The sequence below is a fragment of the Ambystoma mexicanum genome, chromosome 2p (genome assembly GCF_040938575.1).
Source record: "Ambystoma mexicanum isolate Mex_15411 chromosome 2p, UKY_AmexF1_1, whole genome shotgun sequence".
In the NCBI taxonomy this organism is placed as follows: domain Eukaryota; kingdom Metazoa; phylum Chordata; class Amphibia; order Caudata; family Ambystomatidae; genus Ambystoma; species Ambystoma mexicanum.
Genome location: NC_090923.1, coordinates 745,434,520 through 745,578,698, shown reverse-complemented (window position 1 = coordinate 745,578,698; position 144,179 = coordinate 745,434,520). Strand labels below are relative to the sequence as shown.

The 144,179-nt window shown below is 47.4% G+C and overlaps 1 long non-coding RNA gene across 1 annotated transcript; it reads left to right on the top strand.

Moving 5' to 3' along the window:
• The first annotated feature begins 93,153 nt into the window (after window positions 1-93,153).
• On the top strand, window positions 93,154-143,094 carry LOC138566746 (uncharacterized). The gene is made up of 5 exons (XR_011302008.1): window positions 93,154-93,351; window positions 119,681-119,860; window positions 135,227-135,311; window positions 135,400-135,517; window positions 139,957-143,094. It is a non-coding gene; the product is annotated as an uncharacterized lncRNA (long non-coding RNA).
• Window positions 143,095-144,179: the final 1,085 nt, after the last annotated feature.

Here is a 144,179-nt window from a genome sequence, read left to right as displayed (position 1 = left end):
CCTTTCCCCACTTCACTTATATGTTTGTACACATATTGTTGGTGACATGGAAAGATTTATCAATACAATTGCTCAATTGTCTTAGGTCCTCTCACACACTTTTTTTCAATGTTTTATTCCATGTGCTCAATTCAGGGAATTTTTCTGGGGTCATTTCATTTGTGATTTTCACAGTAGTTATGCTCATGTTTACTGGTCTAGCTGTATTATGAATTACCAGTTCTCTTATTGCAAGGAAAATAATAAAATGAAGACCACAAAATGTTAAACATTTCGCTATAATTATAATAGCTAATGTGTCCACTTTTTACAGATAACAAGGGGTGGAATTCCACCTAAGTGCTAAAAGAGAATATCTAATCTCATTTAATAAACACATTGTTCTACCAAAGGAAAGTAATAAGTGTTTCCAAGAAAAAGTCTTAGTTGAGCGTGCGAGACAATTATTTTCTAATACAATGTATGTCTTCAGTTTCAAACAATAGAACTGTTGAACCAATGTTCCAAGTTAATAAAAAGAATACGCTTTCAAGAGAAATGAAAGGACCAGAGAAACAAAATTGCTATAGGGAGTATCCGATGCTCCTTTTGGAATCGAAAAAAACGCACTCCGTGTCGGACGTCTTTATAGAATGTTAGATTAGTTCTTGTGTTGGAAACTCAGTTATGTGTCTCTTTTTCTTGCTGTTGCTTCTGTTGCTGATTGGCTCTGGTCATCACCCACCTCTGAGGTCATTGAACTTTACCTTCGGGTTTGGTAATTGCAGACAGGGGGGGTCTCATCTCCATATAGTTTGACGTCGCTGAGATGGTTTCACGCACTTCTTACATCAACCCTGACCGCAGATGGAGTGACAGCTTCTACAATGTAAGGTCCTTGAAAACGGGGCTTGTGCCACTTTTGTACAGAGTTATGGCACAACCCCTTATCACTAGTGTACAACACAAGAGGTTTCAACAAATTGTCCGAGTCAGTTTGTTCATGGGTGTGAGGAATTTGACCCTCAACATGGTGGGTGTGGGCTCGCCTGGGCTTTTTTGAAATTCATGAGTAAATGGATGATGGTCGACCTGCCTCGGGAAGATGTGTGCAGCTAATCCACACACATTTACCTATGCTCACACCATAACAAACGCATAGACCCATGTTCTCTGGCATTAACACAGCCCACAGGCACAGTCCGCCCGTGTAATATTTAGTTGGAATATGGCAGGCGAGCAGAGCATGTTGTGAGCCCAAGGAGGGGGGTGGGGGCTTTCATCTGCCATGTACAGCCTGATTAAGTGACAAAGGCTCCATGGACACACCCTGCTCTTTTGTTAGGCCCTGCAGCTGGTGGCATCAATTTAACGTAGCAATAGAGGGTACTTCAATCAGGCCACCATGGGGCCTGGTTGCAGAGGATAACAACGGAGACAGGAAATCCAACAAATCTTTCATATGTAACTGTCTAAGCCTGTTGCCAGCTCCCGTCCGCAGTATCAAGACAGTGAACTTACATGTCTGAGTCTATTGTTGCAGTAGACCACCCTTGCTAGGTTACATGTGTTAATATCCCCGCAAAAATATCTCCATACGAAAATATCGCCCTATTTTCCCGGCGATATTAAGGCATGGAACCTGTGGGGGACACCCCTGCAACGCCCGCATTATTTTCAAAAGAGCGGAGGACACCCCTGCAACCCCTGCTCCCAAGAACCCCAGAAATGATCCCCCCAAAAAATATTGCCTATGGCTCTTCCAGACGACCATATATACGCCGATATTTTTGGTAATATGTATTGATACCCCTCTCTAGGAGGATCCCATTCATAAGATACAAGAATGTGGTTTGCAGAAGCCAGAGAGTCTAGTCTCTCAGCATCTTCAAGGGAGATCGGCTGCTTTAAAAAGGAAGCACACAGGGAGAATCATTAACCAGAGAGACTATTTGATCACAGCAGACAAGAAGGTGGGTGGGACCTAGTATCACAAAGGAGTGAGCCCAGAGCTCTTTCGGTTGGGGTTCTGCCATATTGGTTCTGGGCTAACCCCTTGTTCCTGTAGGAGACCTTTACCTTTTCCTGTTACGAAGCACTCTGGTAATGACCTCAAACATACAGACAATATGAATGCTGTCTGAATGCTGTCTCCAGGACAGATGCTCACCCCTACCTAGATAAGATGAGCTGGTGGATACCTTGGGTGCATACAGGTACCTCAGCACATTTTACCTCACTGCTGCCTATTGGCAAATAGCCTTAGCAGAGAATGCCAAGAAGAAGACAGCATTCTGAACTCCAGAAGGCCTTTACCAGTTCAGGCCAAAGCCCTTTGGATTGAAAAATGCACCTGACACTTTTCAGAGGCTTGTAAACCATGTTCTCAAATGGAATGAATGATGTTTGATTAGCATATCTGGATGATATAGCAGTCTTCAATGCCACCTGGGAGGAAAATGTAGAGCACCTCAGGATTGTGTTGCAGGCTCTTCAGAAGGCCCATTTGACCATATAGGCCAGCAAGTGCCAGATTGGTCAAGGAGTAGTGGTCTGCCTTGGCCATGAAGTAGGTGGAGGGAGGATTCAGCCCCTACCCCGTAGAGTACAGGCAGTAAAAGACTGGCCTACCCTCACTAGACAAACCCAAGTGAGAGCCTTCTTAGGACTCACTGGGTACTACCGACAAATACAATTATGGCAGCCTATGGCCCCACAGCTGCCCCTCTGACTGCTCTTACTAACCCAAAGAAGCCTAAGAAGGTCTCTTGGGCTGAGGAGTGTGAGAAGGCCTTCAATGGCTTAAAAGACTCCCTGTCCCAGGCCCCTGTTCTCAGGGCCCCTGACTAAAAATGAAAGATGCCTCTGACACTGGGATAGGTGCTTTACTATCACAGAAAGTTGAGAAAGGCAAGGAACACCCAATTGGATTCTTCAGTCACCAGCTTAAGGACAGAGAGGTCAGGTGGTCCAAGGTGAAGTAAGAATGTTTCTCTGTTGTGTGGACCCTAAGGAAGCTGATGCCCTACCTCTATGGGAACCACTTCACTGTGAACACTGACCATAAGCCCTTAAAGTGGCTGTTGAACATGAAGGGAAAGCATCCAAAGTTGCTCAGGTGGTCCATAAGTCTGCAAAGGTTTGACTTCACTGTTGAGCAAAGGCCAGGTGTCCAACATAGCAATGCTGATGGGCTGTCCAGAATGTTTAACCGACCTGAGCATGAGGCCTATAGATTAGTCAGGGAGGGGCGAGTGTTAGGAAAGATTTCATGTATGTGCAATTTTCCCTCCATTTATGGACCCTTCAAACTATTTGCTTTTGTGTAGCTATCCTAACCAGACTTTTTCCAGTCGAGCCAAGCCTTCAGCTGAACTTCCCTGGGCTTTTGGTCACTTGTTATGGGGAAACTAACACACCCTTAATACTGTCAGTTCTGGGAAACTATGTTTCCCTTAGTCTTTGACTATATTGCCATTTTTAACAGTGCCCAATGTACATTCCAGTACCGTGCGATGGGGTCCCTATTTGTTTTATGGCCCTAGACACACTCAAAGGATTTTTTGCTGATTGTACAAGTGTGCCTGGGATGAACTGGTGGCAGCAGTTTCTTTTAATAATGTTTTACTGAGTTAAACCTTGTTTACCGAGTTTGACTCAAGACTGTGACCGGGTCCAAAAATGGCAGAGCCACAAAGTCTTTTGTTCTGTCCCATGGCCATTTTGTCCCTTGCCTCCACCCAGGTTGAGTAACCCGGGTTTTCCTTATTTGGGCATGCAGCCTCCCGTAAAAACCAATCTCTTTCGCAGGCTTCTGCCTGTCACGTATGTGTGCACAGGTAGAGGGCTGGGACTGTCTAGACCCAATCCACACTACTGGTGCCAGGATGTCTGGAGTGCCTGAATGACTGAGACCACTGTGGGCTATGATTGGTCCATGTCTGTGATGCCTGCAAGAGAACAGATCTTTTATTGGAAGTCCTCAATTTTGGCGCAAAGCTAATCTTGGATGAGGGAAGGGGCTATGCAGCCATTCCAGGTCGATCCCCCGTGTTCTCACCAAACTACAGAAGGAGCCAAGTCTCCTATATGAATAAATGGACATGTGGAACTGCCAGAGACACTTTGGAATGTTTTGGCACCCTTTGTCCTCTGCTTTTCCGTTGGACCACTGCTTTCTTCTTCGTAAAAGAAGGCCTGCCACGGGGCATTGCCTCTTAGGAGTAGTGGGAACAACTACTCTCGGCGCGCCCTGCTTACCGACCAAACTAGCCCCTTCCTAAGTGTTCTTGGGCCATCCATCGAACTGTCCAGCTCTACCTTAGGGTAGCCTGCAGCACCACCGCTGTCTCGAGTGCAGATCCGAGACTCGGGACATCCCTTCCATCTGGTTCTGTGTGTTCTCCTGCCAGATTTCGCAGGTCTAGCTCCTCTGGGTCCCGAATTAAGAGAGTATGTGATGCTGCATGCATCCACGATTACAGCGTCACTACCTGGTGGTGACGTTCGCTATAGTTCCCCTGCTGTTCTGCTCTTATGTGCCCTGAAGCCAGCTGCACCAGAATTTTCTTCATACCTCCTTCGGAAGCTGAGAAAAGACAACTGTCCCATCATGGAGGATCGTTCTCCCTCTCAGCCGAGTGCTGGATAGTCGCGAAACTGCAGGACTCGAACCTACTAGCGACCTTGACTAAACTGGCGAAGTTTGGTCTGGACTGTGCCGAGGGTCAGTGAATACTTGCATAACTTCCCGTTGGCCCCCTGGTACAGCCGATGGTTTTTACTCACAAGTATCCCTTAAAGGTATTCGAACTTGGCTGGCTTAGCCTGCGCTCCCTAGCTATTCTCCCCCTTTGCATACTGCTTTGCTGCCAATGGCAGGGCCTACTGGAATAGCGGGAACCAATTCTTCATTGCCTCAAGCACTTTCCTGACTTGCTACAGCCACTACAACAAGACCCGTTTTTGTTCTGCGCAATCGTGCGTCTTTACGCACAACTGTACCGTTGAGCATAAGGCTCCCCACTTCTAAGATTTGGACTCGAAAGTTAGGGACAAAATTACCTAATGCCATTTTTATGCTAACTGTACCCTCTCTTCACAGGTTGTGGTTATTTTGTCTAACTGAAATTGCATTAGGAATTGTGTTGCATATATATTGTATAGATTAAGGATTTGTGTGATAACTGTTTTTCTCATTGCTAAAGTAACTTGTGTCTATCTGGTCCGGCAAACAATAAATGTATAGATATTTTTCATATACACTTGTCGAAGAGGAATTTCTAGTTGATTGCTGTGTGTGGTCATTGTGGGCTTCCGATCACTCTCACCACTCCTGAGACTTAGTCCTGACTGCCTGCCAACCTACCTGGATTGGTATGGCTTGTCCTGAACAGACCCCAATCTGACTGTTCCCAATAATCTCCTTTACACCCCTTTCGTATTTTTAGTGCCTCTTTTGAACTGGACATGGTTCTGGTTCACCTAACTAGGCACCACCTACCATGCAGGAGGGGGGGCACCCCACTGTTTTCTTTTGAACAGTGGTGCGCCCCCTCCTGCCCCTCTAACTCACTAGTGCTCCTGCACAGACCCCATTAATATCTCCTACACTCTTTTTGTAATTTTAGTGCTTCGTTTAAACGAAACTAGGTTCTGGTTCATCCAACTAGGCACCACCCACCATGCAGGAGGGGGGGGCACCCCACAGTTTCATTTGGAGCTGTGGTGCCCCCCTCCTGCCCTTCCAACTATGATATTCTGATTGATATACCTATTCTATCTCAATTGAACACGATCGTATATATTCTTGATATATTTCAGTACCTCCCGCTGTTGTGTACATTGCCATCTTATGTGCTAATAGCGACCACTGAGGTGATGACACAAATACATCTGACTCTCCTCATGACCCTTACTGCTGCCCTACTGCAGTGGTCTATATCAGCACTTTCTGCATTTCCGCTGTGTCTTTTCTAACAACGCGGATCACACTACTTTATGCCCACTTCAATATGGCACCCGCGGCGCGATTGCGCATGCGCGGTGTCCCTGATGACCAGCGTTATCATTGTTCAGTCGAGTGCGACCCGTCTTGGTGATGGCCGACTCGACACGTCCTTCGCTTCGCAGATGACAGGTAAATAATTTTTGAACTATGAGATCCCGCTATACACACCGGGCTCGGAATGGTACTTCATACTGCCCTCCGATTTACATACGGCGTCGTAGTTTCAAACGGCGCGTGTTTTTATGCACCACACACTAGCATACTGTCATCCAATGGCGAAACAATGTCCTGATTTTTTTGCATTGTGCACTATCAGTTCAAGAGAAAGTGTACACCGTATTATAACATTAATCCAGGCTTACTCACTACTGTGGGGGGCTTTTAACGAATGTCCCAAATGGATTCCTTACCTGCTCTAACTGCGTGTTTCCCTCATTTCTTGCAGATGCCTGCAAGGCAGACTTAATCCCGCCACCATTCCTCTGCGGTCTGGCCGCTTGACCAGTCCACATTCACGAGTCCTACGCTTTTTACAATTTAGGGTAGTGACTTTACTAGCTTTTCCTTCTTCTAACTACCCTCCTAATACAATCACTGATTAGTGTAATTTGATTACTCTTAGGAGGGTGGTCTACTGCAACAATAGACTCAGACATGTCAGTTCACTGTCTTGATACTGCGGACGGGAGCTGGCAACAGGCTTAGACAGTTACATATGAAAGGTTTGTTGGATTTCCTGTCTCCGTTGTTATCCTCTGCAACCAGGCCCCATGGTGGCCTGTTTGAAGTACCCTCTATTGCTACGTTAAATTGATGCCACCAGCTGCAGGGTGGCATCCTAACAAAAGAGCAGGGTGTGTCCATGGAGCCTTTGTCACTTAATCAGGCTGTCCATGGCAGATGAAAGCCCCCACCCCCCTCATTGGGCTCACAACGTGCTCTGCTCGCCTGCCATATTCCAACTAAATATTACACGGGCGGACTGTGCCTGTGGGCTGTGTTAATGCCAGAGAACATGGGTCTATGCGTATGTTATGGTGTGAGCATAGGTAAATGTGTGTGGATTAGCTGCGCACATTTTCCCGAGACAGGTCGACCATCATCCATTTACTCATGAATTTCAAAAAAGCCCAGGCGAGCCCACAGCCACCATATGGATGGTCAAATTCCTCACACCCATGAACAAACTGATCCGGACAATTTGTTGAAACCTCTTGTGCTGTACTCTAGCGATAAGGGGTTGTGCCATAACTTTGTACAAAAGTGGCACAAGCCCCGTTTTCAAGGACCTTACATTGGAGAAGCTGTCACTCCATCTGCGGTCAGGTTTGAAGTAAGAAGTGCGTGAAACCATCTCAGCGACGTCAAACTATATGGAGATGAGACCCCCCTGTCTGCAATTACCAAACCCGAAGGTGAAGTTCAATTACCTCAGAGGTGGGCGATGACCAGAGCCAATCAGCAACAGAAGCAACAGCAAGAAAAAGAGACACATAACTGAGTTTCCAACACAAGAACTAATCTAACATTCTATAAAGACGTCCGACACGGAGTGTGTTTTTTTCGATTCGAAAAGGAGCATCGGATATTCCCTATAGCACTTTTGTTTCTCTGGTCCTTTCATTTCTCTTGAAAGTGTATTCTTTTTATTAACTTGCGCCACTTCTTTACGAAGTCAGGATTCTCTTATCTAACACGGTTATTTGAGATCACACTGTTAGCAGCACAGTGTGTTGTATAACAGGTAGAAAACACCATAAAACAATGATTCAATACATCAATGGTACAATTTTTTAGCTGAAAAGCTGCTCAGAACAACACAAAAAGCATAATTTGCAGAGTTATATCACAATTACACCATTGTAAATAACTTTTAAAGTTTGAACATCAGTAAGCACTCGTAGGTCTTGTCTGGTGCCAACGAGTTTCGGATTAAACTAATCCATCTTCAGGGCTGGATGTGCTCATCTTTGAGACTGGATTCAAGTACAGACTTTCTTGGTGAGTCCTAAGAGTAATCAAATTACATTAATCAGTGATTGTATTAGGAGGGTAGTTCGAAGAAGGAAAAGCTAGTAAAGTCAATACCCTAAATTGTTCAAAGCGTAGGACTCGTGAATGTGGACTGGTCAAGCGGCCAGACCGCAGAGGAAAGGTGGCGGGATTAAGTCTCCCTTGCAGGCATCTGCAAGAAAGGAGGGAAACACGCAGTTAGAGCAGGTGAGGAATCCATTTGGGACATTCGTTAAAAGCCCCCCACAGTAGTGAGTAAGCCTGGATTAATGTTATAATACGGTGTACACTTTCTCTTGAACTGATAGTGCACAAAGCAAAAAAATCAGGACATTGTTTCGCCATTGGATGACAGTATGCTAGTGTGTGGTGCATAAAAACATGCGCCGTTTGAAACTACAACGCCGTATGTAAATCGGGGGGCAGTGTGAAGTACCATTCCGAGCCCGGTGTGTATAGCGGGATCTCATAGTTCAAAAATTATTTACCTGTCATCTGCGAAGCGAAGGACGTGTCGAGTCGGCCATCACCAAGACGGGTCGCACTCGACTGAACAATGATAACGCTGGTCGTCAGGGACGCCGCGCATGCGCAATCGCGCCGCGGGTGCCATATTGAAGTGGGCATAAAGTAGTGTGATCCGCGGTGTTAGAAAAGACACAGCGGAAATGCAGCAAGTGCTGATATAGACCACTGCAGTAGGGCAGCAGTAAGGGTCATGAAGAGAGTCAGATGTATTTGTGTCATCACCTCAGTGGTCGCTATTAGCACATAAAATGGCAATGTGCACAACAGCGGGAGGTACTGAAATATATCAAGAATATATACGATTGTGTTCAATTGAGGTAGAATAGGTATATCAATCAGAATATCACAGTTGGAAGGGCAGGAGGGGGGCACCACAGCTCCAAATGAAACTTTGGGGTGCCCCCCCCTCCTGCATGGTGGGTGGTGCCTAGTTGGATAAACCAGAACCTAGTTTCGTACAAACAAAGCACTAAAATTACAAAAAGAGTGTAGGAGAGATTAATGGGGTCTGTGCAGGAGCACTAGTGAATTAGAGGGGCAGGAGGGGGCGCACCACTGTTCAAAAGAAAACAGTGGGGTGCCCCCCCCTCCTGCATGGTAGGTGGTGCCTAGTTAGGTGAACCAGAACCATGTCCAGTTCCTAAAACTAAAAATACGAAAAGGATGTAAAGGAGATTATTGGGAACAGTCAGATTGGGGTCTGTTCAGGACAAGCAATACCAATCCAGGTAGCTTGGCAGGCGGTCAGGACTAAGTCTCAGGAGGGGTGAGAGTGATCGGAAGCCCACAATGACCACACACAGCAATCAACTAGAAATTCCTCTTCGACAAGTGTATATGAAAAATATCTATACATTTATTGTTGGCCAGACCAGATAGACACAAGTAACCCCTGCAATGCCCGCATTATTTTTAAAGGAGCGGGGGACACCCCTGCAACCCCTGCTCCCAAGAACCCCAGAAATGATCCCCCAAAGAATATCGCCTATGGCTCTTCCAGACGACCATATATACGCCAATATTTTTGGTGGGGTAATATGTATTGATACCCCTCTCTAGGAGGATCCCATTCATAAGATACAAGAATGTGGTTTGCAGAAGCCAGAGAGTCTCTCAGCATCTTCAAGGGAGATCGGCTGCTTTAAAAAGGAAGCACTCAGGGAGAATCATTAACCAGAGAGACTATTTGATCACAGCAGACAAGAAGGTGGGTGGGACCTAGTATCACAAGGGAGTGAGCCCAAAGCTCTTTCGGTTGGGGTTCTGCCATATTGGTTCTGGGCTAACCCCTTGTTCCTGTAGGACCCCCTTACCTTTTCCTGTTACGAAGCACTCTGGTAATGACCTCAAACATACAGACAATGGGCCTCATCACGACTTGGGCGGTAATGGGGAGTTCGGCGGTATTAGCCCTACCGCCGAACTCCCCGGCGCTAATAGCGCCGGATCACGAGTTTGGCGGTAATGTCAATCCCCATTCCCCATTGAGCCCATTCGGGAATGCCCCATTCCCCATTGGGCTCAATGGGGAAATTTCGCGCTAATACTGCCGGCGGATTTCCCGCCAGCGGTAATATCGCAAATTTTCAGCGGATTTCCCACCAACTCAGAGCTGGGTAGAAATCCGCCGAAGTCCTGCTTTGGCGGACCCTTAAATCCAGCTGTAATAGCGCTACCGACGGATTTAAGGGTTACCGCCAAAGTCGTGATGAGGCCCAATATCTGGTAGGGACCCCAGTATTGGTCCACTACCACTGTGGCCAACTTGGCTTTAAAGGAGGGCTGGAGCCCCTCTTTAGGCAGATATGAAGACTTCACAAGAAGCTCGAAGAAGATCTCATCCTTGGACCCTGGCTCAAGGTACAGTCTTCCTTACAGATTCCACCAGAAAGGAAGGCCAGGAATATCCAAAGAGGGAAGCAAGATCCCTCCCCTTAACTTCTCCCAAGGAACCGAGGGAGAATGGAACACATAAGACCCTCCAGCCGCTTCAGAACCTGTACCTAAACAGCACACAGCTCTGCAGCAAGTTCCCTGGACAGGGAGTGCCAGAAGATCTCTGAACCCAAAGCCAAGGACAAGTCAGCTGCCTGCAACACAATCCCTAGCTCTGGGCCTTCTGTCTTAAAGGACAACTCATGCCCATTGAAGAGGCAGAGAGAAGTGCAACAACAAGCTCCTGCCGCCATCTGCCTTAAATGACATTCTCGAGCAAGTTGAGTTCCTCTATCTGCAACCGCCAGCAATGCTGACTGCCATCAAATCTTGAGCTACTGCCATCAATCCGCAGTCACTGAATGAACCCGAGATGTCTCGACCAGAGCTTCAGAACTGCCAATCAGCACTGAAACAACGATTCCTGACCCTGAGTTGCTGTGAAGGCCATCCTATAGCCGTTTGCCAAGCTTCGTTTTCTGAACCGTCTTGACGCCTGATACCCACAGCTGACTCACGTCTCGACCTCTGAAGCCGACATGACACTGTCAAGCACCAAGAACAACTACAGCAAGAGTTACATTGTGGTTTTGTCCCCCTGGTGCTTCCCAGAAGGCCCTTAGAGACATTTTAAGACCTTTTCTCCCTTTTTGCTGAAGAGGGAGGGGGGCAAACCTACTATGCCCCGTGAGTATTCAGAATGTGCAAGTGCAGAAAGGAAGAGGGAAGAGGGGGTAAGTGCAGGGGAGTCCGAGCCATAGGTGAGCCATGGACAAAGCGCTAAGAATGAAGAGTGCTACACGCCCTGGGCCGCGGGAGGTGTAAGTGCAGGTCTCCGGAGCAGAGGGTGTACAGATGCAAAGTGCTGTGGAAAGACAGGAGCTGGGACAAATTGGTGTGGGAGGTCAATGCCCCGAAGATGCATAAGAGCCAAGGACACCCATTGAGCAACTGTGGGATTAGCAGAGGAGAGAAGGAGGAGGAAAAGAGGAAAGTCTTAAGGTGCTTCCAAAATTTGAGAAGATCCTGCTCAAGGCGCAGACAGAGAGGGAGGCTATTCAAAAGGAGGGAGCTTGCAGAGGAAAGTGAGCAACCCTCTGCCCTCTGTTTAGCAAAACACTTTACACACAAAGAGTTTGTGCCAGAGGAGCAATGTGGTGTAGAGGGCGAGTATTTAGTGAGATACAGTTGAAGATAGTGTGATCCCCATGCCCAGACAGCCTTGTGGATGATGCAGAGGGACTTGAATTTAATCCGCGAAGCAACCGGGAGCCAGTGAAGACATTTCAGTGCAGGAAAGAGGCAGTCCCTTGACTTAAAGCCAAGGATAAGTCTTGCTGTCCTATTCTGGATAAGCTGGAGGGGTCGCAAAGTAGAAGAAGGAAGATGCAGGAGGAGGCTGTTACATTAGTCAAGTCCAGAGAGAACCTGGGCTTGGGTCATATTGAGCCTCTGAGGGAAAGTGAGAACAGGTAGAATTCCTTTGAGAAGGAAGAGATGATAGTTGGACTTCTTGGCAATGTCCTGAGTGTGAGGGAGGAAGGAAAGAGAGGAGTCGAAGATGACTCCAAGGTTTCTGGCTTCAGTCGAAGGCGCAGGGGGAGAGCCCAAGGAGGAAGGGCAGAATGAAGGTAAGAAGGAGGGAGCAGCGGCCACAATGGGAAGGATCTCAGTTTTAGAGGCGTTGAGGCAAAGATCATTGGAGGCACACTAGGACTGTATGGCAGATAGGCCATCAGGGATGATGGAGGGTGCATGAGTGTCAGCAGGTAGCCTGAAGGGAGCTTTGTAGGGGAGATAAGCCTGCCATTCCATCCATGTTACCAAAATTGGACATGCCGGTTTATAATTTTAAATGTATGCTTGTTTAATCCAATCTGTTCAGATCTATTCTGGTATATTAGAGGTGTGGGGCTGATTGATGATTTAGAAAACAATATTCACCAGCGGACCACTGGTACCCTGAAATCTGATTTGTCACAATGGGTTTCCTCTGTGTTTTCGGAATGCCCCTGCTGCGTCTCCACCTGGTGAGACATACATTTAAGAGATTCCGTCATAGCGGTCAAATAATCATGCATTTCCTTCCTTGACATGGTAGCAGAGTTTTCAGCATCATTGTGAGCATGTGTTGGAGGAGCAATGGAAGTATGCATTCTGCGTCCCCTCACCAGCTCATGTGGAGTTAGGCAATGGTCAGAGCCTGGCTGATTACGTAAGGCAAAAAGAGCTAGAGCAAGGCAATGTAAACAACTCTTTTTCAAAATCTCTTTTAATGGCAATTCATTTTTTAAGAGGCTGGTAAGGTGCTCTCAAAAGCCATTTGCTTGTGGATGATAGGCTGATGGGAATGTGTGCTTCATCCCCAAGAGGATAGTGACATGCTCAAACACCTAATTTACAAAATGCACTCCGTTGTCGGAACATCGCTCCCCACCTGGACCTACTTTGGTCCAGTAGGAAACAGACATTTGACTACTATCTGTGAGGAACCAGGAATGAGACACGGACACAGAGGACTCATGGTGATTGATATAAACTTTTATAAACAATTAAAGGGGTTGGAAAATGCCTCACTATCCCTAATCTAGGAGGTGTTTCCCTACCTCAACCAAAAACAAAGGGTCTGTCCTGTGTCCAAAGCAAACATTTCCTGTGTCTGAAATCCTATCCTAGCCCTCTCATTCTAAAAGTAACTCTAAGGTGTTAAGGGTATTGTTCTGTGGCCTGGAAAGTGCTCAAATGTTCAAGTAAAAAAAAAAATATATAAATCTAACAAACGTTCCAAATGAATAATATTCACAGTTCCAGGGAATGGCTCCCTTCCCTGTATTTATCTCTACAAAAAGAAAAATGCAAAAGAATAACAAAGTTTGTATCCCTCAAGAGTATAGGCCCCTCCTCTTGGTGTTGCAATCCACTCCAGTGGAAATTGCACCTTTCCCAGGGTCTTTTCCACATTCAATGCAATTCAGAATCCCAAGGGAGATTGACACTGGAGATAGTGTACCTACCAAAAGGAGATACAGAATGTCAGACAAGGTAATATCCTACATCAAGGCTGAAGTCAACAAGATGTTGGATCTAGGAGTGATTGAGCCTTCCAGTAGTCCCTGGTCCAGCCCTGTGGTCTTAGTGCCAAAGGCTGGTACCTCTGAACTTAGGTTATGTGTGGATTATAGGGCTCTGAATGCTGTCTCAGGACAGATGCTCACCCCTATCTAGATCAGATGAGCTGGTGGATACCTTGGGTGCATACAAGTACCTCAGCACATTTAACCTCACTGCTACCTATTGGCAAATAGCCTTAGCAGAGAATGCCAAGAAGAAGACAGCATTCTGAACTCCAGAAGGCCTTTACCAGTTCAGGCCAATGCCCTTTGGATTGAAAAATGCACCTGGCACTTTTCAGAGGCTTGTAAACCATGTTCTCAAATGGGATGAATGATGTGTGCTTAGCATATCTGGATGATATAGCAGTCTTCAGTGCCACCTGGGAGGAACATGTAGAGCACCTCAGGATTGTGTTGCAGGCTCTTCAGAAGGCCCATTTGACCATATAGGCCAGCAAGTGCCAGATTGGTCAAGGATCAGTGGCCTACCTTGGCCATGAAGTAGGTGGAGGGAGGATTCAGCCCCTACCCAGTAGAGTACAAGCAGTAAAAGACTGGCCTACCCTCACTAGACAAACCCAAGCGAGAGCCTTCTTGGGACTCACTTGGTACTACCAACAAATACAATTATGGCAGCCTATGGCCCCATAGCTGCCCCTCCGGCTGCTCTCACTAATCCAAAGAAGCCTAAGAAGGTCTCTTGGTCTGAGGAGTGTGAGAAGGCCTTCAATGGCTTAAAAGACTCCCTGTGCCAGGCCCCTGTTCTCAGGGCCCCTGACTAAAAACGACAGATTCCTCTGACACTGGGATAGGTGCTTTACTATCACAGAAAGATGAGAAAGGCAAGGAACCCCCAATTGAATTCTTCAGTCACCAGTTTAAGGACAGAGAGCTCAGGTGGTCCAAGGTGGAGAAAGAATGTTTCTCTGTTGTGTGGGCCCTAAGGAAGCTGATACCGTACCTCTATGGGACCCACTTCACTGTGAACACTGACCATAAGCCCTTACAGTGGCTGTTGAACATGAAGGGAGAGAATCCAAAGTTGCTCAGGTGGTCCATAAGTCTGCAAAGGTTTGACTTCACTGTTGAGCAAAGGCCAGGTGCCCAACATAGCAAGGCTGATTGGCTGTCCAGAATGTAAACCGACCTGAGCATGAGGCCTATGGATTAGTCAGGGAGGGGCGAGTGTTAGGAAAGATTTCATTTATGTGCAATTTTCCCTCCATTTTTGGACCCTTCAAACGTTTTGCTTTTGTGTGGCTATCCTAACCTGACTTTTTCCAGTCGAGCCCAGCCTTCAGCTGAACTTCCCTGGGCTTTTGGTCACTTGTTATGGGGAAACTGACACGTCCTTCAGACTGTCAGTTCTGGGAAACTATGTTTCCCTTAGTCTTTGACTATATTGCAATTTCTTGGTAACTTTTTAACAGTGCCCAATGTACCTTCCAGTACCGTGCGCTGGGGTCCCTTTTTGTTTTATGGCCCTAGACACACTCAAAGGATTTTTTGTTGATTGTACGAGTGTGCCTCAGATGAACTGGTGGCAGCAGTTACTTTTAATAATGTTTTACTGAGTTAAAGGGATGGTCTAGTAAAAAATTTTATTTAAAAAATAGATAGGCCACATAAAAAATAAAATACTAGCATCCTCCGTTTTAAAACTTCCTATGTAAAATTTTGAGCTATTCAAGCTCAAAATTCAAAAAAGCAAGCACAGGGGCGCAGCCATTTTGTGAAATGGAGGCCCTCCTGTGCTGGCTTTTGCGGCACTAATGAAGGAAAAGCCAGCCAGCTGTAGTAAACAAAGTCTACCGCTGGGTGGCTTTCCCTTCATTAGTGCCGGGACTCGGAGGACGCGGACCGGAGACCGGAGCAGGAAAGCTGCAGCTGAATCTCGGTAAGTGCTATTTATTTTTTTTACAAAAAATAAGCACTAGCTGCGTTTTTTTTCTAAGTTTTCCGGGCTGGAGGAGCCCGGAAAACTTAGAAATAAAACCGCAGCTTTAAAAATGTTGTATTTATGTTTGCAGTCACTTTTGAAGCGACCGCAAACATAAATACAACGTTATTGTGTTGGAAAACGCTGCGGTTTTTCTTTCCAAGTTTCTCAGGCTCCTCCGGCTCGGAGGAGCCTGAGAAACTTGGAAAGAAAAACTGCAGCGTTTTCCAACACAGCCGCGTTGGGTCTGCCTGAATCTGCTTTACCATTTGGGGCTCTCGGGCTCCCCAAATGGAAAAGCAGATTCAGGCAGACACAACGCCGTTGTTTTCCGCAATGCTGCGTTGCGTCTGCCTGAATCTGCTTTACCATTTGGGGCTCTCGGGCTCCCCAGGAGCCCGAGAGCCCCAAATGGTAAAGCAGATTCAGGCAGACGCAACGCGGCATTGCGGAAAACAACGGCGTTGTGTCTGCCTGAATCTGCTTTTCCATTTGGGGCTCTCGGGCTCCCCAAGGGGAACCCGAGAGCCCCAAATGGAAAAGCAGATTCAGGCAGACACAACGCGGAATTGCCGAAAACAACGGCGTTGTGTCTGCCTGAATCTGCTTTACCATTTGGGGCTCTCGGGCTCCTGGGGAGCCCGAGAGCCCCAAATGGGAAATGAGCTGCAGGTAGAAACACAATGCGGCATGTAAACATAACCGCGTGTATTTCTGCCTGCTGTGGCTTTCACTTTGGGTCTCCGGTGCTCCCCTGGGAGCACCGGAGACCCAAAGTGATAGCCACAGCAGGCAGAAACACACGCGGTTGTGTTGGAAAACGCTGTGGTTTTTCATTCCAAGTTTCTCAAGCTCCTCCGAGCCGGAGGAGCCTGAGAAACTTGGAAAGAAAAACCGCAGCGTTTTCCAACACAATAACGTTATATTTATGTTTGCGGTCGCTTCAAAAGCGACCGCAAACATAAATACAACGTTTTTAAAGCTGCGGTTTTATTTCTAAGTTTTCCGGGCTCCTCCAGCCCAGAAAACTTAGAAAAAAAACTGCATCTAGTGCTTATTTTTTGTAAAAAAAATAAATAGCACTTACCGAGATTAAGCTGCAGCTTTCCTGCTCTGGTCTCGGGTCCGCGTCCTCCGAGTCCTGGCACTAATGAAGGGAAAGCCACCCAGCGGTAGACTTTGTTTACTACAGCTGGCTGGCTTTTCCTTCATTAGTGCCACAAAAGCAAAAGCCAGCACTGGAGGGCCTCCATTTCACAAAATGGCTGTGCCCCTATGCTTGCTTTTTCGAATTTTGAGCTTGAATAACTCAAAATTTTACATAGGAAGTTTTAAAACGGAGGATGCTAGTATTTTTTTTTTATGTGGCCTATCTATTTTTTAAATAAAAATTTTTACTAGACCATCCCTTTAAACCTTGTTTACCGAGTTTGACTCAAGACTGTGACCGGGTCCAAAAATGGCAGAGCCACAAAGTCTTTTGTTCTGTCCCAAGGCCATTTTGTCCCTTGCCTCCACCCAGGTTGAGTAACCCGGATTTTCCTTATTTGGGCATGCAGCCTCCCGCGAAAACCAATCTCTTTCGCAGGCTTCTGCCTGTCACGTATGTGTGCACAGGAAGAGGGCTGGGACTGTCTAGTCCCAATCCACACTACTGGTGCCAGGATGTCTGGAGTGCCTGAATGACTGAGGCCACCGTGGGCTATGATTGGTCCATGTCTGCTATGCCTGCAAGAGAACAGATCTTTTATTGGAAGTCCTCAATTTTGGCACAAATCTAATCTTGGATGAGAGAAGGGGCTATGCAGCCATTCCAGGTCGATCCCCTGTGTTCTCACCAAACTACAGAAGGAGCCAAGTCTCCTATATGAAAAAATGGACATGTGGAACTGCCAGAGAACTTTGGAATGTTTTGGCACCCTTTGTCCTCTGCTTTTCCGTTGGACCACTGCTTTCTTCTTCGTTCAAGAAGGTCTGCCATGGGGCATTGCCCCTTAGGAGTAGTGGGAACAACTACTCTCGGCGCGTCCTGCTTACCGACCACACTAGCCCCTTCCTAAGTGTTCCTGGGCCATCCATCGAACTGTCCAGCTCTACCTTAGGGTAACCTGCAGCACCACCGCTGTCTTGAGTGCAGATCCGAGACTGGGGACTTCCCTTGCTTCTGGTTCTGTGTGTTCTCCTGCCAAATTTCGCAGGTCTAGCTCCTCTGGGTCCCGAATTAAGAGAGTATGTGATGCTGCATGCATCCACGATTACAGCGTCACTACCTGGTGGTGACATTCGCTATAGTTCCCCTGCTGTTCTGCTCTTCTGTGCCCTGAAGCCAGCTCCACCAGAATTTTCTTCATACCTCCTTCGGAAGCTGAGAAAAGACAACTGTCCCATCACGGAGGATCGTTCTCCCTCTCAGCCGAGTGCTGAATAGCCGTGAAACTTCAGGACTCGAACCTACTAGCGACCTTGACTAAACTGGCTACGTTTGGTCTGGACTGTGCCGAGGGTCAGTGAGTACTTGCATAACTTACCGTTGGCCCCCTGGTACAGCCGATGGTTTTTACTCACAAGTATCCCTTAAAGGTATTCGAACTTGGCTGAGTTAGCCTGCGCTCCCTAGCTATTCTCCCCTTTTGAATGCTGCTTTGCTGCCAATGGCAGAGCCTACTGGAATAGTGGGAACCAATTCTCCATTGCCTCAAGCCCCTTCCTGACTTGCTACAGCCCCTACAACAAGACCCGTTTTTGTTCTGCGCAATCGTGCGTCTTTATGCACAACTGTACCGTTGAGCATAAGGCTCCCCACTTCTTAGATTTGGACTCGAAAGTTAGGGACAGAATTACCTAATGCTATTTTTATGCTAACTGTACTCTCTCTTCACAGGGTGTGGTTATTTCGTCTAACTGAAATTGCATTAGGAAATGTGATGCATATATATTGTATAGATTAAGGATTTGTGTGATAACAGTTTTTCTCATTGCTAAAGTAACTTGTGTCTATCTGGTCCGGCCAACAATAAATGTATAGATATTTTTCATATACACTTGCCGAAGAGGAATTTCTAGTTGTTTGCTGTGTGTGGTCATTGTGGGCTTCCGATCACTCTCACCCCTCCTGAGACTTAGTCCTGACCGCCTGCTAAGCTACCTGGATTGGTATGGCTTGTCCTGAAAAGACCCCAATCTGACTGTTCCCAATAATATCCTTTACACCCTTTTCGTATATTTAGTGCCTCTTTTGAACTGGACATGGTTCTGGTTCACCTAACTAGGCACCACCTACCATGCAGGAGGGGGGGGCACCCCACTGTTTTCTTTTGAACAGTGGTGCCCCCCCTCCTGACCCTCTAACTCACTAGTGCTCCTGCACAGACCCCATTAATCTCTCCTACACTCTTTTGTAATTTTAGTGCCTCGTTTGAACGAGACTAGGTTCTGGTTCATCCAACTAGGCACCACCCACCATGCAGGAGGTGGGGCACCCCACAGTTTCATTTGGAGCTGTGGTGCCCCCCCTCTCCTGCCCTTCCAACTATGATATTCTGATTGATATACCTATTCTATCTCAATTGAACACAATCGTATATATTCTTGATATATTTCAGTATCTCCCGCTGTTGTGCACATTGCCATTTTATGTGCTAATAGCGACCACTGAGGTGATGACACAAATACATCTGACTCTCCTCATGACCCTTACTGCTGCCCTACTGCAGCGGTCTATATCAGCACTAGCTGCATTTCTGCGGTGTCTTTTCTAACACCGCGGATCGCACTACTTTATGCCCACTTCAATATGGCGCCCGCAGCGCGATTGCGCATGCGCGGCGTCCCTGATGACCAGCGTTATAATTGTTCAGTCGAGTGCGACCCGTCTTGGTGACGGCCGACTCGACACGTCCTTCGCTTCGCGGATGACAGGTAAAGAATTTTCGAACTATGAGATCCCGCTATACACACTGGGCTCGGAATAGTACTTCACACTGCCATCCGATTTACATACAGCGTCGCAGTTTCAAACGGCACATGTTTTTATGCACCACACACTAGCATACTGTCATCGAATGGCGAAACAATGTCCTGATTTTTTTGCATTGTGCACCAGTTCAAGAGAAAGTGTACACCGTATTATAACATTAATCCGGGCTTACTCACTACTGTGGGGGGCTTTTAACGAATGTCCCAAATGGATTCCTCACCTGCTCTAACTGCGTGTTTCCCTCCTTTCTTGCAGATGCTTGCAAGGGAGACTTAATCCCGCCACCATTCCTCTGCGGTCTGGTCGCTTGACCAATCCACATTCACGAGTCCTACGCTTTGGACAATTTAGGTTAGTGACTTTACTAGCTTTTCCTTCTTCGAACTACCCTCCTAATACAATCACTGATTAGTGTAATTTGATTACTCTTAGGACTCACCAAGAAAGTCTGTACTTGAATACAGTATAAAAGATGAGCACATCCAGCCCTGAAGATGGATTAGTTTAATCCGAAACGCGTTGGCACCAGACAAGACCTAGGAGTGCTTACTGATGTTCAAACTTTAAAAGTTATTTACAATGGTGTAATTGTGATATAACTCTGCAAATTATGCTTTTTGTGTTTTTCTGAGCAGCTTTTAAGCTCAAAAATTGTACCACTGTTGTATTGAATCATTGTTTTACGATCTTTTCTACGTGTTATACTACACACTGTGCTGCTAACAGTGTGATCTCAAATAACTTTGTTATATAAATACTTGTGTTTTTACATGTTCAACCTGTTCAGAGTTAGTGTGGTTGTTTTTTCCTCTCTATACTCCAGCAGGCGGACAGAAATATTAATATATGGTTACATTGTAATGGTTACAGAGTTATAAATTACTCATGAGCCTTTGTTGAGTGCTCCCTACTAAACCACAATATTATTGCCTCAACCTCTAGGGATGACTGACTGGTCATGGTTCTAGGGTCTACCCCTCTGAGGTGTAAAACTTTACATGGATTTTCTCCTGTTAGGAGTGCAACGTCCAGAGTGTGTTTTTCTGTTCCTTGTATCTTGGATCCCGAGTGGCCTCGAGATCTGCCCAGCTGCACCTGAAGTTTTCCTTTTACTTCTCTAGACTAACTAGCTACATATTTGCGTTACTAGCACAAATTTCCATTGAATATATATCGCAAATCTCTAGTAGTGCCTCCCACCCCCCAGCTTCCTCATCGTCCAGAAGTTTCCCTTGTTTCACTAAACCGAGGGTGGCCTCCTAAACCTCTGCCCACCAGGTCAGAGTTTAGAAATCCATCTTAACAATCCTACATTGTGCAGTTCAATGCTTTATGCTGTGTTGTGTCTATGGGGGCTAACAGCCTGATCACTATCTTGAAGGTGGTGAAATGTTGTGACAGTATCCTTCATCCCCCAGTGGAGACTGAACTGATGCTATTGAATTGGCCTGAAGTGTAGCTATCACCTCTGAAGTTCCCGCAGTTATCATTGAAACTGGCATTCCCCCTGGATATGAAGGTACCCATCACTAGCACCAGAGCAACATTTGTGGAAGCCTCAAACAGAGCACTGCAGGTGGCCAGAAACTTGCTGGAGAGAACACCAGACTGACCAAAGGAGATTCAAGCCCTACTGGAAAGCTCCAATCCAAAAAAGGGAAGCTCCATTCTGGGATCCATCATGAACTGGCGGATGAAAACAGTCTTTTCTTTCAACCCATTGAAAAGGATCTTGGACTTCTTTGGAAACATAGGCTCGGGGATCACACCTGTGTTCTATATCCTTGCAGCTGGGTTCATCCTGATCATCTTTTTATTTTGTCGTGACAAGTAACAAAGAACTTGTTCGAGGCAATAAAGCTGTATCCTGATTGACAGATGAGAACTGCTTGGAAAATGTTTGCATGACAAACAACTGCCCATCTCTGATTCCGACTGGAAGTTGTCCACTGATTAGCTCCTGCTGCAGACAGCTCTTCTCAAGAACATATATGTTTATTTTTTAATATTTAGTAACCAGTGAATATCCTGAGTGAAAAGCCTTTAACAACTAAGTAATGTGTGATGTTATTTTGTCTTTTATTTCCATGAGTCCTAATGTGTCTCCTTGGCATGTTTTACAAGTCATGGGGAGTGTTATGTAATTTTAGTTTTAACCATGCTCGGTGTATATGCTGTCTGAACATAATTCCCAGCCATGTAGTCAGTAACATGGGCACTTAATGTAATGCATTTGATACATCCAGACAGTGAGTAGGATTCGCAATTAAATGCAGAAAATAACGTTAGTTTGGATTACTGGACTCCACACCAGACCATTATTTTATCATGGTTCTTGCGGGTACATTGCATAAACCAAGCTACTGACTGTATTCCTGATTTTCTGGGAAGTATTCCAAGTGCCTCAGTATTAGTAAATAAAACTGAAATTGAAAGAACTATAGAAACTACCGCACGTCCTGCAAAACCTGTAGTTGCCAAGCAGCTTGGATAACTAGGTGAAAGGTAGGTTTAGGTCAATTGTACCGAAACAAAATGGTCGCAACGACCAAAAGTTCTAAAAATGCTACCACCAAAGGTTCGAACACCAAAAGTTCGAACCTTTGGTGGTAGCATTGTAAAAAAAAAATGGGGGCTGCGGGTGTGTCCTCTGCAGCCTTCTGTTTACAAAAAAAGAAACGGGGGCTGCGGGGTGTCCCATGCATCGCCCCGCTCACTATACTTTATGGTATAGTGAGCAGGGAGTGGGGGGACACCCCCGCAGTCTTCTGTTAAAAAAAAAAAAGAAAAGGACCCTGCAGCGCCGGTTCCTAATCACGGAAGTGAAAGGGAACTGGTGCTGCAAGGGACCAGCATGAAGATGAAGGTAAGTGAAGGTAAGTGAGGTTTGTGTATGTTGAGGGTGTGGGTGGGGGGTGTTATGGGTGTGTTGTGTGTGTGGGTGAGAGAAAGTATGTGTGTTCGCATGAGAAAGGTGCGAACTTTTGGTAGTTCGCACCTTTTTCATGCAAATGTTTTACCCGCACTAGTTTCAGCCGCAGGCAAATCACTTGGATTCGAAAGGTATTGGCAAACTGGATCGGCCTTGCTTTTAACAGAAAAAAGTGTTTTGCTTCCCTGGAAAGATGCTGAACACTGATAATGGACTGATGATTTATCCAGCTTTTTGCTTCCAATGATCTAAACAGCTTTTTGCTTCTGTTAGGTAAATAGTATGCCCAAACGGTATAAAGGGGAAGACTTCATAAGGCAGAGCAGAAGATTAGCTGTGTGTGGACCAGACGGAGTTGGCAGACAGAAGGCTGGATGGGAGAGGCACTGGGGCCATTATCCTCTATGCATAAGGGAGGAGTTGAAGGCCTTCTCTTTTTCCTTGCTGGATTTCAAAGCCACTAGATTGGATTGTTGACGTTTTTGAGGCATTTGAGTCCTCAAAGGACTGCCCATTTGCATTTGAGATTAACTATAATTTTTTTTTTTTTAACTTTTATTTATTGGCAGAAGGTTAGGACAGGTACAGTACATATTATGCAGAACGAGACAGTAATCACTCTTGGCATACAGGCATTACAACGAGAGCAATTACAAGTAGCACAGAATGTGGGGGGGAAGGACCATGGCATGGGGATATCATGAAGTGTTCAGTTCCTGTGGGGAGTCGGGCAGCTCCGGCAGTGGGGTGGAGCGCCAGTCCACCTCGTCTTTGCTGTTCAGATAGCTGCAGAATTCAGTCCACATATTCTTGGGGCGGGATAGGGTGGGTAATGAGCCAATATACTCTTCTTCACATGTTTGTAACCAAGTGAGAGCCTTCAACCACATCTTTAGAGTCGGGGGAGATTCTATGACAAGACTGGAGGCGAGCATTATGCTTCATCTTCCCTTTATTCTACTCTTCACAGCAGTTCAACAAACACAATAAAACTCTTGAAAAGTGGCTAACAACAAAACTTTTCCATTTAAAACTACAAAGTCCATGAACTTCTGTAGTCCAAGCTCCTTCCGACAGCCACAACCCACTTCCTGCACATGGGCTCCTCCTCTTCTTTTACTGCTCTTCAAGCAGATAAGTACCTCATCTATCCTCTCCGTGTGTCTGGGGGGGAGTGACTGGAGAGAGTAGTTATTGGGATAGCAAACAGCTTTATCAAGATAGGGCTGTGCACTAATAGACAGCAGAGGTGTTTCTACATCCATAGGCAGTGTTTAGAGCGCGCACGAGCGGCTCGGCGCAGCGCGACAGGCACAGTAAGTGTTTTTTCTGTTAGGCGGCGACTTCGCCGCAAGAGTCAACAGGTGAGTAGCGTTCCCGCGGGACGCAGAGGAGGTAGGCTGGCGAGGCGGCGACCCCGTGTCGCATTACCGGCACTCCGGGGGTGCGGCCGGACTCGCGAGCGGAGCAAGGCTCATCGCGGCTCGCGCAACGGCCCCCTCCTTTGGAGAGGTGGAGCCAGCACTCGCGAGCGAGGGAAGCGCCGATCTCAGGGAGCCCCCACCCGCGGGTGGGCGGAGCTTCGATCGGGAAGACGAGCGTATAGCGCTCCCGCGAGCGAGCCCCCACCCGCGGGTGGGAGGAGCCAATAGCGAGTTTCTGCCTCGCGCAGAAGCCGATCGGCGTCGAAGAGTGAGTGAGGAAGGAAAAGCTTCGAGAAGTAGAGTGTACAGCTTCAGCTGTAATTCATCACGCGATCCCTCGATCGCAGCGCTGAAATACGACAGCTGAGGGAAATCAGCTGGAAGAAAGGGGCAGTGAAAAGCCCAGTGCAAAGGAAAGACAGCGCTCGAAGCGAGGTGTCTCGCAGCTTGCCAGAAGGCAAAAGAGGTCGGTGCAGCCACGAATATAAGACACAGTGCATCTAAGGGAGCAGGGGCGTGCTAAGACACCTGTGACAGGTATTTTAGGCACAGAGCACAACAGCACAATGTCAGAGTTCGAGTGGAGCGAGGAGGAACAGAATGAGGACCTCGCTGCCAGCTTCAAGAAAGTGCTGGGTACCTCCCTAGTGGATGCAGTGGCGGAAGGGGTCAGACCCCTGCAGATGAGACTGGAGTCGCTGGAAACATGGCTATCCCAACCCAGTACAAGCACCAAGACCTGGAAAAGCACGCCCGCAGAACCCTCGGAAGAGGGGAGTAAGGGGAGTAAGACAGCCCTTAAGAGAAAATTCTCTGACGACCCCCGGGGCTCTTTGGAAGGGGCGGAAGACAAGGCCCCAGAGGTGGTTGACGCGTTTGCGAAGTTGAAGGAGGCTTATCTGCAGCGTCAGACAGTGCCGCACCTCTTGACCCCATCTCCAGGGGAAGAAATAGCTGGAGAAGACCCTAGCTCGGAAGAAGAGCTGATAGAGGATCGGACCTCGCAGGGAGACGAAGAAGTCGCGGAAGACGACTGGGCCGTCCCGAGCGGAGGAAAAAGGGTGCGAAAAGAGAAGCATCTCCTGGAGCCCCAGGACGAGATGTTCGACCCGGACAGTATTCGCAACCCAAGGTCCTCGGAATGGCAGCCATGTCCCAGGGTGACGCAATATATGGCAGCAAGATTGCGCAAGGCGCTAGACAAGGAAGTAAGGCAGCGCCTTCGGGCCGAGTGCCCACGCCCAGACCTTCCGGGAAAGGTAGCAGAGGCTCCCGAACTCGACCCAAAGATGCTGACCTTTGTGTCAAAATCAGTCAAGGACCCGCGCAAGGGCATCGATAGATCCTGGAGAAGCTGCCAGGAAAAAGTTTTGGACCTGGCCGGCCTGCTGGCGAAGATTATGGACCTCGCAGAGAGGGCAAAGGATACCGGGGAAGAGGTGGACCCCGAAGCTCTCGCCGGCTGGGCCCAGAGGGCAGTCTGCCTTCTAGGGAACGCTAACAGCGCCATTGCATCAGAGCGGCGAAGGGGTCTCCTTCTGAAGATTGACCCTAAGCTTAGTGATTTGGCTTCTTATGAAGCGGGAGAAGGAGCGCAGGGCCTTCTGTTTGGGGAGACATTTGGGAAGGAGATGGGACGCTTTGTCGGAACGTATGCGTCCTTAGAGAAGGCTCAGGCATCGATCCGCAGGATCTTCCCAAGTAGAGTTTTTGGCGGGACCGGCCGTTTCAGGGGTCGAGCAGCCGGTCGCGGCCAAGGGGGAAGAAGATCCCATACAGCCAGAGCCCAGTACTGGGAGAACAAGGGCCAGGACACCTTTTTTCCGTCCAGAGGAAGGTTCCCGAGAGGACGCAGATCCAGAGGATCAGGGCGAGACCAAGGCTTTACTCCAGGTGAGAGCGAAGGTGTATCCCCCTGTAGGGGGGAGGACGCGCAGGTTTTTGGAAAATTGGCGCGCGCTTTCAAGCGATTCCTGGGTATTGCAGACCGTCAGAGGTTTGCTCCTAGAATTTGTAGAAGACCCAGTACAGCCCAGCAGGCCTCAGAGGCAAAAGCTAGCGCTAGCAGAGCAAGCATGCTTAGACAGCGAATCGGTCTAGCATCAGCGCCTTGGGCTTTTTCACGAAGCTGATGAAGCCGGTAGCAGCGGCAATCAGAGAGAAGGGAGTGAGGATGATCATTTATCTGGACGACCTCTTACTCCTGGCAGAGGATCGGGCAGTGCTAGTATATCAGACACAGTGGGTGCAGGACCTTCTAGGATCACTAGGGTTTCTGGTGAATACAGAGAAGTCCGACACCACGCCGGCACAAAGGTTAGATTTCCTGGGGTTTGTTTTAGATACCAAGAAAGCGACTCTAGAACTCCCGCCTCGAAAGATAAAAGATATCAAGAGAGAGATCAGGGCATGCTTAGAGAAGCAGCAAGTATCGCTCAGGACTTTGGCGCGGATAGTGGGTTTGCTAGCTGCATCTATCCAGGCCATATTTCCGGGCCCGCTGCATTACAGAGCGCTGCAGCGGTTGAAGATCAGACACCTCCAGCAGGGGTTGAAGTATCATCAGTCGGTACCCCTAGATTCGGAATCCATTACGGAGCTAGAGTGGTGGCTGAGGAATATGGACGCCTGGAATGGGCGTGCCATATTCGGAGACAAGCCAGATCTGATCATAGAATCGGATGCCAGCCGGAAGGGCTGGGGAGCCAGATGTGGGTCTTTACAGACCGGAGGCAAGTGGAGCGAAGAGGAACTCCGACTTCATATAAACTGTCTGGAGCTCTTGGCGGGTTCGTTTGCGATCAAGGCATTCACGAGAGACAGAGTAAAATCTTGTGTCCTGTTGAAGATGGACAACATATCAGCGGTACGGTATATCAACCACCTAGGGGGGACAAGGTCCAAGATGTTAGCAGAGCTAGCGAAGGATTTGTGGCACTTCTGCCTAGCATCGAAGACGTCAGTGACAGCAGAATATCTACCAGGCGCCCTGAATGCAGTGGCGGACTGGAACTCGCGGTATCTGACGGAGTCCAGCGACTGGAGGCTGGATCCGGTAGTCTTTCGAGAATTGAACGCGAGATGGGGCCCGGTACACATAGACCTATTTGCCTCCCGACTCAACACCCAGACAAGGAACTACTTCAGCTGGAGGTTAGACCCAGGGGCACAAGGAACGGACGCCTTCATGCAAGAGTGGTCCGGAGGCACACATTACGCTTTCCCTCCCTTTGTGATGCTGGACAGAGTTCTAGCGAAATGTCGGAGGGAGAGGGCAGAGCTAGTGATAGTTGTGCCCGGGTGGAAGTCCCAGGTATGGTTTCCAGCGCTCATGGAGTTAGTGACGGACATACCCAGAGTACTACCAGAGGGAGAGCGACTACTCACGGACCCAGTTGGGTCATCTCATCCTCTGAGAGTGAGAGGGACACTCCCGTTAGTCGCGTGCAGGATATCAGGAGACGCTGGGCGCTGCCAGGAATTTCGAAGCAAGCTGCGGAGCTTATCGCTGAATCCTGGGCGCCATCCACTAGGAGGAGCTATGACGCAGCTTGGGCTAGGTGGTCCAGCTGGTGTAGGAACAGAGGTGTTCATCCCATTTCAGCGCCTGTAGTGGAAATTTTGAACTTCTTAGCGCATTTGTTGCAGGACGGAAGAGCCTTCCGTACTATAGGAGTATACAGATCGGCCATTTCAGCAGGCCATTTGCCGATTGAAGGAGGGCCGGCAGGAGAACACCCCGCAGTAGTAAGGCTCATTAGAGGAGCAAAGTTTAAAGTGCCACCGGAGCCTAGGTATAGCTCGACGTGGGACGTAGCGATAGTGCTACGATTGCTAGCGGATTGGCCATCAGATAGATACCTTTCACTCAAGCAGTTATCAGGTAAACTGGCTATGCTATTGTGCTTGGTATCCTGTAAACGAGTATCGGACGTGAGAGCATTGGAAGTGTCCAGAAGGTCGTTCGGGCCGGAGGGAGTGACTTTCTCGATAGTGAAGAGAACTAAGACAGGGACCACGTCGGTACATTATCCCTATTTTCCGAGTAATGGGAAATGGTGCGTTGCACGTTGCATTAAGGAATACGAGAGCAGGACGGCGGAATATAGAGCAGTAGGTATCACGCAGCTTCTAATAGCGCGCAGGAAGCCTTTTCACGCAGTCACTGCGGCAACTATCGCGAGATGGGTCAAAGAGATTATGCAGGCTGCAGGAGTGAATGTGAGCATGTATGGGGCTCATTCGGTGAGAGGGGCAATGGCCTCGAGAGCCGTAAGGGCAGGTGTGTCCTTAAAGGAAATAATGTTAGCGGCAGACTGGTCGTGTGAACGCACGTTCAAAGAGTTTTATTTTAAACCAACGGAGAATGTAGCAGTTACGGTGTTGGGGGAGCTTTGAACAAGCATAATGCTCGCCTCCAGTCTTGTCATAGAATGTAGATTACCCCTGCTATCTGCGCAGGGAGTATTAATTCTATTAAAGACTAGGAGGCGAGCATTAAATTCCCACCCGAGTATTGTACTGTCGATTTACATGTGTATTGCTCTTATGTTAGTAAATACAACACGTAGACACCACCCTAAAGACTTTCTATTTGTTTTGATTATTAGGGGAAGACCAGAAGAGTAACTGAAGACGAAAGAGTCTAGAAGGCCGAGTTCGGCAGTTGAGTTATCAAGTTGATGGAGCCTTCGCGCCGTTAGCGAGGCACAGTTGGGAGAGTTATATGGACATTCAGAGCAAGTAAAAGCAGAGGAGGAGCCCATGTGCAGGAAGTGGGTTGTGGCTGTCGGAAGGAGCTTGGACTACAGAAGTTCATGGACTTTGTAGTTTTAAATGGAAAAGTTTTGTTGTTAGCCACTTTTCAAGAGTTTTATTGTGTTTGTTGAACTGCTGTGAAGAGTAGAATAAAGGGAAGATGAAGCATAATGCTCGCCTCCTAGTCTTTAATAGAATTAATACTCCCTGCGCAGATAGCAGGGGTAATCTACATTGGCGCTTCCAACATTGTAATATACATCTTTTGGCAATAATTGTGCTCACATTTAAGAATTTTGACATTTTTTTTTCACCTTCCCCAGCCCAGACCCCAAACAACAAGGCCATTGGGTCAGGGTCCACCAGGGATCCAACTATCTCCGAGACCGCCTTCATAACATCCCGCCAAAACGTGCCCAGCGCGGCGCATGACCAAAACATATTTATATGGTCCGCTTCTTCAGACGTACATTTTGGGCACGTGTAGGTCAGGGTGTGAGAAAATTTCGCAATTTTGAATGGTGTGTAGTACAGTCTGTTGAGGAGTTTACATTGTATGCAGCGAAATCTAGCACTTAGAGAGAACTTGCGCGTATGTGCGCACATTTTGTTCCACATTTCATTGGTAATTTCCCTCCATAGCTCCTCGGCCCAGGCTTCCCGTGGCTTGGGGGATACGTCCTCTAGTTTCCCCAGCTGCATTTTGTACAGGGAGGATATAATTCCCCTACTTCCTGCGGAGTTTGAAATGTACTGGAGCTCTGGGGAGTCCAGAGGCTCTTTTGGGTAGGAGGGCCACATTCTACGGACTGCCGCCCTTAGCCGAAAGTATTGTGGTAGCTCCAGCGGTGAGTTGGAGTGGTCGGGCCACCACGTTAGGGGAGTAATAAATTTACCGTCCGGATATAGGTCGGTGAGTGCACGGAGGCCCAGGTTTCCCCAATGCTGGATTAACTGCTGATCGTGCGTGGGAGAGAGCCCAGGAACTTGCCATATGGGAAGCCATTTGTAGTACGGGCAATGGTCCTGTTTTGAGTCGAGAATGGTATTCCACGGTCTAATCGTGGCAGTGACAGGATCCGCCTGGGCATTCGTCTGATATGTATGGTGTAACACTAGGGTCATGATATTATTCCTTTCGCCAGCCAGTTTCTCCAATTTGACATGTGGGGGCGGGTTGCTGTGTTCGTACCAGTGTGTGGCATGTCGGGCCTGAGCCGCAATCCAGTACAGTGTAAGGTCAGGGGCTGCAAAACCACCTTTTTCATAGGGTAAGGTCATACGTTGCCATTTTTTACATACGGCCCCAGAGTGCCATAGAAATTGGGCACATGCCGAGTGGAGCCTCTTGAAATAGTGCTTCCCGGGCCACACCGGGACGTTAGCGAAAATGTAGAGGAGTTTGGGAACCACAATCATTTTTATGAGGGATAGCCTGCCTGCGAGGGACAGCGGAAGATTGCGCCATTTGAGCATTTTGGACTCAATGAGCTGTGCCGTGGTCTCATAATTCTCCGCCAGTAGAGAGGTTTTGGTTCGTGATATTTGCACGCCGAGGTATCTGATACCACCTGGGGACCAGCGCAGGGGGAATTCGCATGATGGCTGATGGGTCGCCTCGGTGAGAGGAAATATCTCTGACTTAGAGTAGTTAATGGTAAAGCCAGAGTACGTGCCAATTTTGGTTATGTCTCTGATGATTGGGTCTAGATACGTGGCAGGGTTTCTGACATACAGGAGCACATCATCAGCATATAGTGAGATGATTTCTGGTGCATCCTGTAGACGAATGCCCTTACGGGTGTGCTTATTTCGAACATGGTCCGCCATGGGCTTGATAGCGAGCGCAAAAAGGATAGGGGAGAACGGACATCCCTGGCGGGTTCCTCTATGTAACGCAAAGGGAGAGGAGACACTGGAATTGACCAACACCCTGGCCATGGGTCCTGTATACAGGAGTTTTATGGAGGTGATCATATTAGGTCCAACATTAATTTTCTCCAACACTGCCCACAGGTACTGCCAGGAGACCATGTCAAACGCCTTCTGGGCGTCCAGTGTGACTGCTGCTGCGTCCGCTTCCGGGTCTATTCTGGCCATCACATTGAACAGACGGCGGATATTAAGCGCCATGGAGCTGCCGGGGACGAATCCGTTTTGGTCTGCATGGACTAGGTGGGGCATGAATGGAAGGAACCTATTTGCATTAACTATTATTTTTGACTGAGCTATATGGGGAATACGTTTGCATTTCCACCCAAGGTAAATCTGCTCACCAGTTTATGTGAGCTAAGTATTGATTGGTGTGTTTGGTGCACATCATCCTTCAGGATGGGGAAGCGCCTGCATGGGTCCGCCCACGCATACGATAATTAAGAAGAAGAAGAAGAACTTATGAACAAGTGTTATTCATAATTAGCTAATGCAGGCACCATGGTTGATTCCAATTGACATTTGACTCTTTTGAGGCATTTTTTCCTATTTTCGTGATTTTTCTATTAAAATACCGTATGTGGTTTTTAGTATTTATTTGGCATTTTTCTTGGATTGTGCAAATTCCAGGCCTCCAGTCTTCTCCACCTCTCATCTCCCTTCCTCTACATATATTTAGTATGAGTGGTGTTACCCATCATTGATATCACATTGAGAAAGGTATTGAGATATTGAATTGGTAGGTGCTTTTATGAAGATTGTCTAGCAATGCTAGTGAGGTTGCCTAAAAAGACCTGATGCGGCAGGTCGTTTTTATGGTGGCTATGATGTATTTGGGAAGGCTAATTAGTCTGAGTCGGGAGTAGGTGTAGAGGCAATGACAATGATTGTTGAATATTCATTAATGACTTTTTGCATTTTAAGTGTGTTATGTATAGTGACCATAGTGGTAGAAATGTTTCTTTATTACTTATTTCTCACCATTAAAATATTTACATTATACATGGGAGTGTAATAATCATTCATTAAGTATTCAATACTGAGAAATGTGTCAGGAGCATTTTGAATATGAACTTTATATGTGGGGCATCTATTTTAATGTACAATGTACTGTGTATTGATATGTTATATATAGTGCATGTCTTTAATACACACAAAGTGTTAGGTAGGGGAAGGTATGAGCAGTGGACTATCAATATAAAAAAATGTGACATTGGTAAACCTCTCCTGTGCTGATGAATGAGCTCAATACAAGAACTTTAACATTGATAACACTATCATCTCAGTGTCATCAGCAGTTAAAACGCTAGCAGTATTCCTTGACTCCTCTCTCTCCATGACGTGCCAGGTCAGCGCCATCGCCTCCTCCTCAGCAATTACCACCAAAATCATTAATGCTGTCAAACCCTAGTTGTCCATCAAAATCTGCCTATCAATAGCCAAGGCTACCATTGGGGCCAAATTGGATTATTGCAACACCTTACTCATGGGAGGAACCTCTGCCAAAAACCTCCACAGGTTACAAGTCATGCAAACCAATGCTCTTAGAGCGGCGCTCAGCATCCCCAAAAGAGAACACCTCTCACAGGCCAGAAGGGATGCCCACTTGTTGTCAGTCAAAGAGCGAATTCTGTTCAAAACCATGGCCATCACGCACAAGTGCCTCTCCCTCTCGGCACCCAAGTACCTATCAGAAAAAACTCTTCCTGCCACCTCCTCCAGACCCACACATTCCCAACATACCAACCTTTCGCCATCCCCACCTTCAAAAGAGCTTAAGCGTGTGGTGCCAGTTTCCAGTACCTAGCGCCCAATATTTGGAATGCGCTGCCCACATCTCTCAGGAAGGAAACTTCGTACGCTGTCTTACGCAAAAGTGCTCAAGACCAAAATATTCAACTAGATAAGCACTTCAGCTGTCCACCACTGCCCTACAGCCCCCTCCTCAATAAATTGATCTTATTGTACATTAACTGTCTTATCTTCGTGTATCAGGTTCCCTTGTAACTTTGGAACCTTTAAGCTTCACATCTTATTACCTTCTTTGTAATGTAAATGTAATGTTGCTCTATGATAAGCATCATATTTTATTACCTTCTTTGTAAAGTAAATGTAATGTTGCTCTGTGTTACACACGGCACTTGTGTTCGGTCAGTTTAGTAACATGACCTGATTCCTCTGTAACATTCGTAAAACATTTGGCCTTGGTCATCATACCGCTCTCCATGTACTGTCTAATGTAATGAATGTACCCTACTCTGCTGTTCTCATGCAACTAAGTAAACTCAATTGTAACAGCGCCACAATGCCCTTGGGCCACTGTATAAATACAAATAAATAAATAAATAAGAAGTTGCTCACTGCAGGGGGTTGTTGCTTACTTTCTTTGCTGATGCACAGTGACAGGTATTTGCTTTTCTCTATCTCTATTCCGACCACTGCCCATGCTAGGGGTGTTGGACACTTCCCTGGGATTGGAGGGAGGGCTCTGTAGAAAAGGATGATAAGAATCATGTCAGTAAAACACTTCTGTGGGTGACCCTAGTCTTCCCCGTTATCTTCCTGAGTTCAACTCTGTAAGCCATTTTGCTAGTCAGGTCTGGGGTTTTCCTTTGTTGGGAACAAGGGATTATGGCAGATGTAGTCCCTTTCTTGTCGGTATGTTTACTTGGTTTTGGCCATCTGACCCAGGGACATGTTTTCCAGCCTTCTTCTTGGACTAGTGGACCTGACTGGGTTTTCTGTAAGGTCCATCCCCTCCCAGGTCCAAACTTCCACTCCCTGGATCTACTCTGGGTATTGGTTTTATTCAAGAGGGGAATTATTCCCATATTTCCAGTCCCAATATTTGTCTTTCAAATTCCTAGAGAGTTTTTGTTGAAGTGTAGTGTCAAAACCACTGAACGAATTCAAAAACTTGGATGGAACTTGACAAATAGATTCAAATGTCTATGGTAGCAAGCCATGATCACCTGGCACGCAAGGACGGCCAATGTGGCTGACATGGCTATGGACATGCCCAGCAGGTACGACAGTGATGGTCACTGTGCGTGGGGAATGGCCCAAGCGCTGCTATCTTAAAATAGAGTTATGTGAAAATGCAGTAGACTACAATCAAATGTTACTACAGTAATGTGCTCGATTTGGTACCCAATAAATTAGCATTGCAATGCCCAGGATTTGGCAGAGAGTGCAGTATTTCTATGGTAGTGCTCTGGATTTTATATCGTGTGCTGCTATATACCCATAGTGATGCAGAGCTTTCAAGCTGACCCATGGCAACCGTTGTTTATCTAGTCCTGGTTTGATCGTGATCTAGTTCTTATAGTTGTCCTTGTCCCATTGTAAATGACAGACGCTCGGAATGCAAAAAAAGTGCAGGATGATCTGGCAACTCTTAACTTGGTACTGAACTGCGTTTGCTTTAGATTGTTTTGCACACTTTCATTTAAAGGATTGCTACAGTAAAGCTCTGGAATTTACGCGCATGATAATGTAGCGTGTTTATCACACTACAGTGCGGTATTATTTTGGTAATTCTATTGATTTAACACAGTCTCGTGCAATAATCCTAATGATGTGGCTTTGCAATTATTTCCCAGTTTGTTCAATAACATAGCACTCTTCCACGAAAAGTGTGTATTTTACGTGGGTTTAATCTGCTGTACCGGAGCAACTAAAATCGAGGCCTTGGGATCCCAGCCGTCGCAGACTGCCTGAGGTGGAACGGTTCTTCTCAGTGCAATCCGATCTCACCGTAATTGGCCCCGTTGCCTCTTGGCATGTTTTGCTAATCATTGTGTTCATAAGATCTCTGCTTGGATAAGGTTTTCGGGTACTTCCCAAAACAGGCAATTAGACGCTGGCCTTGGCTCCTCCCCAGCAATTAGTGTGAATCAACAGGAGAAACCACTGGAGGGAAGAAATGGAGAGATAGCGGGGTAACAATGTTGGTACACACACTGCGACAGGGCACCGCTCTCCAATTAACACCACTTAGCCCTTCCTCCCCCCGGCACACTACACCGCAGGCCGTCATCACTGCCTGGGAAACCAGAGCTCAGAGAAGGATGCCTTGAGTGCCTGCAAACACGTCCGTGAAACCTAACCTCCTCAAGTGGATAGACATTTTTGTTGTTGTTGGTGTTGCTTGTATAGCCAATAATAACTCACAGTTAAAGATACGAACACGGGCACATTTCCTTGGTCCTAGGAATGCTAATATCGCTATTGTAATAAATATCAATGTTGGAAATGGGAAAATTGTGGTTGGGGATCCCATAATACAAGGGCAGGGGTGGGGGAGGAGAGGGGGGTGGGGCTGTGCCCGAGGGGGCGTGGTCTAGAGGGGCGGAGGGGGCTCGTAGTGGACATCCAGCAATGCTGGAATAGTAAAACAAAATATATATATACCGTTCGCGATGGCACCATTGCCTTTTACCGCCGGCTTTGGCACTGGTGTTTAATGCACAATGCTCGCTACATGTCATTGTGCATTGCATACCAGACCAGTGCCAAAGCCGCGGTAAAAGGCAATGCTGCCGTTGGGGGAATTTTTATTTTTTTTATTTTTTAAAGTCCAGCACAGTTCATGGTCTTGGGCGGCTGACTCTGGCCGGATCCCGAGATCCGGCTCCATATCTGGTGCCGGATCTCGGATCCGCCGAGAGCCGGCCCAATGACCAGCACTGGTAATAATTATAACTTTACTGTTCAAGAGGGACTGAGAGCTACCGTTTCAGGAAGGTGAAAGGGGGTAATGGCCATGACCTCTATGACAAAGGTTATACATTTGAGGGCATATAGGTGTAGGGCAGGTGGCTCGTATCATACAATATGGCTTCCGCTCATTCTGGTTTTGCATTATTGTCATTGAATATATGAGCCTACAAGTCAAACATGACATGGGTCCATGGAACCATGTGTGGACCGAGGCCATGAGAACATGCTGTATGTCATTCAGCAGCTCTTTTTGTTTCTTAATCCATAAATACAAGTCCCAAAGTGCAAAGACAAAAACAGATAATCGCAGGTAAATGTTTGTTTTGTTGAGCCGTGTAATGAAATGAGAACTGCTCTGCAGTAGTAAAAGATGAGTAGTGGCTAAAGTGCCTACTCAACCCCACACTACAACGAAGTCAGCAGTGATACCAATCATAAAGGTGAAAAAGAAACAGCCCGATGGGTATAGCTAATTTGCCTCTTGTGGTAATGTGGGCTGAGGGCAGACTGTACTCTTCAGGAGGGATGTGAGCTGGCACAGAAACATCCAAAACAGCAATAGTGCTCTGCAACCAGTATAAAAGAATGCCCAACCAAGGCTCTATAAAAATAGGAGACTTTAATTACACCAAAAATACAAACACACTCATCAAAACACTACAACCTACCCATCTAAGAGAAGACACACAATATTCAGACTTTGTATTAAAAGGGGGAACTCTGGTCAGAAACAGGGATGCACATGCAATCATTTAAGCAGCAACAACACAGGAAATGGGAAATGGGTCGGAACAAGATGGAGTAGCACTCCTTGCTGGAGCACTGCCCTGTCTCCAGACCCAGGGGCTTGCCTATGACACTCACGGATCCGCTCTGAAGTGCTTTATCACGCACGGACGTGCTATGTGGGTTGCTCATGCATGTGATAACTCAGCTTTAGAAAATGATACTCCTAGCAAGATCTGTCCTGAAACCAAGCTATTGCATGCACCAGTAACCCACGTTTCAACAAGCAGACACTGGACCACATTACGAGAATCGTGGTAAGTCAAAAATGATGCCGGAATGGTAATACCGGCATCATGTACCGATCCGGCCTATTACGAGTCGACATACCATCATTACCGCCACTGCTTGGACCGTGCCCTCCGTACCGGCATGCGCGCTTACACGCGCCCTTTGTGGTGGCAATACCAGGACACCGCTAACAGGAGGACATCACAAGTTACGCGGGCATGCACCTACCTGAAGGCAGTAAATAGGGTCACCACGATGCCGGTATTACCAGCATCGCAGATCACCTGTAAATAGCAATCTGATGTGTTCCCAACTGCCACAAGTGCACACAATCAGCCCAGGTGGAGGCAATGGAGTCCTGCCCAGCACAAAAGAGCACACCCACACACCAAAATGATCCAACTTGCTGTTGCGATTTTAGGGCTGGGGGACATGCCTGCATTGCTACTCCATGAGCAACAACAACAACAACAGGTACTACAGAGGAGACACAGGAGGAGAAGGAGGGTGAGACAGGCCCAGCAAGTCCCACCAGTGCAGCCAGTGGTACCACGTAGGCAGCCGCCAAGCCCTTGCATCAGAGCCAGTCCTTTCAACCTAACCCCTGTGCCGATCCACACCCTGTACCGCCTGGACTGGGACATCATCACCACCATTGTGGACATGATACACAAAAACATTGTCAGCCTGATTGAAATCCGCACTGCCATCCCCCCCTCTACTTAAGGTAGTGTCTATGCTCCACTTCCTGGCCACAGGCACCTACCAGCACACAGTGGGGCAGCTGCATGGCATATCACAACCTTTCTTTTCACGCATGCTGAACCAAGTGCTGGATTCCCTCCTGAAGCACACAAGCAACTACATATCCCTACCACGGACTGCCCAGATGCTTTTGACACTAAAGTTGGCTTCCATGCACTGGCAGACATGTCCAATTGTATTGGTGCCCTCAACTGCACCCATGTGGAATTGGTGATCCCTCATGCCATGGAGGTGGTGTACCGCAATCGTAAGCTATAACACTCTATCAATGTGCAGATGGTATGTGACTTCAGCAAGATGATCACACATTGTTGTACCCGATTTCCCGGACCAACTCATGATGCAATGGTGCTGCGGAACTCCTCGCTACCCCGCTACATGGAGCGACATGCTGGACGAGGTGCCTGGCTGCTCGGTAAGTCGCCTGACAGGCCCATGGCAGTGTAATGGGGGGGGCTTGAGATGCATACTCCACCTGGGTGAGATGGGGTGAAGTACTGTACATCACCTATATCAGTGCAAATACAGTGGTAGGCATCCACAGTAAATGTGCACCAGCATACAAGTGGACACCCTGCATCATCTGGATAACGCAAACCACACCTGCAGACCATAGAACAGTACACATTGTGGCAAATAAACATGTTTGCAGACATCCAGGGACATATGCATGTCAACACCAAATAGCTGCAGGCATGAGAGTGATAGGTACAGGTGTCAAGGTAGAAATGGACTCATACATACCTCATTGTGCTCCCATGCAGGTGATGCTGGCTATCCCTTGAAGCCGTGGCTCCTCACTCCTGTCCGGAACCCACAGAACAGGCATGAGGAGGACTACAATCGGGCTCATACCCGTACCCGTGTTGTGATCGAGCAGACCCTTGGCCTGCTGAAGGCACGGTTCTGCTGCCTCAGCAGGTCTGGTGGCGCACTCCTTTACGGGCCTGAGAAGGTGGGAAAGATCACCATGGTCTGTGCCATGCTGCACAACATGTGCATCCGGATAAACGTACTACTGCCACCTGACATTGACCAGCATGCACCGGGTGAGGATGATGATGATGATGGAGGGGAAGTAGCACCTCTGCTAGGTTGCGATGCACAAGATGCACGTGCTGTGCACCAATCAGTGATTGGCGATTTCTTCTGAAACACAGAGATGCTGAGGATTCTGTGTTAGTTGTACACTGGGCACTGGGATCGTGTGCATATGGACACAGGGTGTGTGGGGAGTTGGGCACTGTGCACTGTAATGTAATGAATTGAATAAACACATGCCAAACAAACAATGTCAAATCATGACATTTATTTGCACACAACGGGTGTATTGAATAGTCTACATCATTGTGAATGAACCCTCCACCTCACACACACACACTCTCTCTCTCCCCCCAAAACCCCCAACACCCCATTCCCCCTTCCCCCAACACCCCATTCCACCTCCCGCATACCCCCTCCACCATTAACATCCCACACATGATGTGCAATAAATGTTTTGCCATTAAACTGCAGCCAGCACATGCAGGGTGGCCCTGCTAGTGGCGGCCTCTCTTGGGTTCCGGGGGCTGCATATCAGTGAGCTGTGTGCTGCGCCTGGTCAATCTCACAGGGCTGGTTTGTGTCGAGCTGGCAGGTGTGCCGGATGATGTCGACATGCCTGCTTGTGCGTCTGTTGGTGCAGGACACTGGTGCTGTAAGTGATCTGCAATCCAGCCCAGGACCTGGGTCACTGCTGCTAAACCCTCATGTATTAGCTGTGTATTGTTGTTCATGGCCACAATGAGTGCAGCATTAGTTTCACGGAGTTCGCGGTGGGTCAATTCTCCCTCTGCAATGTACTGCTTGACCAGCTCCATCATCTGCTCCTGGCAGCCCTCCATTCTTGCCATGCGGCCCTCCATGTCACAGATGGCTGTGGAGGTGGACGGGGCACTTGCAGGGGGCCCCAATGCAGGGCTGTCCTCTGATGGGGACCAAAGATGTGGACTCCCCTGTCCTCTGGACTGGTGCTGATGAGTGCCTTCTGGGTTGCCCTGTGTGGTGTGCTGGGGGGGCTGGGGACTTGGCGTATGTGCGCCATCCTCATAGAGGTTGGCGTCACTGTCAGAGTGGTCATCACCGTGGCCCTCTCCCTCGGCATCGCTATGGGGGGCTGAGGCAGATGCCTCCCCATTGGAGCTGGTGGCAGCAGACTGTGCTTTGACCACAGTGGACAAGTCCTGTGTAGCAGTTTCATCAGCTGGTGTCTCGGATTGTGTTTGGCTGCCCTGTGGCCTGCCCTGTGTGTTGGTGCTGCTGCTCTGTGTGGCAGTCTGGGCATCAATATTGCCCTAGAGGTCGATGCCCTGGTGCCATCATCGCTGGGCCTGGATTCCTTGACGGGTGTCGTGGCCTGTGCGGCAGCAACCTGGCTGTCACTGTCAGCATCTGTGCCTGTGGGGGACCAAGAGAAGCAGGGCATCAGTGATGGTGGTACGTGCATGATGCATACATTGGTGTTAGTGCATTTGTTCCCATTTGATGCATTGCATTCTTGTACTTGTGGGGACAGGGTGCTTGCAATAGGGTGGGGGCATACTGGCATTCGTCGGGTACTCACATTTTAGCACTGGTGTCTGCTGTGTGGCCTACCGTTGTATTGCAGTTTGCGTGATGTGTGACACATGCTGTTTTGCTGTGTGTTGGGTGTCTATTGGTTATGGAATTGACATGCAACATGCATATCAATGTGACAGTGTTTGGCCCACCATCTGGACCTGGATATGTAAATGTGTGTATGATGGGGCATGCATTGCCTTACTTCACTATCACATTACTTGGCCTGCATCATGCTTTGGTTATCTGTGGTTTGTGGGGACACTCAGCTGCATCTGCCAATGATGGTACTCCCAACTTCACATCTCCGAATCCCTCGATTGCCTCCATGCTTATAGTGCTGCTGAATGTTTCATCCCACCTTGTGAGTTTTGTGGGAGAGTGGTCCCTGCCGCCTGTTGCCAGACCCTGCCTACATAATATTTCTGACGCAGAGACGTAGATCGTCCCACCGCTTCTTCACGTCTTTGACTATGCAGGTGTTGGTGCCGACAGCAGTGACCTTCCTGGCCACTTCCTCCCAAATTTCTTTCTTGCATAGTTGGGCTGGATGCCTTAATTCTACAGCGAACACTTTGTCAGTGTGGCCAACCAACGTGTCGGCCAACATGTTCAGCTCGTCATCGGAAAATCTCTTCTTGCACAGCCGGGGTGCACCTTTCCTGGTTGCTTTTGCCATTCTGAGGTGATACCGGGTCGGTACAAGTACTGTGTTTGGAGGATTGCGATGGATTGTGTTTTTAAAGATGGCCGCCGGCGCATTTCTCGTTCCGGCACAATTACGTTACTTCCGGGTCCGGTATTACAGGCCCTGTATTACCATGATGATATTACCGGGTCTGTTATTTAGGGGGTGCTAATGGGCCAAGGCGGTATCAGCGGGTTTCGTAGTTCCATTATCGGGGGGGTTCTTTAACGTCATGGCGGTGCAGCCATTACCGGCATGGAGGTACGCGCGTGCATGCGCTCTCATAATCAGCCGCTATTTGCGGCTTTCGAGGCAACTTGGACGCGTTAGTACCGCCATGCAGATAATGACTGTTTTTTAATGCAAATCTTGTAATGAGGTCCACTGTCTGCAGATTCAAAGCAGTAAAATGAATACAGAAACAGCTAAAGGCTCACATACGTGTTGCAGCTGTCTTCTTCTTCTTCTTCTAAATTACCGAATGCATGGGCGGACCCACGCAGGCACTTCCCCATCCAATAGGATGATAGGATGATGTGCACCAACCCACCAATCAACACATAGCCCACATAAACTCACAACTCCTCCCACCGCCCCGTCTGTCTCACAAAATCCAACAACACACTGCTCCTCCTCCTGCCTCTCACCCCGTCACCTCCCAGCAAAGCCTTCCCACTCATCTCAACCACACCCAGCGCAGACAACCGAACCCTCAACAATTCTCTCTACACATGTCTCTCACATCTAAGCAAAAAATGTCCCACAGTCTCAGGCACCCCACACACTGCACAGTCCCTCGACTAATCCTTCCCTACTCGATGCAGCCAGTCATTCAGCCCCACATGCCCTATCCTCAACCGATTCAGCATCACCTCCCCCCTCCTCCATTTCAGACTTCCCGCGTGCTCCTTCACTGACACTTTCCCTCGGACACCAAACATCCACCTGCCCTTCACCCCATGTCAGGCAATGTACACATTTTTTTTTCTTAGGGTGAGTGATATGACCAATCAAAACTGCAGAACCCAACTTCCATTATTCGCTCAAAAGTGTTTCTTACTGAATCCCTATAAGACACGTTTCATATTTAGAATTGTGGACATTCTTATGTTCCCATATTGCTCTTTGCTTTTATGCAAATCACCAGGATTGGGTTCTATGAATAGATACTCTATTGCATGACCAGGCCTATGGCCATGCCCTGGGCCCGCCCCTCTTTCCTGTGGTCTCACCCCTCCAAGCATGAAAGGATCCCCCAGTAAAACATTTCCATTTCCAGCACTGAGCAGCAAAGTCAAGTTTACACACAATGGGCCTTATTATGAGTTTGGCGGTGGGACCAAAAAGGGGGTGGTAATTGTGATGAATCTTCGGATGTTGTCCCTTCTTCCCTTGGGGAGCCCTTTCCCAGGTGGCCAGAGAGCTGAGTCCACTACCTGATAATCCCCCTGGGGGTGGTACTCAGTGGGAGGATCACATGGGTAGGAGACCCCCCTGTGGAATGGAAATAGGGACGACCATGGGGAGAGAACACAGTATCCTTGCCCATCACCTGACCTTAGAACCCATTCCTGCAACTCCTTTTCGAATAGGCTCATGAGTCGTCATTTTAGCATTCCCCTAGAAAGTACTGGGACGAGGAAGAATAGGTGTCACCCAAGTTTGCTTGTTTGTTTGTTTGTTTGTTTGTTTGTTTGTTTATTCATTTGTTATGTAAGTAAAAGGGCGCAGCAGTATGGAAATGCAAAGCTTACAAAGTTGCCACATGAGCAGAAGATACAATATTTACATGTTTACAAGATATACACAATGTACAAAGTAATGGCAAAGAGTAAAACTGGCCTATATAGTTACTGGAATAAACTATAAACACTGTACAAAGATATATATTACAGAAGTATAGCCCTGCGTATATCACTTAGGCTCACAAGTAGACTAGATTGCGCACAGGAAGACTGGATTGTACATGGTCTTAAAATGTGATGCCGTAATACACTATTACTGCAGGTAAGAGGTCTCTTCAGAGGTAGGCAATTCCACAACAGGTGCAGGGGAACTAAGGGTCAGTGACGATAATGTATTTTATTGCATTTTTTCGGAAATGTAGGTAGGGTTGGTCAGCTCTAAGATCTTGAGGCAGTGAGTTCCAGAATTTAGCAGCCTTTACAGTAAAACTGTCGCCACCAATAGTAGTAAGCTTGTATTTAGGTATGGTCAGACAATTAGCATTCCCAGTTCTGATAGGTCTGAGAGAGGTTTTTCTCTGGAATTTATCTATTAGGTAGATGGGGGCTGCATTATTAAGGGCTTTGTAGGTCAAGGAGAGGGTTTTCAAATGTATTTTATTGGAAGTAGATAACCATTTGTGCTGGCGTATCACAGAGGAGATCTGAGTTTTTTTTATTTATGTCCAGGGCTGCTCTTAGGGCATTATTCTGTAGTGTTTGGAGGTTTTGGATGGTAGATTTATTAGCACCACTGTACAGGACATTACAGTAGTCAATTCTGGAGAGTATTAGGGCTCTGGCCAGGTTCAAGCAACTGTTGTCGGAGAGGAAAGGCTTACCAGCTCTGAGTAGCTTGCAGGTGTAAGCTGTAGAGGAGGTAAGGGATTTGATCTGTTTATCAAAGGACAATGTAGAGTCCAAGTAGAATCCGAGGGATTTTACATCCTTAGAGACTTTGATGGTGTTCCCATCAATATTAAAAGAGGACAATTCTTAGCCTAGTTTTTTAATATTGGCCTGTGAGCCCAAAATTATTAGCTCAGTCTTATCATCGTTCAAGCACAGGCCATGAGTCACCATCCATGCTTGAATGATAAGGTAAACTTTGTTCACTAATCCCGTGTCTGTAGTGTGATCCCCAGAAAGCGGAAGGAGAATCTGAGTGTCATCAGCGTAATTAGTATAGATGACACCCAAATGGTCCAGATCGTCAAACAGTGGCTTAATGAAGATATTGTAAAGGGTTGGCGAGATGCAGGAATCTTGGGGAACACCGCATAGGATGGGTGTTGGGTCAGCGGCTGCCGAAGGGGAGAAGACTCTCATAGTTCTCTCACTCAGGAAGGACTCAATCCATTTGATGGCTCCAGTGGAGAAATGGGCCGCAGAATCAAGGTGTCTGCATAGGACCTTGTGAGTGACCAGATCAAATGCGGCAGAAAGATCAGGTAGGAGCAAGAGTACTGTCCTCCCTTTGTCTCTCTGCTCGTCTATTTGGGACTTTAGGTCGATTAAGGCTGTCTCTGTTCCGTGTAATGGCAGGAAACCAGATTGTCTGTTACCTAGGAGTTTGTGCAGTTCAAGGTGTTTTTGAATTTGGATATAAACTTTGTCCAATATTTTGAGTAAAAATGGGACTGTGGTAATGGGCCGGTAATTAGTGGAAATAAGAGGATCTAATGACTGTTTCTTGAGAAGGGGGAGCACCCATGATTGTTTAAGGTTCGCATGGATGGTACCTGTGGCAAATGAGGCATTTATCAGTTTCGTAATGAATGGGGATAGTTCTCTGGCAGCATCTTTTATTAGTTGTGCTGGGCAGATATCACCTTTACAGTTTGAAGGCTTCAATGACAGGATGATTCTTTCTACCTCCAAGGTGGACATTTTAAACAAATGGAAGATAGTATTATGTGCCGGTGGTGAAACATTAGGCAGAGGGGTATTGGGCGAGTGCTGTAAGTGCAGTACTTCTTTTATTTGTGAAATTTTATTTTGAAGTGTGTTAATTTTATTGGCTAGGGCATGTTGGATGTCTGTGCACTAGGATTTGTCCTTAGTGCAGACATCAAGTATAGCAATTGTGGACTCTAGTTCCTTGAGTATAGAAAATAGTTCTTTCATGCTAGAATTAGAGTTGGCAATACGCTCATCGTAGGAATTACGTTTTGCCAGGCAGATTTCCTCTTGTAGTGTGAGGAAAGTGAGGTTAATTTAGCTTTATTCTCACTAGAGGGGCATAGTCTCCAATTGGTTTCACTTTTATTCTTTAAAATGCGGAGGTCTTTAAGTTGAGGTGTGAACCATTTGTTTAAGTGAGCTATTGGTTTACTAGGTCTGAGTTTGACAGGAGCTATTTTGTCCAGAGTGGTGAGCATAATATTGTTAAATTCCTGAACTAGAATACTTGGATCAAGATTTTCTGGCAGTGCATTGAGGGTGGGCAAGATGGCAGGGATAACTTTCTCTACAGTGATAATTTTCTTGCTTCTAGTTAAACATGGTGGCGCTAGTGGCTGAGCAATTGGAGTAGGTCTCATAGTAGATAGGTGGAATGACACCAGAAAGTGGTCTGTCCACGATAACGGCATGATGGAAGAGATAGTAGCTGAGCAGTTAAAGTCCCTATCCAGTCCAGTTTTCTCCCTTTTAGGTGGGTAGGTTCGTTGACTTTTTGGGCGAGGCCTAGTGCGTTAATTGTGTTGACTATATCTGTTGCGTTTTTGTCCGTTCGGTCGTTAAAACTTGAATTAATGTCTCCTAATAGGATTAGTTGCGAGGTAGGTTTAAGGTTGTTCGAGATTATGTTATGCAGATCTTCCTCAAAGGAGCCAAGAGAGCCAGGCGGTCTATATATTAGGTGAATCGTATGTGATTGTGAGTCATTTATCTGAAATTTGGCCGTAAGAACTTCACATGATTGAGACAGATGGGTGGGTGCTAGTCTAAGTCCCAATTGAAGATCCACTTCCTAGTACTGTGACGAGGAGGCACTGCATTGACCCAGAAGAGAGTCGAAAGATCTGTACTGTAACGAGGGAGAGGCACGGAAGAATGAATATCACCTTTAAGAACCACAAGGAACAGTCTAGTGGTTGCTGGTTTCCCATTGGTCCATCTACAGTAGAAATAGAGGAGGGAAACCAGGAAGTGTTGAAAAGCCCTTCCTGAAGGAGCAAGGAGCAGGAATCCATTGTTGCAAAAGACAAAAGAGGAAGCTGTGGACTACTGCACTATCCAGAAAAAGGAGAACCCTTGATCCCCAATAGCCTGTGGATAACTGAAGGGAGCTGGAGTCTCCCTTACTGGGGAAACCAAGAAGACCAGTGTTCCTCCAAGAAAGGGGAGGACCCCTTGATCTCCAGCAGTGTGCAAGGGATCAAGGGAAGCAGAAGACTCCCTCAGTGGAAGAGATCAGCTGGGAAATCACTGAGAGAAGATGTTGAGAGCCCAGGGGAAGGAGCAGAAGCTTACTGGTGTTGCTGAGGACCGGAACCCTCCCGGACCAAGTGCAAAGGTACACAGAGGTGTACCAGGAAAGTACAGAGATACCCCAGAGGCTGTGGTTGAGAGGAAGTGCAGACCCATCTTTCTCGTCCCAGTGGGACCAGAGAGAGTGACCAAACAAGCACATAGGGGGTGAAAGACCACCCCTAAGAGAACTGTCAGAGTAATCAGGTGAAAGGGGTCTGGGACCCATGCTGGGGAAGTACACCCCAAACAGGAAAAAGAAGGGATACACACTTTATTCCTGCCAATAGTGTTCACAGACCTTGGCAGGAGAGTAAACCAAGGCTGGGGCCCAACAGGAACTGTGAACTGTGATGAATCCTGCAGAGTCATCACTAATTCCCTGGTAATGGTCTCCTCTCCTATGTCCAGGGGAAGGCAGCCGCTACCTGATTCTGACCCTGGGGGTGGTATTATGAGGGAGGATCTTGTGAGAGGGGATGACTATCGTGGGGGGAGGTGATAGCCTCATTAGAAGAGACACAGTATACGCCCCCCAATTTTTGAAGAAAACACTAACATCTAAAGTGCCAATAGCATACTGTCATTCTGAGCAGAATACCAATACAGACAATGCTCATCTCTTGTCACTGATCATTGTGATTCAAACACAGATCCAAAACAATGCAACTTTGAAAGGCCTAAAGTTCATATGGACTCCAACTCCCACAAAGCCTTAAGTACTGAGATGCGGAAGAGGAAGACGCAGTTAATGTGTTGCCTGAAGAAAGCCCCACGCAGAACTTGTGGCACAGGACTTTTAAACTTGGGGAATACCTTACATTGACAGGTGGAGACGAGAGATACAGAGCGGGCGGAGCAGAAAGCAGAACTGAAGGCAGGCGCAGATGCACGGTAACGGACTATGCTAAGAGAGGCAGGCTCTTCCAAGTAACCGCTTGCGTGCCTGACTTACCGGAGAAGCAGGAGACTGGGAGAAGAACAGCGGGTGCTGTGAGAGGACCACTGCAACAGCAGCCAGGCTGCTAGGGACACAGTCTCCTTGAACAGCAGCAGTTCTGCCAGCGGGTGAACGCAGAGCCGGCGGAGGAACTGAACGAGGGTCTGCAGAACAGGCAAAGCTTTCCCAGAGTTAAAACGTCGCTGAATCAATGTGCCACAAGCTGGAAACACCAGCAAACACCAGTGAGTCTGCCCACCCCGGGACGTACTGACAGGCATATGGACAATTACAAGTCAGTTTTGAATACCGACCAAGTCAATTGGAAAGACAAGATTTATACAAGTCCTCATATAAGAGAAGTCAATATGGGGAAAGTTGGAGTAAATATTATCACCAGCAAATGGACAGTAATGAAGAAGTTGAAAGGCAATATATGTACTGGGCTCAGCAGGGAGGCAGTGCTAGTCAGCAGAAGAAACAACACAGACGCCTTCCTTTATTGGAAATATGTGGGCACGTTTAATTTGAACATTACTAAGGAATCAACACACCAAAGTGTAAACGTGACCCTAAAAGTAAAAGCTGCATAATCATAACAGATACATCTCAAATCATATACACATATTTACAGTGGTTCCTCCTTGTGACAGGTGGTCCAGGTGGAACCGCTAATTCTTCCCCCATGGGTGTTGTACAGCGGTGAGGTCCCCCCTACATTGTGGCAGATCTCCCAGCCTTGCCCTATGTTAGGGGGTAATCCCAGGATGCATCCTTCTCTTGTCTGACACCTTCTGCATCCTGGCCCTACCCCCCCACCTTTTGCCCACCACCCCATCGGACCCCCACCGGGACAAAGCCCCCCAGTGAGAGGCAGACCGTTCCCACTGCACCTAACCGGCCTCAGGGTCCCCCCGGGAGGGGTAAATCACTGACCACGTGTTCTACCCCCACCTGCCAACCCCCCCACGGCCTCTTAATCTAAAAGGAGGGTGGGACAGAAACAGGTTCCTGAGTGCGGCAGCGGTGCCCCCGGCAGCAGCAGACAGAGCAGCGTCAAGCAGATCTTGGTGGCGCTGGCACGGTCACGGTCCAGGAGTGGAAGAGCTGCTGCTCTTTCTCTCTCCACATACCCCTTTTAACAATACCTTTTGGCGCCGAGGCCCCTGCTGCTCACCTATTGTTCCGGGTGGGGGTGTGTCTCCACCCACCCCCCCCCCCGCAAGCCAGTTCCTGGTGGCTGCTTACTGCAGCCACCTGTTTCTCCTGCGTTCCCGGTACCTCCTGCTCCGCCCACCCTGCAGCCACTCCACTGGGGGAGGGGACCCGCCTTCATGTGCTCAGAAGGGAGGAAGTGCCAGTTAGTGGAAGAAACAGAGACACCTTCCTTTTTGGAAATATATGGCCACGTTTAATTTTAACATTACTAATGAATCAACACACCATTTACATGAACAGGACCCTAAAAGTAAAATCTGCATAATCATAACATATACATCTCAAGTCATATATACATATTTACAGTGGTTCCTCCGTGTGACAGGTGGTCCAGGTGGAACCACTAACTCCTCACCTATGGGCGTTGTACAGTGGTGAGGTCCCCCCTGCGTTGCCGACACCTTCCGCCTCCTGGCCCCACCCCATACACCCCCTTTTGAACACCTCCCCATTGGACCCCGCCAAAGCCCCCCAGTGAGGGGCAGACCATGCCCTCACCACTGCACCTATCCAGCAACAGGGTCCCCCCTGGAGGAGTTCATCACTGACCACATATCCTACCGCCAACTGCCAGAGGACCTACGATGAACCGGTCAGGGGTTCTTCCCCTTGCTTGTTTTGTGCTCATCGGTGCCAAAAAGTTCTCAAATAGCACGTCTGTTCCTTGGTCTGCCAAATGCACGCCATCTTGATGCAAATTTTCTGTCCCTCTCACCAGTCCACTGGCCACTACCCGCAGCAGTTCTGAACACCCCATTTTGTCATTGGGATGATTTGTGACCAGGTGATAACAGCCTGCGGGCAAACTTTGCCAATTCAACCGAACAGGGAGACAAGTGCTATGCGTAGTTCCTTCCGCCCCATGTGCACCAGGTAATTTCCCCTTTGTGCAGGATAACCAAATCCAGCTCAGGCAGCCGGTGAGCCACCCTGTGTTTAGCCACGATGTTGGGCACATAGCTGATCCTCATGCCCCCTTTTCCGATCCAGTGTATTGCCGCCTCCGTGTGCACGTGCACGTGCACTGTATGGCGGTCCCTCACATCCGCCTTCTCAAGGAGTGAGCGATCACATAGACCACCTGCGTCGGCGGCATCATTTATGGATAACAGAAGAGAGTGACACGTTATGCATGGTAAAAACTATCTTTCCCTCTGCTGTCCTGTTAAGGACATCCCTTTACAACTCCCCCTGCCCCCATTGCTTGTTATTGCTATCTCCCTGCACCTAGCAGGCCAAGTGTGGCCTTATGTAACCCTTGTAGGCCCCAGACTTCCATCTCCCCAGTTTCATGATCGTCTCCTCTTGGAGCCCATGTCTTGCCACGGTCGTGGCTGCTCCAATCTGGTATTGAATGAGGGGTGAATCCAAGCCCCCCGCCAACCTTGCTGCCTCAATGCATCTCTGGAAAATCACCTGAACTGGAATTTTGAGGCACCTGATCCGTCCTGATCCCTGAATAGTGGACCCCCCCATGTCCCCTCTGAGCGTGATACAATCTGGCTGGACTCAGTCCTGGCGCCTTTGGCACCAGGCTCATATAGAGATGTGAGCAGGAACATTTTATTTCAGTGCAGCAGGAGTGCTTTTACTTTATTTCAGTGCAGGAGTGCTTTTATTTTATAAAAGAACTTTACAGGAGCTGAAAGCCTTTATTCCAGAGAACATCTCATGTGCTGACTCATCGGGTGTGGCTCGCTAGGCCTGGTCTTCATGTGCTGACTCATCAGGTGAGGCATGGTGTGGCAGGCGTTCTGAACCTGGTGGGCGTGGCTTCAGAAGCTCTGCTATATAAGCTGCTCCATCCTTAAGGCCGATGCTTCATGTTACTGTGCACTCGCATGCAACGTGATGTTCACCGCTGCTTGGACCAGTTTACTTACCTTTGAAACCAGGCGTTCTCCTGCATACTCACCTCCAGGAAACCGGTGCTTCATAATTTCATCTGCAGACTCATCTCCTGACATCCAGTGATCTTGATCCTGATGCCGTAGCACCTCACTCCGCATCCCCAAACTCAGACCCTGTGAAAAAGAAGAAAGACAAGGTTAGAACATCCGTCCTAAGGCCGCGCCGCTTTTGAACCCTGCGCGCCCCCTAGTTAACAATTTACCAGAAACTGTACCGCTGCAGCTTCGTTCCTCATTCCCTCCAGCTGTCGCCTCGAGCTCCGCAGCTTCTGCCGAGACGGCAACATCACCTGCAAGGGAAGAAAGCAAAAGAGCAAACATCAAAAGTGGAATGGACAGCAATGCAAGACAACGAACTTTACAATACAAAAAAAACAGACGAGGAAAGACAAAGGCAAACAGGAACACTTACCTGAAGTATAGTGGCTTAGTCGCAGCAGGACTGGACTACCACATGCAAAGGACCAGTGAAGGAACTCGGTCCAGATCATACAAGCCCCCCTTCCAGAAGCAGCAGGACTGAGTGCTCGGAAAAACTAATGAACAGGTGAGCTTTCCAGGGACAGCGCATCCCACGGGTACCACAGTTTCGGAGAAGGGGTCTAGAAGGGGATCAGGCGCACAAGCTGGCATACTCACACCCCCTATTCTCCACGCAGGAGCAGCCCCAAGCAGCATCACCTATTACCACCAGTCACCACATAAGCGTAGAGGGCAAAGTCGGACCCAAGCTACCTCACCCCCCGGGTGGGCTGCAACCGTACCCCAACGCCTCCGCAGAGACCAGGTGAGCGTAATAGGAAAGGGCTAAGGCAAAATCCTGCACGCCTTCAAGCCCGAGACGTAAGTCAGAAACCCCACGAGAACCATTGAGGTCTCGACTAGACGAAAAATCATCGAAGACTATCGAGTCGGGGCTCAAGCCCTCAAAGGCTCTTTCGACGGCAAAGTCATTGAGGACATCAATGCCTTTTGCATCAAAACCGTCAATGCCATTGGTGTCAAAACCGTTGAAACCACTGGTGCCAAAAACTTCGTCATCGGCGTCGAAGCCATAGATGCCTTTGCCAGGAAGTCTTCATTACCCTCTAAGGAGGTTGAAAAATCATACACACCTTTACCCAGAAATGATTTTTTAAATCGTTGTCTTCTATTTATGAAGAGCACAAGCCTTCAGACCCAGATACTCCTCCCTTTGGATAACAATTTGGTACACCTATTGTCCTAGAGGCCTTTATCTCTGAGAAGTCCAGGTTAAAGTACTTGTACGTAAATCTTCAATCTTCAAGTGGCATTGACACGTCACCTGAGCTTGGATTTGGCAAGCGGACCGGGGAGACCATGCAGATGCCTCTTATAGGCCACCTATGACTAAAGTAATAGAATTTTTAGGATGTGGCAGACCCTCACCCCCATTTGAACAAGATAACGTTACGGATATATTAGATATAGGTCCTCAAAAGGATCCTGTACTTCCTTTCCATATTTCCCTACAAAAAAGTGTAAAGGCAAACTGGGAGGCTCCCGGATCTAGTCCAGCAGTGAATAAAAACCTCACCAAAAATTCAGACCCTCCCATGCCGATCCTGAATATTTGTTAAAATATCCTACGCCAGAGAGCCTGGTTGTTCAGGCAGCAACATCTACTTCTAAACAAGCAGCTTATCCAACTATTCCACCAGACAGGGATGATAAGCGCTTTGGTGCTTGGGATAGGAGAGTGTTTTGTGCCTGGATCATGGCTCTTAAATTTGCAAATGACACTTGCGCTTTAGCCAAATTTACATTCACCCTATGGGACTGTATAGCATTGGCGGCTGAGCATATTCCCAAAGGGGAAGAAATAGACTGCTTCCTGAATATTGTAAGAGATGGAAAGGAGGCTATGTGTGAGTCTCTTCAATCATGACTGGACTCTGCTGACAGCATCAGTAGAGCCATGGCAGCGAGCACAGTGATGCACAGGTTTGCGTGGTTGAGGAAGTCTGGACTTGCACCGGATGTGCAGTCTAGGCTCCTCAACATGCCCTTTGACGGCACTCAGCTGTTTGGCAGCAAGGCTGACAAAAGCCTAGAGAATCCTCAGTCCTCAACGGTGACAGCCAAATCCATTGGTGCCGCTATCAGACAGCCACAGCCATCTCACCCCAGTGGATCATCTTGGAGGGGTAGGTCCTTTCACTTCTACTTCTCAGTTGGAAGAGCAAGAGGACTGGCTTGTCAAAGGGGACAAAGAAGATTCCCTCGTGGTGGACGAGAGAGGGGTGCCCAGTGTGCCCAAGCAATGCCTACCTTTCCATCAGGCACTGCTACAGCCGCCTCAAAACCTCTCTGAGGCCTTAACCCACATGATGCCAGTGGGAGGCAGACTCTCAGAGCATCTGCAAGAATGGCGGGTTATTACTTCAGATGCGTGGACATTGGAAACTGTAGCCATCCCTTTCTAAAGAGGCCTCAGGATCATCCACCGGGGAGACACTGTTCAATGTTCCAGATCCCTTCCTTTTGCAGGAAGTTTTGAGTCTGCTAGAGAAAGGTGCTATGGAACCAGTACCTGTGACAGAGAGGAACAAAGGGTCGTACTCTCCCTATTTCCTAATCCCCAAGAGGACAGAGGATTGAGACCCATCTTGGACTTGAGATGCTTGAACAAGTTCCTCAGAAAGGACAAGTTCAAGATGGCTACCCTTTCTCAGATCCTTCAGGCCCTCCAGCTTCAGGATTGGATGGTGTCATTGGACCTTTAGGATGCTTACTTTCATGTGCCTATTCATCAAAAGCACAGAAAGTACCTGATGTTCACCATTGGAGGTTCTCACTATCAGTTTCGAGTTCTGCTGACCTCCGCCCGAGGGTTTTCACCAAGTTCATGGTGATGGTGGCAGAGAATCTCAGGAGAAAAGGGATTCGTGTCTAACCCTACCTGGATGATTGGCTAATCAGGGCTTGTTCTCCCGAACAGGTCCTGGAACATTTCAGCATAACCTGCCACTCTCTCTACAGACTGGGCTTCTCCCTCAATTACAAGTAGTCCCACATGATACCTTCTCAAAGACTCCAATTAATCAGAGCAGTCATGGATGCATCCTTGGAAAAAGCCTCGCCACCCAAGGTGAGGACTCAGCACATCCTGAAGATGGTCTCCAAATTTCAGAGTTCCCAGTGTCTTCTGGCCTTTGCCAAATGCTCGCCTGAGAATGAGATCTCTCCAATGGGCCCTCAGGACACAGTAGTCCCAGTTCTCGGGCAAGATGTCAGATCTAATCCAAGTTCTGAGTAGAGTCGCACAGGATCTCCTGTGATGGGCCTGCGAGAACAACATCCTGAAAGCAGTACCCTTTTGGCAGCCAGGTCAGCAGATAATAGTAGTTATGATTGCATCACTCATGGGGTGAGGAGCTCATGCCAACAGTCTCATGGTAAGCGGTTGTTGGTCTTCTGCGGAGTCCAAACTACACATCAACCTTTTGCTGCTTAGGGCAATCAGTCTGCCCTCTGTATGGGGAAAGAATGTCCTGATAATGACAGACAACTCAGTGACCATGTACTACGTCAACAAAAGAGGAGGTGTAGGGTCACTACCACTGTGCAGAGAAGCAATGCAGCTCGGTTTCTGGGCAATTCAAGAAGGAATCTCCCTATCTGCAGTTCACCTAGCTGAAAGGGAGAACACGGCAGCGGACACTCTGAGCAGGACAAGCACAGTCGTCCACAAGTGAGAACTAGCTCAGGAAGTCCTTCAAGAGATCTTCACCCTTTGGGGAACTGCTTAAGTGGATCTATTTGCAACCAGTGTCAACCGGAAGTGTGAGCTGTTCTGCTCCAGGGAATTTCCCCCAATAGGAGCTATAGGGGACACCGACACGCGGCCGGTCATGGCGCTTGTGGAGCAGATAGACTTTCCACCGCCATTGATCCAGCACATCACGTTAGTCTGCAACGTGATGTGCCAGTCTAGTCTTTCCTAAGATGGCCGCCGCCGTGTCCCATATATTCATTTCAAACCCGGAAGTCGGTGCGTTGCAACCCACGCATCTTGCCTTACGGGTAAGACGCTGTATTTTGGTTTCCTCTTGATTGCTTTGCTTACCTTGCTAGGCACCTTGCCTTGCCTTGTCTCCCTCTTGCTTGCTGTGGCAGAGCCCTCCTTGCATCTGCTCTCCGCCTCTGCTGTGTTAAGCTTTCTACGGCTCTCGTCCTGGAGATTTGGGCTGATATTCTCCCTCCGGCCTGTCTCCCCCTTCCCTGGATTCTTGTCCCTGTCATTTGCTTCTGGTCATATAAGCCGCTCCACTCCCTATTGGACTCCCAATGCTTCCTGCCTTCCACTCATCTCTGGCGTCTGGGTTCCTGAGTTCTCCATGCCACCTTGGACTCCCATCACTTTGTTTCTCACCAGGATTCCCTGTAAATCCTCTGACAACCTCAAAGTTCTGCATTCCATCTCAAGTCTGTGCTGCATACTCAGTGGTTCTTCTGCCTCACAATACCTTTCCTCTACTTGGCTGCTTCGGGGAAGGGGCCACTAGTCTGCCAGCTCAATAGGCAGGCATAGTGTCTTCCATCTGAGGTAGGCCATATCTCTACAAAAAGAAAACAACTACTGGTAGGAAGAAGGGAAAGAATAAGGAGTCGGAAACCAGTTCAGAAGATCCAGGTGAGGAAAAATGATACATTGAGTGACGAAGCTGATAGTGGTGACAGACACGTTCGTAGTGGACTGTGAGTTTCCACTCCTGTACGTGCTTCCTCCAGTCTCTGTCATTTCCCATGTGATCTGGAGGTTGACAACATTTGTGAAATCCATGATCCTAATTCCTCCGTATTGAGCCAGGAGGACGTGGCACCCGGACCTTCTGAAAATGTCCATCCCCCCTCCAATACATCTTCCACAAAGAGAGGACCTTCTCTTGTGAGAGAAGGGTTGGGTTCTCCATCCAGAGATCAAGACATTCAACCTTCACGCATGGTTCCTGAGAGGTTGAGATATAAGGATTGGGTCCTCCTGGATGACCTAATAGAGATTTTGCTTTTGGCCAGAAGGCCAGCAACTAAATCCTTGTACCGCTGCCGTTGGAACACATTCTGTACCTGGTGCAGGCAAAAGGATGTGGACCCTTTTCAATGTTGTACACCTATGGTATTATCTTACATTTGGCAAACCAGGGGCTCCAGATTGGGACCATCAAAGGATACACTTTCAATCTTCAAGCGCACGTCGGAAGAGGTATCCTATTTCAAGATGCCATTAATTATACAATTCCTAAAGGGACTCACTCACGTCTTCCCTCCATCACCATTTCAAGCTCTGATTTGGGACCTCAATATTGTACTGAAATTCCTTATGTGCACTCCTTTTGAGCCACTTCACTCGTGTCCTTTAAGGCTGTTGACTTTTAAACCCGTCCTATTAGTTGCATTAGCATCAGCCTGCAGGGTGAGCAAACTACATGCCTTTTCTTGTAAGTCTCCTTATACTATTTTCTTTAAGGACTGGGTAGTTCTTAAGTCAAACTAACTTTTCTACCGAAAATCGTATTAGACTTTCAATTATCCCAGAACATTGTGTTACCATCTTTTTATCCACATCCACATCCTAGCAAGGACGAGGATAAACTGTATAAGCACCTAGCTTTTACATTTCCAGGATAGCTACGTTTCGTCAGGATGACCCATTTTTTGTTGGATACATGGGGCACAAGTTGGGACTATCTATTACAAAACAAACTTTGTCCAGATTTGATTTGATTTGTTTTGATTTAATTTTTATAACACGCTAAATTGCCCAAGGGCCTCAGAGCACACAGAAAACCAAACATACAAAACTTGGAAGTGCAGAGGGAAAACAGCAAAAAGAGTTAATCAGGGTCAAGCTTGAACAAGTGGTTTTCACTCCTTTCTTAAAGTCGGCAATAGAATTAGCTTGGATTAAGTGGGTAGGAAGCCCATTCTGGGCGAGGGGGGCTTGTATATCAAACATGGTGCCGCCAAAATTAGAAAGTTTGAATATGGGTTGTGCCAGTTTGGAGGGGTCCTAGGAGCGCAATGAGTGACCCACTCTGCAGAAGGCTAGCCGATCAGACAGGTTCTGGGGTGCATCAGTATTGCGAAACATAAGTAAGTGAAAGAATCTTGTGCCTATAATGCTGTTTCACAGGTAGCCAGTGGAGTTTCTGTCTGACCACTGAAACATGAACTCTACAAGAAAGTCCAAACACAGCTCTAACATTGTTATTCTGTGTAGTTCGTAACATGTGAAAATGTGCTTTTGTGGTACCAGCTAGCAGGCTATTACCATAGTTAAGGCGTGAGTTAACCAATGTTGTAGCAAGCACTGACCTATTTTGCACAGAAATATACAGACAAATATGGTTAAGGAGTTTGGTCACAATAACTACATGTGGCTTTGACCTGGGCGATCTGCGGCTTCATGGAAAGTTCAGCATCTAATTTGATGCCCAGCGTCTTGACGTGTTGTTAGCTAAGGTAAAACTATCATGGTAAGGGCCCAATATTTTTCTTTTATTCTGGGAAGCAATGATTAGAAGTTCTGTTTTTTTGGTATTTATGGCAAGTGAGTTGGTAGCCACCCAGGCCTGAATGGTTTGATAGATGGAATTGATGGCTTTGGGATCCCTAAACTGGTTTCCTGATAGTTCAATTGTGACCTCGGTGTCCTCAGCATAGTTGGTAAATTGGACATCCAGGTCTTCCAGAAGTCTTAGAAGAGGAATGGTATACACAATAAATAATGTGGGCGAGATTCAAGAGCCCTGCGGCACCCCGCCGGTGACAAGTGCAGGGGTGGAACTAGCATTATCCACTGCCACTTGTGTGTATCTAGGACCAAACAAGGATCCAATCCCCTGCAAGGCTGAATGAGAGCAGTGTGCCTGATCAACTAGCCTAGCAACCAACCGAGAATGATCAATCAAATCAAATGCTGCGGATAAATCAAGTAACATAAGGAGTGCTGGTTTACCCTTATCCACAAAACCCACAATGTTTGACTTGAGATCCAATAGTGCTGTTTTGGTACCATATTTGACCCTAAAGCTGGACTACTTGGGGTTCAGAAGATGGTTACTTTCCAAATGATCTTACAGTTGTATATAGACTACCCGATCCAAGATCTTTAGCATGAACGGCACATTTGTGATTGGTCAGTAATTTTTAGGGTTATGGGAATCCAATGTACTCTTTGTCAGTAAAGGAGTTACCCATGACTCCTTAAGAGCAGTGGGCACATTGGCTTCCTCAAGTGACATATTAACGAGACAAAGACCCATGGGGCCAATGTTTCAATAAAATCCTTAAAAAGGGTAGATGGACAGCAGTCGCCTAAATAGGATGTTGGTTTCATGTTGGCAACAATCTTACATATTTCATCCTCGGAAGAGGGTTTGAAACAAAAAGGCATCTGTACTGGGTCCTTGTTAACAGGCTGTGTAGATGTATTTAACACATTACACTGACCTGATGTATCATGCAGAGTTTGATTTACCTGAGAATCAATGTTATTTTTGTGCCCTAATGTTTTAAGACTGAGCTCATTATGAATCAACTGACACCAATCGGCATCCTTCTATATAATGGTTCCCGATTGAGATTTGCCTTCAAACCCCTTTAGAATTGTGAATAATTCACACGAGTTGGATTTTGCAGAGGCGATCCTGGCATCGTACCTGTCAGATTTTGCAGTGATAATAGATTGTTTATGGCTGGCTGCTAAACATTTATAAGCAGTGTGACGCAGGGGAGTTGGATTTTTCCTCCCTTCTCTCTCTGCCTTGTATTTATAGCGACATAGAATGATAATTTTTATTTATTTATTTATTTGCATTTGTAAAACGCACAACTGCCCTCGGGCATCGTGGCGCTGTTAAGAATACTTGCTTAGTTACATAAGTGCATGTGTTCACATCGGTAGCAGGACATGAAAAACCAGCCCCAACTTGAAGGGTGGCAACAACAAGTAATGCAAAGGTCAAAGTTGGTGGCATATGACATGAGCGTAAACCCCCTTCTTAAAGGGTGGCACAGCCGGTAGTGCATATAGTCATAATTGGTGGCATAAAAAACAAGAGCGTTGACCCCATCTTAAAGGGTGGCAACAACAAGTAATGCGTAGGTCAAAGTTGGTGGCATTAAACATGAGCGTAAACCCCTATTTTAAAGGGTGGCACAACAGGTAATGCATATAGTCATAATTGGTGGCATAAAAAACATGAGCGTTGACCCCATCTTAAAGGGTTTCAACAGCCGGTAGTGCATCGGTCAAAATTGGTAGGCAAGTATATGGTGCCTACCACATCTTACATGGCGGCAACTACATAAAGTTGTGGGGTCAGTATGGGTGGGCAAGAGCATGGTGCCAGCCACATGTTGCATGGCGGCAGCTACAAGACAGATGCGTGGTCAGAATTGATATGCATATATTAGGTGCCATCCAAGAGTAACAGGGTGGCAACAGCATATGTATGTGTAGTCCAGGTCAGGGGTAAATGCGTGGTGCCCAGCACAGAATACAGCGGAGTAAGGCTACAGGTAGGTGAAAGGTTGGTGTCAACCTAGAATAGCATGGGGCCAGTCCCATATGGACAGTGGCAAGTGCATACTAGTCCATAGGTTTCAATCAACGGGCACCACCTGGAGCAGATCTCATGGTATGGTAGGCAGCTAAACACACTTACTGGGGGGGAGTGGAAAGAACGACTGGGGGGTAGGTGGGTGGTGTAGAGACAACAAGGGCAGGCGAGGGGTGGGGAGTAGAAGACAAACAGGGGGCAAAGAGGGGTGGAGGGAAATCACTCATGCTGCATTCACACACACTGGTGACCAAAGGGAGGGGGAGGTGGCATTCACACACACTGGCGACCAAAGGGAGGGGGTGGGGAGCATTCACACACACTGGCGACCAAAGGGAGGGGGTGGTGGGCATTCACACACACTGGCGACCAAAGGGAGGGGGTGGGGAGCATTCACACACACGGGTGACCAAAGGGACCAAAGGGAGGGGGAGGGGGGCATTCACACACACTGGCGACCAAAGGGAGGGGGTGGTGGGCATTCACACACACTGGCGACCAAAGGGAGGGGGTGGGGAGCATTCACACACACTGGTGACCAAAGGGAGGGGGTGGTGGGCATTCACATACACTGGCAACCAAAGGGAGGGAGTGGGGGGCATTCACACACACTGGCGAGCAAAGGGAGGGGGTGGGGAGCATTCACACACACTGGCGACCAAAAGGAGGGGCAGGGGGGCATTCACATACACTGGCGACCAAACGGAGGGGGTGGTGGGCATTCACACACACACTGGTGACCAAAGGGAGGGGGTGGTGGCATTCACACACACTGGCGACCAAAGGGGGGTATTCACACACACTGGCGACCAAAGGGACCAAAGGGAGGGGGAGGGGGCATTCACACACATTGGCGACCAAAAGGAGAGGGTGGTGGGCTTCACACACGCGGGTCCGGGTGTACCATGGTGGACGGGGGTAGACAGGGCCTTAGGAAAAGGCCTTGCGAGTAGGGCCGGCCAAGCCTGCCGGCCTCCTCATTGGCCCAGATGTAGTGGGCAAGGACCAATCCTAGGCCCTCAGCTGCAGGAGAGAAGGCACACTGGTGCCCAACAAAGAGAACAGCCATCTTGGAGTGGCCGTACCTCGTCGAGCACAAGAGGCCAACATATGAAGACACACACAGCAGACCAACAATTCTGCAAATAAGTTACCCCCAAATAGATTCATCAAACCAAAGAATTTGTATTGGTTTTGGTTTTAACTAGTCAACATTTCTTAGGTGCAAGTTTGTCAATGACATGCTTGAGTGTGTCAATAAGATGGCTAGCCAAATCATCAGATTTTGTGAATGAATGCACAGGTCTCAGTTCACTTAAAGGAGAGTTCCGGGACTTTTTTTTTATTGTCCCTACGGGTCGGCCATGTGTTTGTAAGCATAAATCGGTAGATCGTAGGAAACTTTCCTATGGACCTTACCCGACTTTTCGCCCATTATCGCACTCGAAATCAGCCTCCATTTTGTGATAATCCTATCATTCCGCCGCATCGACCTGGCTCACCTGCCTTTGCGGCACTAAATCAAATCCCCCGCCCCTGAAACAGACTTTATCAAAACATTCATATTCCCCGCCTCTATCCGTGACGTGACTGAGCTGCGTAGGCAAACGCGCCCAGGCGTCTTCTACGCGACTCCACACAGACCCCGGAAATCAACACAGATCAGCTCACAATACAGCGCACCACAATTCGGAATATGAAACTGTACTTTGAAATCAAACCGCAAGATTGTAAATGTGGTAAAGTACATTTATTTGACATCAAATGTTTAGAGAATATTCAGCGATTTGCATTTTTATTTGCTCATGTTCCAAAAAGTTCGTATTGAGGAACGCGATGGTCCTTTGCTGTACACAGGGTCTTAGAGCATCTCACAATACAGCACCACAATTCGGAATGTGAAACCGTGGTTTAAAAGCAAACGGCAAGATTGTACATTTGGCAAAGTACGTTTATTGGACATCAAATGTTTAGAGAATATTCAGCGATTTGCATTTTTCTTTGCTCTCGATCCAAATTAGTTCGTCTTGAGGGAAGCGATGTTCGTGTGCAGTACACAGGGTGTTGGTTTACGATAAAAATAAGCTCTTCTGTCGCACTGATAATCGCATGGCTGTTCCAACAACGAGGCACTAGGCCACCACAACGGTAGGTATGTTGCATCTAACCGTTAGTACCGCGTAAGGGCATACTTGTACTTGGCGATCGTCCCATAAAATGGTCAGGGTGGTAACGTTGTTCACGCGGAGAAGCAACTGGCGGCTGTAGAAGCCGTCCGCCGGTGTCTGGTACTCGTGACACAGACAGTAGTGAATGATGTACCTAAAAACATAAAAAATGAAATTAGTCTCACCATCAGATCCTTATTAAAATTATTCATTTCATAGCGAGGACAGCGCTACTGGGTGTACACAAGTGTTTAAAGGCGTGGCGAGGCATGGAGGGGGGGGAGTGGAGTACAAGGTAAGTAGCATAAAATAATAAATAAATAGGGCCAGCTGGTGGCAAGTGCAAGGTAAGTGCAGAACAAGTGCTGGGAAGGGGGGGCTGTAGGATACTGAGACAGTCCCCCAGTGCAGGGGTTGACAGGGAGGCAGTGCAGGTGGAGAGTGGAAGGGCCCAGGACCGAGGTCGCAGACAGTGGACCAGTTGTAGCAGGGGAGAGGGAGAGAGAAAGCAGAAGCAAAGAGGAAGGTTTTGAGGTGCTTCAGTAAAAGAAGATGGTTCTCCTCCAGATAGTGCGCGGTAGAAAACACTATGCCACATAGAACGAACAAGTACAACTGAACCCGTCTTTAAAGCCACTGTATAGTAATGAAATTGCGGTATAAACTCATCAAAAGTTACTTACATTATATTTGCATTTTCCATTGTGTCTCTGTGTAGGGCAGACCCGAAACACCACTCCTTCTTTGCCGACGTTACTTCTTCTAATGAACGTGGCTCATCGTTTCGTTTCTGAAATTTTATTCATTATCTTTTCTTAGTCTTTCAGGATGGTCCCGGCCTGTCAAGGTCAAATCACAATAGAACCTTATATTGGGTCGTGGGCCTTTCCGCCACCCGAGCAAAACATCAAAGCAGCTGACCTTCACTTTGAGCGAGCACACATTTCTAGTTAGCTCCAGTTAGTGTAAGGGCATCTTGTCTGCGTGCCTTTTTTTTTATTGTCCCTATGGGTCGGCCATGTGTTTGTAATACGGAAACATTCTATAATTTTTGTAAAAATGATTTATATTACTGTTTGGTTTAATTGCAATGGGCCTGCAACATGAGGAGACTCGAGAGAACAGACAATCGAATTACAATCATTTAAACCGTGATGTGTATTTCTCAATGAGCTCTGCTTTAGGTGGACATGGAACAGAGGCAATGTTGGGTGGCAATGCAGTTGTCCCCTGCATAGGTTCGTTCACCACTCCATGTATGTGCCTATCGAGGACATCTACGATAAGTCTCTCAATAAACTCATATTGCATATCCTCAAACACTGGTTTGATCACCCATTGTTTACTTCTTTTAGTGAAGGCCTTATTGTAGCGAAGCGTCCCTAAAGTTCCGGTCGTCCTACTTTGTTGACGGCCAACATTATGGTTATGTGCCAAGACCGCTAGAAGAGTCCGATTTTTCATGCCTTCCATGCCAAAATGCAATCTTTTGGGCCTGTACTTTAGGCACATATTGTGGAACACCTCCAAATCTCCTGTGTGGCAGAATTCCGTGAGTCCCCTCAAATCTCTTGTTATAGTTTTATCAAATACAATCTTTTCAATGGCCTTGTGAGTGGGTGATGAAGGAATCAACCACTTCTTCTTCCGTGCCTCCTCTGTGGACAAATGGCCATGTTCACATTTGTGGAAATGCTCATTTGTCGACCATCGATGTACGTTGCTACAGTGCAACATTACTGACCGCCATTTTTCCAGTAGAATTTCCAACGACCCTTCACATGTTTTTGAGCTCCACCAAAGATGGTTGCTGATTGACTTGGACCACTGTGAAATACCTTGCATATCTTTTTTTTTTCCTGCAGCCGACAATTTTTTATTGATTGTTTTTGCAAGATGCCATACGTCAAATTGGTGATTTATATTTTTGTACTCTTCTCTCATTGTCTTGGCAATTGAAACGTGTCTGTCCGTGGCTATCAGGTCGATCACCATTCCCCGCGATTGTAGTTCTTGCAATGATGCTACAAAGCCAACTTTCTCCATGGCCACTGAGGATGTACTTTGTGACACCTGCACGACCACCGAACTCACAATTTTCTTACTTTCCATGTCCTGAAAGTGGTAGGTGCAGTACTTGGCTGAAAATCCTGGACTGTCGCATTGTCCATCACCGGCTAGCCTGAAGCGTTTGCCCGCGAATGTACTTTCCATTGACATTTTTTCCATTCTCCAAGCTTCGCTGATGGCTGGAAATAGATAATCGGTTTGGTATTTGTAGAACTGACTTTTCGCAATGAAATGGATTCCCACAAACTGAAAGAAATATTGTAACTTTTTAAAACTTGAACCACTAAAAAGTGCGGCCGCTGCACAAAGTAGATTGCCTGCTGGCAGTTGCCCCAGCATGGGTTGTGCAGACCATGCGAACGGATGATATTGTGTACAGGTGGCATGTATTTTAAGGTTAGTGCCTCGAATTGCACGAGTCACATTAATCAATGGCTCCCCACATACTTCCCCACCAACCCAATGCCCACATTTCATCATCATAATAATATCCATCAAACAGCTATCGAATACAATGAATTTGGCCTCTTTCCTTATACTGTCACTCTGCATCCCAGCTGGTTCGGCCTGTAACGTTGAGGACATGTCACTCGCATGAAAGGTACAATCTCTGATATCGTCTTCCGCTATGCTGAGTGATATTGATGGTGTTTCATTGTCGTCCACTTCATTCTCTTCCATTGCAACATCTGTTCCTTGTCCGGAGATGGGAGAAAAAAACAATGTCTTCAACTTTCGCGTGCTCTTATTTTTTGCGGGTGTGGATTCTGTGAATTGATCTACGACTGCATCCAAACTACCAGGAGGACATTCACTATCAATGGCTGGTGGTGGTATAGCTCCGTTGTCAATCACTTCATATTCTTCCCATTGGCACGATGCATCTCCAGTCTCAAGTCCCTGCCAAAAGGTTTGACAAGCAACATCTCTCGTTCGCTTCACTGTCTGTGTAGATCTAGTTCTTACACCCACTCGCAACTAGAGGACAGATTAGAAAAGGGATGTTCAGTTTAAACACAACTTACAGTATTGAACTATTGACAGTGAAAGACAACATAATATAGTGAACAGGACACTAACCTTCTTTTGCTTTCTTTTCTTTGAAACTTTCTTTCCTCGAACTTCAACATCTGGACGCTGTTGCTCCGACTCGTGTGTGCATGTCTCCACTTCCTCTCGCGCTGCAACGACTATACTTTCATGATAAGCACATCCATCACTCACTGAGGCTCCATCGACTCGCTGAAACATAGAACTTTCATTAGTATGTATAATAATATTGAAAACACAAAATGTACTTTGGGACCAATACCCATACGTACATCTCAATAGCAAAACACGAAGGAACGCATTGTGTAGAACATTCAAACGACAATAGTTCACGCATTGTTGATCTAGTTAGATTGAACTGTCAAGATCCATACCTCGGGCTCCGCATAGACTTCCATTGATGATATTATTGAAGATGACGCTTCAGCAACTCCCTGAAACACAGTAATTGCATTAGTATGGTTTTCTATTTTGTTAAAAAGAACATAAACTTTGTGCAGGCGTCAACAGCTCATCTAAATAGACCTGCACAATCTTTGATCAGTTGTCTAAAATAAATAATGGATATCTAAATATGATTCGATTTGCTCCATCGTTGGAAGTGTCACCACCCAGAGATCTGCATCAACTACTAGGGGTGATGTTCTTGTTGAAGAAGCTCCGTCAGCTCCCTGAAACATAGTACTTGCGTTAATAAAGAAGGAAGTATAGCGGATGTAATCACGTCATTTGATCTCGCTTGATCGATCTGTCAGTATCCATACCTCGAAATGCATAAGAACATCAAGGGACGCTGTAACTGCGGTGCACACTTCTGCAAGCTGTTGCGCCGACCCGTAACTGCACGCTCCCCCTTCTTCTTGGACTAATGCTCCATCGACTCCCTGAAACATAGGACTTTCATTAGTAATGAACACAATATTGAAAAAAGAAGACACATACGAGGGCGACGACAGAAGGACATATCAATGGCTAAAAACGAAAGAAACATTGTGTGTAACAATCACGCTACAAGAATGCAAGATCTGATGATCTCCATCGATGGAACTGTCCTGAAACGTACCTCGAGCATCTGAGTGACATCTACGGTTGTCGTCAATGCGTTGGACTCCTCAGCATCTCCCTGAAAGACAGTACTTGCATTATTTTGGATAACAATAATTATAACTGAAAACAAAGACTAGAGGACGAGTACTGTGGTGTACCATTAGGTAAAATAATTACACGATCAATTAAAACTATTGATTTACATGCCTAAAACAAGTCAGTGTCAGAATAGCTAAGTAAGATTACCCGATAGGCGCTTGAAGTGGCTGATGACTGCAATAACGACACGGATGGAGAATCTTCAGCCTTCATATTGAGTGGATACATAAATGGGGAAATTATTGTTAGCTAATGCTACACACTACCGCAATGCCGAGAGATAAATACGTAAACTTGACTCACCAGTGGAGGGATGTGGACGAATAGAGTGGGAATAGCGGTTGAGAGCAATTTTCGCCTCGCTCGCGGTGTTTTCGTCCTTATTAGCAATGATGTGGAGTACATGTCTGGGCTAAAGTGCCTGCTGCAGATGCGGTATCGATCACCCCTCTTGTCCGCAAAGACTTCTAGGACTCTACTTTCTATCTCAGAGGCTGGATATCCGCAATATCGGACCCATTCTCTTATCTGATCTATTGTCTTAGGGAAAACATGCATTATAGTACCTTCAGATTTGTTATGGGTCTTCGAAGGGCAACCGCCAATGGAACAGGCAGGCATTATGGAAAGTTCTGAAAAGTAAAGATCAACAATTCTCTATGAATACCAATGTGTTAAAACATTAAATGACACATAAAAGGTTCAATGCAAGGTCCGTTTTGGTTCTTGGAACTATACATGTTATTCACATGCGGATAAGTATTTCAATAACTTTCAAAAAATAGAAAAAGTAATTTGACTAAACTCAGAACATGTGACTAGTTCCTTGCATGTACTGTCGTGAACGAAAAGAAAACATGGATGCAATTTGATGACTACTAGCAAATAGATATAAATTAAAAAATTGGACGCAAAATGATTATGGTACATGGACTTACCTTGACGAACAAACAGTTAGATGCAGGGATCAGAGTAGTTTCTTGTCGTAGAACAGGGAGCAGTTCACAGGTTGCAAACTGACGAGTTTGCTCAAAGTGGTCACGGAAGTTCACAGAGACGAAGAGCAGATAACCAGCACCTTCACGGGTTGACTAGCAAAGCGCAAAGAAGTTCTCATTAGAAATATGAAGTGGGTTATAAAGAATTCGAAACAGGGGTGTGTTTGTGAATGAATGACGTGTATATGTCGTGGCATTATGCGGTCTGCAGGGGGCCGTCCAGCGTGAGGGGGGATGCTTGGCAGGAGACACGGGGTCTGGAGGTAGACATGGGAACAACAACCCATGCTCTATAGACCACTTTGAAGTGTACATGGTCTTTGGCACCTCTTGGCCTTTATCGCTCCCTGACAGCTCCACTTGCCAGCACAAGTACCCCGGTGCGAACTGCCTTTGATAGGGCGGGGGGGTGGATCGGGGCGGTGGTCGTGCAGACAAGACACAGGAAGACTCGTGAATGGAGACACACTTATGTGGATTGCAGGGGGCCGTCCAGCGTGAGGGGGGATGCTTGGCAGGAGACACGGGGTCTGGAGGTAGACATGGGAACAACAACCCATGCTCTATAGACCACTTTGAAGTGTACATGGTCTTTGGCACCTCTTGGCCTTTATCGCTCCCTGACAGCTCCACTTGCCAGCACAAGTACCCCGGTGCGAACTGCCTTTGATAGGGCGGGGGGGTGGATCGGGGCGGTGGTCGTGCAGACAAGACACAGGAAGACTCGTGAATGGAGACACACTTATGTGGATTGCAGGGGGCCGTCCAGCGTGAGGGGGGATGCTTGGCAGGAGACACGGGGTCTGGAGGTAGACATGGGAACAACAACCCATGCTCTATAGACCACTTTGAAGTGTACATGGTCTTTGGCACCTCTTGGCCTTTATCGCTCCCTGACAGCTCCACTTGCCAGCACAAGTACCCCGGTGCGAACTGCCTTTGATAGGGCGGGGGGGTGGATCGGGGCGGTGGTCGTGCAGACAAGACACAGGAAGACTCGTGAATGGAGACACACTTATGTGGATTGCAGGGGGCCGTCCAGCGTGAGGGGGGATGCTTGGCAGGAGACACGGGGTCTGGAGGTAGACATGGGAACAACAACCCATGCTCTATAGACCACTTTGAAGTGTACATGGTCTTTGGCACCTCTTGGCCTTTATCGCTCCCTGACAGCTCCACTTGCCAGCACAAGTACCCCGGTGCGAACTGCCTTTGATAGGGCGGGGGGGTGGATCGGGGCGGTGGTCGTGCAGACAAGACACAGGAAGACTCGTGAATGGAGACACACTTATGTGGATTGCAGGGGGCCGTCCAGCGTGAGGGGGGATGCTTGGCAGGAGACACGGGGTCTGGAGGTAGACATGGAAACAACAACCCATGCTCTATAGACCACTTTGAAGTGTACATGGTCTTTGGCACCTCTTGGCCTTTATCGCTCCCTGACAGCTCCACTTGCCAGCACAAGTACCCCGGTGCGAACTGCCTTTGATAGGGCGGGGGGTGGATCGGGGCGGTGGTCGTGCAGACAAGACCCGTTTGCCGCAGGGCCTCACCAAGGAGAGGCCATCTAACTGAATGTAAGAGGATGGCTGCAGGATCTACTACATGGAATGCAGGGGGGTGAGTTTATAAATACCTCACCCTCCCAGGAGAATATACACTAGATTCATTTAAAAAATCAAAACAACCATTGTTAAAATATATGTTGGGCTTTATTTTAGATTTTAATTAAACATAAATAATAAACATTACACATTGTAAAGTTGAGGTTGCAGCACATCGAGGGAAAATCCGCGGTATTGTCCACTGTCACTGGGGAAATGTTGTCTAATGGCAAGTACCGCACAGGCAGGTATTACTCTCCGAACGCGGTGTCCGAGCCTCCCGTGAAGCCACCAAGTGAAGCAACGATAGGCCACCAGCCTGTACCACCTGTGAAAAAAAAAGATGCAAACTGTATTAAACTGACCAAACTTTCTTATCAATGTCGATTCAGGTAACACATGTCATTTTTCTTAGAAAAAAATTATATCTAGAAAATGCACTATATGGAACAAATTTACATGCGTTCGAATGATATGTAAATGTAATTTTATATGTGGGAGACGACCATGAAATAGTGGTGGCATCACTGACATCACAAACAGAGTATACTTACTCGTTACTCGGATTACGCGGACGAACAGTGCCGCGAAGTTCGTGCATAAGCACCATCATCATCCTCAACACGGTCCGTGAGAGGCAGGCTTCCCTGAACTCTGGCAGCTCGGTGATGCATTGCGGACTTTGCTCGCCTTCCTGCAGACTTTGCTCGCTTTCCGAAATGTAGGCCAAGCACCCGGAATTTTCACGGCAGCAGCAGTTCTCCTCCTCAGTTGGCATTAGCTCGCACCGATTGCACGTGCACCAGGTGGAGACGCCGTCCATGCGACATGGTCCAGGCTCTTCATCCGTTGACTGGTCCTCCCAACTGCCGTCCGAATCCCCATCGTTTTCGCGTGCTTGACTTTCCAGTAGTTCTTCCTCGGTGTACTCGGGCTCGTACATATACGGCATTATTGTGGCCATTGTGCGGTAAAGATAGTAAAATAATTTACAGAGATGGTACAGGTGTTCACACGGGCTACAAGCGGCGAAGGTAGCTGACCAGAGCACTGAAACGAGTCACAGAATACTCAAAGTAACACAGAGAGAGTAATGGAATCGAAAATCTGCTGCTGTATGTTGTGAAACGGTCTGTTTATACTTATTGGGGAAAGAGGCGTCCTGCCATTTCCATGGCAACACGTCAATAGCTGAGGCGCAGCGATTGTTGACACGAGACGTGCTTGAAATGGGCAGTACGCGTCTGCTGATGTCAGGCTCAGGGGCGGGGGATTTGATTTAGTGCCGCAAAGGCAGGTGAGCCAGGTCGATGCGGCGGAATGATAGGATTATCACAAAATGGAGGCTGATTTCGAGTGCGATAATGGGCGAAAAGTCGGGTAAGGTCCATAGGAAAGTTTCCTACGATCTACCGATTTATGCTTACAAACACATGGCCGACCCGTAGGGACAATAAAAAAAAAGTCCCGGAACTCTCCTTTAATAAATGAGAACAGAGCAAAAGTGAAGTAAGTTTATTATAGTTTCTAGCGGAGACATATTGTCGAGGAGTCAATTTCTGGGAAGTTGAAAGGATCGGGGGAACAAAATTAAAAGTCACTTGGTAGTGATCTGACCAAGGACACTGAACAATGTCCATATCAGAAATGGTAGCCTGATGGTTCATAACCCAATCAAGAGTGTGACCAGCTTCATGTGTGGGAACCAATAGTTGCTGGGTAAAGCCGATGTATTTAAGTATAGCAAGCAAGGAAGTGGCCTGGGTGTCATTCGAATTATTAGCTCATAAGTTAATGTATCTAAGAACAATTACTGGGGTATTGGCTTTAGTTGTTTTATTGAGTAAATGAATGAATTGTTTTTCAAAGAACAGTGTATCTGAGGGGGGGCTATAAATCACTATTAACGTCAGGGAGTAATTTGCATTTAACTTAACCTTTGCCACTAAACTTTCACAGCCGCCCAATCCAAGATATCATGAGTATTAAAATGTATATTTAAATAATTGGAGGTGAGAATGGCAACTTCTCCACCTCTGCGCCTAATGCGATCTGCTTTATGCATTGAGAAACCAGAGGGTATGGCTAAAGTGGCTTAACTAGGAGTATCCGTGGTAAGCCAGGACTCAGTTATGGCTATAAAATCACATCCCATGTCAGTAATGGCATCTGATACTTCGACACCATGCATTAACAAGGAGCGAGTATTTAAAATTGAAAAACAAATGTTGGTAATTTAAGGGTCTGCGTCACCTTCACTGCTAGTTGGTAGTGGCAATTTTAAAATTGGATCAACTACAGGAGCGGTGAAAGAGGACTGAGTGCTATCAGGTATGTCCATGGGCTTGCTAGTGTCGAGTTGTATAGGAAGAATGGAGGTTCTATCATCATTAGATATAATGGGCGTCGACAGAGCATAAAAAAGGCTTCATATTTTTTGTAAGCTTGCAAAGCGACTGATCGGAGTGTGGAAGAAGCTGGAATGGAAGGGAATTGGGTATGCAAAATTAATTTAGAATATGATTACATTTTGGATCATATTGGGCACCACGGATTGCTACAGATTGGTTGAAAAAAATTCCCCAGAAGGCCTCAGGGCCCAAAGATTGTTTTGTTGAATGTATGTATTTGCTTTTGAACACTTTTTTACCACACCTACATCAGAGACACTTTCCTTACACTCTTAGTGTTCATTTGTAGTGTGAGGGTCAGAGTAGTATGTTTATGGACATAAGGACAGTGGGCCTCATTACGACCCAGGCGGTAACCATGGCGCTATCAGCGCCATGGTTGCTGCCGCAACCTTACCGATTCCACCATGGTGAATGGAGCAATTACCGCCCCATTCCAAGGTTGGCGGGGGCGGTAATTCCCCATTCACCATGGCCCTTCCCCATTCCCATTTTTGCCCCCATAGGGCTCAATGGGAATGGGGAAGGCGGTAATAACGGTACCGCAAATTGCGGTACCGTTATTACCTCCAAAGTCCCTTTACGGGTCCTGTCCTTAACGCCTGGTAAAACCAGGCGTTAAGGGAGGACCCGCAAAGGGACCTTGGAATAGGGCGGTAAGGGATTACCAGCACCAGTGCCCTTACCAGTACCGGTAATCCCTTACCGCCCGGGTCGTAATGAGGCCCAGTGTATATAATTTTGATGACGAGACACAGACTGATCTTTAGCTTTAGTTTCCTAGTTAGGGAAACTCTCTTCGGGATAGGGACAGAAAGGCCTTTATCCAGCCCTTTTATTTGAATAAAAATGCCTGATGTTGAAAATATCACTACTTTCATGTCAGACCCCTCATTGGAGTCAGACTACACTGTTACTACCTCGTCCTCATGCGTTTTGAGTACCACAATAAGCGCTACTAATTCTGCAGCTTGCGCTGTAAAATGAAAGCAATCTCGCACTTGCCCACTGTCTCAAAAATGCTGTTCTGTTTTACCTTTACCACTGTGGTCCCTGTGTGCCTTTCTCCTGTGCTCTGATCAATCGACAAGGAACCATCAATGAAGATTACTCCCTCCTCCTAGGGCATTTTCTTTAACATGGCCTATATCTTCATAGTATTCAGTGTACTTGGTGCAATCGTGCAAGTGATCTCCTTCCTCTACTGGCTCTGCTATGAATGTGCTGGATTCGCTACTTGGCACCAGACCATTTTGTTTGCTGGGTTTGAGATGATCACCTTGTACCCAGATGCTCTCTGTGTGGTCACTGTAATTTTGGGTTTCTCAAGAATGCCGAATAGGCCATGCTCCACATATAATATGACTGAACAGCCCACTGTGACACTCGCAGATTTCTCAATTGCAAAGGCCGCTGCCGCCAATGATTGTTCACAAGGATAATGGCCTCTCATTACTGGATATAGAATCCCACTATAATACGCCAGTGTTCTGAATGCAAACCGCTGTTCTTACTACTCCATTTGAATGGGAGAATAGGACAAATTCTGCACCGTAATCAGGAATCCCTAGAACGGGTGCTGTGCATATTGCCCCTTTTAATTCACTGAATGCTTCTGTCATTTCACCTGTCCAGGCTATATCACTGTCATCCTTCTGAGCTTCATTGAGCCCTTTCAAGAGGGGTCTGACGTATGTACTGTAATCAAAGACCCATGCCCTGCAGTAATTGCAAAGGCCCAGAAATTGTTGCATTTCCCTCACTGTTCTTGGCTGAGGTATTTTCCTGATTGATTCTGCTCCTTCAGGGGTCACATTTCTTCCCTCTTCAAGACAAACAAGTAGGTTTCCACTTTTGATTTCTGTATGAGACTGAAGTCACGTCTTGTAACTCCTCATGAAGAGGATTAAAAAGAAAGCATTCTTTAAATCAATCACTGTAAAATATTTGGCTTTGGATGGAGTATTACACAATATTGTGGCTGGATTCGAGATCAATGGGAATTCTGCTTCTACGATATTGTTTAAGGGGCGTAGGTCCTGAATAAATCTCCATGACCCCTCATTGCCTTTTTCACTGGGTACACCGCCGTGTTACATGGGGGATTCTGATGGCACTAATATTCCCTATTGCACTAAAGTGGAAATTGTGTCATAAATGCCCTCATGTGCTTCTTTTGACATTGGGCACTGTCTCACTCGTGGCAACATTGCTCCTGGCTTCAGTTTTATTTTAACTGTGACTTATCCTTTCAATAGGCTGACGTCATATGGACTGCAGGTCCACAGTATGCTTGGTACATATGCGAAATCTTCTAAAAAAAATGATGGTGTCTTTTCAAGACTTTTTTTACACCAGACTTGCCTATACACAAGTATTTCAAGGTATAACAATGCAAGGGAGGGGGAACAAATAGAGGACAAGAAAACAATCTTACTAGGCCTTGAGTTATTGAGATCATGCAAGTGCGCAACAAGAAGTGCAGGGGGAGGGTACAGGGAGAAGTGCACCCAGAGCAGCAGGGCCCTGAAATGAGTGCAAGGAAGGCTGGGATGACAGCGGGCAATCCCAGCCCGGTAGTGTACAGTTAGGCATGCAACAGTGCAGCAAGTGCAGGGGGACTGGTCGGGGGGGCCTGTTGTCCTGTAAGACTCAGAGGACACTGAGCAGCCAGTCAGCAGATGGAGCAGAGAAAGGCTAGCAGGGGAGAGTGAGAAAGAAGAGGAGAAAAGGGAGGTCTTGAGGAACTTCCAGAACTTAAGGAGATATAGCTCAAGGTGGAGAGAGGCAGGGAGGCCATTCCAGAGGGAGGCCCCTGCAGAGGAGAGTGATCTATCCCCCATTCTCTGCTTGGAGAAGCGACTCACCCGCAGAGAGTTAGAAGTAGTTTAGGAAGAGAGGGTTGAAGGTAGTGAGGACCACGGCCCCAGAAAGCCTTGTGAACGATGCATGCAGAGGGTCTTAAACTTAATCCTTGCATCCACCGGGAGCCAGTGGAGGGATTTCAGGGCTGAAGAGATGCAGTCCCTGGACCTGAGGCGAAGGATAAGTCTTCTGGTCCTGTTCTAGATGAGTTGAAGAGGGCAAAGAGTAGAGTAAGGTAGATTGAGAAAGAGGCTGTTGCAGTAGTCCAGACTAGAGAGTAGCAGGGCTCTGGAGACAGTGAGCTTCTAGGGGAAGGTGAGAAAAGGGAGAATACCTCTGAGGAGGAACAGCTGGAAATGAGCCTTCTTGGTAAGGTCTGTGATGTGTGGAAAGAAGAACAGAGTGGAATCGAAGATGACCCCAAGGTTTTTTGCCTCGCAAGAGGGTGAGGGCAGAGGGCCCAAGGAGGGCATACAGAGTGAGAGAGGAAATGCAGAATCAGGGGTCCCAATAAGAAGGTTCTCAGTCTTACTGGCATTAAGGCAGAGATCATTAGTTGCACACCATGCCTGAATGAAAAGGTAGAGATCAGGACGGCCAAAGGGGCCAGATAGACATTGAAGAGCCAGGGGGAGAGGGTAGATCCCTGGGCAACACCACATGTGGAGAGAGAGGTGGTGGAGAGAAAGGACCCAAGCTGAACCTGGAAAGGTCGGTCCAGGAGGAAGGAGGCCAGCCACGACAGAGGCTGGTTCATGATGCCAAGGGTCTCGCGCCAATGAGTGATCAGGATGTTGTGGTTGACTGTGTCAAAAGCAGAGGAAAGATCTAGGAGAATGAGGACAAAGAGAAATCTAGAGTCAAGATTGCAGAGCCGATCTTCTCAGGTGTTCAGGAGTGCAGTTTCCGTGTCCCTGGATGCTCTGAAGCCAGACTGATGCTCATAGAGACAACCAACAGATTCAGTGTGGAGGGTTAGCTGGGAGATAGATAACTTCTCCAGTAGTTTTCCCAGGAAAGGAGTGATAGAGTTTGGGCGATAGTTTGCCGGAATGTAGGAGTCGCCAGAAGGCTTTTTTTAGTAGGGGGTGCACAAAGGAGCACTTGAGAAGAGAGGGGAAAGATCCATTGGCGAAGGAGTGATTACAGAAATCAGCCAGCGCTGGAGCGAGAGAACCAATGTTGTCCTTAATGATTCTGGAGGAGCAGGGGATCTCCTGTTTGGATGAGACTTTCATAGACCAGACTTGTCTTCAGGTGTTACAGGAGAGACGGGGGAGAGGAGGAGAGGAAGGGGGATGGCTAAGGAAGGCCCATGAGATGTGGAGGGAGAGAGAAGAGAAGAGGAGGAGAGTGCTGACAGGATGTCCTGGGTTTTGGTAGTGAAATGAGAACCCAGAGGGCCTGGGTAGGTGTAGAAGAGGTAAAGACTGCAGTAGGATTGGCCAGCTCTTTGCAGATCTTGAAAGTTTTGCCGTGTTGTTAGAGGCAGCAGAGATGCGGGCTTGAATATGGACCCTCTTCTTAGAGAAGATAGAGAGTCTGTATTTCCTTTGGAGCAGGCGGCAGGTCAGTTTGTCAAAGGGTACACCCGAAGCTCCCCACTTCCATTCAGCTACACTGCACTTGAGATTCAGAGCTGCCAGATCGGTATGCAGTGATAAAATCGAGTCAAAAATTTCGCCTTTACAAAAAATTGTGGCATAAATGCTGTCATTTACTGTGTTAAAAGTGTACCCCGTTACACCATTTAAGGGGATTGGGGGTTGCAGGGGAGTCCCGCACTCCTCTTAAATGGTATAATGGGTCCGGAGGTTGCGGGGGTGCCCCCCGCATTCTTAACATGGATTGCAGCGGCAAAACCACTTAATTCTTGCTGCAATATTTTGTGTTCACAGCCATTTTTGCCATGATTTTAACACATGGAACCGCCAGACCTGAGTCATACCAAGAATTGCACTTGATTGCAGGCTTCAGGCAGATCCTCATAACAGGGGCAATGAGATGAGTGTTAGAGATGAAAAGGTGAATGTTGTAAAGAGCTGTGTCAAGTTGGGAGTCAGCCGCAGGAGTAGGAGGGTGAGAGAAAGTGGAGGCAAAGGCGGCCACTGATACTCGGTTCATAGGTCAAATGACAGCAAAGGACTGTTGCAGTGTGGGTGGGCCTTTGTCAAGGGAATAGGAAGCTTCAAGTGAGAAGAAAGTGGTCAGTGCAGGAGAGAGGAGTAGTGAGATGATTAGAGAGGGGGATGTCTGAAGAGATGAGAACATCTAAGGTGTGGCCGGCAGAGTGAGTCGGACCAGAGGTACAATGGAGAGGGAAAGAGAGTTGCATAGCTTGCGAAAAAGCCCAGTGTAGTCTGGGGAGTCCTGGTGGATGTTGAGATCCCCAAGGAAGGAAAGCTGGGAGGTAGAGGAAATGAGAGACAAAGTGATGTCAGTCCATTCAGAGGAAGAGGGTGACCTGGCCATGTGGCCTGTAGATGGTGGCCAAGGTCAGAGAGAGGCCAGGAGAGATAGAGAGCCTGCAGACCAGGCATTCAAAGGACAAATAGGTCTGAGTGGGGATGATGGAAGCAGGGATACACACAGGACAGATCAGGGCCACTCCGCCTCTGGGCCTATTGGGCCAGGGCTCGGAGAGTATTGTGTAGCCCTCAGGAAGGAGTGTGTCAAAACTCATAACAGAGCTGGCCTTGAACCATGTCTCGGTACGAGCGAGAAGATCCACGTCCAGGAGTTCAAGGAGGTGGCAGATGTCAGAGGCGTGTTTTACAGCAGAGCTTGAGTTAGGAGCAGCCACGTGGAGCAGGTTGCCACTTTTGAAAGACTTCCAGGGGGGTACAGGGGAGAGGAGTACCCATTGGAATTGGCAGAGGAGCCAGAGAGTTGAACGGAGAAGATGGCGGTGGAGATGGCAGAGGAGCCAGAGAGGCGCCTATCAAATAGTAGGAGATTGGGTTGAGGGCCCTGGACCATGAAGGTGCCATTTAGATAGACATTGATGATGACTCTGGAGGACTAGAAGGGGGCCAAGAGGACCTCCCGCCGGGTTCCACCATTTATGGGAGAAGAGGAGGGAGGAAAGAGAAGTGCAATGTAGGTCAGTAGGTCGGGCGAAGGAACGACAAAGAGGATGTTGGTGAGAGTCTGTCTGGAGGAAGCACTGACATAACTGTCAGCGATGGAAAGGCCTGCATTGGAGACCAGGGTGTCCTTCTTCCTTCCAGCCTTAGTGAGAAGAGTAGGATAGGAGATAGAAAAGCAGTTAGAGAAGATGGGGTAAATTGAGAGCATCATAGTGGGTGTGATAGATGGAAGAGAAAGGGCAGGCAAGAGGAGGAGAAGAGAAGGAAACACTTCACAGAGCTACACCCCACATGGTGCACAAGGAGAGGATCTGTGAAATGGGGGGGTAAACACAGGGAGCAACGGGCAAAAGCAGAGCGTAAACGGAGACAAGTAAGCAAGGGCAGCAACAGGCAGTGAGTGGAGAAAGCAGTGGGAGCAGACCAGGCTCAGCTCAACCTAGTGAGGGCAATAGTAGTGATCACATCATAAGAGGGAACCTAGAGAAGAGGAGAAAGGCCTAGTAGACACAGCAAGATGTGTGCAAGCACACCCAGGAACATTCACCTGGAGGGCAGATGCAGAGAAGGCAGGAGAAATGCAAAGAATAGTCAGAGGCTAATACATTCACCTAGATGTCAAAAAATGCAGAACAAGCAAGAGAATGCAGAGAAACAGTGATAGGGGCCAAAACAATCACCTAGATGGGAGGAATGCAGAAGATGCAAAAGGAATGCAGAGAAACAGTTGCAAAGATACAGAAAACAAAGTACGGCTACCCGGGAGAGGGACAGCCTAATGGATGCATAGAGACAGTGCAGGGTGAGATTTGCATTGAAATGGAAGTAAGTACGAGGTAGGGCAGTTTAGTAGGACGCAGTAACAGCTGCATCCCCCACCCACACCTGTCTTACCTTGCGGTCGCTGCTGGTCGACGGCTGCGCTGCATGCACACACTCTGTGTTCCAACCCCTTCATCGCCAAACTACTACATACATCGCACAATACTGCAGCCTTGTCCTGCGAGGGCTTTGCTGCAGAGGGTCCAATCCTTGGATCTTAAAGTTTTCAATGCATGGACGTAGCGCAACATGCTACGTATCGACAAGCAGTGTCTCCTGCGGTCCTGCATCACACAACACCGTGGCATTGTCCTGCAAGGGATTTGGCCGTAGAGGGTCTGATCCTCAATTCTTAAAGGTTTGGATGTGTGGATGCAGAGCAACGTGCTATGTATCGACGGGCAGCATCTCCTGCAGTCCTGCATCGCACAACACAGCAGTCTTGTCCTGTTAGGGCTTTCTAAGTTCTATAGCAGGCTACCTTCAGGCATCTTCTAAGTGCAATATCAAGGATACTTTCATATATCTTTATGTGTTGCCATGGCTATCTTATAGATCTTCTAAGTGCAATGGATAGGTTATGATATATCATTAATCGCAATGGACCGGCTAACATTATAAAGTGCAACACAAGTGTCCACTCCCAAGTCCATCTAAGTGCATCACACTACACGCCCTCAAATGCATCCAACCTTCACAGATCTTTTAAGTGCAATACATGTAGCCAAATAGTGGACCAAGCAGTGTTATGCAACCATCTAGCGTCTGCCGCCCATTTCTCAAGTGAAGCTATAGCCTGGGTACAATCCTTCCTAGCCAACCGTATGATGAGAGTGTTCTCCCCATTAGCTTCAGCGAACCCAATACATATCACCTGTGGCGTCCCACAAGGTTCATGTGTCTCCCCCACTATGTACAACATCTTTACTAAGCCACTCTTCGACAAACTTGATAGATTGGGGGTAACCTATACCAATTATGTGGACGATACGCAGACCCTCATACCCCTGTCTGGCAAATTTGTTGAAGACACAGCTCTAGTTAACACGATTTACCTCATCATTCAGGCATGGATGGCCTCCCACGGCCTCTGCCTGAACGATGACAAAACTGAGATACTGATCTTGGGTTCCGACTCTAACCTCAAAAAACTCAGCCCTAATTATCTTGCCTTCAATATTGATGGCAATATAATCAAAGTGGCAACTGAGGTAAAGACTCTAGATTTCTACCTCGATTCCACTTTATCCCTCAAAAAACAAGTTAATTCCCTCGCTTCCTCCACAGTTTATACCTTCAAATGAATCCGGGCCTGCAGACCCTACCTGTCCAAAACCAATTGTATCACACTAGCCAATGCCTTAGTAATGTCCAAATTGGACTACTGTAACGCCCTATATACGGGCACCAATAAAACTGTCATAAACAAATTGCAAATACTACAGAACAATGCTCTTCGAGCAGCCTTGGACATACCCCGTAGAGAACACATATCCAACATCAGGGAAGACCATCATTGGCTCAAAATCAGTGACAGAGTTCTCCTTAAAACGCTATCGCTCACGCACAAAGGACTGAACAACACTGCGCCCCCATACATTTCGGCTAGACTGACCAGAAAATCCTCTACTCACTACACTAGAGCATCTAACCACTCTGTACTCGAAACTCCCAGATTTAGACTAACTAAAGCGGGTGGAGCAAGCTTCCCTGTTAGAGCTGCCCGTGCCTGGAATGCTCTCCCTACTGCACTGAGAGCTAATCTACCGTACTCTAGATTCAGACACAATGTGAAAAGCTGGCTCTGGATCAATGACAACTAACTACATTGACTCCTCCAATACTGGACTACAAACTATCTCACTGCCTACAAGATGTGAGGTACACATATCTTGTTTCTCTTGTATATTTGTATATTTGTATTGTATATATGCTAATAACATATATAATGTATCTTCTGCATGTATCCTTGTGTTGTATGTAACCTAAGCTTAAGTATTCTTGCTACTGCTGTGCCCGGCTACCCCTAGGTTTGGAGCGCATTATCAAATAAAAAAACTAAACTAAACATGTGCTAGCTTTCACAGTTCTTCACATGCAACACATCTCCTAATCTACACAATTTCCTCTAAGCGCAACCCATGTGTGGACCTACCCAATATCTCTTACCCCCATATCCATCAAGGTGTAACACATTTCCTGCCCCCAGAATCTATCTAAGTGCGACACATTTCTTGCACCCAAAATCCATCTAAGTGCAATGCCTTTCCTACTCCCAAATTAATTCTATGTGCAATACATGTCCTACTCCCAGAATCCATCTAGGTGCAATGCCTTTCCTATTCCCAAATTACAGCTAAGTGCAATACATGTTCTATCGCCAGAATACAGATAAGTGCAATACATTTCCTGCTCCCCAAAATCCATCTAGGTGCGACGCCTTTGCTACTTCCCAAATTACAGATAAGTGCAATACATGTTCTTCCCCAAGTGTCAATTTAATTAGCAAACCTACAGAATTGCATAGCAAATTGCTATGCGACACAGCTTATTTTATGCCTTGGGTCAGATGACCAACCAAACTGGTGCTTAAGTAGGATTTTCACACAGCCTAAACCACCAGCACATTGCGGGAGAGCCCAGGGAACTACACTGGTCTAAACTAATTAAAACAAGTCAAGGAGCCAACATGTCATAACATACATGCTGTAACTTTCTCATGGTAGGCCTTAAAGGGAGCCAAAAAGTACACAAACTACAAAATTGCAGAGCAGGATTTAAAAAACACAAACCAAGCACTGGTACCCTAATACCAATGCAGTAAAATAGTTTGCACCCCTGGTTTAGCCAAAACAAAAACAAAAACAGTTGCCACCAACCAACACCCTAGAATCAAGGGAAATAATTGATTGCTTGAGAGGCTCACTGGAACTGGCACCTTAGTGACAACTCAATACCATATACTGTATGGTAAAAAGGATTGCAATGGCAGAGTAACTTCAGGAGAAATCCCACTAACCTGACTTCAGTACCCCCAAGTTATCAAAAGAAAAGTAATGGGGAAAAAAGCAAACAAAAATGTTGAATGGCACCAATAGGATGTTCCATGATTATTTTGAGGACAGCTGGAAAAGCATATCAAGCTATGTGTTACAACTGGGACGAAGGGAGGGAGGCAAACGTTCTTGGAGCCCTTCTTTTCTTTTTAGGGCACCCACGTTGGTCCCAGCATCCCAAATCTATAACATGGGTCCGGCACACAACTGAGAAAGATGAAAGTTTGCATTTAATAAGACAAATGTGCACCTGCTTACAGGTGTCCCCAGAATGGACTGGCGGCTGGGGGAATGCAAGAGTAACTGTTTTGGCATTGCCATGCAGGCTTTTAATTATCCGTGCAAAACATCATATTCCCTTATCAAGGAAAATATCCCACAAGTATTGCGGGGACTGGATGCTGTTAGGTCAGACACATCTAACTCTCATATTATATTTAAATGCAATGATCTGAATTACTTGTACTCATCTTGAACCAGCTGCCACAACTCCAATTTGTTTATGGCGGATAAGGCTGAAAGTAGAATATATGCATAAGCTGCCCCAAAAGTGGTGTCTGAGTGTGTGGCGGTTGTGCACTTGGTGGGATCATAGTCATCTGGGGTTTTGGCACTCGGCTTTTATTTATAAGAAAAGACTGCACAAGTGTCAAGCTGATCTCATCTACATTTAGTCATAGGGGTTCATGGTAAGCTTCAAAAGCCAGTGTTAACACTTTTCTCATGGGAAAGCAGGCTATCCTCCTTTCCTGTTGCTGTTGGTATGTCTGGGGAGGGAATGCTATTGGGCTTTCCAGGCCCTGTTACCGGCTTTATTCTCCATTGCTGCCTTTAAAAGTCATTTTATTTTCCATGTTTCAATTGTCACTGTAAACAGCCTAACCTAACATTTCTGTGCAATCAAATTCCTATCAAAGACATATCTTTAATGTCTCTGTATGTTTCTTTATACAAAGCTGATTTTCAGTCCTGTAAAGGGAAACAGACACAACACAAAACCCAATTCATTTTTTTTTTTATTTTCCTGTAAACTGTTGTGGTTTTCATCCCAGATTGGACTGTTTTTCCATGTAACTGAAAAGATTTCATTTTCTGTCTGTCTTTTAATTTGGACATATGCTCTTATAGGTGGGCTGCTAACATGACATGATTCCTCGCATGCGCCATATTTCAGATGCTGCAAGCAGGGTCTGGCTCACATGTTTATTTTCAAATGTAATATTTTACTTTACATCCTATTCTTTCACATAGATGTGCCTACAGCTGGTCGGGCCCGTTCTGCCCACCAAGCAGCCGCATCGGCTCAAGCATTGACAACTTTCTTAAGTCTGGGATTCTCCATCAACCATCAGAAACCTTGGTTCCTTCACAGAGGCTGTCCTTTCTGGGATTTTTGTGGGATTTACAGGCTGCAAGGATTTTCCATCCCAGCAGAGGATCCTGGATATCTCAGCTGACATGAGCCATTTTGAGCTGAGACAGGCAACCTCCACTTGGTGGGATCAGAGACTCTTAGTATTGATGGTTGCATGTGTACTATGCTTTCGTCTGACACTCCTAAAAATGAGATGCCTCCAGTTCCGTTGCACTTGGCCAGCTCATGGAACCAATCTACTCGAAGACAATCAGACTGCATGTTGATGCCAGCCTTTTAGACCAAGACTTGACATGGTGCAGTCAGCTCAGCAACCTGACTCAGGAAGTTCCCTTTCAGGAGTGGGATCCAGAGCAGTGTGTCACCACAGACATCTCCCTTGGGCAGCTGGCAGCCACATTGGCGCCCCAAATGACAAATGACCTGTGGCCCCAAATACAGCACTTTCTCCATATCAATATCCTTGTGCTTCAGGTGATATTCAAAGCCCTGAGAGCCTTTCTCCCAGTACTCAGAGGGAAGGGAGTTCTCATCTAGATCGACAGTTCAACCTTCATGCACTACCTGAACAAATAGGAAAACAAGATCGCCACCCCCTTGTGCCTGCTGACAGTGAAGATATGGGAGTGGGTCATTGACCATCAAATTTCCTTTAAGGCCATACATCTGCCAAGAATGCTCAACGCTCAGCAGGATGGATCATGAGTGCGGGATCAAGCTATCGGTCTTGAAAGCCATATTTTGCACAGGTAGACCTCTTTGCCACAACTGAGAACAGTAAGTGCCCACTCTTTGCTTCCAGGGTACGAGTGGGCAGAAAATCCTTGGGAGATGTACTATTCATCAAGTGAGACTTCTGGTCTCTGTATTCTTCTAATCCAATCCCTCTTCTCCCCCGGGACCTGAAGAAGTTCTCCAACAGCAGAGACGCCACTCTCATCCTGATAGCCCCTCAGTGGCCAGCCAGCTTCTGACTCTCCAAGCTGCTAGAAACTCAGAGGGAGGGTCGGATTCCCCTTCTGGCTACACCCAATCTCCTCCATCAGCAGCGGGGAAGCGTCTTTCATGCCTCCCCTCGATTGCTCAGCTTAGCAACATGGTTCCTGAGCAGCTCACCCTAGGCTATCGATGGTTATCCACTGAAAATGTTGAAATAATTTAGGCAGTCAGGAAGGTGTCTAACTGGGACCAGTGAAGAGGTAAATAGGCTAAGTTATGTTACTGGGCTCTGGACAAGCATGTCAACCCATTAACCTGCCCTCTGAGTGACATCTCTCCTTTATCTCCCATCTTGTGTCCTCTGGTATGCCAGTTGACTCATGTCGATCTTATCTTTCAGTTATTAGGGCCTATTGACCCATCCAGTACATGTCTTCTTCCACCACTAACCCAGTTGTGTTCAGGCACCTTAATTTCAGAAAGTCTATATGCTCCAGTCATGTGACCTCATCGGGTTTGCGATTTAACATTGTCCTTTCATCATTAATGTTTGAACACTTCAAACCTTTGGCTTCCACCAAGTTAAAGTTTCTGCCATTAAAGGTGGCACCTTTGATGGCTCTCATGTCTAGGCATAGTCAGTGAGATCCAGGCTCTTTCAGTGTCTGATCCCTATGCCATTTCCAAAAAGGGCAAAGGAGTTTTACACACTCACCCAGTCTTTTTACCTAAAGAGGTCCCCTTGTTCCATATCAATGATGATGTGGTCTTGCCTACCTTTTTCCAAGTCCTCACTGGATGGCGTTGCTCTTCACTTTCTAAATGTCAGGTGGGCCATAGAGTTTTACCTGCACTGACCTAAACATTTCAGGAAATCAAATGCCATTTTCACTTCTTTTGGATGTCAGCACCCTGGCATACAGGCCTCTAAGGCCACTATCGCCAGGTGGCTAGTCTGAGGCATCAGAGACTGTTATTCCATGCAAAAGCACAAGCCTCTTAAAGTAATTCATGCTTACGCCATCAGGACTAAAGCCATGGCCATGGCTGTTCAGCGCAACATTCCTTGGGACGTTATTAATAGGGCTGCCACATGGTTTCACCATCTGTTTTCGGTAAGCATTATTGCCTGGACGCCAGCTTTAGGGCTGATGGCTGTTTCTGATAAACTGTTCTACACAACCGTTTCACTACTGTAAGAGTGCAGAAGTAAGAATCTGACATGGAGTGGTCATGGTATTGGCTATAAACTGTTATTCAAAGGTGCAAAAAGGAAAAGAAAACCCTAACTTGCTCTAACTCTAAGAGGGGTTTTCCTACCTCAAAGGAAATAACTAATGTCAGAATGTCCCAAGTAAAAGTCCCACTATCCAGTGTCAAAAACTAAGCTAACTAAACAAAATGGAAGTGTCTTCTTGATCCAGAGGGGCGTCTCCCTTCCTCTGGACAAAAGGCAGTTCTTGTCAGATTTGCTTCATCTTACTTCAGCCGCTCCTTGGCTGTGGGTGAAATGTCTTTCTTTCCCCAGCCTTTCTCAGGCTTACAAGTCCTTTCTTTGGAGTCCCAGACCCTGGTTAGTAGCTTTGGCTTACCCTCACCAGCTACTGTGTTGAAAAGCTTTGCCTGGATGCTCTCTCCAAGTTTGGTGGGTCCTGGACCCTTGGGGGTAGACCCGATTCCCCTTCACCAAGTGATGCACTATTAAGGGCTGCCTGGGTGCCCTCTACAAGCTGTATGGGTCATGACCTGTTGGTGCAGACCTGGTTCCCTTTCACCAAGTGATGCACTATAAAAGTGTGGCCTGCATGCTCTTTCCAAGCTGTATTGGTACCTGGCCCATCAGTGCTGACCTGGTTCCCTTTCACCAAGTGATGCACATAAAAGCGTGGCATAGCTGCTCTTTTCAAGCTGTATTAGTCCTTGACCTTTTGGTCGCAAAGAGGGGATTCCCTCCCATGAGATCCACCAGCTGAATACTACCCCCACAGGGACTATCGGGTAGCGGCCCAACCTCCTTGGACCCATGGGAAGGAACCCCCCTCATGGAAGCACTGATGATACCCTGGGATTCGTCACTCTACCCAGTAGTGGTTCCCCCTCCACAAAGTTTTATCTTGCTGCCAAATCTCCTATCAGAATTGAGGTAAGGGGATAAGACGTGGGAGTAAGAAACAGTTACTGTTGTGACTACTGTACTCTGAGTCCATAGTCCCCCTTTCCTCCATATGACTAACTCTTTGTACCCTGTAAATCAGTTAGATAGTAGTAGCCGACAAGGGGTGAAGGACTGATTGGCGAGACGGGTGGGATGAGTCCGCGAGGGCTCTCAGGCATGTCCGTGTGTCTAACAAATTTAAGGGGGACATTATTATTTTTTTTTGCAGTGCAAAAAGCTCTGTCCTATCCCCGTGGGACAATCTGTTATTGGTTTCTTTATGTTTTGTTCTTGTGGCTTGACAGCATTAAGCCAGGTTTTAAGGTGATTTCTGGTTGGCAATTTAGCATTGGCTTGATGAGCTGGGTGAATTGGTCCAACACACAAACACACAGTGCGATTCATAAGCTGAAACTACAAGTGGCATGAAGAAGCTTGGCTTAAGCGGCCAAAGCTCACAAGTGGTTCAATGCGGGAATCAGAGCCCAGAGGTGTTTCTTGACTTCTGGGTTGCTGGGAGGCCATCTCCAGGGTCTCCCTGAGCCAGGTGAAACCTTTCTTTCTGCACCTGCCAGCCAGGAGGGTGTGGAGTCCACTTGCAGGGTTATGCCACCTCCAATGAGCAGGGTGGTGGATACCAGTGTCTCAGTTGCCGTAGGTTTGGTTTAGCCAGCTGGTCACCCCAAATGTACCCTTGGCTTGGGATGGGTAGGGAGCAGAGCTTGCCTTTGCCTTGGAGCCTTCTGTCTTCACCTCTATGGGATCAGACTTTGGAATATGCTGCATTCCCAACAGAGTTCCAGTGAATCCTCTTCTTCTGAGAGTCCAAAGATGAATCAACAAGGGTAGGGTGGTCCCCCCAAACCTTTTTATAGGCAGAGTGCTTCATCTGATAGGTCCAAAGCAAACCGTTTGTTTGATGTCCAATCCAGACTGCTGTAACAAGTATCCTTTGCCCCCTGTCACACCCATAATGCTATGCAGGAGGTGGGGGAGGGACAGCAAGTTCAGGTGGCCCTAAAAGAATCCATGATGGGCAAACCCCTCAGTGGACTGTACCTCTGTCCCAAGCTACTCTAACTCTGCTCCTTTACTTTGTTTGATAATCTTGAAAGAGTCTCTTCTAATCAGCGCCATGGTTTGTACCATCTATTGTATCTTGGCAGGCATGTTTTTGAAGAGAGTTCCCTGCCCACCCCTTATGGGGATTTCCTATCTTGGAAAGGAGGTGGCATTCCTTGACAGGAACATCAAAAGGGAAGCTTTGTGGTGAAAAAAGCTATTTTGGTCTTGTTGGCATTGCTACTGCTATCCCTTTAAAAAAAACTATAATTCCCCTGGGGTGGCGTGAGGTGCCTCTGCGGCAGCATGCGTCGAACCCAGTCACTCGTGAAAAGGTCTTTGCATTGGCTGTCTGCTGTTAGCTTTGTGCTAGAAAAAGCTATTTTGGTCTCGTTGTCATTGCTGATGCTACCCCCTTAAGAAAAACTGTAATTCCCTGGGGGCGACGTGCTTTAGCAGTGCCTGGGCCAAGCGTGCTTGAGGAACGCAGTGCGACGGTGCTTGCTGTGTGTCCCATACCGGAAAATTCTGGTGCCCCGCCTCAGCCCTTAGATCGATTATTCCAGCGAGCTTACGAAGGGAAGGAGGGAGTGGACAGTTGTCCTCCAACATTTGAGCAAACACAATCTACCTGCTTGACATCCGTAGTCGACACTTTCTTTGTATCTGCACCCGCGATAACTCAGAATGAGGGCGGTGAACCTTTTGGATTAGAAAGAATCTCTTCCCTAAAGAAAACGATGGTGGGTTCTGAGGCCCCTAGCGTCAATGCACGTTTTCAAGAAAAGCTTCTGCAAACAGCAGTTGGGTTGGCAGAAGAGGCCCTCTTCCTCCCTTGTTTATACAAAAAACGTGATCAGTAATCCATGTGTGAAATGGCGGTGTAAGGGAGGGCCTCAATCAAGCCTGGAGAAACATCTGCATTGACATTGGTAGGATCAATAAAAAGGGCTTTCCAAGGGCGTTCAACCTACCGGCGCTTTGAGGTCATACCAATGATAAATAGAGCGCTATATAAATGCCAAGTAAGATAACATAACATACGAATACATCTAGTACAAATTATGGATCTATGTGATTAATATTACCCCCAGAATTCTGATGGCCGAAAATGCCGATTTTATTTCTCCAACCCTCTTTACAACACATACATATGCGAGGGGAGACCCCCCTGTAATCCCCCCATATTACTATTATATCCCATACCCCCACACATATATATGTGGTGAAAGGGGGGGTCAGAAAAAAAAGTCAGACTTCTGGAGGCGACATTTTGGTTCATTTCCTAAACGATTGTCCTGAAAGATGGATATTCAGGTGTTACCTGTCGGGGAGCTAACTGATGGTGGGTTACTGGAGCGCACAGTGGGAGTAGATGCCCACGATCTAATTCCCCCATGTGTATCGCATAAGGAATCATAAAAATGGGGTCAAACTCCTGCTCAGACTAAATTCTAGTTCCCTATTGCGGGACATGGGGGAGAAGTAGGACTTATACACTCACACTAGCCGCAAAGCCATAGACGAAAAATGTACTATTGGCAATAGTGTCACTCCTAAGCACTGGAATGAAGCACCAACCTCTTCGGACTGTAGTGCGACTATCAACACTTTACAGCGGGAAATAGAAAAATTCAAAGAAAGACTTGATTTGTTAAACAGGAGTGGCATTTTTGGGAAAAGATCAAACCCTGACAAGAGCAATAATATGTGTAACGAGTTGTCCAAAATCAGTGAGTGTGAAACCACCTCTTGGCAGGGGTGCCTGCATCTTACAAGGAGAGATTGTGGTTCACGAATATGGATGCAAAAGGGTGAGACCCCAATCACAGAGGAGGGTGCCCTTCTAGTCGGCACTCCGAGTAAAAGGGCCTCTACTTCATGTGTGGAGAATGTGAATACATGTAATCAGGATCAACGCCTTTCAAGATCACAGAAGAAGGATACCAAGCTATCAAGGCAATCTGGGCAAAATGATCCGTTCAGACAAATGTCCGTGGTGACTATTGCATGTCTCCCTTCATGAAACACTACGAAGCCATGAACGATACTTTACAATACCAAACGACTCTGCTGGCTATGTTTCATACGAAGATGATTTATGTTGAAGGGCTCATTACAGCTGGGATCCCTTCAGAAGGGGCGGAGGTGGAGTGCATGTGCCATGTGGAGTGGGGAGCGATGACAGGAAACAAAATACCATGTACTAGGTCTCTGAAGATCAACAGCAATCTACAATTGAACCCGCAGACTTGAGTTTGGGAATTCGACCACCCGAAGTCAGCCATGAAGAGGCAAATGTAGCTGCTACGGGAGCTGCGCCGGAACTCATTCTGTCAAGTGTGGATGATCGGGAAGTCACTGGTCTCGAGATGCAGGTCGCTATTCCAGTGTCAAACAATGGGGTGGAGCCTAAGGTAACTACACAAACTAGAATGTCAAAAATATTTCTGTTTTTTACAGGACATAAGAAGAAAAAAGTCCATTGACTGGTGTAAATAAATATAAAAAACCAATCCCGATGGTGAAGTCTAACTATTCTAGGAGCTTTTTGAGAAAGGTGTCTCTCCCACAACCAGAGAAGACCTTGATAGAGATTACCATACTGAAAAAAGGCAAAATAAAAAGAGTCAAGGAGAAGGTGGAAGAGTTAAACCAAGACCTTAATGATGAAGACATGGACCATCTTCTAAAGGTATCTACTTATTAATTAGATGAGGAAGCAGACAATTGTAATGAAGTTCAAATTAACACCTTTGCTCCAGGCAGGATGTATGCACTATCCACTCGTCCACCGGCTACTAGTGGCTTTGGGTCAGAAAAACCTTTCTTAACTCTAGCGGAAAAAATAGTGCTAGCAGAGGCCAAATTTAGAGACGGAAAAAAGGCGGGGCCTGAGATCATTATCCCCAAGGAGAGGCCCTACGAAGGTCAATCAATCTTTCTAGATTATTACTGAGGTCGCAGAGGGCCATTGCTTATAATGAGGGTGTTCACAGTGGAAATTATAAATTGCCAGTAAGGTCAGCAAGCACCTGTAATCCCAGGGTGCAAGTAAATAGGACGGGGAATTCCTAGGAAATATAAAGGAGGACTGTCTGCTGCCGAACTCAAGATAATACAAAACCAAGTATGAAAGTAATTTTCATCACAAATTACAGGATAGAGACTATATACGATGTCTCCGACTTGAGAGAGTGGTGGACAAAGGAGATGATTGTATCCTAAATAGATTCAACGTAATAAGGCTCTGCTACTGTGTCCCCTCTTTATGCCAAATTAACACGGATGACTTTTCCATAATTGAGTTCATACGAGAAGACCGCATGCACTTAGTTTATATACATCTATGCTCAATTGTGGTAAAGAAATTGATGCTATCTGCAGTGATGAGCTTCCCATTGTTGGGATTTGATTTGACTGATTTTTGTAATTTGGGGACTCAGGACGCTGATACAGCACCTCCTTCCTCCTTTCTACAAACACACATCACAGAAAGGGAGCTGGTCAAGTTCACTGCAGTGGAAACCTCCATTGAGAGGGGTGTGGTCCCAGGAGATAGGGCAGTGAAACTACTACAAAAAGAGCATCGAGGCATAGTAGGCAAAGGACCCTCCCACCCCCAAACAAGGCCACACCTAATGTTAACTATCAATCAGCATGGCGAAAAAGGGCCAAGAAAGAAAGATTTAATTTAAAACTCAAAAAATGTCAGAGTTCTCAGAGGATGAATCATGGTGTTGGCTAACAGCTGCTTTAATAAGCGGTCGAAATTAATAGCAGATTTCCCAAAATACAAAAAGGAATAATCTGACGTTGGCCTCTTGGAATACGCAAGGCTTTTCTCATTTGCTGGTAGAGGGGGATATAATATGGAACAATATAGATTTCATATGCTTACAAGCAACTTGGTTAAGATCGAAACCTGTCATGAATGAGTTTGCTGCATTTTTTAATCCGTCAGTGATGGGGGATATGGGCCACCCTACATCAGGCCTTTTAACTATAATAAAGAGTGGGAATGAATTCGAATCATTTAATTGAGGGCCTTATATTCAGCAATCTACACTCGTAGTTAGAGAGCAGACAAGGAAGTTGAGGAAGCCATCCATGAAACATTTGATAATAATCAATGTCTACTGGAATCCTCTTAGAACTGAGGTAAATGAGATGACGGAGAAAATCCCAGAGGTGATTAATGACGCTTATGGTTTAGAGGACCCATCAATAATGTTATGTGGAGATCTGAGCCTGACCTATGTGAGGGACAATGGAAAACTGATTAGAGCGGACACCACTGTACCGAAACCCCAGAAGCAGAGAGGCTTAGTATGGAATGAACTAATGGAGTCACAGGATCTCCATATCCTGAATGGCTATTTCAAAAAAAGGACAAGCTCTGTCACCCTACTTGGTCACCTGGCGTACAAACTTCAGTCATTGATTTTATATTTGTGTTCAGAGAATTGATTGAAGCTATTGACACCTTTGAAGTGATACCAACGAAAGTGAGCGAGCACAACTTATTAAAAATGTCATGGTTCGCCAAAGGAGGTCGACGGTCACACAAAATGCCTGTGTCTTTGGAAGTAGTAAATGATGGCTGTAGACTTAAAATGTCCAAGCAAGAGGTGGAACAAATGGGAGACATGTATGCGACCAAGGTGCTTCTAATGGACTGACAACTATACTTCACTGTTGGCTACGTTTTTGGTACAAAACACTACGGATAAAAGATCCCTGTCTGGCCACCACCATGTTTTTGATAAACAGGTTGCGAAGAAAAGGAGGGTTTTGAGGTCGACCATTGGGCACCAGAAGAGGTCCACACCCCTGTGTAAAGGTACGGATATCAAGAGGTTAAGAAATTATTTTAAGAATTGGCTTAATGGACATAAGAGAGAAATTGTTCAGCAGGATGCAAAGAAAATGCTGAGAGCTATAGATAAAAGGAATCAGTCAGAAAAGTGGGCCCTTATTAAAACAATAGGAAATTGTCGAAAGCATGTTCAAATAAACAGAGAAGCGGAGGCATCCTGGGTAAGGTTTTTTGAAACTCTGTATCCTGATCCATCTCAGAAGGAGGAAAAACTGACCAAACTATTAATCTGGAGTTTGCTGTATGACCATAAAGATTTAGTCAATTTGAAAAAGCAATCTAAGGACTCTCAAGCACCTCAGCCAGATGGTGTTTCTAACATGGTCCTGAAATAAAACCCTGAACAATGGGCCATGAACTTAGGTGTGATACTGAAAACGTCTGTTCAGCCCGAAATATACCTGCATCTTTGGAATCAGCAAATGTGATTCCGATATTCTAGAGTGGCGATAGGACGACCCGTGCAACTATCGTCCTATCGCCCTCTTGGATGTGACGGGGAAATGATATGCAACATTATTGTTAAAAGGGTTGGTCGCCTGGTCATTAAGGAAGGGCATCAAGACATTTTTCAGTGAGGTTTTGTTTATGGGGCTTGGGACATCGCACCAGATCTTTTTCCTCTCATTTTTGAAGGATAAAGTTTTAAGAACAAACTGTAAGATCTACCTAGCTTTTGTTGTTTTAACAAAAGCGTTCGACAGTATCAACAGGCACCGTTTGTGTTGTAAGTTGGCTCAGTGGATTTGCCCGGATGACTAGGCTGAGCAACTAAAGACACTCTACACTGCTACCTTTAGAGTGCGCTTAGACGCTAGTGGTTTATTAAGCGAAGAGATTCCAACTGGTCGGGGGGTTAAACAAGGATGCCCTTTAGTCCCTGCCCTTTCAAATCTCTACATCTATGATTTGGCTAATTTTACATAGGAAACCAGGTGCTTTTCGCCAAAAATTGGAGGAGTTAAAGTGGGTCGCCTTCTCTATGCGGATGACCTAGTATTTCCGGAAGTACGCCCATAGGTCTCCAAAGACAATTGAAACGACTGGAGGAATATACCTTGCAAAATGATCTACAGATTAATATAGAAAAAACGAAGATCCTAACCCTACAAAAAGGGTCAGGTAAACTGAATCAGTAGTTTTTATGGCGCCCGGGTCCATCAGTGATTGAAACTGTTGACTCCTTTAAATATCTTGCGGTCCAAATCTGTAAATGTGCTGTGGAATCCCACAATTAGTAATCCTAAGGCCTTGTTCGGTCTTCAACAAAAACATTGGGCCAGTCTAGAAGGGGTATTCTGGAAAATGGTCTTGGGTCTTCCCAATTCCACCCCGATCCAGATTATTAGAAGAGAATTAGGCCTAACCTCTCTAAGGGCATCTGTAGAGTGGAAAACGTTGACTTTTATGGGGAAATGTTCAAAAGAATGTCCTGTCCCGACTCTGGCCCTTATACAAGCGGAGATGGAAAGCAGAGGTGGCTGTGCAGCGACAGTTTGGGACTCTGACTGCAGAGCCTTATTAGATCGCTTGGGGCCCTCACTGGAAGTTCTGTGGTTGAATCTGTGTAAGGTGAAAAAGAAGCGGTGGGAAACAGACTGGATTTTAACTTGTGAGGAGGCAAATAAAGGTAAACTGTTTAGTAGTTTAAAGAAGGAGACAAGAGCATTGGGCCACATCCCAGAGTATCTAAAGAAGTTTCTGGATCCTCATTGCAGTTCTCAATTTATGAGGATCCGATTTAACCTCTTTGAGACAATGGAGGTCACATCGGTTAGAGCTGGGCTGGGCTGGGAAAGGGTGATATGCAGATTCGGTCAGGGTGATGATTGACTCCAAAACTTTCCGCATTTATTTACTCTGCCTGGCATTAACTTCACGGAGAAGAAAGAACTTTTTCCGACTTCCTGGAGGGATGTTCTACTTTGTCGGCAGACGAATGGTGATCCCTATTATTGAGAGGGGTGAGAACATCACTGCCTATTGCAGCAGTAACATTCTTGAATGAATGCTTTCGACTTTTGGGAAATATGAGGAAAGATTTAAAGATAATATCAGTTTTGATCAAATTGGTTAAACTGATTGATGGAATAGCATTGATAGTTTGCTTAAAGTTGTTTTATTAAACTAAATTGCAATTAAAACATTTTTTTTAAAAGAGAAGCTTTCTATCTCCACTCAGAGGGTACTGGATAGTGTCCATGACAGACAACCCTGAATCAACACAGTCCTGCAGTGGATGAGTAACTGATCCAGGTTGACAACTATTAATTGTGTGATTGCAAGAGCCATCCTGTTAAACAGGCAGGGATTATCTTTGTAGGTTCCTCTATCACCATGCCCTTTTGAGACACACAATTATAATTTTGGGAAAATTGAGTCTTGGAGTACAAAGACCACTTCCCTGCCTCCTTGGAGTTTGGTTTCATCAGGCTGTAATCAGCAAGGCACATGTGACCTTTGACCCAGTTCTGCTGCCACTGCAGACAGTGGCTGGTGAAGTAAGGAGACTGTTTAACAGGGAGCCCCACCTAATGAAAGGGTGGGGGGTCGATCATCAAAGCCCCTTTTTAAAGGCAGAATTACCAGAATAATTTTACGTAATAAAAATAAAAAAAAGGTTCAGGCAATAATACCAACCTCACAGATGCCCATTCTTTCGCACGTTCTTTATGGTTTGAAGCAGTCACAACACCACTGCATGTCGTGTGGAAGGAGTATGCTATATTGTTAAACGATGCTGTGTAACGTTTCCAAAATACCCAGCTCTGATCACAACTCCACTGCAGGCAGCCCAGCATTGAATGTTCTGCATTGCCCCATGATGTTATACAAGGCTTCTGCAAACTCCACTCTGCCCACATCATTATTGAAGATGGTGATCAAGGAAGGAATGCTCCGAATTGCTAAAAGGTGCTTTATACAAAGATACAGTAGCCACCAGCTCCACTCACAAAACCACTCCATCTCTACAAAGAGCAGCCTGCTGCAGATGGGGTTTGATGAAATGTGCACAAGGGGGCGCAAAACCGTTCCACCTCCGTCCATAGGCCTCTTGTCTGTTTATGGGAAAAAGCATAACAATCTAATTTGTCACTGTAGGAATGCGTGACAAACTCTGTTAGTAAATCTGGCCCCAGAGAAAGCAGGGCGACAGTTGCGGCCGCCTTTACAAGATCCTTTTACCCTCCTAAATCCCACGGAGCCTCCACGTAAGCTCCTTAAGGCCACTGAACAATAAAGGGAGACACTGGGATAATAACGTGAGAATCTTGGAGGACTCGAAGCGAAGCCGAGCATGAAGGAGCGAAGGCGTTAAGGCCTGCCTGGTGGGGAGCCACTATCAGAGGGCCGGAGCCACGAGGGACGTTGGCAATCCTTTAGACATTGTTAAACGGTCCCAAAGCCCTCACACTTCAAACAGAGAAAGGCTGGATAGACAAACCATTTAACCACACTAATGCCAGATACCTTTTCAAGCAAGTACTCACTTTTTTTAAACAATCTTTTTTATGGTATGAATTTAGGGCCATATTAGAGAAACTTTGGATTGGTGCAAGTACAATTCGCTTGCCCTAATAAAAAAGCATATTCTTTCCATGCATTTTCGGACCAGGACTAGGACTTTTGCCCTAGTGCTCATTTTACTCTCAAAAGTACAAAATATGTGCGTTGGCCTCATTTCTGTTCAGGAGGCACTCACTATGATTTAGAGTGAAGGAAGCTTTGCCCATTCGTTCTGCGATTTCTTTCTTTCTGCCCCCACCACCCACCCCCAAAGGGCTGAATAGGGTTTCAGAGGCCCACGCAGTTCATGGACTTTCTCTCTCTCTCTCTCTCTGGGTAGGTGGTGGCTTTAAGGGCAAGCAGATGAGTTGAACGTTGTGGCCCTTTCTCTCGGCGGTGCCACCAGCTTCCAGGACCAACAGGAAAGTAGCATTTAATTCGGGCATTCATTTCTCGACTTCTAATTTATTTGGCTTCTCCACTCTAAGGGCCTCATTATAAGTGTGGCAGATATTTTTCATGACTGCAGTCGGTAATTACCGTTATTGAATGCAGTAATTCTTGATCTCTAATTTATTACTAGAAATCTCGTGGGTTGGTGGTAACGGATACAGATTTCCAGAAATACCACATGTGATATTTGTGAAAATCTGCACGAATAATTTTTTTTATCTATCCGCTTCCACCCTCGTTTTATGGATGAAAATTGATTGTGCTCAGTAGGGGACCATACTGCTAACTGTGCATTTTTTTTTATAATGCAGATCTGTCCCACTGGGTGACCCCTTGCAACAGTTTGTTTTCTGTAGTAAATGGAAGTGCGTGTGCCCCCCTTCAATACATGGCACATTTCTTTTACAAAATTCTGGGGACATTTACATTTTCTACCTCAACCTCTTGGGTGAACGTAACGAATTAAGTAACATATATGAGGTATTTCACTTCACATGCTAATATATACCACCTGCGGTATTCCTACGTTATACTGTCATAATGTGGTGGACAGTAAAAACAAGCATTATTTGCCAATACTGCCTGTTTTTATATTTAATGCCACACTCATAATGAGTGTCTATGAGTCCAGATAGGACACCAGTTTCATTTACATTTGGTATTTCATTGGAGATTTTGATATAGGGCAAACCTGGCCTCGGCGGGGAGTGTGGGACATAAAAGGGAAGGCAGGTCACAGAGGGCTTCACATAGCACAAAACTATATAGTTACATGGCGCCCGTAGACAGGTTGGTTTATGGATGAATGCTTGAAAATGCAATGTTGTGGAGAAAGTCGGTATTTACAAGAGAGAATTAATTAGGTTCTATGGACTAGTGAAGGCAAGGGATTTAGTGGTTTCCTGAAGGTTTTCAGTGAGAGGCGTTGTCTCAGAAGGATATGTTGAGAGTTCCAGAATTTGGCAGCATCGAATGATAGGGCCAGACGTACTTTATTGTGTGGCTGTTCGGGTTTCTATTAGCACAGAGTTGTAGTTGTACAGGGAAACCAGCTAGTTGAAGTTTCTACTTCAGTCCTGTCTAAATCGAGGACTTAATAATTGTTGTATAATTATTTGAACTACATGTGGGCATGGAGTGCTAGCCAGTGAATGCCTCCGAGAGATATGCTCTAATTTATGTTGGTCAGCGATGACGCACGCTGTAGCATGAACACTATCTTTAAAGAAAGGAGGGTGGTATTTGATACTGTTTAGTCTTGCACATGTTCTCTTTTCTCGCCACAGCCTGGCCACACTTGGTTACATGCCACACCGACAAGAAGCTGTGCTGTTCAATCTTGCATGTATTTGCTTTTTTTCTTCGCCCAGCTTCGCCACATTGTTTCAAGGAAAGCTTGAAGCAGTGGAGCCGTTTAGACTTCCACACTGTTCTTCTTTCTCTGCACAGCTGTGCTACAACCTGGTAACACGCGCCACTTAGAAGGCTCTGCATTCAGTACTCATTTCGAAAAGCAGCAGGGAATCCATTAATGAGAGAAACATATTTTGAAAACGTAAGTATGATGTCATTGCACAATATTTAGGGTGACCAGATTTTAAAAAGTAAAAAACCGGGACAGGGATACTAACATAAAAGTAGGACCAACTCTTGAAAGTGGCTGTCAAGGCACTACACTTCAGTCGCGTTTGGCGGAGAAAGGGGTTTAAGTGTTACTGTTAAAAGAAACACATATCATAATGCATTGATCACAAACTAACACTATCTTAAATTATCAAATGCAGCATTTCTTCTGTGCGAGATTGTGCATTCCTGGCTGCCAGCTATGAAGACCTACTACAAAAAACCGGGACCACTGCAGTTTCCAATGGGAACATGATCTTGAGAAAGGGGGGCAGAGCACCAAATACCGGCAAACCGAGACGTCTGGTCACCCTAACAATATTGCAAAAGTGAAACACAAGAAGGGGTGAATACAGTCACGGAATATTGGGGGGAAGAGAAGATGGGTGAATACCGTGGGAGTAGATATTTTCAGGAAGCGGCTGACCGTGCACAGGCAGAGAAGCTTATAAAGCAGTAAGAAGCGCGAGGGTCTTCGCTGTCAGAGATCAGAAACAATGATACTGGGACGAGAAACACTGGCAAAGCCCTTTGAGATTACTAGAGGATGTGGCTGGCAAAGCACAGTATCTTGTCAAGTAAAGGTACCGAGGTAGTCATGTGCGTGAGCCTGAGCAGTACTACAGCCTGCTGAGGCCTAAGGCACCGATGAGCGATTTAGCAGAGAGAAAAGTAAGCACGTTCAGGAAATTAAGCCTTATTGTTCTTTTAAAAGATTAACCCTTGACACAATGACCGATGGGGATACCTCTGAAGAACCCTCTTTCTCCGAGAGGCTCCATTTTTAAAATACAGGACTTCACAGTGTGGGTTTATAGCACACGTCAGTCATACATCTAATCTACGCCACCCTTGAGCGGCTGCTTTTTGGGGGTGAGAAAAAGAAGAGCAAGCAACCCTGCAGATATAGTCTAGCCACCTGATATTCTGAGGGTGATCGAAGAAACTTCTCCGGGGAGTGGGGAAAACAATGTGCCATTCTCTACAGCACCTTTAATCCAGCCAAATCTGCAGCGTCACTCCAGGGTCATGTGACTAACGTCATGCGCCCTACCGCCGGCCATCCTGCCACAGGCTCAGACCAACAGACGGAGGCAAGGTAAAAACAAAGAACAAAAGGGTGGTTTCTTCTACTTCCCGAGACGGGGTGGGCGAACGATGTGTCCCACATCACCATGTGTTACATAAGGGGGAGGCATATGCCTGCCCTGCCTCCGAGTCTTACAGAAAGTACTTGGTCCCCTCACATGACAGGCTCTTAATTAATTGCAGACTAATCTGTGTCCCAGGCAGAACAATGTGGACAGTAATCCCGTTCTCCCGTCAACGTTCCTCATTGCTAATGAGGCAGGCTTCTGGTTGCCCCCTTCTATAATATCTCCCACCGCCCTATGCAAAGTTTGGCATGCCTCTCTTTGGCCTACTTCAGGCCTCCTTTCAAAAGCCAGCTTGTTTTGCCTATTTGTGTGCACAAGGACGGTTAGCATTCTGGCAAGCAAAATGTTATAATAGCTTCTAAACTCCATGCAGATATGATTATACAGTGGGGCACAGTCTGGCACAATGGTAAAGCAAGGGAGTCATGAGTCACTGGCAACGTGCGATAGGCCTTGTGATTCGCCAAAGGGCGATGTAAGGGCTGATGTTATACTGCGTTGGTGAGCCCTGCAGCCTGCTGGCATATCACTGATAGGGTCCGAACTCCACACACCACCATCCACCCCCTCATGCAAACCATATTTTGCAACTAACAGCAAGTAAACAACAGTTTAATTTATTTTCGGATTATGTTGTAGGCCAAATTGCTAACTATAAAAAATAACATCCAAACTCTCAAAATTCAGACAATTATTAAAACACATTTTAAAAAACAAATCGTTTTTTGTGATTTTTAAATGAATGACATTCGTGCAAATGAAAAAAAAAAAACGGTTACTGGTTCCTTCCTTCACCATGTGCTGTCAACCTCTGCCTGGGGGCTAGGCTCCACACCCTCTCCAAACTTGGTGATGGTCCTGGGTAAACAAATGGAGTACCTTTACCCTCTATTCCCCAAATCAACCATGTTCACAATTGATTTCAGAATCAGAAGGGTTCTGCATCTCTTCTTGCACCTGCTCACCAAAGAACACTGGGGCACCAAAGGGTAAGAGGATTACACAAATCGTCACCATTTAAATGACCGGCTAAGGCTGTTCTAACATCAAATACTTTGTTATTATGGCATGTGGAAGGGGGCCCCCTGCTATGAGGCCTCCCATAGCTCTGTGAGCCCCCGCCGCACCCCCTGCCAACAGTAGACACAGGAGACTCTGCTTCCCGTCTGGGCTCCATGCGTGCTCTGGGAAGCGCTCGTGACGCGTCCCATTTATTCAAATCCACACGCAACGGAGTTAAGCCACTCCACCATGTGTGCCTGTTAAAGGGACACCACACTCCTCTTTTTCCATAAAAATACAACATCAAAAAACCACCACCCACACAAATCCCACACAAATCACGTGGCAAATCGCTCTAACTAAACAGGTGAAACGGTCTCCAGCACATCCAGGCTGCTTGACTCAGGGGTCCAGTACAAGTCATTTAGGCAGGCAGGTCTCCCCCTCCCCGTTCACTGGGGAGACTGTCTGCCCCCTTCCCAGCTCGGCCTCTCCTCACTGCATCCCCTCGGTCCAGGAGAATCAGAGCAGTCAGCCCCACAACCTGTATCAGGTTCCTCGGCATCGTACCAGTCCGGGGATGCCCCCGGCCTTGAGCTTTGTCCCAGCCTCTTGAAGAAACTGCCATTCCTGGTAGTGGTGGCTTTTTCATCCAAGGCTATCACCATCAACCCCTTCATTGCAATTACATACATGGGGCTCAGTTCTTAGGTCAACGTCAACTTCCTTTGAGGGTGCCTATTTCTGACTATCACCTCATCTCAAAGGACTAACTGATGCTGTCGAAGCCCCCTTCTCATATTCTTGCCCTCGTTTCGGTATCTCCTCTCATCTTCCACCTGGGCGTCATCAGTCACCGCCTGTTCCTGGTCACCCGCGTCCGGCAAGAGGCACCTCAGGCATCTCCTAAACATTGTTTCCGCTGGGTCTACTCAGGTCGAGCAATGAGAAGTTAATCGATATTCCTTGACAAACTGGTAAAAGGCCCTTCAAAGGCACTGACTCTGCCAATGGGCGATCCTAAACACCTTGTTGAGGGTCCTCATGAACCGCTCAGCTTCGACATTGGCCTGTGGCAAAACCGGAGTGATCTTCCTGTGGTGCACACCATACTCCTTCAAAAACTGGCCAAAGCTTTCCCCTTGGAAGGGCGGTCCATTGTCCGAGCACAGGGTATGCGGCAGACCATGGGTTGCAAAGATATTTTCCTGCGCCACCGCCACATTGTCGAATGACACAGAGTCCAAGAATTCAACCTCCGGGTACCTCGACCACTGGTCCACACCACCAAGAAATGGACATCTCGCCCCGTAGACCTGAAGCCCCGTAGACATCTCGCCCCGTAGACCTGAAGAAATGCATGTATCGCCTCCCATGGCCATGTTCCTCGAGGCATGGACTCGATCAGGGGGTCCCTCTGTGCCGGGGATGCCACCTGACACCACACACAGGCCGCTACAAACTCCTCTACCCTCCTTTCCAAGTCCGGCAACCACACCTTCAGACGCAATCAGGCTTTGGTCTTGGCCATGCATTGGTGGCCTTGATGTGCCAGATCAATCACCAGATGTATCTTGTTTGCAGGCACAACCATTCTGTCCCCCAGTAGCAGTAGCCCTGAGTCTGTGAATGTCAGCTCCTCTCGGACCCTCCACAGGTGTTCCAGAGTAACTCGAGCCTCCCGAGTTCTCTTACTCATGCCCTCCAGGACTGACTTTGATCCCCACTCTCTGCAGTGCATCCCCGAGGGTCCGGAAGCATTTGTCACTTTCTGATGCCCTTTGCAGTTCCTGGATGTGCATTGAGTTTGGGGTAGCGACTCCAGGATGAGTTGCACCTGCTCGTCGGCCTCCTCGACGCTGGTCGCGTCCTCCACCTCCCTTTCGTCCTGGGGGTGGTGTGACAAATAGTCAGCTGCGTTGTTTGCCCCTGGCCGGTACACCAGCGATACGCCATACTCCAGCAGTGCCAGCATCCACCTATCAATCCGGGTTGGCGGCTTCGATGATGATCCCACCATGATGGGCAGCAAAGGCTTGTGATCGGTCATGACTGTCAATGGCCTACCCAGCACAAATAGCTGAAAATGCCGGTAACCCACAGCACCATAAGGGCTTGCTCTCAAACTGGGAGTACTTCTGTACTGTCTCCGACAAAGCACGGCTGGCATAAGCAATGGGCCTTACTTCTCCTGTGGTGTCCATCTGCGTTAGAACTGCTCCAAGACCAAACAGACTTGCGTCCACCATCTTCTCAGACGGAAGAGACGGGTCGAAGAACACCATTGTATCTTCAGCCGTGAGGGCCCTTTTCACATCCTCGAATGCTGCTTGCTCAAGAGGGCCCCATTGCCAGGTGGTATACTTCCTTGTGAGGCTCCTCAGGGGTTCCAACCGCGTGGCTAGTTTCCTTATGAACTGCCTCTAGTAAGTCCTCATGCCCAGGAAGCTGCAGACTTCTGTCACATTCTCCGGGGGCCTTGCTTCCATTATGTCCTTGACTTTGCGTGGGTCATGGGACAACCCTCCTTCTTTAAACACAGAGCCAAGGAACTCAATGCTTGTCCGCAGGAATTCACACTTCTCCAGATGCAGCGTTAAGCCCAGTGCTTTTATGCGTTCCAGGGTCCTCACCAGGTATGCCATGTGCTCTACCTCTGACTTGGCAAACATGAGGATGTCATCACTGATATTCATGACACCTTCCAAGTCCGCCAGAGCCCCTTGTATCAAGTTCTGGAACACTTCAGCAGCTGACGAAACACCCTGAAGCTGAGGCGTTTGTATCGGTACAGTCCACGGTGTGTCGGGAATGTAGTGATGTACCTGGACTCCAGGTGCAACACGACCTGGTGGTATCCAGCCCTCAAGTCCAGCTTGGAGAACAACCTTGCACCCTGCAGCTCTGCGATGATGTAATCAGTCGTCGGGGTAAGGTGTCTCTCCCTCTTAATTGTCTTGTTGGGCAATCGCATGTCCATGCTGATTCTGACAGTCAGGCTGTTTGGGTTTTCGAGCAATCACAATGGGCAACACCCAGGGCGTCGGGCCTTCCACCTTTTCAATTATGTCCAAGTTCACGAGATTCTCCAGTTACTTGTCCACTAGCTCTCGTAAATGAAAAGGGACTTTTCAGTGCTTCAGGTCCACTGGTTGGATGGACTCATCAATGTGTAATCTCACCGGCTCATCAACCATCTGGCCGATCCCCATGAACAGCCCATCAAATTCTTTCAAGGACTGCCTGCACATCCTCTACATATACACTATAGGCGAAGCTGACGATGCCAGTGCTTCCGCCGCAGCACATCTCAGGAGAGTGTTGGTACTTCCATCCATCACAAAGAAATGTGCATTATTCGAACTGCTGCCATGCTCCTCCTTCGACACAAACGCTCCCACCAAAGGGACGGGCTGATCTCCCCCGAAAGTGAAAATGCATGCCTTTGGATGTTGCAGTGAGGCAGGGTCTTTCATGGCATTGTAATGCACTCTGGCCATGAAATTGACCGAAGTGCCCGTGTCCACAACACCTGCGACCCATCCACTTGTACCATACATTTCGGCTGCCTCCTGGCCTTCGACCACAAGACACTCACACTCGAGATAGAGAAAATGTTCTCATCATCTTCCTCTTCATCCAGGTACTGTGCGGCTCTATCCTCCTCCTGATCCACGAGGGCCACATTTGGTGGACGCTGCTGTCTGAAAAACCTAGCCCAGATGGGGCCTCTCTGGGCTACCACTAGTATCAGAGCCCTGCACATGCGAGCATAATCGTCCACCATCCTGCATCTTCCGCAGGCTTTTCCCTTTGCCGGATACTCCGCAGTGTGCAGTAAGTCGTACCCACACTTCAGACATGACCCGGGGGACTGATTGTTTCTCTCCCTCTGCAGTCCAGCGGGCCGACGGGCCCCTCTTGCCCCTTGTTCACGCCCAATGGCACACAACTCCCATGACTTGCCAGGGCAAATCGATGTGTCCATCCTGGACGCATGTGTCTCTGCCACCTCATGCGACCATCCAAGCTCCAGGATACAGGGCAGTGTAAGGCCTGGCTCACGTAACACTTGACATCAGAGTGTTTCAGACACCCAGAGTTTGCCCTAACAACTTCACTGTGTTGAATCTTACATCTAGATAGTGTGCCCAAACAACATTGAGTGTGCCCTAATAGTTTTAAGGTGTTGAATTTTGCAGCCACATTATATGGTCAAGCGATATTGATTGTGCCCTAACAGCTTCACTGTGTTGAATCTTGCATCTAGTTAGTGTGCCCAACAACATTAAGTGTGCCCTAATAGTTTCACTGTGTTGAATTTACATCTAGATAGTATGCCCAAACAACATTGAGTGTGCCCTATTAGTTTCACTGTGTTGAACGTTGCTCTATTCGTTTCACTGTGTTGATTTTTGCATCTAGATAGTGTGCCCAAACAACATTGAGCGTCCTCTAAAGTTTTACTGTGTTGAATTTTTCAGCTACATATTATGGTGAAGAGATATTGAGTGTGCCCCATTAGTTTCACTGTGTTGAACTTTACATCTAGATAGTGTGCCCAAACAAGATTGAGTGTGCCCTAATAGTTTCACTGTGTTGAATTTTGCTTCTAAATAGTGTGCCCAAACAACATTCAGTGTGCCCAAATAGTTTCACTGTGTTGAATATTGCAGCTACATATTATGGTCAAGCGGTATTGAGTGTGCCCTATTAGTGTCACTGTGTTGAATTTTGCATCCAGATAGTGTGCCCAAACAACATTGAGTGTGCCCTAATAGTTTTAAGGTGTTGAATTTTGCAGCCACATTATATGGTCAAGCGATATTGATTGTGCCCTAACAGCTTCACTGTGTTGAATCTTGCATCTAGATAGTGTGCCCAACAACATTAAGTGTGCCCTAATAGTTTCACTGTGTTGAATTTACATCTAGATAGTATGCCCAAACAACATTGAGTGTGCCCTATTAGTTTCACTGTGTTGAACGTTGCTCTATTCGTTTCACTGTGTTGATTTTTGCATCTAGATAGTGTGCCCAAACAACATTGAGCGTCCTCTAAAGTTTTACTGTGTTGAATTTTTCAGCTACATATTATGGTGAAGAGATATTGAGTGTGCCCCATTAGTTTCACTGTGTTGAACTTTACATCTAGATAGTGTGCCCAAACAAGACTGAGTGTGCCCTAATAGTTTCACTGTGTTGAATTTTGCTTCTAAATAGTGTGCCCAAACAACATTCAGTGTGCCCAAATAGTTTCACTGTGTTGAATATTGCAGCTACATATTATGGTCAAGCGGTATTGAGTGTGCCCTATTAGTGTCACTGTGTTGAATTTTGCATCCAGATAGTGTGCCCAAACAACATTGAGTGTCCCCTATTGGTTTCACTGTGTTGAATTTTGTATCTAGATAGTGTGCCCAAACAACATTGAGCGTCCTCTAAAGTTTTACGATGTTGAATTTTCCAGCTACATATTATGGTCATGCGATATTAAGTGTGCCCTAACAGCTTCACTGCGTTGAATTCTGCATCTAGATAGTATGGCCAAGCAACATTGAGCACACCCTAAAGTTTCACTGTGTTGAATTCTACAGCTAGACACTATGGTAAAGCGGCATTGAGTGTGCCCTAAAAGTTTACTGTTTAGTTCCCCCTCTAGATAGTGTCACCAAACTACTTAGGGAGTGCTCTAAAAGTTTCACTGATCTAGATATTACGATCAAGCCATAATTCCCACTGCGCCACGCCATGACTCCATCCCTCCCATCTAAATCCAAAATGAGAGCTTCACTCTGGCGCAGCTCACACCACCCTCCCCTTAAATCCACCCCCTCCCGTCCCAAACAATCCCACCGCTCGCAACCCACCCTCCACCCACCATCATGAACTCGCCGGTAACCCTCACTGTACCACCACGCCCCCTATCCCACTCCCAAGCCAGAGGAGCCCGATGGCGCTCTAATCATCAGAAGGACTCTGTTGATTGCGTCCCTTGCCCCCAGTCCCCTGCAAGCATACCCCCCTCTCATGCCCCTTTACCTAGAGTCCACTCCCCCATACCACCACTGAACCACCCACCCGAATCCCCAGTCCCAAATCCCTCCCCGCCCTCCGACCAACTGCCCACCCGCACACACCTGTCCATCTCTGTCCTCCCCCGCCCGCCTACTCTTCCCAACCTCCATCGACCAGTCTTCAACATTCACCACCCAGAACCCGCTGCCACCCTAACCCCTCCCTCTCCCTTCTACCCCTGACCCACCCCCGCCACCCTCCCCCGCCATTCCCGCAACTCCCCCCACCCACACCCCTACAACCTTCAGGACAATCCCCCATTCCGTAGTAAGATGCATCCTTTTTAATGCCCGCTCTGTAGCAAAAAACAGACAGAGCATCTTTGACCTCCTCTCCTCTGACAATCCCGACCTAGTCTTTATCACGGAAACCTGGTTCTCCGACGATTTTGCCCCTGTTGCTCATGAAGCCTTCCGCCTGATTACTCCCTCATCCCACTCAACAGACCCTCTAGAGGAGGCCGGAGTGGCAGTCGTTTTCAAATCTCATTTCTCCGTCTCACTCGTCGACTCCCAGACATGCACTCCTTCTTGCAAATCCCTTCTCTTTAAACTCTCACTGCCCCGACGTTCTCCCACAGCTTCCTAATCATCTACAGACCCTCCCGGCTATGAAAGACATTTCACAACCAACCTCTGTGACTCTGTAGCCACCATCCAAGTAAACCACCCCTATCTGACTCTTCTAGGAGATTTCAATATCTGGCTAGACATTCCCACCAACCCCGTTGACCCACTCACTGGTCGACTGCCTTGATGCGCTTAACCTCTCCCTTCACATGAACGGGCCAACTCATTCTAAAGAACACACCCATGATGCCATCTTCAGCTCCCACGACCAGATACATCTAGCCCCCCCGTACCTCTCATCTGGTCTGATCACTTCATCGTCCCTTTAACCATCCGCTCCCCTGACTCCGCGCCCATCCCTGAACCAGCCTCCCCCCTCCGCCGCAAATGCTGGAAGAAACTAAAGATCCTGCCTGACCTAGCCGAAGCCCTGCTTCACAGACCCCCACAACCATCCCCTGTGATGAACCCTTAACCATCGACTACTTCGACTCATGGCTCAATAACTCACTAATCCCGCTCACCCCCTCTTGCCGCTCCTCCTCTCGCCTTGGTCCTTACCCCAGATGGTTTACCCCTTAACTGAAGTTTGCGAAACAACTAAATTAATCCCTGGAATGTAAATGGCGAAAAAGAACAACCAATCTGAGTAGATCCACCTTCGCCTTGCACCATCGCTACTATAAAGCTGAAATCCGAAAAGCCAAAAAAGCCCACTACAACAATCTAATTCTTAACTGTGGAAACCGCAGCAAGGAACTCCACAAAATAATTTCTGAATTCGTCAAACCAACTAGTACCTAAGCCCAATCCACCCCATCTCAATCACTCTGCGACTCGCTCTCTCTCCACTTCTACACCACCGCTCTCGACAGAACAACTTCTCTTAACAACAAACTGGCCCTCCTCTCACTGCCACAAAATCCATCCACCCTATCAACCACCCCCCTGCCCGCCACAGCAACAACAACTCCAACCACTTTCGACTCCTTCAAACCAATCTCGAGAGATGAATTTCTCGACCTTCTCTCTGCTCAAAAACCATCTGGCTCCCCTCTTGGCCCCTGACCTGCCTCAGTCCTCATAGAAATATTCTCATCCACCTGCGCATGAGAGTATGCAAGAACCATCCTACACGACTCCCTCAGCTCTGGAATGTTCCCCGACTTCTTCAAAATTGCACATGTCAAGCCTCTTCTAAAAAACCATCCCTCGACCCCAAAAACTACAGCCCCATCTCAAATACCAGATTCCTTGCAAAACTCATCGATCGAACCACATACTCCCAACTAAACACCTTTGTCGAATCCAACAACCTCCTTGACCCCGCACAATCAGGCTTCAGACGCTGACACAGAACTGAAACCACCCTGGCCTCAATCTGGGACGATCTTAAGATCACTGTGGACTCTGCAGGATGCACTGCACTAATCCTCCTAGACCTCTCTGCCGCCTTCGACACTATTAACCACTCAATCCTACTTGACCGCCTCCACTCCCTAGGACTCCGTGGAACCGCTCTCAAAGGGATAGCCTCATTCCTCAACAACAGGAAGCAAATAACCCTCCTCTCCACCTTTTCCTCGGCCGCTCGACCAGTCAATACTGGAGTACCACAAGGAGCATGCCTATCAGCCCTCCTGTTCAACCTCTATATGTCCACCCTCCCTGGAATCATCCGCCCGCACAACATCCTGTTCTACAACTATGCTGATGATACTCAAATCATCCTAAAACTCCTTAACTCAGACTCCAACTCTCAGCCCGACCTCCCAGCCTGCACCCATTGACATCGACCATTGGATGACTACAAACCACCTCTTTCTAAACCCCCACTAAAATTGAAATCATGGTGTGCGGCAGCACCAAGCTTCTCCCTTGCCCATTACCTTGGCCCACATCCATGGGCCAACCACCCACCACCTCTCTCACAGTAAAAAACCTTGGATGCACTTTGGACTCTGACCTAACCCTCTCTTGTCAAATCAACAATGTATCTAAGTCTTGTCATTACCACCTCAAAATTCTTAGACGCAATTTTCCCTACCCCTCCTTTCCTAACAGATTTACCGCTGTTATGTATATTGTAATGTCGAGACTGGACTACGCTAACCGTCCGGGCATACAACCTCATTAAATTGCAAAGAGCTACAGCCAAAATGCTACTAGCACTGGGCTCAGGAGACCACACCACTCCAGCTCTCAGAACACTCCACTAGCTCCCAGTTGGACGAAGGGCCACTTTGAAGACCCTATGCATCACCCACCGTGCAGTGCACAAGACCGGCCCTCTATACCTGCAAGTCAAGCTAAAACCCTACCTCCCACCCCACACTCTAAGATCAAGCTCCGACCTCCTTCTAGTGATCCCAGCCACCAACTTGGTCAGGATAGGAGAATCCTCGTTCTCAGCCTTGGCCCCACTCTATGGAACTCACTTCTACCCCACCTTCCGACACACCGAAGATTATTTGTCATTCCGCAAACTGCTAAAAATGTGGCTCTTCCCATAACACTGATGACCACCTAAAGATGTGTCTGAATCCCCCAGCAACCCAACCACGAAACACACAATGAAGCTGTCCTACCTGGTGTTCATAACCTCCGATCCTACCCACAGGATAGGATAGAATGGATGGAATTGAGGGAATGGTTGGAGTGAATGGAGTTGATGGATGGAGTAAACGGAATGGGTGGACAGAGTAGACTGAATGACAGAGCTGATGGAATGGAGGGTTTAAAGGAGTAAATGGAGTGGATGGAATGGGTAGAGTGGATGGAATGGATAGAGTGAATGGAACGGATAGGGTGGGTGGAACGGATAGGGTGGATGGAACAGATAAGGTGGATGGAACGGACAGAGTGGATAGGATGGACAGAGTGGATAGGACTGATAAAGTGGATGGAACAGAGAGTGGATGGAACGGATAGGGTGGATGGAACGGATAGAGTAGATGGAACGGATAGAGTGGGTGAATGAATGGAGTGGATGGAACGGATGGAGTGGATGGAATGGATAGAGTAGATGGAACGGATAGAGTAGATGGAACGGAAAGAGTGGGTGAACGAATGGAGTGGATGGAATGGATGAAATGGATGGTACGGACAGAGTGGATGGCATGGATGGAGTGGATGGGACGTAATGGATGGAACGGACAGAGTGGATGGAACGGACAGAGTTGGAGGAACGGATAGAGTGGATGGATGGAACGGACGGAGTGGATGGATAGAACGGATGGAGTGGATGGAATGACGGAGCGGACAGAACGGATGGAGTGGACGGAACGGATGGAGTGGACGGAACGCATGGACTGGATGGAACGGATGTAGTGGATGGAAAGATGGAACGGATTGAACGGATGGAGTGGATGGAACGGATGGAGTGGATGGAACGGATGGAGCGAATGGAACGGATGGAGCGGATGGAATGGATGGAATGGATGTAACCGATGGAACGGACGGAGCGGACGGAACGGATGTAGTGGACAGTACGGATGGAGTGGATGGAACAGATTGAGTGGATGGAAAGCATGGACTGGATGGAACGGATGGAGTGGATGGAACGGATGGAGAGGATGGAACGGATGGAGTGGATGGAACCGATGGAGTGGATGGAACAGATGAAACCGATGGAACGGATGGAGTGGATGGAGTTGATGGAGCGGACGGAACGGATGGAGTGGACGGAATGGATGGAGTGGATGGTACGGATGGAGTGGACGGTATGGATGGAGCGGAGGGTACGGATGGAACAGATGAAACGGAGAAAGTAGATGAAACAGATGGAACGGATGGAGCAGATGAAATGAAGTGAATAGAGTGACGGAGTGGTTTGAATTGGGTGACTTGAATGGAACTGGATGACATGGATGGAACTGGACGATTGGATGGGGAATAGGTGGTACTGGATGGAACTAGATGAAATGAACGGAACTAATGGAGTGGATTGAATGACCTAATGGATGGAGTGAATAGAATCTGATACATTGATGAAACTGGACAGAGTAGATAGCACTGGACGGAAGAGATGGAACTGGACAGAGTGGATGGAATTGTTGCCATATATCTGTATCCCCCTGTATACGCTATATATCTGTATCCGTGTATATATCTGTATCCCTATATATACCTGTATCGACCCCTGTCACTATTTATCCGTATGTCGCTATTTATGTCCCCACTGTCCTGTCCACATACCTTGTCTCAGGCGCTTCTACAGATAACCACCATATCACACCACTACGCTTACCCTCTACTATACACCATCCTTCAACTAGAACACAGCTATACCCCTGATAATTCGGCCTGGCTGTTCACTTACGAATACGACCCCATGAACACCTCATCACCCTAAACAAACGCAGCTAGCTGAGCGCATTCCAGCCTAGCTGTTCACATAGGCGTTCCTCAGGCCTAACGCAGCCAGAACCCAGTCTGAGTGTCCACCCACCAGACTGCACACATCCAACTGATATCTTCAGCACCACACCTATCGCTAGAAAGCAGCTTTCATCCAACAACTACACCAGCTGCACACATATCCGGTGCACCCATGCACCATACAACACTATCTCTCTCTACTGACATGATCTATGGTTTCTGAGGGCGTTCAACCTACCAGCGCTTTGAGGTCATACCAATGATATATAAGGCGCTATATAAATGCCAAGCAACATAACATAATATAACAACATCCTTGGATCAGCTGGGTGCAAATCATGGCCTGCTCATTGTCCCAGGTGCACAATGTCACCATGCACCGGAGGCCACCATGAAAAACGTCCAATCGCTCATAATCCTTCTGCCTCGCACTACACATAATGAACCTCTCATAGTCCACGTTCGCAAGAGGCATAAAATGTTCATGTAGCGCATTCCTCGCCTCGACATAGGACTCGTCCACTGCTTGCGCTGACTGGAAGATCTGATGCACTGCCGGGCCAGCCGAGTACAAAAGTGTAGCCACCTTACTTTCCTCATCGGTCTCTCCAGTGGCCTTGAAATATATGTCCATATGGTCGATCCACGATTTCCAACGTGGACCCAGGCTTGATGGTGCCCCTGAGACATCAAACAGCAGAGCCGCCTCCTGCATTCTGGTCGTCTGCCATGTTGGTGAGCGCACGAACACCCCTACCTGTCTAAGGGCTGCAACCCACACTGGAACCAGTGTAGAAAAACCCAACCAGGGTGTCCTTCACAACATATTGTTCTGTAGCCCCCAATGTGCTCTGCTCCTTCACACTACGCAGAGGAGCCATAGTAAAATTGAGCATGCTGAAAAAAAGCATGGGTATCCTCGAGAGCAACCCCTCCCACTTTCCTTCCCAGCTGCACTCAGCACCAAAACAAAGTCACTTGTGTAAACTCCACCCCAACAGAGAGAAGAGAAAGAAAAGAGAAAATAATCTCTCCCCACGCCTCCTGCCAGGTTACACATTCCCCTCACCTTCCTTCTTTTAGATGGGGTATCCAAACTTCCAACATGCAGAAGTCCACCCACGTGGCAGTGGCTTTGTCCAAAGATTTGGCGTGGGAGGCGCACAAGTACTCGACCCCACCAGTACATCAGAAAATGGCAGCAGAAAGCGCTGCATGCGCCAGCTCCACGGCATGCCATAAAGTTCTTTCATTGAGCTGCAGCTCTTATCTCACTGCCGCTTTAGCCCAGCAGGTCCGTGCCAGCATGGACGACCGCCTTGTCACTAATGTGGAAGGGAGCACCCTGCTATGAGGCCTCCTGTAGTACTGTGAGTCCCCTCAGCCAACAGAAGACACAGGAGACTCTGCTTCCCATTTGGGCTCTACACATGCTCTGGGGTGCGCATGTGACGTGTCCCATTTATTCAGATCCACACGTGACGGATTTACGTCACTGTGCCGCGTGTGCCTGCTATAGGGACACCAGAGGGCAGATAGGGGGAAAGAACGACACAAGGTGCAGCCTTGAATAGCAGGTGCCACTAGGAGCGTGGGTGATGGGGCAGTAAAGGTCAAACCGGCCATGGGCAGGCTGTGAGATGCTTTCCTCAGATCAGCGTGCTGCAAACGTCTGTATTTTACTGTTGTGGTGTCACGTGCCCTTGACGCAAAGGGTCACGTGACACAGAAATAATAAAGGAATCACCGGAACTGGCGTAATAACGCCAGTCCGGATTTAAGCACCATACGAAGGAGTCGCGTCTTTCTTGCGCTGCGGCCCACCCCGCGTAGCGCCATCAGACAGGCCCGCCCGCACTCCCCAGCTGCTGCGGGGCCCCATCAGCTAACATCACACTGGCGACTAAGCCGGTTTCGGACCCAACGCGGATCCGCACCTCCTTTACACGCGGAGCTGCGCGGCAACACCCGCACCGGCGCCACACCTCCGACACGGCCACACTTCGCAGACACCAACCTCGCGACGTCACGTGGCTGTGTACAACACCAGCACGTGTCAGCTGAAGCCACGCCGATACTCAGGACTGGGGCTCTCATACGCTGCATGGATAAACCGTCACTTCAACACTCCTCCTGCATCTCCTGAAGAAGTCTGGTGGGGTCAAAGCAGGTACTACGCAGCTTAACACGTGCCATTGTCATAGTCCCCTACGGTGTTGAAGAGACACCTCTAGCACCGCCACCTGAAGACTGCGAAGAGACACCTCTAGCACCGCCACCTACAGACTGCGCCCCAAATCTGGAAGGAACACACGGAAAACCGACATGTCCAGCCCAAGCACCAGCCCCATAAGGACTAGCACAAGTTCATCCTCCAGGAGGAGCCTCTCCAATGAGCATCCCGACCCAGCACAGACAACATTCATGCCGCCGTTCGACCCATTCACCACAGGAGCTGCTATCAGGTGGGAAATCTGGCTACAACAATTTGAAATGCATCTCGACGCCAGAGACATCACTGTGCCGAAAAAGATGCGCACTTTCCTCCTACTCAACATCGGAGCAGCGGCTCTGCACCTCTTCAACGCCACACCGAACCGCGGTAACGAAGACAACTATGACGCAGCGAGATCAGCACTCACCAATATGTTCAAACCTGATCTCAACCCAGACTATGAACGTTTCCACTTTTGCATGGCGAGGCAACGGGAGAAAGAGACAGTGGACAAACTCCACGCTTGCCTTCGCGAAATGGCAGTAGGCTGTGAGTTCCCAGACGAAGAATTCGCCATCCATCTCCAGATCATCAACGGGATATCCTCTGAAAAATTGAGAAGGGCCATATTATCTGAAAGGAACATACGCCTCAAGATGGCGTGCCTCCGCGAACAAACGGAAGACCAGGTAGCAATAATGGAAGCAGCAATCCAAAAACTGCCACTGGACAACCCTGGACCCTCAGAAGACGTGGCGGCCATCTCCAGACACCAGAATATTCGCACAAAGCAGGGTCAGAGGCCTCACCCATCACAGGGGCGAGACAAGAGCTGCAGATGGTGCGGAGGCCCGTGGCACAAAGGCGAATCCTGCCCCGCATGGGGATCCACGTGCAGAAAATGCAATCGCCTCAACCACTATGCCGCTGTCTGCCTGAACCCGCCTGACAAAGACTCGGGCCCACGCCCGACACAAGAACGCCGGAAAAGGTTTGCACCCAGAGAATCCTCCCACCAACAAGCACGTAAAGGAAAAGCCAGAGCCGTCGATGAGTCCCAAAGGTCCCCAGACACGAGCGACAGTGACGACAGCGATAGCAGCACATCCCCCAAAAGGAGAGACAAAGGAAGACGAAAAAAGGGAAGCAGACAAGTACATCGTATACACCTAATATCAGCGGTAGAACCGCATCGGTCACGACAGAGGAAAAGACCATCGTGCACTGTTCTCTCCAACGGGGAACCACTAAAAGTGGTCATTGACACTGGCGCAACAGTGAACGTCATGCCAGTGGCAGCATTCAACAGACTTCACCCGAAACCTAACCTTCACCAGAAGAAGGTCAGGCTATATGCCTACGGATGTAAGAAACCCCTCCCCGTGCGAGGGTCCTTCAAGTCAGACTTTGCCCACGAGAACACCAACTGCCGTGCACGCATCTATGTAGTGGACGCCGGCTGCGAGACGCTACTGAGCTGCAAAACGGCAGAGAAGCTGAAGCTAATACATTTCGCTTTCGGCCTCCAACACGACAAACTCAACAAACTACTAAGACGACACAGAAAGCTGTTCCAGGGCATCGGGTGCCTCAAGGGGAGAACCATCAAGCTTCATATAGACCCCACCATTGAACCGAAGGCAGTTCGACACAGACGGATTCCATTCCACCTGAGAGGCGCAGTAGAAAAGGAACTGGCCAAGCTCGAAGATGAAGGAATCATTGAGAGAACATCCGGACCGACTCCGTGGGTCTCGCCCATGGTAGTAGCCCAAAACCCAAACAGCCGAACGCAGTAAGAATATGTATAGACATGAGGCTTCCCAACGTAGCTATTGGGAGGGAACGCCATGTAACCCCCATGATTGACGAGCTCATCGTAGACCTCACCGGGGCAACAGTCTTCAGTAAACTTGACCTCAGATCAGGCTATCACCAGCTAAGACTATCCAAAGAGTCAATATACATTACCACCTTTTCTTCTCACCTCGGCCTGATGAGGTACAAACGGCTCAATTTTGGGATATCATTTGCCGCAGAAGTGTTCCAACACGAAATCCGCAAGGTGATCACAGGATTAGAAGGAACCACCAACATCAGTGATGACATCCTTGTATACGCCTCGAACAAAAGTGAGCACCATCGACGACTAGCGGCAGTCGTGAAAAGGCTCGAAGAAGCAGGCCTGACACTCAACACAGAAAAGTGCGAATTCAGCAAAAGTGAACTATGTTTCTTTGGCTACATTTTCAGCGCAGAAGGCGTGTCCCCTGACCCGTCTAAAGTGCGAGACATAAAGGACTCCAAAGCACCACAATCAGCCTCAGAGGTGAGAAGCTTCATGGGGATGGCAACCTACTGCGCACGTTTCATTCCTGACCTCGCTAGCATTGCGAGCCCGCTCAGGGAATTGACAAAGAAAGACCAGAAGTGGGAATGGACCGCGGCTCATCAACAAGCATTTCAACAAATCAAAGACACTCTATCTGCCTCCACCACCATGGCCTTCTTCAACATAGAAAGGCAGACTGAACTCCTCGTTGATGCCAGCCCAGTTGGCCTAGGGGCGGTGTTAACCCAAACGGATAATGAAGGTAAAGTGTTCCCCATCGCGTTTGCCAGTAGAGCACTCACAAAACCCGAACAGAACTATGCACACATAGAGAAAGAGGCCCTGGCCATCTTGCGGGGATGCCGCCACTTCAAAGTGTACCTGCTAGGCAAGCAGGCGAAAGTCTTCTCTGATCATAAACCCCTGATCCCGATCTTCCGAGGCTCTGCCCCCCACCCGCCTGCACGCATAGAGAAATGGATGCTGCAGCTACAGCCGTATAACATCGAGGTGGAGTATCGCCCAGGATCGGACAACCCGGCGGGCTACCTGTCCCGCCACCCGAGGCCAGCTACCGACAGCGAACAACACCATGCGAAGGAAACCGATGAGCATGTCTGTCACGTAGTTGCCTGCGCAAGACCGCGAGCCCTGACACTGCATGAAGTGGTGCGAGAGACAGAGGAGGACACCATCTTACAGCACACGACCGCCGCTATCCAATCCGGGAATTGGAAGAACTATCTCATGTCAATAGCCCAACGCACAGCATCGGCACAGGTCAAACTCAGAGCGCTGTTCGGGATCAGACATGAACTCTCAATAGCCCCGGAAGGAGTGCTGTTAAAAGGACACCGAATCATATTGCCAGAGTCTCTGGAGGAAAGACCTCTCAGGTTAGCCCACAGTGGACACCAAGGCATCGTAAAATCAACAGCATACCTCAAATCCAGGATGTGGATGCCGAACATGCAACAAAGACTAGTAGAGCTAGTAGAGTCCTGCGCGGCCTGCCAAGCATCCAGGAGGCCTGAAAACCCTGAACCGATTAGCAGTGTCCCAAGAAGCTGCAAACGCTGGGACGCAGTCAGCATGGACCACTGCACCATCGCCGGCGAAGGTTACCTGCTCGTGATAATCGACGAGTTTAGCAGATATCCTGAAGTAGAGCACGTGGCATCCACTAACGCCGAAACCACCATCCTCGCACTGGAGAAGATATTTGCCACACATGGAATTCCGAGGAAAGTAAAAAGCGACAACTGGCCATCCTTTACCAGTCAGGAGCTACGTGAATACTTCAAAGAAGTGAACGTCAAACACCAGCGAATCACCTCGAGATGGCCCCAGGCAAATGGAGACCTGAACGATTCATGGGGTCGCTCAACAAAGTCATCAGAATTGCCAAGGAGCAAGGGCACCCGTGGTTGAAGACAGTATATCGGTTCTTGAGAACACACAGACAAACCCCGCACTCAGCCACCGGGATCAGCCCCGCTGCCCTCATGTTCGGGGTACCCATACAAGCGGAGCTTCCCATACACCCCCACTGGACAGCCCCGGAACCTGACATCCCAGCAATAGACGCAAGGCGGCTGAGGCGAAATGAACAAGAAAGCGTCACCAGACGAGCCTGCCACAGAGAACTGACCCCAGGAGACACCGTCATTGTCAGGAACCGTGCACCGCCCAAGAAAATGTCCCTCAATTTCGAGGTTCGACCGTGGACAGTCAGTACAACCAACCATAGCATGGTCACCGCCACCCGAGGGGGAGAGACAGTGATGAGAAACGTGTCGCACTTCAGGAAAGTACCCTCAGAAATGTGGGAAGAACCTTCAACGCCTCCGAGAGGGGGAGAAGGAGGAGCGCCGCATACACCTCAAGGACCGACGCCACTGGGTAATCTGGCCACACCAAGAAATTCAGACAGACCACACCTGCAAGATGAGAGAACCGAAGCAGAGATCACCAAGGAGGACACACCCAGGGAAAGAAACACCCGCTACCGTCTGAGAGAAAAGCCCAAACCGTCGTCCCGCCTCCAGGGATATGTAGTGGACGGAGTCTACCGTCAGAAACGCCAAGATGAACCCTGAAGGCAGTAAGCAAGAGCAGATGCATTGTGATGTGTGTCAGTTTATATGTTATATCAGTTCAGAATGTTTGTTGTTGACAGCAGTGTAAATACCTCCAAGTTGGGGAGGAATGTGGTGTCACGTGCCCTTGATGCAAAGGGTCACGTGACACGGAAATAATAAAGGAATCACCGGAACTGGCGTAATAACGCCAGTCCGGGTTTAAGCACCATACGAAGGAGTCGCGTCTTTCTTGCGCTGCGGCCCACCCGGCGTAGCGCCATCAGACAGGCCCGCCCGCGCTCCCCAGCTGCTGCGGGGCCCCATCAGCTAACATCACAACTGTTACTTCCAAATCATATCACCTGATGTCTTGACTTGTCACTGCCTCCCTTTGCAAATGCGAACAAATGTAAAATGCTTATTATTCTCAAAAAATGGTCGCAAACCGGCGCAATAGCAGTTTGAGTCTGGTCTTATTGAAATTTACCACACACTGCTTGTGCAAAATGTGTGCAAGCATTTTACACAATCAGTACGAGTGTGCTCACTTTGCAGACTTTTACGCAAAGTACACGTCAGAACTTCGACACAGAAAACATTATTGAATTCTAGGACAACAAAATGTATACACAGCATAACATGTCACCACTGTAGGTACCGCATGCATAGAACCAACGGACACTGATGAAAGAAAACGCCAATAAAGTTGCAATACAGTGTTCCACCACTTAAAACATGGATCCTACGCACATAAAAAAGGGGACACTCATGCAGAGTGGTTACGCACATGGAGGGAGACAACAATTTAAGGTAGTCCTGCTGACAATACTGCCGATGACTTGAGGCTTCTTTATTTCAAATGCATGTAGCACTTTGTTTACATGGGCTAGGGGTAACAAGAGGTTGCTTTTGTTGCTTGGATCAGCCTCCCTGTACTAAATGACCAATTGATGCCCGACTGCCTTGTAGACACTGCCCTTTCATCCAGGATATGAGAGAGATGCAGGCTCTTACCAAGTGGGTGGAGGGGGAAAATAAAGGGAGTCGTGCTGAAGGTACGTGTGGTGCCTTGGGGCTCTCATTTTGATTTTAACCACATACATCACTTTGCTTATATGGTAAAGGGCTGATATGGAGGCTGCTACCATGGCCTGGAGCCACGACACCCGCCATGGCTTATTAGTAACCATACTACACTTAGTAATAATAATAAAAAGCTAAGGCTAAGGCTGATCACTTCCAGCACTAAAAAACGAACTGCAGTGTTTCCATTTGACACCCACCATGTGAAAGAAATGATTACCTGCAGTGGTGACAGCACACACATTCTGACAAATGCTTTGCTGTCGGCCATCTTGCCCGGAAGACCAGAATGCTTGGGTTATTGACTTTCTAGGCAAATGGCAGTTAATTCACTCTCTTCATATAATTGATCCAATTCATTGTTGGTTGAGGGCCTAAGACTGTTGGGTTTTCCAAAGTGGGACGGCCTGATGACTGTTCTATAACGCTTACCCTATGACTAGCGCAGCCTACCATAATGAGCAAATGTAAAGCATATAACTCTTTTTCTACCACCAAATATGCATTGAAAACTTTTTTGCCATATGGTATAGAGGCACCATTTAAACTAAAAGCTCTTTGCTCATAGCAGAGGCCCAGCTTTGGTAACATCTGTCTTGCTGGTTAATTTAAAAGCAAACCCAAAATAGGACAACTCTAGAGGGCGCAATCGAATTTTGTGTTTTGCCCAGCAATTATCCCTGCCTATAAAGGAGAATTTAGTTCTTCCTTTTCAGTCGTTGCCATCCCTGGTTCTAATAGTTTTCAGGCATTGGCTGAACCCGTTTTTTAAATCTGCTTGTCTAACTTTTGAAAAGTCTCCATATAGACCTACAATAGCAACTAGTCCACAGACAAGTTAGAGGGATCTTTTGTTTTTTTTGCCCAAGAATCTAACTACACAGACTGCCAGACTCTGTTGCATGCTTTGTGAGCGCAGAGGTAAACTTTCTTTATGCACAACTGACATGAGTTCTGATGGGTAACTGGTGTGAAGGAGCAATCATCCCTTCCCTTGCACCCATGCAGGTACAGCGTTCCTCATCCGACTTCATCCTCACCAATCTGGCCCCCGTGATCAGGATTAGGAAGGTAAGGCTAATGGAGAACCAGCACCAAGCAACCCATCGTCTACAAAAACTCTTGTACCTCTCCTAATACACTCCTAAAAGGAGCTCTTCTCAACACCAGATCTCTGCCTGCACACTCACTAGACATCTCAGAGGTAATCTGGACCTACTAGCCATATCCGAAACATGGCTACACGATGCCGCTGGCCTCTCTGACCTCTCTCTATCTATCGCAATACTGCCAGGCTACAACATCCTACTCAAAGACAGACCTGACAGTAGGGGAGCGGAGTAGGAATCATTGTCAAAACCTCTCCCAATCAGGGATATCACCTCAGCCTTCCCAATGGAGAACTATTGTCAACCAAACTCTGTCTCTCCCACACCAGCACTGTCACTATCTACCTGGCCTACCGCCCACCTGGACCTCATCTTACCTTCTTACCCACATACTCTCTTCCAACACCAAACCCACCTCCAAGATCAAACTCATAGGTGACTTTAACCTAGGCCTTAATGACAAGGACGACACCAATGCTGCTTCACTTGTCAGTTCCCTTGTCCCCCTTCGTTTCACACAACGCATTCTGAATCCTACACATGTTAAAGGATGACCCTTAGACTGGTTTGCTGACCTTAACTGCCACAGTGCTCTCATGTCCAATCTACCATGTCCCAGGACTGACCACCATTGCTTTCTCCAACCCACCACCTCCGCCAGTCCACCTGCACCCCCTCCCATACCTGCCTTGCTAGTGAGGAACACACGCAACCTGACCAAAGATCGCATTGTAGAGAGGAACATAAACGTGGCCCTCGTTACACACTCCCACTCGTAGCCCAGAGAAAGAGAAACAAGAGATGTACATCGCTTCTGGGCCCTTCCTCCCCATCATTGATGTTTCGCAGGTGTGAGACACGCTACTCACTCAGACAATCATTTAGACCATACCCGAATGACAGTGTTCAAGAGATGCAGCTGCCATCAATAGAACAAGTCTGATGATGTCATGACTGATATCACGATGTAGATATATTAGGCATGAAGCACATAGACATCCCGGCATGAAGTAACAGACATTTAGCTTTATTGCTGATAGACACAAAACAAAGGCTTATGACTCTCATAGTTAGAGGACTGACACGCGTACACCCTTTTTGCTATGCGGAAACCGCAAGACGCATGAGAATACATATGAACTGCTTGCTGATGCTTAACAGCTACTAACATGGACGGCCATGTAAGTAAAGATGGAAGCCATAGGTACATTGGAGTGAATGGGAAAAGCAGGCGAACTTAGAACACAGAGAAAGGCTAACCGGCAGATTCTGCTGAAGCATGCAGACCAGGCTTCCAGCACGGACATCATGCACAGCCTTGTCAAGGACATTGAGAGAAGGAAGGTTTCAAGTTAACAGAAGAGATAGGGCACTTGCAGAGAACAAAAGCCAAACATCTTCACAATTGCAAGCAAGAGAAATCAATTTTGTGGTCCCTACAAATGTGATCTGAACCTACAAGACAGGGTCTATTCCTTCGAACCAGACTGAAATGGCGGTTCCCATCAAACTAAATGTAGAAGGATACAAAAGGTGATGAAGGTACAAAGCCGAATGTTCTGTCTCGAGGCCTAGGAGATCGGAGATGGTAACTTATTGCGAACATGCAGCACCTTCAGAGTCGTTCCCACTATCCTGGATAGTTGCACTTGGCCTGGTAACTGTTCAAAGCTCCAAGGCTAAGAAGACCCTTTCTGCCCAATCCCTAACCACCTTCCAGGATAGGCTTACAATATGTTGCATTGCCCAATCACCTTTCAATGACCTTTAACTTTGTATTCGTGACACATTGACGTGGTTTCAGGAGGAGCCGCCAGATATGGCTTAGCTAATAAGCTCACTAATAGAATACATATATAGCTTACTAACCAATCCCTTCCCCTGTTAGGTTTTCGGGATGCAACCTCAATTTTGTGACATCACAGGCTAACAAAATCGAATGACAGGCACCTGGAAACTGAGAGCACTTGAAGAATGTTGCATTGTTCATGTTGCGATCCCTGTAATTTTTGAATTGCTAATAGACAGTGAACTTTGTCCTATGGCTGTGTCTTCCGTTCTTGGGGCAGGGGATTTCCAGGTCCCAGTTCCTCTTGTATGTAAATGGGGAGACTGATAATAGTTCCCTTGCCACTATTACTCCATCACAAGTGGTAGCAGAGGACGGTCTTAAGACCTCTCAGCCATTAATACCGTCTTTTTCCTGCTGGTTGCCTGAAGGGGTACGTCGCAACCCGTGAGGTCCAGACTAAAGACCACATGTGGACACAGAGAAGGTCATCAGGAGCCACCTAGGAGAGATTCCTGTCCGCTTCCCATAAGACGCCAAGCAGACCAGACGGCAGAGTGGGAGATTGTGGGAGAGGCGGTGCCTGAGGGGCTTCAGTGGCTCCATGCAGTGTAAGTATAGACTCAGCCATATTGCAATTATTGGAGAGGGAAAAGGGTTGTTTGTTTTTTGTGTGTTGGTGAAGGATCCCTGGTTCCAGGTGTGTTAGCTAGGTTACTGATGAAAAAGACAAAACAACAATACAAAGTATACCTGTTCTCTAGGCGCTAGCTTAGTTTGCGGATGAAAAAAGAAAAAAGACAATACAAAGGATACCTGTTCTCTGGGCAGTTAGCTTGGCTTACTGATGATTTATGTATGGATCCCTGTGTGTAGGCGCTAGCGTAGCTCACTTAGGTCACGGAAGGTGGTTTCTTAGTTTATCTCATTGAGATGTATTCCTATATGCGGCAGTATAAAAGAAGGACCACATGATTTTGGTATTCCCTATGATTTGAGAGGCAGGAGGATGACCACGTATTATGTCATTTGTGGTGTTGTCTCTTGGGATGTCATAATTGGGAGTGTGTTCGAAGTATTGGGATCTTTCACTTAGGTTCGTGATGGCACGCATAAGAGTTGGTAGCATTAATATTAGTCCTTGAAGCACACGCAGATGAGGTGGTAACGGTGTACTCCGCCTATGTTACGTCAACAGTACACGCAGGTCTGTCACATTGGAAAAGGACTGGCTTCTTGCCCGCAGACGGCACACCAGTACAACATGCGCCATTACTAGACAAGCTCATAGACGCACTGGAACTTCCATCGGCTATCGCTGTAGTGAAGTGTGCAGCACACACTAGAAGTGCAAATGTGATTTCACGTTGAAATGAAGCCACCGATTCAGAAGCAAAAAGAGACATTGGGCCTCATTACAAGGTTGAAGGTAAAAAATTAAAATTACCGGCTTGCTGGTGCTACCGTCTCCATGTAGCACTGCTGCCGGAATCTATGGTAGATTCCAAGTCAGCGTGCACGCACATACCGGCATGCCGAAAACGGTATCACCGACATGCTGGTAACGCCCCTAAACACTCGATACTGGCATCCTTGCTGCCGCACACACTGACTCCGGCACCGATGATGCCGTAATTACCGGTACCGGTAATACCGTCACCGGAAGCAACATCATCGTGCCGGAACAGGAATTGCACTGGCGGGCATTATTAAAACACAATCCATTGCAATCCTCATTGAACAGCAGTGTTACTGGATAACTAAGTACACACCGACACTGTGGAACATGTCAGCCAGGCAAGCAGCCGTCCGTCGCCACATACCACGCTTCTGCGAACAAGAACTCAACATGCTGGCAGACATGCCTGTGGTGTTCTTTGCTGATCTGCGGCGCCCTGCACAACTAAGAAAGAAGACCATTTGGGAGGATGAGGCTCGCAAATTCTTGGCAGTGGGGACAACACCCCGGACGGTCTGGGATTGTAGGAAGAGGTGGGACGACCTCCGTCTCCGTGTCCACAACCTCCTCGCCGCAGAGCGCAGCCAGGCGCTGGCCACAGGAGGTGGTGTGCCATCCCCCATCAAACTGCAAGCGTTGGAGGATACCTGCAACACCGATCTCCACATGGAGAGGATAGAGGAAGTTGAAGATGCGGAGATGGGAGCAGCAAGTTCCAATGATGCCGGTCTGTAACCATAATCACAAAGACACATCACACACCTTGTATCCCCAATGCAAATGGTCAAGTCCAAATGTCAAGTAAGTTGCACCAGATCCCTGCTGCCATTCCACCCTCCGACAACCTCCTTCCACACAACTACATGTATCCAGCAGGAAGACAAAGAAACACACGCCACATGTCCCTTGTAATGCCCACACAAGTACCATCTGCATGCACACAGACACACATAACTAACCAACTGCTGCTGCCACCACCGTGCCACCGCATGGTCAAGGCCACCTCATGTCAAGATGCACATATCAGGGACACCAGTCGCACACTTGTCACACCCACCATGTCCCTTCCTGCAGAGTCAACTTCAACGCAACAACATCCACAAGTGAAACACATCCATTTCACAATCAAACTCTACATGTCACACAGCCCCTGTGGCATGGCCGCAACACCCAAACCACTAGACACCAGTACACCAGCCAACAGACACTGCACACTCCATGGCCGCACCACATAGATGCTCCCACACTGCATCCCCCACACACATTAATGTGTGCACCATGCCATGCCCTCCACCATGTCCATGACAATGCACATGACTCTGAATGTACTAGCATTAATGTGTGTCAGATGGTTTCACACCCATTACTGATGGCTGCCTCACTGTCCCCCACAGGCACATCATCTGACAGCGAGGGTGAACATGCCACTGCACCCAGCTCCACTGCAGCACGTTGCTGACGCAGCAAATCGATCACCTCTAGCCAGGAGCAAAGCACCTCCACGGCAAGACAGGAGCGTGCCACAACATCTCCCACACAGCCAGCCCCACCCACCACCAGGAAACACCTGCTGCTCAGCAGCCCCAGCAGCCACCAATAGCAGCTGCACAGAAGCCCCAGCAGCCACCAACACCAGCTGCACAGAAGCCCCAGCAGCCACCAACACCAGCTGCACAGAAGACCCAGCAGCCACCAGCACCAGCTGCACAGAAGCCCCGGCAGACTACAACACCTGCACCCAAGCAGGTACATCAGGCCACACCATCTGCGGCCAAGCAGGCACATCAGGCCACACCATCTGCGGCCAAGCAGGCCCTTCAGGCCACATCATCTGCGGCCAAGCAGGCACATCAAGCCACACCATCTGCGGCCAAGGAGGCACATCATCTGCGGCCAAGCAGGCACATCAGGCCACACCATCTGCGGCCAAGCAGGCACATCATCATCTTGAATTCCCAGACCACAGCCTGCATGAAGAGCCTGATTCCCCAGTAGAGAGCCTGCATGAAGAGCCTGAATCCCCACCACTCAGCCAGGAACCCATACCTGCAACACCAACACATGGCTCTGGAGCACACAGCAGTGTGGAGGCTAATTGGCCTGACACACATAGCGACGGTGGCCATGAGGGCGAAGCCGAAGCTGTGTTCACTCCCCCAGGCCTTCAGAGCCCACCTCCCTTGCTACTACCAGGACTCCGGCACATACAAGACATTGAGGGCTGCCTCACTCGTATGGAAGAGCGGCAGCAGGCAATGCACGCTTTGGTCACCCAGTACCTCACTGAGGTACAACTAACATGGCAGACAATGCAGGAGACCTCGCACAACATGGGAAGAGTGCTCGGCAGAACCACAGAGGGTTTTTACCACCTGGATAGGCGTGTGCGAGAGGGAAATGGAGTTCAATATGGCTGAGTCAATCAACATGTTGGTGATCGCTATAGCCGAACAACTACACATCGCCACCACCCTCGGCCCATCCCCTAGCACAACACTGACTAGTTCTATTCAGAGTAGCCCTCTGCGTTGGTCACAGCGACTTAATCGCCCACCCATCCTCCAAAAAGGGAGTATAAATAGACCAAGTGACTACAGCATGTGGGGAGGGAGTAGTTTGGAAGGGGAGTGGGGTTAGTGGGGGAGGGGTGTTAGGGTATTGGGTGTGGGTGTAGTGGGTGAGGGGGTGTTGGGGTATTGGTTCTTGGGGTATTGGTGAGGGGGCAATGGGGGAGGGGGTGTAGGGTTAATTTAAGGGGATAGTAATGGTAAGTAAAATATTCAAATCTGTACATAGTTAATCCTTATTCGATTTACCTGGTGTTGGAAAAAAAACATGACTGCACAATGCTTCTTGAGTGTGTGTCTATTTAATCATGTACAGTGTCCAGTGCCCAGTGTGACCCATGCCCAGTGCCATGACTTTTCCAGTCTATCAAAAGTAGTGGTCAATCAAATCTTGGCGTGTTGCACATCCATCATTGCCATTTTGGCGCAGAGGAATTCCAGCATCTTCCTCATCCTCAGGTGGCATCATGTCCATGTCAGGGGTCTGGGGGACGTTGCGCCGGATGCACATGTTGTGTAGCATGGCACATACTAGCACAATTGTGCCCGCTTTCTCAGGCCCGTAAATGAGGGCCCAACCCGACCTTCTGCAGTAGCAGACCTGGGCCTTCAACAGGCCAAATGTCTGCTCGATGGTGACACGAGTGCGTGCATGTGCACGATTGTAGGCCTCTATGTGCCTGTTGTGTGGTGGCCTAATGGGGGTCACGAGCCAGCCCATCAGGGTATTCCTGGCATCACCTGCATGGGAGCAAGAGAAAGGGTACTTGTGATTAATTTGGTCATTGCATGTTGGCACTGGCTGTACAGTGTTCATAATAATAAGCAACTAAGCACAGGGATAAGTGACTGTACATGGCATGAGTCATTCTCTAGGAACCCGGTAAGTGAATGTAGGGCTTATCCATGCGTGTGGGGTGATGGGTGCAGTTGCTGGCACATGGCCCATTCAATGTGAACCTGCACTCTCACTATTCAAGTACAACAGACCGCAATGGTCTCAGTTTTCATTAATGTGTTACCAGTGGAAATGAACTGTACTTATACAGTGGCAACTCACACATTTCCCTAATTTGCCTCAAGTAAAAGAGTGGTATCCCCAGTATGTATTCAACATATGCAGGTCTGCATGTACATATCCATCAACACCTTCCCCCATATGACTAGGTCTGATATCCATTGGTAGTATGTATCACGGGTGAAGGGTTACGTCAATGTAATATGGCTGGGTGGGTGTTAGCATGGTGGGACGAAGCTACATTGGATGAGTCCCGCACCTGTCAATGATATCTTGGTGGTAGTCAATGATTGTGTTTTATTTTCATGTACATACTTGACCCATTCTACTTGAAGGTGTCCCTTAAGATGACATGACAGGCACCCTGATCTGCGGTTTACCTGTGGACTGAGTGCAGTGACTGCTTTTTTCAGTGTGTCTGATGGTTTTCTCTCTGGCAGGGCATCATGACTCGTGAATTGCTTTGCAAAGATCATGTATTTCATGCATTGTCACTACAGAGTGGTGCATTGTGGTACATGTGGCTCATGTTTTGTGATGTTCCATGTGCTGGTGTACTGTGTCTGTTGATTGCATACAGACACGGCTGTGAAGGCCTTGCACATCTGCATGCATTAGCTGTGTTGCAGATTCTGTTACATTTACAAACGTCACAGTTGAAAACACCCAGTACGCTGTGTGTGGTCTTATTCCATTCAATGTGTGAGGTTGCATGTTGTGTAGGTTGTGAATGATGTGGTTGCTAGGTCTAATTCCTCACCTGACATAGCCATCTAATGCCCTACCCAGTCTCTCTGCGCTTCAATGCATACCTGGTAATGTACACAGGTTTTTGCAGGAGTGATGATGGATGAATGCATGCAGTCTGCACTTGTGCCCCTCATGCATGCAATCCTATGCCATGTTCCAACACCCCTCATGGCCCACCCAGCAGACAGGTTGCCTATGATTGTAACTGCCCCCCCCCCCAATTCAACACCCCTCATGGCCCATCCAGCAGACAGGTTGCCTATGCTGGTAACTGGCCCCCACCCCCATTCAACACCCCTCATGCCTCTGTGTTTAGACTCACCCAACAGCCAGGTACGATGTCCAGCATGTCGTTCCATATAGTGAGGCGGCATGGAGTTGTGCAGCACAATGGCGTCATGTGTGGAGCCAGGAAATCTTGCACAGCAATACATGATTATTTTGCGTGCATCAAACACCATCTGTACATTGAGAGAATGGTGCAGCTTCCTGTTGCGGTACACTACCTCCACAGCATGCCGGACAACGAGCTCCACATGTGTACAGTCGAGCGCACCTATTACATTTGGCATGCCTGCAAGTGCATGGAATGCTATTTTGGTTGCATTCACCTCCTTCGCAGTCCGTGGTAAGCTAATGTGGTCGTGTGCATGGTACAGGAGTGCAACTAGCACCTGGGTGGGCACACAGGAGAAACAGGGTTGGGATATTCCATGCAGCTGCCCCACTGTGTACTGATAGGTGCTTGTAGCGAGGAAGTGTAGCACAGACACTACCTTCAGCAAGGGGGGGATGACTGTCCGGATATTGATTAGGCTCACCAGGTCATCATGTATGAGATCCACTATTGTGGTGATAGTGTCCCTGTCCAGCCGGTATAGGGTGTGGATCTGAGCAGGGGTTACATTGAATGGGCTGGCCCTTAGGCGAGGGATTGATGGCTGCCTGCGGGGTACAACTGGCTGCACAATGGGTATCTGTTGGCCCATTCTCCCCCTCCTTCTCCTCCTGCGCCTCCGCTTTATACTCTGGCTCACTGCCTCCTCAAGGAGTAGCTGTGCAGGCATGTCCTCCAGCTCCAGTACTGCTAGTGCTAATGGTAGCATTGTGGATTTGGGAGGGGTGTGGTGTGTGGGAGTGCTCCTTTTGTGCTGTGCCAGACTCCATTGCCTCCACCTGTGCTGATTGTGAGCACCTGTGGCAGGTTTCTACACACCAAATCCCTATTAATGGTTGCTACGCGATGCCGGTGTTTACAGCATCATTGTATACATTATTACCGGCATGTCAATGCTGGTAATTGCATGTCTGTGCACCTTTTAATGTGGGCCTAATTGCGGCAATACCGGTGTCACTGGCATGGCTGCCGAGTGTCAACGCTGATACCGGCAACGGTGTGGCCGGCCACGGCGTGTCCCTGCCGATGCTGGAGACACTGATATCGCGACTCGGGATACTCCGGTCCAGTAATGGATGCCAGTATAGTGATACCAGCATCGATTTTACCGGACCGGCAACCTTGCATCGAGGCCCATTGAGTCTGCACCAAAGAAATACACACATGCATGCAACATGGTGTTTAAGGAGAGCTTTAATACGCTGCCCATAACACAAATAGTGGAATTACAGAGAAGGGCACCACAGGAAGAACAAGAAATATGGAAAAGGAGAGGGTGCTTACTGTCCCCCACAGATGCAATGTGGTGGCAGGACACCACCGGAAAACTTGTCATGCCCTGAGGGCTGCTTGCAGTAGCCTTGGAACAATTTCACTACCCTGCACGCACAACAAGAGGAAGTCTTGCAGTACTGATTTCTGAAGAATGGTTTGTTCCTAATTTAGCTGAGCACATTGCAGATTTTGTGATTAATTGTCTTATATGCCAAAAATGTGCCACTGCCCACACTCTGAGATCTGTGAGGGGACCAGTACAGCAATATGGTACTTACATCAGACTTGCCTAGCTTGGTGATATGGCCTGAACGTTTTAGCAGGTGTCACAGACCCTGACTATATAGGTGACATAAAAATCTTGATTCAGAACAATGGGAAGGAGGCATATCAAGTGAAGACAGGAGAAAGAAATAACTTAGGGGATCCTGCAGAGGGCATTATTTCCCAAAACAGAGGAGGGTAAGACCACTGATAAAATCTGAGAGGGGGAGCAAAGGCTTTCGAGAGGCAGATGCAGATTCCCCAACTGCATCAGATGCAGTACCATCTAGAGCCCTTGCGGAGGAAGCTGAGATTATTCCAGACCTTGCATTCAACCAAAGGAATGATCTCCTGCTTTCCAAAGCTTTTCTTCATGTTTTACCTGAAGAGGAGGGCATAGAGAAAGAGGGGTCCTTTCTATTCTAAAGGCTGGCCTACGCTATAGGGGTGACCTTAGTCCCGATGGCACTCACCAGATCTCAGATAATTGTACCCTGTCAAAACACAGAAGCCTGTCGATGCCTCCCATACCCGGGGCATCAGTCATGGATGGCGTGTCGCTTGTAAGGTCAATAAAATCAAGGTTTCCCCAGTCATCTGACGGAAAACATGCCATTTCGCTGCCTCATTCCTCCGGCGTTGGAGGTTGCCCTGGAAACAGGCTGCCACAATCAGCTGTTGCCGGAGAACACCTCTGCGGCTTCCCCGACCGGCATGGTGTCAGGTGATGCAGTCAACAAATGGCTGCACAGTGCCTCGTTCCAAACACACACTTAAGCACCATTCATAGCTTCCGCGGCGCGTCTGTTAGAAGTTACTTCCGGACACCTTTGCATCCTCCGTGTCGCCCACCCTGTTTGCCTTGTTCTGGACTGATTACCCGTGTGCCGACCCCAGGTTTCATTACACAGACTGTTCTTTGCCTTTTTTGCCTTATTCAGGACTGATTATCCATGTGCTGACTCCAGCTTCGTTCCACAGACTGCTTTTGCCTTTTGCCTTGTTCTGGTCTGATTACCTGTGTTTTGACTCCAGCTTTGTTACACAGACTGCTTTTGCCTTGCTCTAGTCTGATTACCCGTGTGTTGACTCCAGCTTTGTTACACAGACTGTTTTTTTGGCTTTTTGCCTTGCTTTGATCTGATTACCTGTGTGCCAACCCCAGCTACGTTATGGACTGCCTTGACACTCACCTGCTTTAGCCTGATTGTTCCTGCTCTCATTCCCGCTACGTCAAACCCACTTCTTCTATTGAACTCACCTACGTTGGATTCTTGCACTTGTTCCCCGTGCACTTTGGAACGCTCTGCTGCCAGTGCACCATCCTGAACCCAGTGCATCCCTCATGCCGCCCCGGTCAGCCTCCCTTACTAACCTTCCTGTTAATTATTTTCTCCCGCTGTTTTTTCTATGCTACTACATCTTACCATACAACCTAGACGTATCAGAAGGAACGGTATGGAACTAGCCTAAATCCTTGACCATATGTTATTGACTCATCCTGTTATTTAGTATACCTTCTTATTCTGTTGTTGTAGGGATAAAACCTTGCGAAAGCTCCTCGTCATCTGCCTCAGGAGGGAGGGGAAACAGGTGGCTATATCTCGCTAATTCTTTTCCAATTGGTTACCGTGCCTCTATTTGCCATTGACCTGTATTTTTTTCCTTTTCAGCTGGTACTTTGGCGTTGCGTTTCCTCCCACTCTTTTAAGTGATCGGTTCCTTTGTCTGATTGCTATCCACCAGAAAAGGGACATATCTCAGAAAAGAGTTATTGCCTCCAGAGAGGAGGCCTATGGTTCATCACCTCAGGCTCACCTATCAAGTCAGAGGTTTTGTTTCCGAAGCCTGGCTGTGCCACAACAACTAGCCACAGGTCTGGTGAGTGACAGTAACAGAAGCCATGGATACTGCTGACCCCTTCGCCACTTTGATGTAATTAGTGGCAGATCTGCAAACCGATATGTCCGCAGCACACACCGCTTTGCGTTACAGGATCGACAGTTTCTACCTGGCGACTGCCTGCACTCAAGGGGGTGTGGGGGCTGCTGGGGCTACTGCTTCTGGCTCGGGATTCTTGCTACCCAGGCATGATCCAACCCCCGTTCTCATGGCTACACAATTCCCTCTGGCACCTCCTGAAAGGTTCACCGGAGACCCCAAACAATACCAAACCTTTATCAACCAATATAAATTATATTTCCTCTGCCGTCCCTCAACCTTCCCAAATTCCACTACTAAAGCGGCCTTTGTTCTATCATACCTCGGTAGTACGGCAGCAGCATGGGTCAATCCCCTCCTGGATGGAAACAAACAGCTATATGTTGTATGACTTTGATGCACTCATCACAGCCATAAACAGAGTTTTTGATACTCGCTACAAAACCCAAGCAACCGATCTGGAGTTCTTAAACCTCAGATAAGGAATTACACCGTTGCTCACTTACCTGGCCCGATTTAACCAGCTTTCAGTAGAAACAGACTGGCCAGAAGAGAATAAATCATTTTTCTTTTATAAAGGCCTATTGGATGAACTCAAGAACACGCTGGCTACCGTACCTGTGGTGCCCACGGTCTTTGGTAAACTGCTAGATCTGGTTCTACAGATCGATGCCCGTAGGGCAGAAAGAAAGGGTGAGTGCAAAACTATACTGCATGTGGTTCCTACCTATGAAGCAAGTGTCCCCCCTTTCTGCTCCTGAGCCTATGAAAGTAGAAGCTGTTTGTGTTCCCTTGACCTCTGCTCAAAGGGAGCACCGCCAAGCACATAATCTATACTTTTACTGTGGCCGAGCGGAGCATTTACTCAAGGACTCCCCTAAGAGACCGAATTCAAACTCGGGAGTTTACACCTTAGATTACCCTTATCCATCTGAGGCCATGGGATATTCTGTGGTCTGGCCCCTCCTTTTTCTAGCAAGGGGAATTGTGAAATCCCAAAATGGCAGTAATTTCCATTCGTCTGCCTGTTTATAGCTGGGACAATGGTTCCTGATCGCTTTCTTCCTGGTAATGACCTCAGCCTGCTCACATATGGTGACGATTCCCCCCTCTCTCTAAGAGGTCGCCTTTTAGATTATTCTGGCCGCGCTATAGGCTCTGGCATCCTTTCTTTAGGCAGGGCCAAATCCGACCACCTCACTTCCTTGTCTGTCTGAAAACATCCCTCAGGACCACATGCACCATCACCTTCCTCCCCAGAGAAGGTTTCCTGTCTTCGTCTGACATATCTTGTCCCCAACTAGTATGGCTGTCCTCCTTCTCGTCCCTATTTAGTGTTTGGCTGTCCAAAGACAAGGCTCTATGCTCGAGGCTGAACAAGCCCCCTCTTTGCCTTGTTACTGGGCACTTTCAGATCGATTAGTTTTTTCCTTTATTTCTCGATTCACTTTTTGTCCTCATCTCCTAATAAGCCTTCTAGATTCTGTCTCTGATACTTCCTATCCCAAAATTATCCGATTTACTCTAGAGGGTCCTGGTATCGGTTTTTGCGTTGGTTGGGAGGACCTCCTCTATGTCCCCCCATAATACTGCTGAACTAGGTTCCATTAGCTCTTTCTCAATGAGATCAATGTTGCGTGCCCTTTGCCTTCTCCTTCGTTCTATTTCCTCATCAAACAATAACAGCAAAGTAATAAATGCTGGTTGAATTTGAATGAATACATGTGTTTTTTGCTCTTGATTTATTAAAGCCAAATTTGTACACAGAAGTAACTCTAAGTGTGCCAAATATGACAAAACATTGTAATGTTTATATGAATGAAATATAAACTGTTTACTTTTGACGAGAGGATGCCCCACCGCCCCTTGTGTTTCTATTTTGAAAGCCCATAGTCCTGCCGCCTCTAGGGCTGTCCCTCCTATTACCAAGTTTGAGATATAGCACTTGCTATAAAAGGGACCACTAAAGAGTGGCATCCAGTAATCACACTGAAAGCCTCTTTTATGGGCTCATCTACATATACACCAGTACAATCCTTGCGAAGTACTGTACCCTTTTTTGTATGTTCTCTCACACTGCTCTCTCTACTATCCACCACTAAGTTGGAACAAATTCTTACTTTCTCAGAAGATCAAATCAACAATGTTATACAGGGTCCTACCCTCTTTAATTTGGTTGGTGCACAACAACACATACCCTCCACAGCCACGGGAGATGATTTGCTCAACCTGAAGAAAAAGTGCTTCCGTTACGGAAGCGCATTGACACTTCCCGAGGGAGTACCTCAGAGTTAATCTAGTTCCCATGGGACTAATCATCAGGAATGAACCTGCACTCTTTTTGGATGATAACGAGTATATGCTGCGCTTCAGTAAAATCTCCACTAAATGCAGCAGAGATCTAATGGTGCTCACAATTACTACTGCTCAAAGAAGGATACACTCTAAAATACAAGAAGATCTTAAAACGGAAGAAGAAGAAGTTTTGAATGACGAGAGCCTGACTAATGCACGGGATAAACTGAAAGAGATTGATAAAGCATTGGATGATTTCATGTCAATTACACTAAATAAAAAAACATAAAAAATTGGCAAAGGACATAAGAAACTTCTAAATTGAACAGTTTACCCGTACCTCTCGGCTGAATATAAAGATAATAAAGAAAAGGAGAGAGCAGGAAACCTGACAAGCACGAGCAGAAACAGACGCAAGTGGGTCTCTTTCACAGATACATCCAGCTCAGACTCATCTGCCGACAAACAAACCCAAGCGCATGGAAGGCATGCACAGCAAGGACAATACCAACCTCCACCCCCGGTTCCTTTTTTAGGCCAACGGGGCCCCAGAGAAGGATACTGGGCCCCGCTCCACCGCCACAGGCAATTCCATTTTTCCAGTACCCACAATGGAGATGACCAAGCAGGAGACAGCACAGCAACTGGAGATATTCAAGGAGATCCCAATCTTGAATCTATCCGCATACAACTATCTAAAGATGAAACATCAGTCCTAGCAAAGGGACTATCATTTGTACCAACTAATCCGACTGATTGTTTCAAACTGGATTTGGAACTCTATAATTTTTTCAGAAACCTCAGAAGAAAAGTAGAAGAAGTCATCGCACAACCACCAGATATTGGCCTCCGAGTCAAGTCAACCTCCAATCCAAGAGAAAATTAGGTACCTGCAGCCATTATTACGTTCGAGAAGTATGTCAAACAGGGGATTAAAAAACAACAAGAAAGCCCCCAGAATAAAAGACATAACATGACAACAGGAGAACGCAACGCCCTTAAAAACTTAACAGAGAATAAACATCTGGTGATAAAAGCAGCAGATAAGGGAGGAGGTATTGTGATCCAAAATGCCAAACAGTACAAAGATATGGTGATGAGCCTACTGAACATGGAAGGCAACTATAAGAAATTTAAAAAACACTCCTCCGCTGAGATCAAAAATAAAATCCAGGAGTCAACAAGATTTGCATTAGAATACATCTGGATAACAGATAAAGAGGAAACCTTTCTGAGGACTTCAGACGAATGAACTCCAGCATTCCATGCCCTCCCAAAACTCCACGAATACAACCAGACCCCTCAGGAAGACCTATTTTATCAGGGTGTGGGTCCATTTTGGAACCGATCTGTAAATTTATCGACTACTTCTTAAAACCGCTCAGCCAACAAACACTGACACACAATGGCTACGATAACTACATTTGAACAGAAAGCATTTAACAAAGGAAACAAGCTCCTGGTCACTATGGATATAGTGAGTCTCTATACAAGCATACCACAAGATGCAGCAGTCGAATGCATCAGACAGTACTTAACACACCATATGACGCAGAAGAGAGTACCCACAAATTTCATCGTGGAACACCTCAGACTAACATTAACAAACAACTTCTTTTTGTGAGGATACCTTCTATATTCAAACCAGCGGCACCGCAATGGGGGCAGCTTTTGCACCAAGCATGGCGATAATTTTCATGGCTGAATATGAACAAAATCAAATCCTCAACACTTCCAACCCCTTTGACGATAAAATATGCCTATGGCATCGATATATTGATGATATCATCCTGATTTGGAAGGGAGACAGGGCAACTCTGGATAATTTACTTGACTGGATTAACAGACAAACACAGGAAATTAAATTTACAATGGCAAACAGCAATACAGAGATCAACTTCCTGGACTTCGCCATCAAGCCACTGAATGGTTTCCTTATGTGCACGCTATTCACCAAAGAAACAGACAGAAATACCATCTTACACTACAGAAGTAACCATCCTAAAAATCTGCGGGATAATCTCCCATACGGACAGTTTTTACGGGTCCATACAAACTGTACGGAAATTGATCAATACCGTAAGCATGCCTCAACCCCACAAGAGAAACTACTCAACTGAGGGTACCCCAAGAAACTCCTTAGTCACACAAAAAAGAGGGCCAGATACACACCACGTGAATCCTTACTCACGCCCAAATCTCCTAACACTGTAAATGAAGACATCCTTACCTCTGTATCAACCTTTGGACCCACAACAACTAAATTGAAAGGACTAATTAAAAATGTCGGCCCCTTGTCCAACGTAGCCTACCTGACGAGAAATTACCTAGAATGGCTCTAAAATGTTCAAAGAACCTCAAGGACGTGCTCACCAACGCCAGAACGAACAAAAAGAATACTAGGTCCACCATCTGGAACATGAGAGAGATTAGGGGACACCACCCCTGCGGCACATGCACTTGTTGCAGGTTCACCAAAAAGATGACCTTATTCCTGATTGATGACAGAGAATGGCATTTTCGGCACTTTTCTAACTACTAACTGTAAAACGCCTAATGTCATTTACGTCATAGAGTGCCCCTGTGGCTTAAGATAAGTGGGTCAAACTAAAAGACAGATCCACAAAAGAATAGGGGAGCACAGATCGCGCATTAGGTGCAGAACCCACACTACCCGCCTGGTATCACACTTTGTGGAGTTTCAACATGGCCTGGATGCCTTATTCTGGTGGGTGGTGGATACAGTTCCCAATACTTCAAATACCACCAGTGCATTAAACCACAAGGATGCCTGGTGGATATTTAAGCTAAATTCCATAACTAATGTACTCAACGAGGCAGACCCAAGAGGGCCCTATTGTTAAAATGCATCCAGTGTGCCCAGCCACCTGTTGATCAGTACTTAATTGGTCCTTCAAGTTCCACAGTCCTACATACCACCAACTTCCACCCCTTGACATATTACTGCAGACTATTGCAGGCAGGGATACATATTTGTGCCCCATAACTGCAGGCACATCTTCCCTCGAGGGATTCCTGTCTTTGCACCTTGAGATATGCACCAGGGCACACCCTGTCCAGCACACTCTACTCTCAGTCTACTGGCTAATCATAGCACATAGACACTTTGTGTGTTTGTTTGTTTATTATGTGTACAGCGCGCCACACCCTGGGGTATCTGGGCGCTTTTCAAGACAACTTAGTATACATACATACATATATGTGCATAGGCGATTAATACAGGTTACCGTGTAAGAATGGATAAGAGGCATAAATCGGACAGATGACAATCAGCAATTGGCAGTAGTTAGCATAGACTAAATGTGCAAAGTATACATGTGACAGAGCGTCAACAGCAACAGTAGTTAACGCAAGCTAGAGGTGTACATATATACATTTGTTAAGGGAAGGCAGTGCATAATGATAAAGGCCAGTGGAAACTAAGTGATGGAGTTAAGCAATACATGCAATGTCCTTAGTAAGGAGCCGATTTTTGGTGTTAGCTCCATCTAAACAGAACGTAGATACACACAGTCAAGTGGGTAAAGGGAGCCCACGCTACCCACGGAGGACCATTGCCTTTTTCCTTGTGGTTACATGCCAGCGCGCATAGTATTTTGCATGAGTGAGGGTTGCTCATATATTTTTTCTAATACTTACGGCCGACCGTCTAACATTTTGATCGAGGCGCTGTATCAGTTGTATTCCCCTACGTCCGCATCACCAATGTCATAACAACGAGACGCTTGCTCATTGCGGATGCGCGAAGCATGAACACTAAACGTGGCCACGCGTGCGCCCTTCATATTAACGGCACAGATCAGCGTCTCGAGCCAGCGCCACTCCATTGCCCCACCGAGCCATTATCCCTCACCATTGTATCAACAGGCTCTACTGTTCACCCTGTCACGAGAAGAGCCTGTGATAACACACCTCTGCCTCAACATATCTGTAGAATGACTGCACCTTTGACAGCGACCTTAATAGCTCCTGTTCTCTCTGTTCCCCTAGGGCGCCACCTTCAATGCTTCACTCCTAAGATGTTTAGACCAGCCCGAACACTTCTACAGCACGACTGGCGCTCATACTAGAAAAGGTAATACTTCTGCTTTGCTTTTAAGACACACAGCATCCTCCCACTCCTCGCAGCACACCAACAGAGCTATCCCTATTTTTACTTACAGCCCACTTACATCAGAGTTACAATCTTTTAGGACTAAGCCCTGAATTGAGAAGAAAACAGTTGATGGAGGACTTCCTTGCCTCCAGCACAGAGAGAGTGACCAGAGAATAACATTTAAGGTCAGTTCCCGATTGGCCTGTACTTTTAGATTTAATTTCTAGGTGTAATAGATTAGATAGTTTATGTCATATATCGAATTTCTAGCAAATTCACACCAATCATCTCTAATTGAGGCTTTTGTATATGTCCCTCCTATAGGGAGACCTATTCCAGTTCCCAGAAGAAGGCCATTCAACCTAAATGCCGAAACGTCTTGGCACTCTGCACTTTCTGTGCACATGATGTCCCCTGAATACAAACTATTGATTGAGATTTAGAGGTAGACCTACCATTAGGTCATCCTTTTGCCCGGCGCTGCAATTGTATTATTTGTTACAGATTGCTTAAATGTGACAACCATTAAATAGTGTGTGATTAGTAAACACTCACAAGTCACTGGAGATGAAGGTGAAACACAAATATCACTATACTATTTGTTTACGTAGAAATTCGATAGATCTCTCTTTAAAAAATGTATGGAAAGAATGAAATGCATAAATAATTTCGAAAAAAGTGAAACAATAACAGCAAAGTAGTAAATGCTGGTCGAATTTGAATGAATAAATGTGTTTTTTGCTCTTGATTTATTAAAGCCAAATTTTACACAACTCTAAGTGTGCCAAATATGACAAAACATTATAATGTTTATATGAATGACATAAAACTGTTTACTTTTGACGACAGGACGCCTCCCCTTGTGTTTCTCTTCAGTGTGGAGAGTAAACTGGGAGCTGGCCAGCTTTTCCAAGAGTTTGCCCAGGAAAGGGGTGATGGAGATTGGGCGATAGTTCGCCAGGCAGGTAGGATCGGCAGACGGCTTCTTGAGGAGGGGGTGCACAAGGGAGTGCTTAAGGGAAAAGGGGAAAGTTCCTGTGGCAAAAGAGTGATTAAAGAAATTGACCAAGGCTAGAGCAATGGTGTCCATATGGTCCTTGATGGTTCTGGAGGAGCAGGCGAGCACCTGTTCGTACGACACTTTCATAGATCGGACTTGTGTAGAAACCTTGTCAGGAGTTGTCAGAGAGAAAGAGGAGAAAGGAGGAGGAGAGGGAGAGCTGGCCAAAGGGAGGCTGAGGGGCGGAGAGGTAGAGGAAGAGGAGATAGAGGACAGGATGTGCTGAGTTTTAGCCGAGAGGTGAGAGGCCAGAGCCATACAGAGGTCCTGAAAGGGCACAGGAGAGGTAGAGACTGCATCAGGATTGGCCAGTTCCTTGCAGATTTTAAAGAGTTCGGCCATGTTGTTAGAAGCTGCAGAGACGCATGCTTTAACATGTGCTCTCTTCTTGGATAGGACAGAGTCTGTATTGCCTTTGGAGCAGGCCGCAGGCCAGTTCGTCAGAGGATGCGCCCGAAGCCCTCCACTTCCCCTCAGCTACCCTGCACTTGCGTTTCAGGAAGGTAAGGCCGGAATCATACCAAGCGTTGCACTTGGAGGTAGGCTTCAGCCAGATTTCTGATGACAGGGGCAAGGATGTCCAGAGTGTTGGAAATACAAAGATGCAAATTAGAAAGGGCTGTGTCAGGGTGTGAGTCAGCCGAAGGAGTAGGGGGAGCAGAGAAAGTAGAGGCAAAGGCTTCCACTGACACACGCTTCATTCGCTGAATGACCGAGAAGGTAAGTGGCAATGCTGGGGCCGGGGGGTGCTCTGCTTGTAGGATAGAGAGTTTCAGATAAGAGGAGGATAGAAAGTGGTCAGTCCAAGAGTGAGGAGTGGTGAGAGGGTTAGAGAGGGGGGGTGTCTGAGGTGATGAGAATTTCCAAAGAATGGAAAGAGAGAGAGTGTTGCAGAGTTTGCGGACAATCACAGAGGAGGGATCAGAAGTATCCAGGTGGATGTTGAGCTCTCCAAGGAGGAGAAGTTGGGAAGTAGAGGCAAGGAGAGAAGAGGAGAGGCCGGCCCATTCAGAGAGGAAGAGGGCGACCTGGCTAGGTGGCCTGTAGATGGTAGCCAGCGTTAGAGAGGGGCATGGAAATAGGCCTGCATAGGGATGACAGAGCCCAGGACCATGACGGAAAGATCAGGGCTACTCCACCACCAGGACGGTTGGTTCTGGGTTCGGAGAGGATCTTGTAGCCCACAAGAAGGAGAGTGTCAAAACTTGTGACGGAACTGGCCGTAAACCATGTCTCGGCGAGAGCAAGGATATGTACGTTGAGTTCTCTGAGGAGGTACAGATGTCAGAGGAGTGTTTGAAAGCAGAACATGAGTTAAGAGTAGCAACGTTGAAAGACTTCCGTGGAGGGGTACATGCTTGAGTTACACCCTGCGGAGGTGGTAGAGGGGCCCGAGGGTGGGAAGAGGAGGAAGATGAGGGTGCCAGAGAGGTGGCGGAAGGAGTAGCAGGAGAAGGGAGGAAGTTGATAACACGTGGGAAATGGCTATAAAAAATGAGGAGATTGGCCTGAGTGCCCTGAACCTAGATGGTGCAGTTCAGATAAACATTAATGATGATCTTGGAGGTGTGGAAGGGGGTCAAGAAGACCTCCCACCTAGTGCCACAATTAGGCTATAGGTCATATGTTCGAAAACAAAAGGCTTGAATGCCTTTTTTCGACAGTAAAAGGACCGAAAAAAAGGATCACATTTTTATTTTATTTTTTATGGGGGGTTCCCCCCACGGCCCCTGTTTTCCTTTCATAAAAAAGTTTTTTATCCATGCTAAACTAAAAAAAAAATATAAATAAATAAATACAAAATGTGATCCTTTTTTTCGGTCCTTTTACTGTCGATCAACAGGTCATTCGATCCTTTTGTTTCGAAGATTTCACCGGACACTCCACCATTAATGAGAGAGGAGGAGAAAGGAGAGAGACCATATGAAGGCTCCATAGGTCTGGAGAGGGGATGGCAAAGAGAATGTCAGTGAGAGTCTGTCTGGAGGAAGCACTGGTGTAGTTATCAGCGATAGGGAGGCCTGGGTTGGAGACCAAGATGTCCCTCTTGAACTTCTTCCTTCCAGACTTAGTGAGAGGGATAGGGTAAGAGATAGAGTAGCAGTTAGAGAAGATGAGACACACAGAGAGCACCATAGGGGGTGCGAAGGAGGTAGGTGGAGGAGAAGGGGGTGAGAGAAGAGAGAGAGACATACACAGCCCTATGGCACACAACTCAGAATGTGCAGGGGGAGGAAAAGGAGGGGTACCGGGGTCACTACAAAGGAAGACGCAGGAGGGCAACAAGTAACTCACAGCAATGAACGGCACACCATCCGGGGCGGATCTACGTGGGAGCCTACAGATAACCAGCAACAATGACACAGATACCGGAATACGAAAACACCAGATTCAATTTTCCTAGAAAGGGAAAAAAAGGCTAGGTTTATGAGCACAGCACAGTACAACACACCCAGATTCAACTTTCCTAGAAGCGGAAAAACGCTACGTTTTTGAGCACAGCACAATACAACACACCCGGATTTGACTTTCCCAGAAAAGAGAAAAAGGCGTACAGTATATATAGTGGAGAGAAATAGCACAATCTCAGTCTGCGTGAACCATTGAAGAGTATACATGTACAGTGAATGTTGTGTTCCAGGCATAGCGCTAAGGCTTTTGACGTTACCATGGCGACATCCCCGCCCATCCGTGACCGTACGGGGGTGGGGCGTGAGGCGTACGTGCTCCGGCAACCCCGCAGGAGCCCGACGCCTCGTACCGTTGCCATGGCGACATATAAATAGTAACTGAGTCGGCACGCACCTGCGACAACGCGGCTTCGCTCGGCTCCATTCTATACAGAATACTGACGAGAGGTGAGTGCCGGTCTGGCGGGAGCTCAAACGAAATGCACACAGATGGTTCATAGGTTGACAGATGTTATTTCTCAACAGATGCCGCTTCACTTTCAGTGTGAACACAGATCACTTTAGAAGACACTTTTTAAACATAGAACGAGGTACGATTAAGACTTCGATTCTAGATTGCAAAAGCGTTATGAAGGCAATTACTGAAATACAAATGTGATTGACATGCATTTTCTTCTTTCTTCTATCTTGTGATTCAGGATGAGACCAATCAATGAATTTATTTGGCACACGTTGGTATGGCATTTTTGTATTTTGTATTTTACAATCCTAAAACGCCATGGTTATTGCGCTATATGTTTGGTTCTATTGTGAATCTGTTCTGTCAAATGCCACAGGCTTGAAATAACAGTATGATACTAAATACAAGTGTACAGCCCTGAAGATGGCTTTTACCGAAATGCATTGGCACATGTACACTTAATGGCCTTCTGCTATTATTGTTTAGCCTCACTACTCGAAATAAAACTAAAGGTTTACACAGGAATGTGGATTAAACAGTTCCTGGTACACTTATAAGATTAATTTTCATTTCTTTCATCTTTTTCATTCTTTTTCATAAGCTTCAGAAGGAACTTGATGGGCAAATATTTCAAAGAAATGAACTTACAGTTACCGGAATTATCTGAATAACAAACGTTTAAACTCTTTGCAGCGCCCGATCTCGATCTGGGAGGCGTATAAGACTGTCCTTCAGGGAGAAGCCATCTCAGCGGTTTCCGCCCACCAAAAACGACAAGTCCAAAAGATCAGAGAGGCAGAGGCACATGTCCTGGAGTGTGAGCGGCAGACCCTAGAACACAGCGACCAGGAGACAAAGGATGCCCTGACCACGGCATAAGATATCCTCAGTAACCTAGCTCTGGACAATGCATGAACAGCCCACCAGCTAGTCCGGAGTCAAATTTATGAACGTGGCGACAAAGCAAACAAGACACTGGCCTGGTTGGAGAGGCGTGAACAAAACAGGGTACATGTACGTGCCATTAAATCGCCGGATGGCACACTACTCACTGACGACTCTGACATTGTCGAAGCATTTGCCACCTACTACGAGAAGCTCTACACCCCACCCGCCGAGAGCTCACCTGCTGTACCCTCCCACTACCTCGACCGGATCGAGATCCCAAAACTCTCACAGCACCAGTCAGAACTCCTGAACGGTGCAAGAAGCATTAACACAGCTCCAGCCCGGGAAAACTCCAGGTCCCAACGGTTTCCCCACAGAAACATGGAAATACCTCGGAGGTACACTATCGGCCCATATGCACCGCATGTTCCTACATAGCAAAGAACTAGGGACGCTCCCCTCGGACCTCAGGAATGCATGCATAGTAGTCATACACAAACCAGGGAAAACTCCAGAGGAATGTGCCTCCTATCGTCCCATCTCACTAATCAATGGAGAAGCCAAGGTCCTCGCCAGAACACTCGCCAACAGGCTTCTGAAGGTGATAGAGACCCTTATCCATCTGGACCAATGTGGATTTATGCCCAATAAATCCACTTGCATGAATTCACGCAGAATCCAACTGGCGCTGAGCAGAGCCAAAGAAATACCGACCCCACTAGCCCTCCTGGCAGTGGACTTTGAAAAGACATTTAACTTGGTGGGGTGGGACGCTTTGTGGGCAATCATGGACCGGATGGACCTGCGGCAAACATTTATATCATGGGTCAGGCTGCTCTATGCATCCCCGGAAGCCACGGTAAGGGTGAACGGTAGGTTCTCTAAATCATTTCCCTTGGGTAGGGGTACGAGACAGGGGTGCCTGCTGTCTCCACTTCTCTTCCTCCTGGCCATCGAACCACTTGCTATTGAGCTCAGAGCTAACACCAACTGGACCCGATTCGCCTGGCCGGAGGGGGGGGGGAGAAGACCGCCTCTCGCTCTATGCGGATGACCTCCTTGTGTACCTTAGTAACCCGCGCACCTCATGCCCTATTGTGTCCCTCATCCTTAGAGAATATCAAAACTTTGCGGGCCTAAAAGTGAATGAAACCAAAACCATTTACTTCCCAATCCAGGGTGGCGAATCTGCGATTCCTGAGACCTGCCCATACCATATCTCTATCGGGGAATTTACATATCTAGGCATACGACTCAATCCGACACTTGAAGGGTTCCTTCAGCTGAACCTACAACCAGTACTAGAGCGATTTAACAAAGACACTTCCCACTGGCAATCACTCCTCCTATCGCTAATGGGCAGAGCCGCATTATTCAAAATGATGACCCTCCCCAGACTCCTTTATGTTCTCCAAAACGCCCCATTTACCATCCCCAGAGAAACCTTCGCACTTATTGATAGGAACCTCTGCACGCTACAATGGGGAGGAAAGCAATCCAGAATCGCCCTTGACAGGCTCCAGAGATCGGTCTGGGAGGGGGGTATCGGTCTCCCCTGCATACGTACGTATTACCTTGCGACACAGATCGGAGTGGTAAATGATTGGATGCATGCAGACTCCACACTACCACACATCTGTATCAAGCTAGAGACCATCACCCCGTTAACCCTGCTGCAGACTCTGTATGCCACCCACAACCACCTCCCGAAGTTACCCAAGACGATGCATCATATCCGTCGAGCTTGGCGGGAGGCACACAAACTGATTGGCTGGAAATGAAAGCCAACACTGTCCCAACCTATATGGCACAACGCACTCCTTCCAGAAGTAGTGAAAATGGACTCTTTCGGTCACTGGCACGCAAAAGGGATACACACACTGGCACATGTGATACAGGAGGGTCGCCTCCTGGACTTCGGGACCATGCAGGTGCAGTTTGATCTGGCACCCATGGACCGGTTTCGGCATGCGCAGCTGGCCCATGCCATCCACACCCAATTTCCAGACACGACAAACATACCCCCATGCTCTCCCATGGAGACCAATATCCTCCCACAATGCATCCCCTCAAAGGTCACCTCCACTCTCTATCAGGCCCTCAACTCTTTCGGGGCTACACAGCTCGACGGGCTCAAAGCAAAGTAGGAAAGGGATGTGGGTCAACTGGAGCCGGAAGACTGGGTTGATGCATTAATGTCCCCCAGGGAAATTGGGATAGAAAATAAGCTCAGACTAATACAACTGAGAATCCTTCACCGCTCTTATCACTCACGTACTGCAATGGCCAGATGGCGGGGGCTAGAAGATGGGACATGCATCAGATGCAAAACTGAGCCAGCCACCTTCTACCATATGATATGGGACTGCCCAGTGCTACAGGTCTTCTGGGAGGACTGTATTAATATGATGTCTGCTGCCCTGGCAACGCCAATCCCTAGGGATCCCAAAATGGTACTCTTAGGCATCTGGGGAGAAGTAGACCTGACAAAATATGAAAAAATGTTCCTGTCAATAGCGTTAGGGGCAGGCAAGAGACTTATCGCGGCTAAATGGGGTTCTGCAAACCTACTGTGCCTGAACCGCTGGAGTAATGAACTGGACAGATGCGCGGCTTCAGAACGCCGGATCTATAATGCATGGGGTTGCCCTAGCAAATTCGAAAAAATATGGGGCAAATGGCTTGATGCTCAGTGAAGCCCGCCGATGGATGCAGATCAACACTTCGAATAACATTATTGGCCTGCCTTGTCCTGCAACTGCCCTTGACCCTGAGGGGCCCCTCTTGCTATTGATATTGCTATGCCTCTCTCATTTGTTGTATGTCGATGATTCATGCTTATTGTTATTATGTTATGCTTTTTAAACCCAATAAACAGAGTTATAAAAAAAAAAACTCTTTGCAGCTCCTTTGGGGGCCAACTGAGAGCGCCAGTACTAATAAGGCGGAGTCATCCTATTTATTTTCTTGTGTTCCAATTGGTAACCTGCCCCCTTACCCCCTGGAAACAGGTAAGAGAGAACACAGATCTAAATGAATGCTCAAATAAATGGTAAGTTAACAAGAATATCCCTCATGTGAAGAGAATTCATGCAGAATCCTAAAACATGACAAGACAATTTTGCTATGTAGTGTGCTTTTAATGTGACCTAATCTAAACACATGTAGCGCTTTTCTGTTGGGCAAAATAATTGACATGTGCACCACTATTTACTTCTGACATCCCTGCACACTTTCCATTTCTAGGAATATTCTAGCACAACAAAAATTTAATGAAATACTCTTCTCAGCAGATAATGAAAACCTTTCCTTTGCCACTATGCAGTGAGCATGTTCCCTTTCAATTTGGAGTTCCTTGCTCACTCTCTAAAGTGTTGAATGCACCCCTCCCATTTAGAGGATTTTGGGGGTTGGCTAAAGGTATATAGATGATCAAATATTACTTTAAACGATTATTTTATTATCAGCACTTGGTGAGGTAAATTTCCCTGAGATCACCCCTGTGTCCTTTGGCTACGTGGGAATTATTTAAATTACTCAGGAAATGCTAGTGATATACCTCTGTATGCCCACCCCATTAATGTCTCCATAGTGGGGGGGGCATACTAATTCAAATGGATCCCCACCTATGGTTTATTCTGTTCTAATGAATGTACTTACTTTGAATATCTCTGGGTTCTGCACAGGTGCATCGGAAAGTCATCCTGGGTCATCTCATGGGAAGCATAGGGCCTATTTAAACTGCCTTTACTGGTCTGTTATGGATGGCCCTCCATCATCAACCCTTCTGTCTGCCTCTCCTGGTCTCTGTCATGGATGACACTCCAGCATCAACCCAACACTCCCATTGCCTCAAGATCCCCAGATAGAATCTTATGAGATCAGGGGGTAGCTGCTTCCCGGTTATGGCCACCAAGTTATGGAACTCCCTGCCTATTTACTTAAGATCAGAACCCTCCTTTCCTCGTTTCAAGAAAGACACCAAAAACTGTCTGATCTCTGTTTAACTCAGCACTGCACTCCTATCT